The sequence below is a fragment of the Equus przewalskii genome, chromosome 17 (genome assembly GCF_037783145.1).
Source record: "Equus przewalskii isolate Varuska chromosome 17, EquPr2, whole genome shotgun sequence".
NCBI classification, from domain to species: domain Eukaryota; kingdom Metazoa; phylum Chordata; class Mammalia; order Perissodactyla; family Equidae; genus Equus; species Equus przewalskii.
Genome location: NC_091847.1, coordinates 62,066,577 through 62,210,755, shown reverse-complemented (window position 1 = coordinate 62,210,755; position 144,179 = coordinate 62,066,577).

The window sequence follows — 144,179 nt, the reverse complement described above, 5'->3', positions numbered from 1 at the left end:
GGACACCCTACTAGCTCTGATTAAGACCCAGAAAGAGAAAGGGCTGTGCAGCATATTTAAGCTGTGATGAAAACTACTCTACCATTTGTGCCATACAATCTAGAAAATTATGTAATTTTTTTTTAAATTGAGGTTTAATTGGTATACATTATTTTATTTTCAGATGTACAACATAATGAGTAAATTCTTGTATATACTGTGAAATGATCACCATAATAAGTCTAGTTAACATCCATTACCATATAGTTACAACTTTTTTTTTTCCTTTTGATGAGAACTTTTCATATCTCTGGCAACCACTCTGTATCTATAAGCTTGGTTTATGGGGTTTTTGTTTGTTTTAGATTCCACATATAAGTGATACCATGCAGTATTTGTCTTTCCTGATTTATTTCACTTAGCATAATGCCATCATGCTCCCTTCTTGTTGTCATAAGTGGCAAGATTGCTTTCTCTTTTATGAATGAATAATATTCATTCATATATACCACATTTTCTTTATCTGTTCATCAATTGATGGACACAGGTTTGTTCCATATTTTGACTATGGTAACTAATGCTGTAGTGAACATGGGGTGCATATTTCTTTTTGAGTTAGTGTTTTCATTTTCTTCAGATAATACCCAAAAGTGGAATTGCTGAATATGGTATCTCTCTTTTTAAGTTTTTTAACTTCCATACTATTTTCCATAGTGGCTGCAACAATTTACATTCTCACCAACAGCACACAAGAGTTCCCTTTTCTCCACATCCTTGCCAGCAGTTGTTATTTCTAAACTTTTGATAATAGCCATTCTAACAGGTGTGAAGTGATATCTCATTGTGGTTTTAATTTGTGTTTCCCTGATGATTAGTGATGTTGAGCACTTCTGTACCTATTGGCTATCTGTATGTCTTCTTTGGAAACATGTGTGTTTAAATCCTCTGCCCATTTTTTAATTGGATTGTTTCTATTTTGCTATTAAGTTGTTTGAGTTCCTTGCTTTGGCTGTTAACCCCTTATCAGACATCTGGTTGTCAAATATTTTCTCCCATTCAGTAGGTTGCCTTTTCATTTTGTTGATGGTTTCCTTTGCTGTGCAGAAGCATTTTAGTTTGACGTAGTCCCACTTGTTGATTTTTTGCTTTGATTGCCTTTGATTTTGGTGCAAATCCAAAAAAATCACCATCAAGACCAATGTCAAGGAACTTACTGCTTAAGTTTTCTTCTAGGAGTTTTTTGATTTCAGGTCATACTTTCAAATTTTTAATCCATTTTTAGTTAATTTTTTTCTGTGGTGTAAGATAGTGGTCCAGTTTCATTCCTTTGCTTGTGGTTGTCCAGTTTTCCCAACACCATTTATTGAGGACACATTCATTTCCTCATTGTATATTCTTGCCTCCTTGGTCATAAATTAATTTACTATATATGTGTGGGTTTATTTATGGGCTGTCTATTGTATTCCATTGATCTGTGTGTCTGTTTTTATGCCAATACCATACCGTTTTGATTACTATAGCTTTGTAATATAGTTTGAAACAGGAAGCATGATGCCTCCAGCTTTAAGAATAAAGGTTTCTCAAGATTGCTTTGGCTATTTGGGATTTTTTTGCAATTCTATAAATATTTTAGGATTGTGTTTTCTATTTCTGTGAAAAATGCCATTGTATGTTGTATAGAGATTGTATTGAATCTGTAGATTGCTTTGGGTAGTACGGATATTTTAACAATATTAATTATTCAAAACCATTAGCGTGGAATATCTTTCCATTTATTTGGGTCTTCTTCAATTTCTTTCATCAGTGTCTTATAGTTTTCAGTATACAGATCTTTCACCTCCTTAGTTAAATTTATTACTAGGTATTTTATTCCTTTTGATGCTTTTATAAAGGGAATTATTTTCTTTATCTTTTTCAGATAGTTTGCTATTAGTGTATAGAAACACAACTGAATTTTGTATGTTGATCTTGTATCCTGAAACTTTAATGAATTAATTTATTAGTTCTAAGAGTTTTTTGGTGGAGTCTTTAGGGTTTTCTATATATAATACCATGTCACCTGCTAATAGTGACAGTTTTACTTCTTCCTTTCTGATTTGGATGTCTTTTATTTCTTTTTCTTGCTTAATTGTTCTGTAAGACTTCTAATACTGTTTTGAACAAATGTGGTGAAAGTGGGCATCCTTGTTTTGTTCCTAATCTTAGAGGAAAAGCTTTCAGGTTTTCAGCATTTTATATAAGCTTAGCTCATACAAAAGGGCTGGTCATATACGGCCTTTATTATGTTGAGGTATGTTCTCTTAACACCCACTTTGTTGAGTTTTTATCATACATGAATATTGAATTTTTGTCAAATGCTTTCTTTTTGCTTCCATTGAGATGGTCATATAATTTTTATCCATCATTTTGTTAATGTGGTGTGTCACATTGATTTCGAGATATTGAACCATCTTTACATCCCTGGAGTAAATCCCACTTGATCATGCTATATGATCCTTTGAATGTATTGTGAAGATTACATAATATTAGAGGTATCTGTGGTGAGAAAATATGCTACATGAAGTTAATGGCAAATCTCAGTAGGAGAATCATAATGTAGATTATTTTGATTTCTGGAATAAAGTCATGCAATCTACATCAGAGAATAGAGACCATTCAAAAAACACCTTCTGACATGCTACTGGACTGTAGAACATCAAGTGAACAAATAGGAAGTGTTTCCCATGATAAGATGGGTTCTGTCAGATACACTCAGTCATTATGGTTGAGAGGGAGGAGGGCAGCAAAGAGCCATCATTGACTGGAAATAGTACAAATGCAATCAGGCATGAGCCAGGTCAGAGGGCACAAGTAAGCTGCTGGAGCAGGTTGCACAGTCCTACGTTGTCCGCCACTGTTAAAAGCAAATAGTTAAGATCATACACTTTATGTGGTGTGTATTTTTTCTACAAAAACATTGGGAACAAAACCAGTGTCTCTCACTCGGCTCATTCCTATGGTCACATGGAAGGTCTATTATAATAAGATGGAGAAGGAGAAATGTGGCCTAGCCTGGTTTGTGGATGAATCAGTTCATTATCTGGGTGCAGGCTCCATGTGAACAGCCGTTGCGCTACAGCTTCACCAAGGGTAGCCCTAATAAATAGCAGTGAAGGAAAATCCTCTCAGTAGGTGGAAATTTGGACAGCTTACCAGTTAAGACCATATGAACAGTAGTACATGGTTTTGTCTTGGTGGGTCAGGGGCCTGGAAAGAGAAAGATTGGAAGATTGGGGTCAAGGTAGCCTGGAGAAGAGGCATGTAATTAGGCTTATTGGAATGGCCAATGTGTGAAAATCTTTGTGTTACTTATTACCTGCCAGAGAGCATCCACAGAGAAAGAGTCACTAAGCAACCAAGTGGACAAGTGCCTTGGCCAGTTAATACCACTTGACCTCTGGCTTTTGTCAGCCCCATTGCTGGTACTAGGGGGCATGAACGGAACAGCCATGGTAGCAGGTATGGAGGCCTGCATTGACCCTATAGCATAAGCAATATTCACCAAGGCTAATATAGTTATCTCCACTTCCACATATCCTACCGATATAATGAATAATGAGCCATCAGTATGGTACTGTCCTTAGAGGACACCAAACAGACACTTGATTGGAAGTTGATTATAATGGACCCCATTCTTCCCAGAAGAAATAGCGATTCTTCTTAACCGGAAATGACACACATTTAAGATGTAGTTCTCCCTTTCCTACTCAGAGGGCCTTAGGCAGCATCACTATCTAAGAACTTACAGAACCCTTAATTCACCGACACAGAATCCTATATAACACTGCTTTAACTAAGGTGGTATAGCAGTAGGCACAAGACCATGAAATTCTCTGGTTCTATTACAGAGTGTACCACCCAGGATCTTCCAGTATTATAAAGTGATAAGATGGCCTTTTACAGGTGGAGTTGAGGGATCAGCTCAGAAAAACTATCCTGAGAGGGTGGCCTTCATCCTCTAAGATGCAATATTTATCTTAAATCAATATCTAGTGCTATTGTCCCAATTGGTAGAATCCGCAGGTTCTAAAGCCAAAGATGGAAAGCATGAGTGGCTCTGTGTAACTGCATTCTTTATCATCCAGGATAAGTAGGCTTGTTATTACACGATGGAGAAAGGGAAAATTATATTTGGCACCCAGGTGATTCACTGTAACATTGTGTTACTTCCTCATAATGGCCAAGTACAGCAGCCCCAAAGCCTGGGAAGGGATTGTGACCACAGACTCAGATCCTTTTCAGGGGAAAGTCTGGTTACCCCACCGATGATAAGAGGAATCTCAAATGGTAGTGGAGGATGGAGATGATGAGTATCACTTGCAGCTCCAAGAGCCCAGCTGCCCCACTTGAGAGCTAGAGTACGCATTCTCTCAATTGTGGAGATTGTTATGTGTTTGATTGCTCACAGTTCTGTTCCTCCCTGGGAACAGCCTTCTGCCAATGGTGCTGCCTCACCCAAAACCACGCCTACTCCCTGGGAATAGCCTATTTTAAGAACTGGTAGATGCAAGGACACAAAGGCATAGCCTAGCCCCACTTGTGACATCTCTGAAGGGCCATCCCTGCTTTGGAGCGCTTGGTGGGAGCTGAAGCTTCTGTCACAAGAGCATGAAAATGCAATTTCTCGGTCTATCTAACTCTGCACTACTCACTGCTCTATAGGTCTTGCTCCTGAGATCTGTCTCCAATAAACTACCTGCATGAAAATCTAGATGACTTTCTCCCACAATTTTTTTGTATGCTGTTTAATAAGTATGCTTATTTGTCTTTATAAGACAGATGCTAGTGTGATATTGAGTATATAGTGAGTGCTCAAATATTTGTCTAATGATAAGAAAATACCTTTTTAGAAGTAGTTTCATGCAGCACTGTTATAGACGTTGAAAGGAAGTCTCGATCTTATGAAATCATTTTAAATCAGCACCTACACAAAGGGTTCATTTAAGATTGCTTAAATTCTCCTGTGAAAAGAAGTTCATTTCCATCCTTTCCAGTTTAGTGGTTTATATCATTACTTGAGAATAATGCCACTCTGCAGAGCAGTGGGAAATGGGAATTTTTCTTTCAGAGGAAACTGTTCAATTAGAATTTGTTATTGAAGGAACAAGTATATCTTTTCCTGACTATAGACAACATAAAAACAACACTGAAGACGTTTTTAAATGTGTGTGAAGCAGCCTGGCTGGTCTTCGGTGAAATGGATGATAGCGAAGTTGACTGTTTGGTTACATGGTATGATACTGCGCTTTGAGAAATCCGTGGATTTTCCTAACTTGGTGCTTCTGCCTTAAGCGAAGTGAAATAATCAGACTGCAGCTATTGTTAAATTTGTAGAAAATATAGGAATTAACTTTCATAAGTGAGACTTTAAAAACTCAACATTGTTTACATAAGTTTTATAATTTGTTAATAGTTTGTTTAATATTATGCTTCTTTACTTTTGGAAATAGTACACAAACTACTTGATTTCATCAAGGTTGCTCTTTTATAGCTACTTAAAAGATAAAAATAGCAAAGTCCTTATATTCTAATAAGAACTGATACCTGAAACTAAAATGATGTTATATGCCAACTATATCTGAACAAAAAACAAAAGTTTTATTTTTTCTGAGTAAAAATGAAATGTTTTTATATCTTTACTATTCTTTTAAAAAAATGTGCACTCAAATAAAGCTTAAATTTTGAAAAGAGCTATTTACATCCTGTGAATTAAGATATGAAAATCACATGCTTCCTATACAGCTGCCATATCTTCAGTCAATCCTTGTTCCTGAACTTCAGACTCCTATATCAAATGACATACTCAGCAGCTCCTTTTGCATGATTAATAAATCATTTAGAGCATAATATTTCAAAAATCATAATTTGGACATTTTTTATTTTCCTTAGATTTCTCCTCCTCAGAAAATAACGACTTGATTCTTCCAGTTGATGGAAAAAAATCTTGAAGACATTGTTTACTTTCTCTGTTTCTTAAATCCCATATGTAATTCTTCAGCTAATCTCGTTCTCTCTCTCTCTTCAAAATATGTCCAGAATATCATCATTCTTTCTGTTTCCCCTGTTAACATTTTACTCCAAACCATTGTTATTTCTTACATGGACTATTGCAATAGCATACTTTCTGGTTTCATTACCTTTCTATAGTTTATCCTTATGAATATAAATTAGAGCATATAATTTCTCTGCTCATTGTCTTCAATGGCTTTCCAGTTCACTGATATAAAACTCCCAAGTCTTGCTGAACTCTTGAATCTCATTGCCCATCACTCTCCCCATTCACTTACCCAATCTCAATGGCCTCCTGTAATGCCTAGAACATGCTAGCTTGCTCACCCTTGAGGAATTTTCACTTGCCCTCCTAGAAAGTTCTCGAATAGCTCTGTCCACATGGTTTATTTCTTCCCTTCATTTAGAACACCATTTAAATATTTTCTTGACTACTTTCTATGAAATACTACTCTGTTATTCTTCATCATCCTTTAATAATTTAATTACAATAATAATTTAATACTATCTTTAATAATTTTTCATTATAGTTCTTACCATCTGATATATTATGTACTTGCTTGTTTAATTTCTGTTTCCATCCATAAGAAAAGTCCATGCGAAAAGGCTTTTTTAGATTTAATCTCTATACTTAGAACCAAAGATAGAGACTAGCACATTGAAATTATTTGATAAAAATTTTAGAATAAAATGAAATAAAAAAGATATGTTTATACACACTTAAGCTTTTCCAATTGTATAAAATTATGCAAGATAAGAAAAGTGCACTTTTTGGTAGATATTAAAATTTAAACACTCCTCGACAATAGCTGTACAATACTGTAACTTCACGATGATAGTAAAGAATTCAAACAAGTAGGTATTTTCTAATGTCCAAATATTTGACATTTAAACTATTCTATTATGGTAAACTCCAAATAAAAACTAAATATTTTTCATTTCTTTCATTTGTTTTAGTTTAATGTAACTAATCTATAAGTATTATTTCAATAATAATACTTAGATTCCAGAACTTTAAAAAAAGCTTCGTTATATCTCATTCCATCTAATGACTTATCTATTGTTTACAGAAATCTGTTTATGCTCTAGTCTCACTGAGCAATTAGTTCAATGTTCCTTTGGATATTATGAGTAAAGCTGCTATAATATTCTTATACAAGGCTATGTGTTAACATAAATTTTAATTTTTCTGGGATGAAGGCTCAGGAGTGAAATTGGTGGGTCACATGTAGTAAAATGTTCAGGTTTCTAAGAAACTAGCCAGTTGTCTTCGAGTGTAGCTGTACTATGTTACATTCCCCCCATCAACTTATGCATGATCCAGTTTCTCCACATCTTTACCTGCATTTGATGTTGTCACTAATTTTTATTTTCACCATTCTGATTAAGTGTATAGAGATATCTTATTATGGTCTGCTTTGCAATTTCTTAACAGCTAATAATGTTGAACATCTCTTCATGAACTCATTTGCCTTTTGTATATTCCCTTCAGTGAAATGTCTGTTGGTATCTTATGCCATTTTCTAACTCAGTTGTTTTGTTTTTGTTATCTTACTCTTGATTTTTGAGAGTTCTTTATATATACTAGAAACTGGTCCTTTGTGTAACATATGGTTTGAAAATATTTTCTCCCACTTTGTAGCTTGTCTATTAATTCTTTTTATAGGGTCTTTAACACAGCAAAAGTTTTTAATTTTGATGAAGTCCAGTTTTTCCTATTGTGAATTGTGTTTTTGGTGTTAAGTTTGGAAATATTTTTGCTTATCCTTAGGTCCAAACGATTTACTCTTACGTTTTTTTCTAAAAGTTTTATAATTTTACATTTTACATCAAAGTCTGTGATTTATTTTGAGTTCATTTTTACATAAGATGTGAGATTTAGTCATAAGTTATTTTGCCTATGGATGTACAAATGCTTCAGTATCATTCGTTGAAAAAGATATCTTTCCTCTATTAAATTATTTTGCACCTTTGTAAAAATAAAATCCAATTGGCTTATTTGTGTATGTCTATGTCTGGGTTCCTATTCTGTTTCTTTATCTATATGCCTACACCTCTGTCAATAACAGACAGTCTTGATTATTGTATTAGATAATAAGTTTCAAAATCAGGTAGCCGTTCCTCTCACTTTACTCTTTTTTCTCAAAATTTTCACTAATCTAGAGCCTTTGTCTTTCTATATAAATTTGAGAGAGATCTTGTCTATATCTATAAAAAACGTTGAAATTTTGTTAGGAATTGAGTTACACCTGTCTATCAATTTGTGGAGAAAAAAGATATTTTCTACATGAAGTTTTAGAATTCATGAACACATTATGTCTCTTCATTTATTTATATGTCACTAGAGGTTTTGTGTTTTTTATTAGCATTCTGTTGTTTTCAGCATAAAAGTCCTGTAAATGGTTTGCCAGATTGACACAATTATTTCATTTTTTTTCAACTGATTGTAAATGATATTCTGTTTTTAATTTTGGAGTCCATGTGTTCATTGCTAATATATTATCTTATTAGTTCTAGGAATTTTAGTAGATTCCTTGAGATTTCATACATAGATAATCATATTATCTGCAAATAAGGATAAATTTACTCATTTTTTTTTTCCTAGTCTGCAGGCCTTTTATTTCTTTCTCTTTTTTTGCCTTATTGCATGCTAAAATTTTCAGCACTGTGTTGAACAGGAGTAGTGAAAATAGATATTCTTGCCTTGTTCCTGATCTTAGGGGCAATGTACTCAGTGTTTCACCATTAAGCACAATGTTAGCTATAGATTTTGTGTAGATGTTCTTTATCAAGTTGAGAAATTTCCCCTCTATTCCTAGTTTTCTGAGAGGTTTCTTTCATGAGTTTATGTCAAATTTTATCAAATGCTTTTTCTGCATCAAATGATGTGATCATGTCATTTTTCGTCTTCAGTCTGTAAATATGGTGGATTATATTGATTTATTTTTGATTATTGAATCAGCCTTGCATTCCTGTAATAACTCCCACTTGGTCATGCATATAATTCTTTTTAAGTATTGTAGAATTCTATTTATTAACACTTTAAGCAATTTTTCTGTCTATGTTGATGAGGAATGTTAGTCTTTAGTTTACTTTTTTTGTACTGGCTTTGTCTCATATTGGTATCAGTGTAATACTGGTTTCATAAAATGAATTGGGAAGGAATCTCTTCTTTTCTATTCTCTGGAGCAGACTGTGTAAAATCAATGTTAATTCACCTTTAAATGTTTGGTGAAATTCTCCAGTGAAATCATCAGGGCCTGGGGATTTATTTTTTCAAAGTTTTAAACTAAGAATCTATTTCCTTAATAATTACAGGGCAATTAAAATTGACTATTTTATTTTGGGTGAGTTGTGGTAGATCGAAGTTTTTGAAGAATTTCCATTTCATTTAAGTTGTCCAATTTATGACTGTAGAGTTATTTGTAATATTCTTTTGTTTTCCTTTGATGTCTATAGAATCTGTAGTGATATCTCCTGTTTTATTCCTGATTTTGGTAATTTGTGTTATTTTGTCTTTTTTTCCGTTTGTCAGGTTGCTAAAGCTTTGCCAATTTTATTGATCTTTGCAAAGAACAAACTCTAAAACTCTTTGTTTTATTGGTTTTCTATTTTTGATTTCATTATTTTTTTCTCTTATATTTATTATTTCCTTCCTTTTGCTTGCTTTTTATAGGTTATTGAATTGGGAACTTAGATTATTGATTTGAAACTTATCTTGTTTTCTTATCTGCATTTATTGCTAGAATTTTCCCCTTCAGCACTGCTTTATCTGTGTCCTACAAATTTTGATACATTGTATTTTTGTTTTCATTCAGTTCAATGCATGTTTTAGTTTCCTGGAGACTTCTTCTTTACCCATGGATTGTTTAGAAATGAGATGTTTATTTCCATGTTTTTGGAATGTTTTTTTGTTATCTTTCTGTCATTGATTTCTAATTTGATTCAACTGTGTTTGGATAACATATTTTGTATTATTTCAATTCTGTCAAATTTATTTAAGTTTTTTGAGGTTTTTTTACGGCTTAGGATATCATCATTTTTAGGATGTTTTGTGGATACGTGACAAGAATGTTTATTCTGCTGTCTTATCACAGTCTACTGCTGTCATTATTTTACTAATTCAAGTGAAGCATAGAAATCTTACTTTCTCATTGTGTCCCTTTACCTTGACCTGTTTATAACATGTTTGTCTTAAATATTTCCTCTACATATATTTAGGACCACCTTGGACAGTGTTATAATTTTTTCTTCAACCACCTGGCAAAATTTAAAAACCTCAAGAGGAAAAGTAAAGCCTATTGTATTTTCCCTTATTTTTGTTTACCATTTTCTTTCTTCTTGATGTTCCAAGCTTCCTTCTTTTATCATTTCCTTTATGTTCAGAGGATTTTATTTAGCCATTTCTTTTAGCCCACATTTGCTGGTGCAAAATTCTCTTAATTTTCATTCTTCTGGCAAAGTCTTGCTTCCCCTTCATTTATGAAGGATATATTCCCTGGGTGTAGAATTCAGAGGTAATGCTTCTTTTCTTTCCACACTTGCAAAAATGTTACAGCACTTCCTTCTAGCCTATATGGTTTCTGTTGTTCAAATTATTTTTCCCCTATAGGTAAAGTATAATTTTTTCCTGGCAGCTGTCAAGATTTTTCCTTTGTCTTCATTTTCAGAAGCTTATTTATGATGAGTCTTGGCATGCTCTTTAGGGTCCCCTCAGTTTCTTGAATGTAAATTTAGTGAAAATATATTTTATTGGAAAAATTAATTTTCATTCAGAACCATAGAGGCAAGTGAATCTGGGAAACGTATTTTCTTCACATCTATCTCTTATATATCTGGGGAGTTGAAAGGGTGGTGAGAACAAATTCTGTGAGTGTACGCATGCACAAGTGTGCCTGTAAGCATTAATTCAGTATAGTAGCTACCTCCAACGTCGAGGGAAACTACTGTGGTTGAGAAGAGGTACACTGTTTGATGCTTTATTTTATCCCTTGACCTGTTTGGGTTTACATAGGTGTTATATTTATAATATTTACTAACCTGTAGATAAATGTCTCTGGGTGTTACATTTCCAATAAATAGAAAGGAGAAGAGCGTATGTTGATACACTAGATGTGTTAACCTTGAACTTTGTGTTTCTATATTTCAAAAAAATCGGTTCTTCTTTAAGAATTATACTATAATATGTGCTTTGGTTGGATAGAGAATCTTGACGTTAAGAATGTTGGGCATACCTTCTGTCATTTTCTTTATCAGTTTGTTGCATATTTGCATTTCAAACTGGCAAGATTGTTTAATATCTGTTTTCATGACCTAGGAAGTCAAAAATCTTCTATTGCCCTGAGCCCAATGAAGGCAGATGACAGAAGAAGACATACTTTGAGAAACTCTTATATTATTTCATAAACAATTTATTCAATCTAGGACTAATAGCATATTACTTCTTTTTCACTGTGAGGATAATCTTGCTGCCTATATAGAATAAATGTTACTTCTTCAGAGTCAAGGAATTTCTATTTTCATCGTATTGGTAAAAGCAATCCAGGGCCATATATAAGAATAGTCTTTATCTTTTCTTTGTGGAATTAAAAAAAAAAAACTTAAAATGAAGATTTGACAAGTAAAGCTTAATAAAATGAATACAGATATAGATTGGTGCTGATTATCGAATAAAAAAGCCAAGGAGGTCTGCTTTTAGTACAGGCAGTATTCCTGAAAAAATATTTCTCCTGTGTTGTTATACCAAATTATGTTTATTTATCTTTATATTTTAATTAATTAATGATTTATTAATTCAATATTTACTATTAAATTATTCCTCCTCTCAAGTTAATGCATGAACATGCAATTCCTTAATTATTTAGAAATTATAACAATGTTTTCAATGAACATAAACTCATGATTAATACTTTTTCATTACGTAAATGCATAATAAAATTCTATGAAAGAGCTTTTTAAAACCTTGTATGATTATAATTTTCTCATTAAGTACTGTCAAGTTGTTCCATTTAGAATAATATTATTGCTCTTGTTTTAATAATAAATAAGAATCACATATTTCTCTGGCTTTCTGGACTACTGTTCTTAGGAAATTTTAATATAACTCAGGATTTAGTCATTTATTCAACTGAAATATTTCCTAAATGAAAATTCATGAGATAAAATTTATATTAATCCCCAAAGTATGTCTAGTTCATGGTGCAGGTGAGCTAGCCTGGCAATTTGGAGAGAATTTCACACAGAACTTCAGTTGTTCTAGCTATCCCTAAACAATGCAAGCAACACTATTATCTCTCAGTCTCCACGTATGATATGCCAATGCAGTGGTTATACTTGCTTGGGTCCCAGATGGTAGTACTGGGAGCAGAGTTTTGAGACTCTTCACCTGATACAGTTGAAGATCAGGAGGATTACATCCTATAGATCTTTGAATTGCAAATTATATAAAGATGTGTAGAAAATCACATTACATCACCAGAAGCTGATGGGGATGAATTTGCTTATTTTGCTCATAACTCTTTCTTTAATGTTAAGATAATCATAAGATATTTTGTAGATAATCTCTGTTTACTACCATCCATATAATAAATGTTTTACTTAATTTGTCCCTGGAAATAACTGTCCCACTTTGATTTCCATTTATACTAATCATTAGATTAATATGATTGGAGATTTGAGAAGATTTAGATATAATGGGATCATTACTGTTAATTTCATTTTATGTCTCCAACATCCACTTCAGCAAACCTGCTTTTAAAGGATAAAGATTAAAGAGATTCTAGAATAAAATTCCAGAGTCACAAATATCTATTTCTATGTCTGGAAATTGAACACAAACCATTTCCTGAGGAGAATTTTGTCTTGAATTGGTTAATTCCTCCTAGTCCCATTGATGTGTGGAGCAGTCATATATATGACTGACTTATTCATTTTTATTAGGTCTTAGGTAAAGAAAATGCCTGTATCTTTCACTTGCAACACCATATTTGAAAACCTGTTTCTTGCTGGAGAATATAATTTATCATGTTTTCTTAAACAAAAATATTTGTGGTCTATTATAATGTGGATTGCAGCAAAACAATGTTCTTGCTAAGAACATCTAGAAAATTTGGATAAAATATCAAGCATTTGTTTGAACGTAATACAGAATTGCTGAGGCAACCACCCTAGGAGCCCAGATTGCAGAGAGAGGGAAATTGCAGAGAAGTGAGCAGAATGGCTTCTTCAGTGGCTTCTTCCCTGAAGGCATTTGCCAATTCTTAGTAAATCCAAGGAGGGGACCCAAACATAGAGCTTGTTGCTTAAATGGCAGAAAAGCCAGTGGAAATTCTGGCAATCTCATGAGATTGGAGAAAAGAGTAAAAGGTAGGTACTTTTGTGGGGAGGGACAAGCAAGAACAACCTGTAAGGAAAGTAATGAGGGGAAGGCCTTCCAACTCACTACTTTTTAACCTTAATGGGTTTGGTAACCTCTTGAACCATGCTGGACTGAATATAAGCAACCTACAGACAGCTTCTGAGAGGCGTAACGACAGTTCTGCAATGTGCTCTCAATGAGTGAGGGATTAAAATTTAGGGAATAAAATAGGAAACCATGAGTCCAAAGAGAAAAAAAAACCCCAAATACATAAATATATGAGTTGAAAATTTATGAAAGACAAGTTGTTTACATACTTTCAAAGATCTTGTTTCCAAAATTCTTATTAATTATATAGGGAAACAGAGTAACTTTACACCATCTAATAAGTGATCAACATGAACTACATCAGGAAGGCGACAAATCAAAATTATCTGCTGCCTCATAAAGCATAATGTGAAGAACATAGAATCCTTCCTGCAATATGTTCTTCAAATATGTATAACCTGAATTTGCTGTGAGGACACATCTGAAAACCCTAATTAGGGACACTACAAAATAAGTCACCTGAAATCTTTGAAAGTATTAAGATTGTGAAAGCTGAGTGCTGAATGTTTTAACTTGATCTCCTTTTATTAATTATATGAATGTTCATGAAAAAAAATTCAAAAAAAATTATATAGTGATCTGCATATTTCAGAATAAGAGTGAAAGAAAACTTTTTAAGACTATAATATTTTTTGACCTATTCTTGAAACCTTATTGAAAACATACATCATGGAAATTAACTGGTTTAGAGTTAATATACATCTGATTGAAAATATTTCTGCCTAATAATGATTTAAATGTAATAAAAATTAAAATGTGTAAGTTAATTAATAGCAAATTAAAATATCTATATTTGTGTGTTTTATTTTCATGAAATGTTAAAAATATTTAGGATAATTTTATGATTACATATTGATGATTGGCTTATGTTCTTCATATCATGTATTATCTTCATGGGTTTTTTTGCATTTTGTGATAACAAAGAAATATTTTTTCAGCTTTCTATTTGAAATAATTTTAGTACATTTACTATAACTGTTACTACCATTGTGTGGTGACTTTCTGTATACTCTTCACGTAGCATTCCCTATTATTATTACATAACAGTGGTACATTACCAAAATGAAGAAATTAACATTTTAGCAATTTGGTGAACTAAACTACAGATTTTATTTGAACTTCATCTGTTTTTCCACTAGTGTATTTTTGCTGTTCTAGAATCCAATCCAGGATCCCACGTGATTTAGTTTTCCTGTGTCCACAGTCTCCTCCCAAACTGTGACAGTTCCTCAGTCTTTCTGATTAAGCCTTAGCCTTAGGCAGTCCCTGTGCCATTGGGTCTTCGAGGCTGACCTTCTGGTGCTCCTGCCTTCCCTGGCTTAGTTCTGAGCTCAGCATGCAGTCTCGCACCTTCTTCAATAGTAGAGTGTTGTTTTTCATCTGTACCTGTACTCATAGGGTGGCCAGAAATCATACAGAAGGCCAGTTAAGTTTGAACTTGACGTAAACAATGGATAATGTTTTAGTATAAATATGTCCCAAATATTATATGGCACACACTTATACTAACATATTATTTTTATGTGAGATTGATATGTAATTGACTGCGTTATACCTTAATTTGCTAAATTTGGCAACCCTACTTCTCCCAGCTCCAACAAGTTTTCTGCTGCCTCAAGGGCAATGTTGTTTGTTGCCTTTCCTCCCCCAGAGAAAGTGCTCCATAGGGGAAATAGAGGGATAAGTTATGGTAGAGTTTTGTGGAACTCCCATAGGAGTTGCTTTTTCCATCCCCAGTTCTACACCCCAGGGGAGACTTTATCAGGATGCTCACAATCTTTTCTGTGAACACCTGGTGGGGTTTGTGGAGAAAAAGCCTGCAAAAACCTGTAGAATCGAATTATATTTTCAGTTCCTCGGAGTTTTACCCTCTCTCACTGGTGTACACTTAACCCATCTCCACCACTTCACCAATCAAGCTAGTTGAAATCTTCTTACCTGTATTTGGCTGCATCTTATATCTCTCTGCAGCCATCTGTCTCTCCTTAGATTTTGGGCTATTTGGTTGTCAGTAGGTTCAAGAAATTCTGTGAACTTGCTATTTTCTATTTCTCTTTCTTTCTTTTGTTATATTTGTAAAGTTGGGAAGGATGCTCTTTCAAGCCCTCTGTATCTCTGAGTAAAATACCAAAGTCAGTAATTCAATTTTTAACATAGGTATTGAATTACTATTTCAAGACGACCTCTTTTATCTTCAATATTTTTTTCTTTTAATGAGGATGACAGTATTAGTCGCACTATAACAAACCCATATCATATAACACCTCTTATTAACATTAGTCCAACAAAGAATGTGTATGCAAATAGAATAGCATGACCCATGAGTTTCATAAAGGCGTGCATTAATAATTTTGGGGAACTTTATGAAGGAATATTTCAAGATAAATACATTTTAAAAGTCCATGATACTTTGGGTGCTTTTAGTGATAAATTTCATTCTATATAAACAAAACATAGATTTTTTTCAACTCTTTACAGCTTATTAATCTTGATATATTTTAGACTATACATTTTATACCATGTCAAAATATGTATTTTTAATTGATATTTTCACGAGTTCTCACTCATTCCATCTGAGATTTAAATAGAAGATGTGTTATTAAATGTTAACTAGTACCCCAAAATTAACTCTAAATGGGTTATGAGCTTGATGGGCTAAAATGTAAAATATAAAACTATAAAACTTTGAAAAAAATAAGAAACAATCTTCAGGAACTAAGACTAGGCAAAGAGCTCTTACATTTTACACCAAAAGCATAATTCATAAAAGAAAAAAGACATAGATAAATTGATCTTCATCAAAACTTAAAACTTTGCCCTTTGAAAGGCTCTGTTAAGAGAATGAATAGACAAGCTACAGAGTAGCAGAAGATATTTGCAAACCAGATATCTAACAAAAACTAGTGTCTAGAATGTAGAAGGAACTCTCAGAATTCAATAATAAAAACAAACAATCCAGTTGGAAAATGGGATAAAGAAATGAAGAGACACTTCATTGGAGAAGATATTTAGATAGCAAATAAGCCCATGAAAAGATGCCCAACTGCATTAGCCATTAGAGAAATGACAATTAAAGCAATAATGAGACACTATTACATACCTATCAGAATGGCTAAAATAAAAAATAGTGACAGCACCAGATTCTGGTGAGGAAGTGAAAAACTGGATAACTCATATTTTGATGGTGGAATTTAAAATGGTAGAGCCACTTTGAAAAACAGTTTGTCAGTTTCTCAGAAAACTAAACATGCAACTACCCTTCAATCCAGCAATTGTACTTCTGGGCATTTGTCCCAGAGAAATGAAAACTTGTTGTCTTAGTCCATTTGGGCTACTATAACTGAATACTATAGACTAGGTGGCTTATAAACAACAGAAATTTATTTCTCACGGTTCCAGAGTCTGGGAAGTCCAACATCAAGGCATTGGCAGATTCATTGTCTTGATGGGTGTCTTTTATAAGGGCACTAATCGCATTCATCGGCACTCCACCCTCATGACCTAATACCTCCCAAGGGCCCCACCTCCTCATAACATCACATCGGGGGTTAGGAACTCAATGTATGAATTTTGTGGATACATAAACATTCAGTCCATAACACTTATGTTCACACAAAAACCTGCTCATGAATGTCCCTGGTAGCTATGTTCATAATAGTCGAAAACTACAAAAAGCCCTGAAGTCCTTAAACAGAGAATGGCTAAACAAGCTATGGTGCATCCACACAATGAAAGCTATTTAGCAATGAAAAGGAACGAACTATTGACAAATGCAATGGTTTATATGAATTCTCATGGAATTATACTAATAGAAAAAGTCAGTCTCAAAAGATTACATACTCCATGACCCTGTTTACAGAACAGTTTTGGATGACAAAAATATAAGAATGTTGAACAGCTTAGAGGTTGCCAGGGGGTTTGGCATAGGTAGAGAGAAATCTGTATGTGACTATAAAAGGCCCACAGGAGGGATTCTACGGTGATAGAAATGCTCTGTTTCTGGGCTGTATCAGTGTCAATATCCTCATTGTGATAGTGTATTATAGTTTTCCAAGCTGTTACCATTGGGGAAACTGGGTGAAGAGTACTTAAGACCTCCGTGTATTGTTTCTTACAACTGCATGTGACTCTACAATTATTTCACAATAAAAGGTTTATTTAAAAATAATTTTAAAGACTAATTACTAAAAATAATTAGTAAAATTATATTTATAAATACACATGTACATACATACATACATACATACATGCATACTCTAACATAATATCAAGCTTAAATGTTCTTTGTGGCGCTTAGGCTAAACTAAATAATAATTATAAGCTTAAGTAAATGAACTTAAATATTTCTTCAAATGCAACATTAATATAGCAGTAAAGTATTCTCTAAATTAACAATATTTATTTCTATTGTGGAATCTATTTACACAGAAGGGATTTCTGAAAAGACAGAGTTTATGACATCATTTCCAATATTTATTCTCCAGGATTCATTTTGTAATAAATGGCAAAATAAATTTCAGACAGGAGTATTCAAATGAGGGAGTGTAACATTAACAGTATGCTCTGTGGAGCCAAACAGCTAAGGTTGTGCTGTAAGAGAAGTCTGCGAGCTATTACAGGACACGATGTATTCCTTATTGCTATTTTTTATTGCAATAAGAGTCTATTGGCTGACATCAGTACATTCATATCATAAACATCTGACATGTCTTGGGCTGAATGTCAGTGTGGAGAGAAAGAACGAAAACTCCAATGGAAAGGAAGTGTGTATGCTATGTATCAGACCAGACAGCTCCGTTCTCTAATTTCCTCAAAATTTTTCTAGGCTCAGTGTTATTTAACACTTAAAGAGTATCCAATATTTTGAGTTCAATTTATTGGCAGTTACAGAGCATGTAAAAAAATCACAATCCTGACCAATCAGACTAACACACTGTGTTTGCAAGCTATTACTTGAGAATTAAATTATAATTAAAGTTGTCCTTAAAATCTATGGATATCAACCTACAAATGCCTAAAAAAATTAACAAATCTAAGACACAGTAAAAATTGTAACTCAGAATAATGATGCTGTGCAATGTCAAGTGTACTATATTACTAATGCTAACTTGAAGTAATTCGAATTCTGATATATTTTCTGTCTCGATATAAGAAATTGACATAGACAGTGTACAGTTGTAGAAAGGATATACTGATTCACTGTGATTTATAGCCAGGTAAGCAAGGTTTCCGTTTGTTCTCAACCTAGGTGTTATAACTACAATGGCTTTGATGAACTACCCTGACTAGTATATGAAAATGAAGAGCAGTCAAAGTGATGTCACTCTGGCTGGTTCATTAGCTGACAATGAATTTCTGTGGAAAAATTTTTATGCATAATTTACCATTAACTAACTTGACAAGGATGTGTTTGTCCAGCAGAAAGTCATAACTACTCAAAACAGCTAGAGAAAATTCCCCTAGAAAAACCTTGGAAAGAGAACAGAGATTCAATGCTTTTTAGGATAATATTAAGAAGGATATTATAATGAAATTAATAATTAAATTCATAACAATTACCTCTTTTCATCTGATGCAGTTGTAAACTAGGAACAAATGGAGGCTCCTTATGGGGTGTTACGTACTTTACTGATAGTAAATTCTTCTTTTTCTTGGAGCTTAATGTTTTGAAAAATAATTTTAAATGTTTTATTTTGAAATAATTTTAGACTTAGAGAAAAGTTTCAGAAAGAGTACAGAGTGTCCTTTTATCCTTCACACAATTTCTGCTGATTTTAAAGGATGCTATAAGTAAGATGTTCCCACTTTTGTACAGTGCTTTTGGATTAACAGGCCATAGTTTTTGAAGGTTCGATATAGAGAGTTTTTAGAACTCTGGTAACTAAAGGAAACTGAGTTAACAGCAGGGGCACTTTCAGTTTGATGGAGATTGTGACTGATTCTGTGAATTCTGTGAGTGATTTCTTTAGGGCAGCACTACACGAAGGGGTGCGCAGGTTTGTGTATCTCAGGTCTGCCAACTGGTTGTTACCAGGGCTGCCATCACACAATTACTGGAGACATCTTGTTGAACAGGATACCGACCAACTCAGGTGTAGATAAACTCACAGATGCTCTGCATGCTAGTCATGGATAGAACTGTGTTGTCATTTATGATATTTTAAGGTTTGTTCATCAATTTCACTCCAAAATAACATAAAAATCAGATAATATGTAAACATTTATTTTAATAAATTACAGTCTTTTAAATTTTAATCAAGCTAACTCCGGCTTCTTAATACAGAATTTAAGATTATTAGATGTAAAATTCCTATTTATTTTTAACTCCAATTTATTGACAGTGAAAGAAGCTTCACTGGAATTATTTGTTAATAAAAGATATACCCTTTTCGAATTTGACAGTAGCATTAGGCAAATTATGACAATGGAAGTGCTGTTGAAGAAATAAAGACAAAAAAGTGGTTCTAGTTTTAGTGAGAAGTACGATCTCTGACGTATTGAATTTGGGGGTAGCCATAACTGATAGTGAAGTGTTAATACTGTAGTCTGTCATTTGCAAAGATGTACTGGATAAGGAAGCAACTGTAAAACTGTAGCAGCATTTACATATAAATTATGAAATATGAGTTCAAAACAAAAAGACTTTTTAAAAGGAAGTAATATTCAGGTACTTTACGAAAGTAGTATGAACTGATTGAAAATTTTAAAATAAGTAAAATGGTTCCTTTATCAAAGAAATTAGAGAGTCACTGCTCTGAGTTTCTGGGTGAAACTGGGGCAGAAAGGGTCTTTTGGGAATCCACATGGACAAAGTAGGCCAGCCAAATGGGAAGTCAGGTTAGGTGAGCCTGCAGTGTGTAAACGTATGTGGAGTCAGGAAATCCTAAGAAGTGGGTAGGTAAGGCAGCGAGCACTTCTGCCCCTGAGCCATCGTGAGCTCACTCTGGAGTAATTAACACAGGGCTTCTTTTAGGAGCTTTCTGGCTGCTATGTGCCTTCAAAATTGACTACTCTATATTTGCAAAGTTGCATTTTAGGCAATGAAATATGGATGCTCAAAAAGATACTGGAATAGAGTTATTGGCAGAGGAGGAGTGAAGGAAAAGTTGGTCTAGAGGGGTGCCGGTTTTGTAGGAGCTGTTTGATTTCTGTTCTTCTTTCTGTTTTCATTCTTAGTTTTTTTCCTTTATGGTCTTCTATTATGTTAAGTGAATAGATGTTTCAGAATTTAATATCTTTATTGTGTTTTAGCTATGCCATTGCAATTTTTGTGATTACTCCGCAGATTAAATTACACAGCCTTAACTATTTAAAGTGTACTTAGAGTTAATATTTTACCATTTCACATAAAATATAAGAACCTTGCACCAGTATAATTCTCTGGCTTTATTCTATAGTTATTTTATACACACACGCACATATACACATATGCTATGCTTCCACAATACAATCATTTTTATTTCACTAAAAACTCACAGCTTCTTTAAAGAAATCTAGAGGGGGCACGAAAGGGAGTTTTAAAAATATATATTAATCTATATATTCACTACTTCCATTGTTTTTATTCCTTTCTGAAGATCTGATTTTTCCATCCAGTAACATTCCTTTCAACATGAAAAATTTCCTATTGTATTTCTTATCATACACGTCTGCTGGCGTTGTGTTCTCTTAGTTTTTATTTGAAAAGTATCTTTATTCAACCTTTATTTAAAAAATATTTTTTCACTGAATATAAAACTCTTGGTTAACTTTTTGTTAGTTTCGGCACTTAAAATAATATTATCCCACTGTCTCCGGCCTCCGCTGTTTCTTATTATGTTAGCCTTATTTATATCTTTCTTATTCTGTATTTATATTTCTACTGGTTACTTTCAAGATTTTCTCTTTATCTTTGTATTTTGTATAATGTGTTAAAGTGAAATTTTCTCTGTATTTAAAGTGCTTGATTCTTTGAATCTGTAAATGTATATCTTTCATCTTATTTGAGGTTTTGACCCTTATTTCTTCATTTTGTTTTCTGCCACAGTTTCGTTCTGTCTCTTCTTTCCTTCTTGGATTCCAGTGATACATATTAGACAGGTTGACATTGTTCATATGAATATCTGATTTTTAAAATAATTATCATGGCTATTTGTTCCAACAAATGTCCATGTGAAATGAAAACAATTTTTTTAAAGTCTTACAATCTTAGAATTTTATTATTGGGGGGAATCTCATTAACTACTGAAAGCTTTTCCTATATTTTGCAAAGGAAAATAAAGTGGAATATAGAGCAATTAAGTCACTGAAGGACAGATTGCAAATTAAAACTTTAGGTAAACTAAAGCTTAAAATCTACAAATTTTTAAATCTATGATCAGTTGAAAACAGTATGCTACTACTACTAGATCTGTAAAATATTAGTTTAATACAATTAAAATAAATTTGATTTACAAAAATTAATATCACACTTTAACAATGTATCCAGTGAATATGATGAGAGGCAACTGGAAACGTATTATTGGCTAGTTTAATGGAATAGTATCATTTTTACATCACTAGGTAAAATGTCTCTGAAAAAATGGAACACATACAGCTCATTTTAAAGTAATTGATTTCTCTGAAGAAATATTTCCCTTAATTATTTGGAAAGAATGAAATAATCCATTTCTTTTTTAACATATAGGAAATAAGAATTCTTCTAAGAAATAAAATAGAATTTTATTTTTGATATCTGAAAATATCATTTTGAGAATTTACTGAATTGAAATCCAGTTGTATAATAATTGTCTTATGAAACACGCATCTAATTTTGATGGTCTAATTTATCTGTTTTTTTCTTTTTGCTGTGCTTTTGGTTTCAAATCTAAGAAACCATTGTTTAATCAAAGTTCTCAAATGTTTATTGCTCTGTTTTTCCTAAGAATTTCATAGTTTTTGCTCTTAAATTTAGATCTATTGCTCATTTTGAATTAACTTAATATACAGTGTGAGGTAGAGGTCCAACTTTAATCTTTCAGATATAGATACTCATTGTTCTAGCACCATTTGTTAAAAAGAATATTCTATTCTTATTGAATTGTGTTGACATCTTTGTTGAAAATTAATTCAAAAAAGATGTATAGGTTTATATTTGAACTCTCAACTTTATTGCATTGATTGATATTTCTATCCTCACACCAGTACCACTTTATCTTGATAACTGTAACTGTGTATTAAACTTTGAATTTGGGAAGTGTGAGCCTTCCAACTTTCTTCTTATTTTTCAAGATTGTTTTAGTTATTCTCAGTTTCTTAGATTTCCATATGAACATTAGGATCATTTTGTCAATTTCTGCAAAAAATACATTTTGATATGGATTGTGTTGAATCTCTAAACAGATTTGATAAGTGTTGCCATCTTAGAAATATTAAGACTCCAGTTCATAAACATGGGAAATATTCCCATTTATTTAGATCTTCTTTATTCTTTAGACAATGTTTTGTACTTTTCAGTATATGTCTTGTACTTTTTTGCTAAATTTATTCATGTTTTATTCTTTTTTATCCTATTGTAAATAGAAGTTTCTTGATTTTGTTTTTAGATTGTTCATTACTTGTGTATAGAAAAACAATTGACATTTGTGTATTAATCTTTGTCACAGAACATTGCTGAATTCATTTATTACTTCTGATAGATATTTCTTTGCGATTGCTTAGAATTTTCTATATACAAGATCAATTCATCTACAAATAGAGATAGTTTTACTCCTTCTTTTTCAATCTGAGTCCCTTGTATTTCTTTTTCTTGCCTAATTGCTCTATACAGAACCTCCAGTACAATTTTAAATCAAATCAGCAAGAGTGGACATCTTTGTCTCTGACCCTAGCAGTAAAGCCTTCAGTCTTTCACCATTAAGTATTAATGTTAGCTGTAGTTTTGTTGTAGATGAAACTTAATAGGTTGAAGAAGTTCTTATCTACTCCTAATTTATGGATTTTTTTTTCTTTTTTTTGCTGAGGGAGATTTGCGCTAAGCTAACATCCTTGCCAATCTTCCTCTGTTTTATATGTGGGTTGCTGCCACAGCATGGCTGACAAGTGATGTAGGTTTGTGCCTAGGATCTGAACTTGTGAGGACACCAAACTTAACCATATGCCACGGGGCCAACCCCATGGTTTTTTTTTTTTAAATCATCAAAGGCTATGAGATTTTGTCAAAAAGTTTTTCTGCACCTGTTGAGATGATAATATGTTTTTTGCCCTTTATTCTATTAACATGCTGTATTACATTGGGTAAGCGTTGTATATTAAACCAATCTTGAGTCTCTGGGATAAATCCAGTTGATGGTGATGTATAATCTTTTTTATATGTTGCTCAATTTTGATTGCTATTATTTTCTTGAGGATTTTTGTGTTTATGTTCATAAGGGACCTTGGTCTGTAGTTTAATTTTCTTGTGATGTCCTTGTCTGGTTTTGATGTAAGGATAACACACATAATACACAATGAGTTTGTAAGTATTCTACTTTTTTGAAGACCTTGTGGAGATTGGTGTTAATTATTTTTTTTTAAAGATTGGCCCTGAGCTAACATCTATTGCCAAACTGCCTCTTTATTTTTCTTCTCTCCAAAGCCCCCTAGTACATAGCTGTATATTCTAGTTGTAGGTCCTTCTAGCTCTGCTATGTGGGACACCACCTCCACATGGCTTGATGAGTGGTGCTATGTCCGCGCCCAGGATGCAAACTGGTGAAACGGCTACCGAAGCAGAGCATGCAAACTGAACCTCTTAGCCGCAGGGCTGGCCCCTGGTGTTAATTCTTTACTGTTTGATGCAATTCACCTGTGAAGTCATCTGAGCCTGGGCTTTTCTTTGTGGGATGTTTTTGATTATTATTTAATCTTCCTACTTATGATAAGTCCATTCAGATTTTCTGTTTCTCTTGACAATTTTGGTAGCTTGTCTCATTCTAGGAATTGTTCAATTCTAGTAGATTATAATTTGTTGCCATACAATTGTTCATGATACTCATTTATATCATCTTTTATTTCAGTAAGCTGGCAGTAATGCCACCTTTTTCATTCCTGATTTTTACAACTTGAGTTTTCTTTCTTTTTGATTGGTCAGTCCAACTAAGGTTTTGTTATTTTTGCTGATCTTTAAAAAAACTGCCTTTGTTTCTTTGTTGTTTTCCTAATCTCCATTTCATTTATTTCTGCTGCAGTCCTTATTGTTTTCTCTCTTATGCTTGCATTGTGCTTAGTATGCTTTTCCTTTTCTAGCTTCTTAAGGAAGAAGTTTAAGTTATTGATTTGAAATCTTTCTTTTTTTTAAATGTAAGTATTTATAGACATAATTTTCCTTCTAAGCACCACTTTCACTGCACTTTCTAAGTTTTGTTGTGTTGAGTTTTTCTTTTCTTTTATTTCAAAGCATTTTCTAATATCCTTTGTAATTTCTTTTCGGCCCATTGTTTTCTTAGGAGTGTATTTTTAATTTTCCATATTTCTTACTTTGCAAATTTTCTTCTATTATTTAATTATAATTTTATCCTATTATCGTTGGAAAATATACTTTTTATGATTTAAATCATTTTAAATTTGTTGAAATTTGTTTTATGAGTTAAAATATAGCCAATCCTAGAGAACGTTCCATGTGCACTTGAAGAAAATGTTGGTTCTGCTGTTGTTCAGAGCAGTGTTCTATAGCTATCTGTTGGGTCTATGCATCCTGGAGAAAGCATCTGTGAACTTGATAAGAATTTCTATCTGCTGTTGTTGAATGGAGTACTCATTAATTTCCTTTAGGCCTAATTGATGTGTAGTGTTGATATTTTGCTTGTTTATTCTTTCCATTATTGGAAACAAGATATTTAACTATGTAGCTATTATTGTTGAACTGTCTGTTTGCTCCCTTCGATTATGTTGGCTTTTACTTCATGTATTTTGGGATTCTGTTGTTAGGTGCGTATATATTTATAATACTTACGTCTTCTTGATAATTGGCTTTATTATCATTGTAAAATATCCCTCTGTCTCTAACAATTTTATCTTAAATTCTTTTTGTCTAATATTAATTTAGCTACCCTATGTTCTTTTGTATACTGTTTACATGGCATTTCTTTTATTATCCATTTACTTTCTCTGCTTTAGCCTTCATTTTCTGCTCATACAGAGATTCAAAGTCAGCCAGAGGTTAGAATTCAGAGCCTTCTCAGGTCTTTCCTGAGCATGTGCACATCCCTGTGTATCTTTGTTGCCTTCTAGATTCCCAGCAATAAGTCAGAAATTGCCAAAGTTCCTTATGGACATTTTATTCTCCAATTTTAAATTAATTAACCAATTAATTTTTAAATTAATGGTCAACTTCTTGTTAGTCATAGCCAGCAAGGCACTGACTCTGTGACACAATTGCTGCTGATTAATTTTGACAAATGCCATGAGAATAGGCTGTTTGTTCAGAGTGGGCTCTGAGTCAAGTCAGCCAAAAGAAGCCATGAGAATGGAGATTTCCAGTGAGCTATCAACGATGTCAAATAGTGACAGTTCTTTGGGAATGGGACTTTTGTGGACCTCCAAATTTGTTTTGCCTCCTCCAGTGGCTGCTAGGATGCTGACTACCTTGATTGCAAAGACTGTTTCATGCACGCATTAAGCTAGGGAGAGAGGGAATATGAGTTGGGTAAGTTAAGCAAAGCTTGCTGTTCTTATTGAGATTTGGCTGTTTTTCTTGAATAAATACTATTCAGATTGTTACAAGTGTTTAATTTTCAGTGTTATGAAAAAGTTGATTTTGACAGCTTTGCCAGCGTTTTCTTGCTTTTATTCAGGAGTGGATTTTTGAGGTCCTTACTATGTAATTCTGATAGTTTCCCCTCCTAAACATCTTTTTAATGTAATTTTAATGTGTAATTTATTCACAATGTTTATTAAGTACCTACTATGTTAGAGATAATAGTTTAATTAATAGAGTTAAAAGGCAGCTGAAACACGTGAATTCATGATAGTTAACAATTATTAAGTGGTAATGGAATGTCTGGTAAAATGCTAAATGCATTATTGAATGCTCTCATTGAATTCACACAAACCCCCTATAAAGGTAGTTGTTATTATCTCCCTTATCTGGATAAGGAGACTCAGATTTAATGATATTAAATTACTTGTCCAAGCTGTTACAGCTGGTTTTGGGCTAGGACACCGCTTGATCCCAAGAACAATACTCTTTAACACTAAAATATTATGGAATCAGGACAATTTCAAATGCATACATTGTATTGCTTAATTAACAAATTTAAATATATTCAGCATTTATATTTCATAAGCTGCTTTGAAAAGAGTTTTCTTGAAAAACTTTACTAAGGCACATTCTGTATCAGGTAAAATGTTGAAATCCTTATTTAAATAACTCTTAATACCCCAGAGTTCCAGAGATGTTTAAATTATTCATTGAACAGACATAAAGCAGTATTATAACTTAAAGCTGGCTATTTTTAATACTGTAACACAAGACATATCAAATTGTTATCCTCTTGACCTTATTCAAAACATGAGTTAAAAATGTGACCTAAAAGCTTTCCCTTGGCCAAGAGGGAAAGATCAAATTTATCTTCTAGAATTTCAGCAGGGAATAAAAGCAATACGCCTTTCATAATCTCACCCTTCCATCTCAGCAGTGAAGACTGGAAACTCTGTTTTCTGAATTTCAATTTTCTAGGACTTTTCTATTTGCCAATGCTTTATTTTAGATATAGACTTTTAAATTTTTTTCCCAAAATTTTAATATTAGTTTTAATCTAAAGAAGTATAGTTCAGAAACACTTAAAACGGTATATACATAGCAATATCTTAAAAATACTTATGCCTTTCATGATATGTGTTCATAATTTCTCTAAGATCTGATATAATGATTAAATAATTGAAATGCTTTATATAACTATACAAAAATTGCATAGCATAGTGGGCATATAGCAGGGTCAGGACCAGGGTAGGACACTAGAGGAATAAAATTTAAGGGTCACTCATGCTCGAGATATCTTTTCTTTTTGAAGAAGATTAGCCCGGAGCTAACATCTGCCACCAATCGTCCTCTTTTAGCTGAGGAAGACTGGCCCTGAGCTAACATCTGTGCTCATCTTCCTCTACTTTATATGTGGGAAGCCTGCCACAGCATGGCTTGACAAGTGGTGTGCAGGTCCCCACTGGGGATCTGAACTGGCAAACCCTGGCTGCTGAAGCAGAATGTGCAAACTTAACTGCTTTGCCACCAGGCTGGCCCCTCTCAAGGTCTTCAAGTGGTAATCCTGGTAGTGAATACGTTTTTATATTTTACACTTGCATCTGCACTTGCACGACCCTAAGACTGGATACGTCCTTAAATTTTGTTCCTTCAGCACCTCATTCATTCACCTTAGTCCCATCCCTGTCTTTCAGAATGCTGATAGTAATTGTAGTCATTAGGCAACTAGATTAAGTTAAAGAATATTATTCAAATAGAATAAACTTGAATCTGAAGTTTATTTTAAGTGACATTCATTTGATCCTTTGCCTTTTCAAGTCCTTGTTCACCATTGTTTTAATTTCTATAACTTTTATTTTTTAAATATGTTTAGAGCCAGAGAGTTTTTTTGTTGCACTTGTTCAATATTTATATATTGATGCATTTAACTAAATACATATCCTTGTGGAAGTTCCATACTATAACAAAACAAAGATTTAGAGAAGAAACATCACTATAGATCACAGAGATGTTAAAAATATAAAAACAGAAGATTACAGGCCAATAAATAATAAATATTATTATGCCAACAAATTTGATAATTTAGAGGAAATGGACACATTTCTTGAAATACACAGGCTACAAAAGCTTGCTCAAGAAGAAATTGATAATATGAATAGTACTTTATCTATTAATGGAATTAAATTTTTAAAATTCTTTTTGCGAAGAAAACTCTCTGCTCAGATGCCTTCCCTGGTAAATTCAATCAAGTATTTAATAAATAAAGCCTAAACTGTATACGTATACTTTCAGAAAATGGAAGGGGAGGGAACACTTCACAATTCAGTTGATTAAGCCATCATGAGTCTGTTACTAAACCAGACAAAGATACTACAAGAAAAGAAAACTGCAGATGCGTATCTCATCACGAATACAAAATTCTTTGTAAAAATGTTAGCAAATTGAATCCAGCCATTTACTAAAAGATAACATACCACGACCAAGTAGGGTTTATCCCAGGAATATAAGGTTGATTTAACACTGAAAAAAATAAAGTAAAATTAATATTTGTTATCTAAATCAGTACAGTGAAGGTGGGATGGAGAGGAGGAGGAATTGATTGATAGATATTGTAAGGGAGCTTTTTGTTGGGATAAAAATATTCTGTTTCTTGATTGCTATGTTGTTTACATGGACTTAGATTTAACCGAACTCATCATCAGTAAATTAAATACCTGTCTACTTCATTTTATGAAAAATTTACCCCATCAACTCATTTGAATTGCAAATTTAAAAGCTAATAGGATGGGATAATCTGAAGTATGTTTGATTATTCCAAAAGAGTAAAGAATGGAAGAATAAAGAGACAGAAAACAAAATAGACAAATAGAAAACAATAAACAAGGTGGTTGATATAAGTCTAAATATAACAGTGGCTACATTAAATGTAAATGGACTAAACCCTCAAATAACAGGTAAAGTATATCAGAGAAGATTAAAAGAAAATTAACCCAACTATATGATGTGATTAGGATATACACTCTAAACATAAGAACACAGAAAGGCTGATATAAAAGGATGAAAAAGACCTAATATTCATGTGCTAAAAGGGGAAAAAATCATATCATAGTTTAAAATTTTCGAATACATTTTTCAAACAACAAGTCACTAAGCTTACATAAATTCTACACAGAACAATTAACAACTTGGTTTAACTAAAATGTGTAGAATACTACATGTAGCAACTAAAAAATTCACATTGCAGGGACATATGAACAATCTTTTGGAAGGTGAATAAAATTGTCAAATCTCTAGCAAGATCAATCAATAGAAAAGAAAAAAGATGAAAAATATCGATATTAGAAGTGCAGATCATTGCACTTGGCATTACCACAATTCCTAAAGATCAAAAAATAATGATAAACAAGAGATATTTTAATCTTTATGACAAAAATTACAATGTAGATAAAGTCACATATTTATTTAAAATGTAAATTAACAGAACAAAAACAAGAACAATTAGAAAATTTTAAAAATTAAATTGCTATTGAAACCAAAGAACACTTCAGGCACAGGCGGCTTCAGTGGGGAATCCTTCCAATCATTTAAGGAAAAAATAATAATAATCCTACAAAACCTCATTAAGAGAGTAGAGTAGAAGGGAACACATCTTAATTCATACCAGGAACTAACAAATCTCCAAGTCAACGTGGATTATACAAGAAAGAAAAATTAAATTCCAATATCTCTCATGAATATAAATGCAAAAACTCTAAATAGTGTCAGAGGAAAACAATACAAGATATTTAAAAAGAAATATGATTAACTGCGGTCTATTCTAGCTCTCCAAATTTTGTCTAACCTTAATAAAAATCAATGTGTTTCACCCTTTAACATGAAAAATAAGAAAAACCATAGAATTATCTGAAAGAATGATAAAATAAATTTTGATAAAATTCAATGCCTGTTTTTTGATAAAGTTCTCAAGAAACTAGGAACTGTGCTTCTCTATCATGGTAACAAATACCTATGAGTGACTTGCTATTAAATGGTGAGATAATTGAATTATTTTTCCTAAAGGGCAGGACTGACATAAACACATCTACCCTTAGGAGATTTTAAAGGGCCTCTTTTCCACTAAATTGGTTTTGTAACCTATTGTGACCATATTTGAGCCCTATGACCTGTTTTAACTTGTGTAGTATAAAACTATATGCAAGAATAAGGTGCTTTGGCTAAACTACTAAACATTTGGTGAGTGGGAAACAACAGTAATACTTGTGCAGGCCAAGTCATTATATCTGGAGGCGCACTGATAGGAAATAATAGAACACCCATCCAATCAACTGTAAGACATATGCCCCACACTCAGGTAAGCTAGGGAATTCAAGTCTGGCCTGCCACATCATGAATGAGCAACTTCTAGTTGAGCAATCCATTGTTTGACTCCCTTCATGAACCACCAGACTATCAGTGAGCAGAATACATCTAGAAATGTTCAAGGCAGAGAGAGTCTGACCAATTCAAAAATTTATATACATTTCTCCTACCTTTTTAGGTTACTTAGCCATTTAGCTTGTCAAGGAAATAAATACATTAACTTCTAAGTGCCTTGTTCTGAGGTTTAAGAACAGGCAAAACTAATCTATGGTGATAGATATCAAAATAGTGTTATCTTGGGGCTGGCCTGGTGGCGCAGTGGTGAAGTTCGCACATTCTGCTTCTTTGGCCCGGGGTTTGCTGGTTTGGATCTTGGGTGCAGACATGGCACCACTCGGCAAGCCATGCTGTGGTAGGCATCCCACATATAAAGTAGAGGAAGATGGGTATGGATGTTAGCTCAGTGCCAGTCTGCCTCAGCGAAAAGAGGAGGAGGACTGGTGGCAGATCTTAGCTCAGGGCTAATCTTCCTCAAAAAAAAAAAAATAGTGTTTTCTTTGGGCAGAGGAAGAGAGTCACTGGAAAATGGCATGAGAGAGCCTTCTGAGATGTTTGAAATTTTTGTATCTTGATGAGAGATAGTTATATAAAAGCATCATATGTAAAAGTTAATCAATCTGAGTAACATTTGTGCATTTTGTTGTGTAGTATTGAAGGACATTTTAACTTAAATAAATATAAATAATTCGTTTTGTGCACAGAACGATGCCCTAATTTTCTTCTGTTTCTCTTTGTAAAAGTTTGAAACATCAGACTTTAAAATTATCATTTTTCAATGTCATATATTCTTTAGCATAAATCTTGAATTAAAATATATTGTGTTTCAACTTGATACTTTAATATATAATGCTGATTCAATTTCCATAAATATGTAAATGATTTGAATGATTCATAACTTTAAATGACATCAAGTATATACAGGAACGTGAAACAACTTGGTCCAAAATTCCTAAAGAATATTTTGTCACTGATTAAAAAAACACCAAATACTGAGTTAGTTCTTTCTGAATTACATAAATACTAGTGCTGGGATATTAATTTTGTTTTAATTATACTCTTCACATTATGCCATTCCATATATATTCATTCTATTAGTGACTCCAATTAAAAATACAAATCATGCATATTGGGAGTTTGTAAGTATAACTTAAGCATCCCTGATGATTCTATGCAACTTTTATATAAAGTGACTACAAGGTCACTCAAACCCTTAAATGGTCCTTTTGAATCACTATATTAATCATGCTCCTTAGCCAGTGGGCCAGGTATGACAGCATGGAAACCAAAAACTCATGGAATAGAATAATGCAATAAATTTACATTTGTGATTTACTGAGCCTGTCAGCATCCACATAGTTGAATTTCCTAGAAATCCTCTCACAGCAGCAAAATTAGTGGGCACATCTACATAAACGGATGTTAGATCCTAGCCTAATCCACGTAAACTGGCACTAAATAAAATTTATACAAGACTTATATATAGAATCTTAAGGTTAGGCAGCCAGCCTCATAGCTGAGTGGTTAAGTTCGTGCACTCCACTTTGGTGGCCCAAGGTTTTTCCAGTTCTGATCCTGGGTGTGGACATTGCACCGCTCATCAAGCCATGTTGAGGTGGTGTCCCACATAGCACAACCAGAAGGACCTACTGCTGGAATATACAACTATGTACTGGGGGAATTTGGGGAGAAGAAGAAAAAAAAAGAACCTTATGTTTAGCTAACTTCTACATCTTTTTTTGTCCAGTGCTCTCAAAAATGGTCATCTAAGTGTCTGCCCTCTCTTGCACTATTATGCACGTACTTCTCTCCCCTTCCTTTGCACTAATCTATCCCTGTAAATGATATCTATGCCCTTCGAGTTCTGTCCGTTAAATCCTCTGGAATCATAGAAAATTTTTTTGAAGCAATTAACTTTTCAAACATTTTTTAACCTCGACCCACATTAGGAATTATCTTTTGAATCATTACCAGTTTAAATGCTCATATAACTGGAAAAAATTCATGAACAATACTTACCTAAGCACATCAATTCTATTGTCATATTCTAAATGTCTGCTGCCTATTACCCAGTAAGTTGGTTTGCTGATCCATCAGGGATTCTGGATAAAGCAGTTAGAAAGTTCTCAGGAGTTTGCTAAAACATCCCCAATACAATTTTATTTTACCGAACGTTGTCTCTGTCACTTACCTTAATTGAAAATAGGCTCTCAGCTGGGAAGAAGGGAAAATATATTTTTCGTCACTTCTAACCCCCAAATATCCATTTTTTTTAGCAATGTATACCTCATTTTAATATTCTTAAACACTTTCTATTTCATCAACTCCTGTTCATCTCCCGACACTCATTAAGGACAGTGGACTTGCCTTGCTATCTTCATTCTTATTAAACATGTTTCATCATCTTGCACGTCTTCAGAGTCCATGTGGTGAACACATTCAGTGCCTTATTTCACACTGACGTCAGTTGCAATGATTTCTCCTCATTTTAATTGCTTGAAATGCACAACTTCTGAAATTTATTTGTTCTTTCACTTATGTGTTTTGAAATAACATTAAACTTAAAGAGAAAACATCAAGAATAGTACAAGAAACTCCCATATATCTTTCATCCAAATTCATCCATTTTCAATATTTTACCAGGTTAAATATAAATTTAAAAATTTTGGTCTTTTAGAGTATGGACTTTTATGAGTTTATAAGCATAACAAAATAAGATCGAAGATAAATACAAATTTTACAACAATGTCTTTCTGTAGGTCAAGAATGAAAATCGATAACAAAAATTAACATATGAATCTTAAATAGCAAAAGTTTAGGTTTCTCTTAGATAGGATGAAATAAAGTGAAGAAGTGAAAATTCCAATCCAGTCATGATTCCATTGTTAGAATTATACAATTTAAAAATGACACTACGTATATTTTTCTTTATCCTTGTTTTTTGGTGAGGAAGATTGGCCCTGAGTTAACATCTTGTTGCCAATCTTCCTCTTTTTGCTTGAGGAAGATTGTTGCTGAGGTAACATCTTTACCAACCTTGCTCTCTTTTGTATTTAGGATGCCACCTCAGCATGGCTTGATGAGCAGTGTGCAGGTCTGTGCCCAGGATTCAAACCCGTGAACCCTGGGCTGCTGAGGTGGAGGGTGCAAACTTAACTACTACACCACAGAGCAGCCCCATATAATATTTTTCTTGATGAGTAAATCATAGATCAGCAGTTGAGAAGAACAGAACCACTGTGAGGAAAATCTTGAGCTGTTTCTGTAAGACAAATTTTGTAATTACTTTAATAAATAAAACCAGAGGAAATATTCAAAATACATTAGAACTTGTGGAAAAAAAAAACCTCAGGAATTGCATTAGAGCTTGTAAAAAGACTTAAGAATTGCACAGTGATACATTTTTATTTGTCCTCATGAATAGTTATTAATCTACAAATCAAGGTGTAGTAGGTTTATTGGATAAAACAATACTAACTTTGTGGACTGGGAGATACATATATTCAAGTTGCTTAAAATTCACTGTAGTGGAAGAGTTATTATTGCTGATTCAGTTTGCTAAGTACTATCCGAAAATCAATGCAAGTGAGAAAACAAATTGAACTTGCACTGAGATTTGAGGGGCTCCAATACTGTTTCTCCTAAGCTGTAGCCCCTTAGGCATCACATAAAATGAAACACATAATCAGCTTTCAGTACTTATCTGCCTTCATTAATCATAAACTGTAGGCAAATTCTGAGCTTGCAAATTTAGATTCTTTATTGTTGTTTCATGTTAATGATTATTGTCATTTATTCCCCTTTGGGTTTTACATTTTCAGTGACTATAGAGTACAGATGGTAGAAAGCCCTTGCAGAAATGTAATCAGCAAATGTGAACACGCTGTATTCAAAACACATGATAAAGGAAAATATTGAATTCTTTGTACCCTAGATAATAAATCAAAATGCTATAATACAAATAAATATAGCAAAGCAGTCACAATTTTGTTTTATCACTGGAATCACAGTTTATGCATGTATTGCAAAATTAAACATTAATGCCCTTAAAGTGCTTATGTTAGAGAAAAAGATATATGATAATCTCCAAATTCCAATTGATACCAACATTAACGAACGAAGCTTACCTCACCCATAAAAATATGACTGACAATAAAAACATTTTTAAAAATTACTCAGTACTGCAACACTTTAAACATTACTTTGACGTTCGGATCCTATAAAATTATGTAAATCTATAAAACCACTTTAATCCCATAAAACTGTTCTAGCCATAGTCAGAACTTTAGGTGCATGCAAACACTGCTCCAATAAGTACACTCATAACTTTGTAAAGTATTTTTAAAGTTTTAAAAATAATCAAAACCTATAAAATTTACCTGTTTCTCTACTTTTTGTACAAAGGAAAAAATACACAGCCTTGAAAAACAACCCTTTGTCAGGTTGCTACCAACATAAAGGCATACCGATTTAAAAGAAGACACTGCCGAATAATTATCAAACTTATTCAGTACTATTTCAAACATGATAGGAGCAATCAATCCATTTCCAACCACATTTCTTTCTTTCTATATAAAAGGTTACAGGGAGAGGAAATCAATGTCTTCCCATGACCAACTAGATTGGGATCCTCACTGACATTTGTGAAACACTGGTGCTTCACGATGTTGCTCTAATTAATAGTTTTAAAGAGTTTGATTTATAACAAACAAAAAAAGTCCTTAAATGGAAAATAGCTGTATGTCTTTGTTTTCTATGGTTTCTCAAAGAGCAGACTGCCTGATTCTAAAGTATCCATTCTGCTGGCTAAATATAAAAATTCTTATTTCCATTCAGTTCTATTAAATCAGAATGTCTGAGACTGTAAATTTCTTTGACTTTCAGCTCACTGCTGTGTTTTTCTTAATTGGTCATCGTCTCAAGAGTCTACAAATTTAGCCATTTTTCCATACCTTTATCACGAACTATGGATGTTACTTTAGCACTTTCTGGAGTGTTTCCCATACAGGTTGGTGAACTTATTCTTCCTTTTTCTGAAGGTGCCGTATTGTTGGTTTATTAACATTGAATTCACGGCCAGCGACGCTCTAACTCACGCCTGAACCAAGCCTATCGAAAGCATCTCTTTTCTACACGGGGCGGATCTTGTGCCTCACATCGCATCTGGTGCTTATGAACACTACGCAGAACGTCAGCACTGTGCTTGGGGGCATTTTAAATAGGAAAATCACCAGCAAAAAGCACAAAAAATGCAAAAAAAAAAAAAAAAATGGCACTACGTAAATCTTGAAAAAGACAGTAGTTTCCGGTATGACAGCTGAAACAGGAAAGCAGTGTCACCTTGTTCAACCTCAGTTGGGAATATCAGGATCAGGCAACTCAAAATTTTCACCTCTTTGTGTTTGTCTGTGAATGACTGCAAAAGCACTCAGAGCATTGATTTGGGGTTTAGACATAAGATTTTAGGATTGACTATATATTTTTATTATTTTCAGGAAGGTAACATAGTTATGTGATGAATAGTAACTATGTAACTATGTTATATTTCACAAGGAAACAATAAGAGCACATATCCTTTATTCTTATAGTTTGTGGGTTGACAGTGGGGGTTATTAAAAGGCACATAAGGTTTAGTCATATCTATTGACAATCAACTTAAATTCAAAATAAATTTAACTCATATTCTAATAATAAGCTACTTACTGAGGAAAATTCCCAGGAGAAAGAAAGACAGGCAGATGATCCAGTCTAATTTTGTTAAAAATTTGATAATTTGAACTCCAGACCATAGATTAATGCTATTTACTAGGAGAAGAATCCATATCAATGAAATGCCTCTACCTCTGTGAGCTAAAGGCAAATGTGGAGGGAGGTAAAGAAGGAGTTCTTTGTACCATAAACCAAGCCAACTGCCAGCAAAGCAGTTAGCTGCAAAAACTCTTGGCAAGAGTTTGTCCGCTACCGGAAAGATGACGAAATCTTAGTGTGCCATACAGTACAATATAATGAAAAACAATGATATCAGACATTATCAGAATTTCCGCAAACTTCTGATTTGTAAACTCCTTTTCCACCGTTTAATGTGGAAAATTGTACAGGTCTTCAAAAGATATCCATGCTTCTTGAATGAAGCTATTTGTGATGTGCGAAGACAACTGAAGCCCAGTGGTTTGACATCTTTGAAATATCAACCAAGCTTGAATCCATGCAAAATGCACAACAATTATGCCAAAAAACATTCAGCAGCATGCTACATAAGTGCTTAAGGTTCAATTTAATGGGAAATATGAATTACCTTTTGAAAAAAAGTTTTCTCCTTTTATTGGTCGTTCTGAATACCTACCTATTTTTTTCTCCCATTGGTTTGAGACTACCTAATGCATAATAGCAAAAGAAAAAGATTGAAGACAAAATCAGGGTTTTGCAAGATTTTCTTTTAAATTTTCATTTGGGTATGGATATTTTAGTAAAATGTGGGGACATAAATCCAAGTCAAAACGTTTTATTGAAAGAATTTTAACAATTCATCATTAAAACAATTATAAATAAATCTCGACTTTTCCCACATTTGGAAGTTTATAAAAGAAGTAAATTTTTTGCTGACACTGACTAAATGGTGTTCATAGTCTTTTTAAAGAATCATACAGTGAAAATTTCATAATTATGTGTGATGATGAATGTTAACTAGGCTTATCGTGGTGATCATTTTTGCAATATATACACTATTGAATGATTATGTTGTATCCCTGAAACTAATCTTATGTGTCAATTATACCTCAATTTAAAAAAAAAAGCACTTAATTATCAGACTTCTAGGAATATTGAAATATTAAGTTCTATAAATAAAAAATGATACTTTATTAATCACAAAAAAATCATACAATGGATAACATCCATTCACTATACTTTTTGAAATAAATTATTCAATATACAAGAACATATTTTTAATGTTGTCTTCTGTTTTTTCTGTATATTTGCTATTACTTCCATAGGCAGTGTGTGAGCGTGCTAGTTACTTGACAACCTCATATATATTTGGATCTTTTTTTATTTTAATGTTGGCCATTATGGTGGGTAGATAATTGAATCTCATTGTGATGTTGATTTGCACTTTGACGACAGATTTTTGTTTGTAGACTCTTAATATGCTCTTATTTTGAAACGCCTATTTAAGTCTTTAGCCCATTTTTTCCTACTAGATTCTTTTTTGTTTTGTTTTCGTTAATTTCTAGGATCTATATATAGTCTGCATGAGTCCTCTGCTTGACATATATACTGTATATGTATTCAAGTTCCTGGCTTGACTGTACTTTCTTAATATTTTCTTTTGATGAACATGTTTTTAACTTTAATGAAGACTATTTTATCAAATTGCCTTTACTTTTGTCACTTTTTGTCTTTTTTAAGAAATTATTGGCTTCCTTAAGGTCATAGACACATTTTTCTATTTATCTTCTAAAAGTTTTATTTTTTAATTGTATGACCCATCTAAGATTATTTTTAGCGTATCTGTGAGTGGTAATTAATTTTTTCCAAATAGATATCCAATTAAGCATACACTGCTAATTAAACAAGTCAGCCTTTTCCCTGCATTTTGGTCGTAATTTTGTCATAGTTCATGAGACCATGTGAGTTTGTGTCTGCTTTTGTACTCTTTATTGTGATCCATTGCTATATTGGTTGTGTTTACTGCCAAATACCTCTTGTGGTTTCATAATAACTCCTGATGTCTAACACAATCACATTTCATAATTCTCCCTCAAGAGCAACTTACTATTTTTGCTTTTGTATTGCCAAATACATTTTTAATCATCTTGCCAATATCTTCCAAAAATATCTTTCTAGGATGATTAAGACTACATTAAGGCTTTGCAACTAAATTTGCATTCATTTGGGGAGAATTAATATCTAAAAACTTTTTTCTTCCATTCAATAAATGTGACACATCTTTTCATTTATTTAGATAAAATTTCAAAAGAAAAAGCCATAGAAGAATAAAAGGATACTTTGGACTTCAACAGAATTAGAACCTTCTACTCTTCTAAAAACACCATTAAGAAAATGAAAAGGCAAGCAACAGACTTGGAAAAATATTTTCAATTCATGTATCTGATGAGAGATTTGTAACCAGATTATGTCAAATAATACAACTCAATTATATGACGAAAAACAATCAACGAAAGTGGGGGAAATATTCAAACTTCAAAAAACAAGATATATAAATGTCCAGTTAGCATGCAGAAGATGCTTAACATCATTAAGCATAAAGGAACTGCAACTTAAAACTGTAATTCAATAAACCAATGCATAGATTAGAATGAGTAATATTTAAAATACTGAAAATATTATGTGTTGGAAGCCATGGAGGAACTGACAATCTCGTGTTCAGATAGCAGGAATGTAAAATGGTTCAACCACTTTGGAAAACCATTTGGCAGATTCTTAAAAAGAAGTTCAGTATACATCCATGAAATGACCCAGCCTTTCTAGGTATTTATCCAGGAGACACAAGACCGTATACCACAAAGACTCGTACATGAATGTTCAGTACGTGTCAAATAGACAAAACTAAATCAAAACAACCCAAGAGTCCATCAAGGATGAATGGATAGACAAATTGTGGTATATCCATACAATAGGTCACTGCTCAGCAATAAAAAAATTAACTACTGATACACATGATGACATAACAATGTGGATCAACCTAGAAGACATCACGGTGTGAGAAAGAACCTGAACACAAAAGGGTACATACTGTCTGATTCCAGTGATATGAAATCTTAAACACAAAAACTCATCTATAGTGAGAGAAAGCAGATGAGTGGTTGCCTGAGGCCAGAAGTGGAAAAGGAAGAATGACTGCAAAAGGTACAAGACGACATTTTTGAGATGATTTATATTTTCCTTATCTTTGGTTGCTGCTGCAGTTATACAGTAGCTCCCCCTTACCTGCGGTTTCACTTTCCCTGGTTTCGGTTACCCACAGTCAACCTCGGCCTGAAAATATTAAATGGAAAATTCCAGAAATAAACAATGTGTAAGTTTTAAATTGGAAACCATTCTGAATAGTGTGATGAAATCTGCCACCATCTCGCCCAGTCCTCCCCTGGATGTGAATCATGCTACCTGCCCCTTAGTCACTTAGAAGCTATTTGGATTATCAGATCCACTGTTGTGGTATCGCTGTGCTTGTGTTCAAGTAACCTTTATTTTACTTAATAATGACCCCCAGTACAAAAGTAGTGATGCTGGCAATTGGGATATACCTAAGAGATGCCATAAGTTCTTCAAGTGAGAAGGTGAAAGTTCTCAACTTAATTTAAAAAAACAAATTGTATGCTGAGGTTCCTAAGATCTACAATAACTTTCATTACAATATATTGTCATAATTGTTCTATTTTCTTATTAGTTATTGTTAATCTCTTACTGTGTCTAATTTATGAATTAAACTCTATCATAGATATGTATATATAAGAAAAAACATAGTATATAGGGCTCTGTACTATTCATGGTTTGAGGCATGCACTAGGGGTTTTGGAACTTATCCCCTGTGGGTAAGGGGCACGACTGTATAGATATTTATAAAATTGCTAAAAGTCACCAACCTCTACATTTGTAATGGATACATTTTATTTCATGTAAATTTTACCTCAATAAAGTTGATATAAATGTATTACTCAATTTCCAATTATTGCATTTATCTTTTGTTATTCATACTAGATTAACTCATTCCTTTGAAATTAATTGAGACACTCTATGGCTAAATATATGGCATATTTTGTTAAGAATTCCTTGTGATTTTGACAATGTTTTCTGTATTTCTTGAATGTGCTGTGCTTCAGTTTATTAAATTTTGTTCTTCATGTTGCTAACATCTCTGTTGCTATGGTTTCTTTTATTAGTGGTGGTGTATCAGTTCTATTATTTGAACTTAAAATAGTTAACAATTGCAGTGTATTTGTCTAATTTTACTTTCAACTGTCTCAGTTTGGTTTTATATATTTTGAGACTTTGTTATCAAATTCGTAAATACTTAGAACAAATGTATGTTTTATTGACATCATTTTTTCAGTAGGAAATGTTCCTGTTTATCTCTTGTAATATTTCTAGCCTTAAAGTCTTCCTCTGGGGCCGGCCTGGTGGCCGTGTGGTTAAGATCGTGTGCTCCACTTTGGCGGCCCAGGGTTTCGCTGGTTCAAATCCTGGGTGCAGACATAGCACTGCTCATTAGGCCATGCTGAGGCTGTGTCCCACATGCCACAACCAGAAGGACCCACAACTAAAATATACAACTGTGCACTGGGGGCACCTGGGGAGAAAAAGCAGAAAAAAAAAAAAGAAGATTGGCAACAGTTGTTAGCTCAGGTGCCAATCTTTAAAAAAAAAAAGTCTTCTTCCTCTGAATTTAATTTAGCTAAATCAGATTTTCTTTTTTTAGTATTTGTACAGTGCATCTTTTCTTCTTAAAAGTTACTTTTACTTTAAGTAGTTAAGTGAACTTGTATTTAAGGTCTATCTTTATATGTATAGATATATACACACATATTTGATCATATGACAATATTTTTCTTTTCATGAAAGTACATAGTTGATTTAATTTTAAAGCAATTGCTGATATATTTGTTCATATTTGTAATCTTATTATTTGTTTTCTATTTACCTGTCTCCTTTTTGTTCCTTTAATTTTATTTCTTGCCCTTTGGTTTAATTAATTAGCATTAGTTTTTGTCCTGTATTAGTTTGTTAGTTATGCATACTTTTATTATATTGATGCTTAACCTAGTGATTCAAATCTATATCCTACATTCTTAAATTTAGATGTTTTTAGTGTGTACTGTTAATTAGTACTCTAATCAATTCCACTTCCCTCCTTCCCTCTCTTTCTGTTCATTACTGCTATTTATTTTAAATTCACATATATTTAATACTCTTTAGATATTATTATATTATTATTTATTTATTTTTTTCTATAGATTTTCCCTTTCTGATGCTTTTTATACCTTTCTGTGTTATGATTTTTCCATATGAAATTATTTTTCTTTTTCCTGGAGAATTCTCTCTAATACTTCTTTTTAATGTACATGTGGCAGAGTTGAATTATCCCATTTTTTCATCTTAAAACATCCTTATTTTGTCTTCAGTTTTGGAAGACATTTTGGTTAGCATACACTTAACTTTGTTGTTTAGTACACATATTTTGAAAGTTATTTTTTGTCAAGACTTTAAATGTACTATTTCTTTGTTTTCTTGCTGTCATGCTTTTAGTTGAAAAATCAGCTGTTAGTCTTATTATTCCTTTTTTGAGGTCAATACATCTGTTTTATCCAGATACTTTTAATGTTTTTTATTTCTCTTTTGTTTTCACAATATACCAAGATCCCCTTGGTGTAGTATTCTTTATATTTATATTCTTAGGATTTGTAGAGTTTATTGAATCTGTGGTGCTGTGACTTGTCAATTAGAAAATTCCAGTCATTATTTCTTCACATGTTGACTTTTTCCTATTTTCTTTCTCGTCATCTGGGACTCTTATTTCATATGCATTAGATATTTTTGTCATGTTCCATTTATTTCTTTTGCTCTTTTCAGTATTTTCTATTTTTTTCTCTCTGTGGACGTTATTTTGCTTTTCTATTAACATCTTTTATGGCTAACTAATCCTCTCTTCTGATGTGTTCTGTCATCTGCTAATCCCGTCTATTGCCTCCTTACTTACAGTTATTTAAACTTCCATTTCTGTATTTTCCATGCATTTTTTTTTTAATTCTAAGTTCTCTGAAATTCTCTCTTTAAGAGGATTATCTTTTTTCACAGGTTGATAGAGTAAGAGCAGATCGCTTTAGTCTAAGAATGAGATTTTTGGAAGCTTTGCATCAGTCATAATGGGAGCTAGTTATACTTCCAATTTGCCTCGTCTCCTGGAATCTAGCTCTTCACTGGTCTCAAGCAAAAGCCTATGGTTTTATTAGCTGTCCTATTTAGCTGGGATTTTGGACAGATGCTTTGAAGGAAAATTGTGAGATGATTGTGTTCATTTTTCTTAGGTTCCTTTTTTTTTTTTTTTTTTTAGTATATTAGCCCCTCAATTCTGCTGTCCATGGTAGTACTGAATGTTAAGTTGTAAGCCATGCATGGGGAAAAAAAAAACAGTATAGGTTTTATTTTGTTTTGTTTTGTTGTTCTGTCCATTTGGACAGGCAATGAGACCAAATGAGACTGAAGCTGAGATGTGACCAATGGATAGTTGGGAAATTAGGGAAGGTAAACAACCAGTCTAATAGAGAGTTATTAAGATTAGGTAAATGCAGCTGAGAGACCCCCAGCGTATGAGTTCTTCAGAGAACCCATAAATGTGCCTCGTGAAAGAAATAGTCAATTTTAAAGACCAATCAAACCTAGGTATTGTGACCATCTTATCACAGTACCAACCAAAAAATAAAGTTGTAGCCATCCTTTTCTCTACCATACCATCTTATACGATCCTTTTCTCTGGCTATTCTTGACCCTACCATACATGGATATTTCATAGTAAAGAATGTCAGCTTGAAATATCTGATAAGCCTGGAAAGCATAAAGTTATCTAAAGAGAGTAAAAGTTTCTTCTTAACTGCTCTCCTGTATCCATTTTATTCCTATAAATAAGCTAAAAAATCAGAAAACTGCTTAAGTTTTACTGGTATTACATTTTAGGTAGATTTTTAAAATTCTCTTTAATAAATGAAAGATAATTTTGAGATAATGCATTTCTATTACCTTACAGTGATAGAATTCCTTTAGCTGTTTCTAAGTTAAAGATCAGAGAAATGCTTTTATTTTATTTATTTTTTTTTAGAAATCTTTTTTTTTTATTTTGAGGAAGATTAGCCCTGAGCTAACTGCTGCCAATCCTTCTCTTTTTGCTGAGGAAGACTGGCCCTGAGCTAACATCCATGCCCATCTTCCTCTACTTTATATATGGGATGCCTGCCATAGCATGGCTTTTGCAAAGCAGTGCCATGTCTGCACCCGGGATCCAAACTGGTGAACCCCAGGCAACCAAGAAGTGGAACAAGGGACTTAACCGCTGCTCCACCAGGCCGGCCCCAGAGAAATGATTTTAAAATTTAGAAAGAATAAAACAAATATAATGCTTATAGAAGAAACATTATTGAATCTGTTGTTTGCCAATACGTATGTTGAACTTAAAGCTCATTAGTGAACATATTATTAGTTCGTGGCTTTCATTATCATGTTATCTTTGTGAAGCCGTCTTGAAAATTTTGACCTCTATTCTGATTCTGTATTTTCTACCCTGCTTATTCATGCTATTTGGGACTGCATACAATGCAGAATGTTTGCTAACTCAAAGCAAACTGGAGCGCTGATTTTATACGGGCAACTCAATGTGCAAATCATCTGTTCCTCAAATTGGTATGCTTATCACACTCAACCGGACCTCCTGTTTACAAACAATAAACTCACCTTTACATATACAGGTAAATTATAAATTAAAGATTAACTATGTGCTGTTTAAGTATGTTCGTCTTCAGCTACATTAGCAGAATAAGAGAACTACAATTCTAACACCCATCGCTTATGAATATACTGACTACAGGAAAACTGGCTTTGGTTGGCTCTGCTTTTAATAATCCCTAGAAATGACAGTTTAAAAGTGAGAAAATTGTTTTAAATTAATAATTATACTCCTTGAACTTCTCCTGACACTTGAAGTTTCACAAAACTTGTTAACTTTTACAACTTTAAAGTTTCTCATATTTTATATATGTCTGCATTTCTTAGGTTTCAGAAAAGAAGTGAAATCATTAGAAGATTGTTCTAGGCGTGTTTCTAGCCTGGAGGGAAGCAGCAATCGCCAGCAGTCTAATAATAAAGCTAGTATTTAAGAGTTGGGTTTCTAGGAAATTTTTGCAGACCTAAGATGTTTGCAGAGTTTTAATAAGTAGTCAAAGTTTTAGGTTCTTGTAAAAGTCTCACCACATGGAGAGTTTTCATAGCTATCAAGATCTCATGGTTATTTTTTGATCCTATTTAAAAGGACATCTGTGGACTCAAAGCAATATTTCCCAAACTGTATTCTACAGAACACCAGTTTTACAGTATATTTATAAATGACCCTCTCTCACACATACACAGGGAAGGGTGAGTGCTGTAGATATATAATTTTGTTACTTATTGGGTTTAAAGTTTTTTGACTTTAGTTTTTACTCAGAATTTACTATATAGTAAACGACTAGCTATTTGCCAAATGAATGATGTCTGTACAGTATTTTCAAAATTCATTTGAGCACAGAAATCTCTTTGCAGAATGTCTTTAAAAACTAGCAATTAGCCGGGGCATATTTTGGGAACCATTCTCTTAAGAGTATGGGGTTAACATGGCTGAGGTGATGGATTACATTTCTGTATCAATCACGTAATATCCTACTTCATAGAAAAAAGTAATGTTTCTGTGCTTTGGAATAATATAATCTGTTTGGATGTGTGTAATCTAGGAAAACACTTTCTACTGCTTGGAGTCAGTGCCACTGAATTTGTAATAAATTTCTAATCTTCCATATAACCCTGATATTCTTCCTAATATTTTACTTGTATTAATTTATTTAATTTCATAACAATATCATGAGAAAGGTAATGGTGTTGCCCCCAATTTACAGAAGAGAAAACTGAAGGTCCATTAAGATGTTTGCTTGGAATCATACAGTTAGTACATTGCAGAACTGGGAATCAATTCAAACCGTTTGACCTCCTCACTGAAACCCTTTGGTTTACCACTATTCTATCTATACTCCCATTTGACGTTCAGCATATTGTATTGTATTTGATGGGCCAGAGGTAAAATATCATACAAACACTGATAGCAAGAATAATATTTGTACATAATCTCAGCCTTTGTGATTGAATTACTTAAGGAAAGAAACTAAATAATCAGAAGGATATCTTAATTATAAATCTAAGAAGCCGGTATGCCAACTCATTAAAATTGATACCTTAGTTTTGTTCCTTGAATGCTATTTATGAAAATATATGTCCTTTTGAAAAGAAATGTATGATCTTTGGGGAAAAAAATCACATGGATAGAATGCACTTTATTATTTATAAAGATTTTCTTTAAACTGTTAGCTCACATTGAAGTCTTCCCTGGTAAACTGATTTGTAAATTCTATCTTCCTCAATAGATAGTAGGCTACTTTAGGGCATACTTACGTATTCCTATGTTTATGTTGTTGTCAATAAACCAATATGTTTAATGAAATACCAAATACACAGGTGTTAATAAACACTTCTTTAAACCACTAATGTGTTAATTATAGCCAGAGGAAAAAGTTTATATAAAAAAAGTACCTGACATGTGGCACATAGAAATGGTTCAGTGAATGTTAGTGTTTGAAAATAATTTTTAAACTATAGTAATTTACAAAGAACATGTTTATCCTTGGGATAATGAAAGATTTGTCAGGTACAAATGATATAAGTAGTGAGATTTTTCTGCAGAAATTATTCTGCAGAAACTTTAAAATTTAAAATTAAACATAAATAAAGGAACTGTATGAAATGATTAAAAAACTAATTATAATTCTGAGGAAAACTGATGATCAAAAACTTTGAGTTGTCAGTAGAAAACAAGTAAAAAATTAAAGGAAAAAAAATTTGCCACAATGTAAGAAAGATCCTGCTCGATTTGCTAATCGTTTTGACACTCTCAGATTACCGTGGGCAGAACTCTTCCTCTACTGCTTTCACATCACGTATTTTTCTATTTGCCTCTTTCAGATTTCCAGTTTATCCTCTGACTGATTAAAATACATCAAATATTTTTATCTAGATGAACTCTATTTTTCTGTACTTTTAGAATTAAGGCACAATGTAAAATAAAGTTAACAAATTAGATGCTATTGAATTAAAAAATAGATTATTTAAATGCCCTTTCTCATGCTTTGTTTTCTATGATAGAGTTTTTGAATAACCATTTAAGAATTGAAAATCAATGTAAACGGCTTACAATTTAAGATCGCCTCTTCTGTCTTACCGCATTAGACCAGCGCTATGTGGTTTTGTATATGAGGTAACAATTCTAAGGCTATTATGGTTCTTCATCAACTACATAGTTAGTGAAAAATCAGTTACCTTCTCTTGATATCCTTAGGAATAATGGCAATAATAAGGGTATAACATTCTGTCAGTTTTACTGGGAAAAATAAAAACAGCATTGGTTTTCCTATATTAATTGACATTATGTCAAGGTAATTTTTATTATCGATTAAACTGACTTAATAGTCTAGTGTTTTATACCTCTCCTGGATGGCAACTGAATTTGAATCTTAGTGTGGTGTAGCAGTTTTCATTTGGATAAACTTGTTAAAGGCAATTTAAAAGCAAGAATAAAGGATATAACCTTGATTTCCACTTAGGGAGAACAAGTTGGCAGCAGTTATGGCGGTCCTGAAATTCTCCAGATGTTTTTAATGAGAGCTATTAATTCTCTATTCTCTAATGACTTTAGTTGTTCGATACGGAACATGAGAATATGCCCTTTGAGAAAGAAGATTAAAAATCTACTGTAATTTAACAAACTAGAACTATTGTGATAAATGTATCTTTGGAAACAATTGGGGATGTTCAAAAGGAAATTAGCAAGTTGTTTGGTCTACATTTAGATAATGAGAGAAGTTATTTGTTTCATCTCTCTTATGAAATGTGTTGTACGTTAAATTGTCTTTAATCTGTAAACACACATACAGTAACATGGCTTTTGTTACTTCTAAGTAGGAAAAATACAAGTGACTGAAGTGTTTTTGAAGACTTCTAAACTGTGTCTATTTGTATTGTAAGATTAATAGCCATAACTCTCTAGTGATAACATTTTTAGACAAAGCTTTTCAATTCTTTATCCTTCTTCAATGCAGTTAAGTATATATTTATTTCTCCTGAATGCACTTGCTTCCTAATAATTTCCCTTGCATGAGACAATGCAGTTATCTCAAGAAGTTATTTTTAAGCATATGTACACAGAAAAGAATGTTAACATTTATTAAGCTTTAAGTAGTGCCATACATATAAAGTGCAACTTTATTTCATTTATTAGATGTTATTTCTAGGAAGTTAGTTTTTAATTTTTTTTGTAGAAAATGATCAGTAGTGTTGTATATTTTGCCTGTCTGGTGAGTAAACAGAAGAGATGAGATTTGAACTCTACCCTTTGCTAGGAGAGTCACTCCCTTTTCCTCTACATCATTCTCCTCTCCTTTCCACAATTTTATACTAATTAAGAAATCTGTAAGTTAAGAATTACATTCACTAGTGAATGATATTTGTTCTTCTATAAAATACATATTCTGTGTCTATAATTTGCCAAGTCCTGTTTTAAGAGACAAGAAAGAAGTTTACAGGGAACTCTGATATATAGAGTCAGGTTTGAGTTGGGTGTGGTCAAGGATGGCCTTTCAGTCAGGAACAATTCTCTGGAGTTCTGACATCGTACTATGACCTGGGTCACAAAAAGAAAATATGAGGGCAGTGTGTTTCAGGCAGAGGGAACGGAAATCGAAACTTTCTGAAGGTGGAACTAGTTTAGCTCACAGACTAATGGAAGGAAGGCTGGTATGACTACAGCACAAGCAGTTGGGTGAGTGGTTGAGATGTGGAAAGAGTCAGCACAGGCAAGTAATAGAGGAACCGGTAGGTCATATATGCAGATTGGAATTTTGCAGATGAAAATCAATTTTAAACAGTGAGATTTGTAGTTTTAAATATCACTTTATTTAATGTATGGAGAACAGATTGCGAGTGTCAAGAATGAAAGAACAGATCCCTGCCGGGAGAATTTTCTCCCCCTAGTCCAGGTGAGAAATGATGTGACCTGCGAAAGGCAGTTGACAGTCGGGAGAGTCAAGAATGTCTTCCGGCTTTTTCACATGAGTAACTTGGTGGATAGTGGTACCATTTACTGATTTGGGAAGACCATAGGAGGAAAAGAAGAAAAGTAGACTATAGAAGGAAAGCAACCATATCTATGATTTTCAATCCCGTAAAACCTCAAGAAATAAAATTTTGCAGAAATTTGTTACACATGTAAATCATATTTAGAACTATCATTCCGAAACCAAGGTTCCAGATGCTTTTTCTAAAGGTGTTGTTTTTTTTCTCTCTTTAATGTTCCATATTAGTGCGATGCAGAGAATAATACAGCTCGATAGCATATCTATACATATACTACAGTTACAGCTACAGAGACTTTCATCCCTAGTCACTGTAGTAAGAGGAAATTATACAGCTCTCTCAAAGTTTTCATAAATATTAATAAATGTTTTTGATGCCTTCAATAGAATGTTTATACTCTCTGACAAAATTTTTAAAATTTAAATTTATTGTGTAGTACATGATTCTTTATATTTTTTCAGCTGAAAAAACTCCTTGAAAGAATAATTCCGTAATGATTTTTGTTTATCATTTTTGCAACTAGCTAGGCAAGAACTCATAAGTTTTAAGACAATTAAAAGCCCCCAAACAGAAGTAGGTCAAAGGAAAGTGGAAAGGGGGAGTTTGTAGATGCCACTATTTTATTTATATGGATGTGATTTTTCAACATTCAATGCCCTGATTTTTGTGTTAGAGAAGATAAACACAATCAATCTAGACCCACCTTGAGGAAAATGCATTCAGAAAAACAGTGTAGTAGTTTCTATACATAGATAAAATGGTGAGAGTTATAATATTTTGTTGATTTGTGTGAGATGATATGCATTATATGATTATTTGGTTGTATATTATAGAATTCTTTTTTATTCATATACATATACTAAGTATACATATGTTTTTAACTGAAATATCTTTTGAGAAAGCATATTTGGCTACAGGATAAAAATCTGTAGCTACATAATAGAGATAGTGATTATGATGTACAACAAATAAATTTTCATTAGGAGGCAGAAATTCTTGTTCCTAATGGAATCAGCAGTTTTTCTCTAATTAGACATATGCTGTGTTTCTAGTTTCTGGTAAAAAATCGTCATCTCATTAAGTGTGGGCAGACCTAGTGTTCTCTTACTGTAGTCATTTCAAATTATTCTAATTTTATCTTGTGACTATTTTATCAGCACCAACCAGGAAAAATAGGTGTTAGCCTAGAAAATGCATATGTTGAAAATTTAATTACTTACTAAGACATATTTAATGTTTGTTTTGTAGAATTTAGAATGTTTTACAAGCAAAATAACAACTGAGCATATATAAGTATGTTATTCTTTCGCTTGGATCTAGTTCATTCTCTATAAATAATGCCGTTCTATCTTTCCATTTACAGCCAGATTCTAGAAAGAACAATAAGACAGTCTCCAATTTTTCTCATCCAATTTCCCCTAAAACTCATTTATCATATCTGACAAAAGATATAAAACCTCCTTTAAACAAACAAATTTTAAAAAAAACAAACATATAGAAATCAAAAAGAAGAATCTATAAATCAAAAAGAAGGAAAAATCCTAACTGAAAACTGAACAAAATACTTTACAAAAGACGGTCTCTAAATGGCCAATTAGCCAATAAAAAATGTATTTAACAATTATTTTCAGGTAAATGCAAATTAAAACTACAATGAAATAACAGTAAACTCACACCAATAGAGTTAAAATTAATAGGATTGAAAATGCTAAGTGATGGCAAAGATATTGAACAACTGCAATTCTCATACATTACTCGTAGTAGATAAATTTTTACAACTATTCTGGACATCCCTTTGTCAGAATCTACTAAAATTTAACATCTTTCTACCCCTGTGATTCAGGTACCCCATTGCTGAGCATATTCTTACTAAGGTATATACTCAAGAGAACTGCATGAACGTAACATAGTTACACACATAACTATGGTTAATTATGTTAAACCTTAATACAAAGTTGAATAATATATACTCAGACCTCAATCTCTGCTGATGTCTCTATGATCTCCTCCTTTTTCTCTATCTCCTTTATCTCTATCTAATCAGTTTTTAAAATGGAGAAGTACGAAGTCAACTTTTGTGTATGTTGAATGGATAGAAAGATAACATTCTCAGTTTAGGAGATGTATTGCCATCTTCTACTTAAAATCTTTTTTCATTTCTAAAAGTTTTTGTGTTTTATATTAAATATCAATACATATGTGTACATATGTGTGAATTTTATAACGATTTATCGCCCTCTTACTCGTTAGTAAATTGGATCTCAGTCATTGCATAATGTTATTTGGTACACCTGGTACCTTAGTACATTTATCCTTGCTCTAACGTGATATTAACTTATCATTCTTGTTTTGTTTTTATTTAACGTGCATATCTTTGTCCAAATTTTTATTTTCAACTATTTTTTCACTTTGCATTAAGTATGATTTTATTAAAAATGCATATATCCCAGTTTTCTTAACTCAATCTGAAAATTCTCTTTGTTGTATTTAATCTTCTTTACCAGTCTCACCTAGCCTAACAACTTCCGTATATGATCCAAATTGTTTCTAACTTACTTTAGTTCTCATTTATGTTGCCTTTTCCTTTTTATTTTTTCCCCTTATTTTTGCAAGCTTAAACAAATTGCTATTCAATCTATTTTTCCTACCTGCTGATATAGACGTTCCTCTGTATTTTCTCTTCCTTGATGGTTGCCATCGCTTCTCTACCCTCTAATCATATTAGAAAATAAGGTAGTAGCTCTCTTCTCCACAGGATGTATTCCAAACCCAGTGCTCATTTTTCTTCTATGCATTTTCCTATGTGATGAGACGTGCTCTATTGTGTTGGCATCCAGTTGGCCCAAAGCTCCCCCTTACACCTAACTATCCTCTTGATCACAGCTCTGTTTGTTTCAGGTAAAGAGAGTCATTTGAAAGAAAGAACCATGAGGAAGAGATCAGTCAGGTTTCATCTTTCCAGAGGATGTGTTTGCAGGGTAATTTTCAGTTTGAGTTCAAACTTTTGATTGTATTTTCTTTCAGCCTTAAACTTTCCTGTTTGAGGTATTTCCCATGGCATTTGCAGGGGAGGGGAAAGAGGGTTTAAAGCGGAGAGAAGCCTTCAATGACTGTTTCGATACTTGTGAGATAAAATTAAATGGGAGTTAACAAAACATTTGGAAGAGTAAGAGCTCATATTTTGTAGTTCTTTGATCACTGAACATTAGCATTGGGCTAAAAAGGCATCTAAGTTCCTTGTTTTAGGTGGTCTCAAATGGGGATGATAAGTTGTGAAATAGGGGTGATAAGTTCGTGTTGGGGCCCAGGGCAGGCCACCCCAAAATATCCTGCAATAGCATATTTAATTATATTGAATTGAAGTTACTTGAGAAGTAAAGAGGGCGTTCTGACCTCCTGTCTCTGTTCCCCTGAAAGCACGAAATAAATCTCCCATGTGAAAGGCACTCTCTCTGCATCTTTGTCACCAGAGCTGGGGGACTCAGGGCCAAGAGACCTGCATAACAAACCTTGCTCATTTACTACCTCAAGCCTAAATGCTGCTTAAATTCCTCACTAGTTATGTACCTCAAACCTAAGTTTCTTTGTCCTGTCAGTTCTTCACAAATTTGTTTCTCTGTGTGAAAGAGTTATATACCGTCTACTTTGTTCACTCTCCTAGCATCATCTCTTTATGGTCTCCAATATGTAAGGAATAAACTGGGTTTTTCTCCTGTTAATCTGCTCTTGGGTCAATTTTGCTATTAGTCCAGCCACAAGAACACAGAAAGGGAAGAAAGGAAGTTTTCCTCTGCCCTGACACTAGTTTTGAGAATCAAATGTGTTACAGTCTATGAAACGGTATTTTTTTCTTTTTTTTCTCTTATTTCTTTTTTCCCAAAGAAATGTGGAATGTGCGATTTATTGAAAAAAGGTCAAAGGGATTTTTTTTTTTGCAGGGAAAGATTCGCCCTGAGCTAACATCTGCTGCCAATCTTCCTCTTCTTTTTTCCTCCCCAAAGCCCCAGGGCACGGTTGTGTATCCTAGTTGTAAGTCCTTCTAGTTCTTCTATGTGAACCACTGCCACAGCATGGCAACTGACAGACGGGTTGTGTGGTTCTGCAACTGGGAAACAAACTCCGGGCTGTCAAAGTGGTGAGAGTGCTAAACTTTAACCACTAGGTGATCAGGGCTGGCTCTATGAAAGGGTATTTTAAATTGCAAAGTGACACCATAAAAACATTAGATATTATCTTTAACAATGTGATTCTATTTTGTATGTCAGTTTCATATTTTTCTTAGTTTTTTAAAATTCATTGTTTTTATAAAATGATTTATATGGTATCCTATTTTCTTTTCTTGGGGTATAAATTCCATAAGCTTTTGTTTTATTTGTGACATTTGGGATATTTACTTCTCAATGAATTACCTAACATTTACCTACATATAACTTATAGTTTGCCTTTATGACTATGCCTGTTAGTAAGTTATTTTCTTCTTTGTCTACTATCTTGGAAAGTTTAGAGTCATTGGTAATATGAGAATTACATCCTGAATGTATTATTATTTGTTTGTTATTTTTAATTTGAAGATCTGAGATTGGTATAAATATGGGGAAACTAAACTTTCATGATAACCCAGCTACTGACAATAGAAATAACAGTGTGGCCAAGTGAATTTACCAGTGTAGGATAATTATATGCTATGACTGAGAAAATGACCCTAGGAAATGGACCTTTGATCCAGCCAGTCTCAGACCTAATACCGTATAGGTATGTGCTGGGGTGTTTGTCAGTTAACTGCAACTATGTGAACAGAAACAAAGGCTAGGAGTATATTAAACGTCCCTCTGAATCTTATGGAAATCTTATCCCTACAAATTGGTAATCTCAGCAGCTGAAGGTCAGATTAGTTTGGCCAAATAACTATCAATTCTATGACTATGGCTTCTGCTCCACTTAGCCATCCATGTGGAGGAAACTAACTGTTCTTTGTATCTATTGGCATTTTTTTTCATCACATCAATATCTTATTACAATCACCATTTAAGCAATAAAAACCTAGAAAGATCAAAGTTCCAGCAAAGAGATATCTTAGGTAGATCTTTGATCTGATCTAAAACTTAGCACTTTGAAGTTTTCCCTTTAGCTATTTATTTTTGGCACTATGATGTTTTCACTTTAGCTGTTTTTATATGGATTTTATCTTTCTTAATATATTACCATGTTTCTTGAGAGAATGTGCATATTAAATGTATATTTTGAAGATGGTTTGTTCAGTAAATATTGAATTAATTTTTAAATTCCTTCAATACTGATTTATATTTATTTGTATTTATTTAAACCATTCACATCATACACCTTAATAAGTTAAAGAATAATTATATTTTTCTTTGCAGTTTAGTTGAGTGTTATTTTTCCAGCATGTTACCTGAAAAAAAAAATCATGTTTTCCAAAGGAATTTATATACATTTTGAATTTGTGGTTTTGGAAAATTCAATAGCGATTCCATTGAATTTTAAATTCCATGGAGTATTTTTGACGGTAAATATGTTGATGTGCTTTTTCAAATATTTGCCTATTTTTCTAATCAGATAGTTTCCTCTCTTTGAGGATTATTTTACAATAGTAATTTCTTACCAAAAAGTGTTACTTGACAATGTTTTGAAAGCTAATGTAAAATTTTCAGTCACTGATTTTTAAATGAGGTACTCATGTTTTCTTTCATTTTCTATATTATATTCATCCTTCAATCATATAATATGTTTAAATCTATTAGTTTATATTTGATTAAAACTCAGGCTCCATCCCTTAGGTTTTGAGGAAGATAACCCTTAGGTTAGGAAGATTAACATGCCTCTTAGTTTGCCTAGAAGTTACCTTGTGCATGCTATGAACAAATTCCTAAAATTGATGTTTCCATACTCTCAGAACACCAAGGTGAGAGGGATTCTGAGCAATATCCTAAAAATCTGACTTTTTTCTAGCTTCTTAGGTGGTCTGCAGGCCAAACAAGCTGCCCTTCTCAAAGGTAATATCCTACAGACTTAAAATAATATACTAATCTCAAATTATTGTTTATTGTTTTCATTTTTCAAGCGATAAGCTTTTTTCCATATCTATGAGAATTGTTTATGTACCTTGACTTGAGATTAAACACATGCTTTTAAATTAAAACGAATGGAATTTTTAACAGTTTTTTATTAGGAAGCAAATTAAAATTGTTGTAAGGGGTAGATATAAGTGGACATCTTTTAGTCATACCCCAAGAGCATATTATTTATAAGAAATTTTAGGATTCCTAAGATGTGTATGGCTGTCAAAGTTTTATGTGAAATCTTTCAGTTAGTAAACATTGGGGAAAAGTTTATTTAAAAATATGGCACCCAAGTATATCACCTCTGGGGTTCAAATATAGCATGAAGCTCACATGTTATCCTCCTATAAAAAATATTTCCAAATTGTGATTATGGTGTTTTACAGTTTTATATCTATTTTTGTTTAATGTGCCACAATGAGGAATTTCCTATACCTCTAAATATTATTTTTATCAGGGTTTATTGCTATTCATCTAATGATATACCATAATCTATTTGATTTGCCACTTTTAGGAAGTTTCCAATTTTTCATTGTGATAAATAATGCTGTGATAAACATTCTTGTAAATTTATTAGTTTGCACCTTTCTGCCTATTTCCTTAGACTCAAATCTTTAATGTGGAATTAATGGGTCAAAGGGAATACGTATTTTAGCCATCTTGCTAACTACTCTAAACTTTACCTCCCAGAATTAGAATATCTGTTTCTGGGCCAATTTAATATGTTAAAAATTGTGTAATTCAAAAGTATCTGTCAGATCCAACTGCAGACTGAGAAAATTTAGAGATATAAAGATTCATCTTGATTCTTAATTTTCAGTGTGCCCATGGCCCCAGTTCTTGTATTCACACTCTTAAAACAGATATCTGTTTTCAGAGGTACAATGCCAGACATCCATTTTAGGGGTGGAATGAATATAAAGTAGAATTTAGATCTTCCTTCTTAATAGCCCATTCTATTTCTTACTTCTAAGGAGAGGAAGATAGAGCATCATAGTCAATTTAGTCATCTTGAAGCATAACTGGTTGAAATGGACTTAACTTTTCTCATAGCAATTTTAAATGCTATGGGAGGAGCTCCATAGATTTGTCTGAGGTTTATCAAAATGTAGGAGAATGAAATGACTGCTGATAAAAAAGCCTCACCTACCTGGCACCAGAGCGTTATTTTTTTCTAGACCCTTGCTTCTGAATGATACAGATGGGGAGATAAAACCACTTTGCAGACATCTGCAGACAGAGCACAAAATATTTATTTCTACCACAGTTATTGAAATCAATCTTTGCATCTTTGAAACCAAAAATTGTATGCTTTCTCCTCTTATCATAAGTGCCTAGTTGATGCTGGGCATAAATTTTGGGGATGAATAAATAGGTCAACTTGCTGTTTTCCTTTTTGTTGTTTATATACCATCTCCTTTAAGTACAACCCTTGGATAATGGCACACAAACTAACTTAGTTGTTCAGTTTTCCCTTCATTCATTTATTCATCAAATACTGAGTTCCCATCCACATATCAAAATCTTTAGAATATTTAATATAAACATTAAAAATTATTTTATAGTGCTCATTTGATAAATACTTCACTTTAATTGATGAATTGTCTTACAATATTTGGCTATCCTTCCATTGTATTTGCACTTCAGCATTCCTTAGTTACTGTACTTTTTAAAATTTTTTTCTTTATTGTGACTTGCTTTCACCACTTTTCACTTGTCCACAGATATGCTTCCTCGGTGCATTCAACATACATATTCTTCTGCAGGCCACATATCATGATCAAATGGCGCTGTGAAGGCAACGTTTTCCTAGGTTAGGGTTGATTTCTTCTCAGACGAAGGGTGTGAATCATCTTTAGAGAAAGATCAAACAGAATGTTTGATAACTCAGAACTGAGAAACTACAAGGTGAGTCAGCCCACAGAGAAGTCTTCTTTTCAAGAAGAAGATATTTAAAAATAATTAATATTGAACCTCCTTCCTGGCCATTTATTATTACAGCAATATCTTTAAGGAGTGCCTCTCGATAGATGTATAAAATAAAACTAATGTAGAGCTAAAGCTGAAATTTTTCTTTTGTCTACTCAAAAACTGGCAAGAATATTGTATTATATAATTTACTAAATAAAAAGTCATGAGCTAAAAGAAATTTGTGTGTTTCTTCCCCCTCTTAAATCTTCATCTCCTAGAACAGTGCCTTGTTTATTGAACGAATGTCTTTTTCAATATAATATCATCGCGACTGTTCGTAATTATACATTATATTAAGAAATGCAACGATAATAGCACTTTACATTGTATTGTCCCTTATATTACAGGAAATATGTTCACATATATTATTTTTTACATTAGGAATGCCATTAGATTTATAAGAAAAATCTGATTACCATTTCTTTATCTTTTAAGATTTTATTTTTCCTTTTTCTCCCCAAAGCCCCGCAGTACATTGCTGTGTATTTTTAGCTGTGGGTCCTTTAGTTGTGGCATGTGGGACACCACCTCAGCATGGCCTGATGAGTGCTGCCATGTCTGCACCCAGGATTCGAACCGGTGAAACCCTGGGCCGCCGAAGCGGAACACATGAACTTAACCACTCAGCCTCGGGGCCGGCCGCTGATTTCCATTTCTAAAGAGAAAAACATAGTTTTCATTTCTTCATGATCATAGGCTATTGTTTTCACAAATAAGGCCAGGAAGCAATTATTCTCATTTGTATCCAAAATGCTTTTCTCTGTGCTTCAATATCTCTTTTATTATAACTTCCTATTTTCATCTGGTATTATAAATGTCTTTTATGCTTTTTACTGTAAAATGAGCCCCAATACTTAATCTTCACAAATATATTTGCCATTCACTGAACTTAGAACCTCTTCCTCTATGATTTCAATTCAGTTCAGTCAGGCTAAATCCAATTAAATTCACATTTATGGTGCATCTGCTAGATATTGAATCCCCGATAGGAACTGAAAGATTCATATTTGAAGAAGCCTTTTCTGTACACCTGAAAATTGACCATTGTACTGGGAGAACGATATATGCATAAATGAGTCTACTGTATGGAAGTCTTTGTTGGATGCTGTAAAATAGCTGTGAACAAACTCCTCTAGTGAAGCAGACAGAGCAATTGATGTAACTAAGAAGAGGAACATGGCAGGCTTCATTTTGAGATGACAGATGTAATGAGTATGATATAATCTGCCATATATCGTGTGTGTGAAAATATTTTTTAAGTAACTGTACTTAAGTCCTTTCAAGGCCTCAGTATACCATCCAGTATTCCCAATAGTGGATATTTCAACTTGATAGTATTAGAATAAACTAAGTTACTTCAGTACTTCTTGAATTAATTTAAACTTTTCCCATTTTATTTTGCTGGATTTGCTCTCATATTGGTGACATTTATTAGTTTCAAGGGATAGTTGGGCAGGATGCAATGAATAAGCAAAAATCCCACCAGACGTCGTTGTGTGGCATCCAATAAGGTTTGCATTATCTCATATAATCTGTGGTACCCATACTCCCTCCGCAAGGGCATCTGCTGAGATATCTGTGTTTCCCTTGTGCCCATGTTGCATCTGCCAGTATAGCTAATTATTTAGATTGGAAAGGCTTCTGGTTCTCCTGTTCTTTCTTATAAATATGAGCTCTGTCACCTACTCTTATGTATTCTTTGGATTGCAGAAAACTTAGTACAGCTGGCTCACTCTTCCATACAGCTTCTCTTGGATCTCTGCCCTGCGCATGCTGGGAGTTCAAAGCAGTCTGTGAGGCTCCTGCCAGCCAGAGTTCCAGATGGGACACAGAACACAAGTGGCACCTACTTGCAGATGATCCTCCAGGTGTGTTTCCTTCCTGCACCCCTTCTTCATGCTAACCCTAGTGATGCAGGGTGCATACTAACCCTAGTGAGTGGGTTACGGTGCGTAAACCACTACCTCACTCTATTGCTCTCTCTCCAATGCTCTCTTCCACTGAAATGTCATGTCTTTAGGAAAAGGAAAAAACAGACTCAGAAATGTCAACATATTGTTTGTTATAGGACCCGCACTACGGAGTTTGACCTTGGCTTCACTGTGATAACTCCTCAAGTCAATGCACAGCTCATATCATCCTGGCTAAATGGAAGTATTTGCAGATGTGAATGGAGAGAAACATGATGACTAATATGTCACAATATTATTTCATTCCACATATAACTTGGCCCATGAAGAAAGGCCTTTTTTGTCAGGTAAATAAGAAGAAGTTCAATTTCAGCAAGGGTGACATCATACGCAAAAATATGGAGATGTGAAAATAATGGCCCATCTGGATAAGGGTCTGTACAAGCACTTTGCTCGGGCTCACATTAATCATCTCATACCTGAAAGTATTTCTTCTCTTTCCTTCAAAATGTGGCTGAAAATTCATGCCATGAAGGAAGCAGGTTTCCACTGTTCTGTTAAGAGTCTCTCTATTAATCAATCGCAGCAATCCCATCCCTCTCAGTGACAAATCCAGCATTGGAAAGGAACTGTGCTTCGTCTCCTTTCACTCCTGCCTCAGAACACGGCTTACTAATAACACAAAGGGGAACAGAATAAATCTCGACTGGCTTTTTCAGGTTTAAATATTACCAAAACAGTTTTGTAAAACATAAATATGGTGAAATTGCACTGCCAGTCTTGGGTTATTTACAATGTGTCCTCTGTGTTGTAGTTGTTGGTTTGTTTGGTTAGTCAACACAGGCAGGAAGAAAAGGAAAGGAGCTGTCCTGGGCAATCTGTGGGAGAAAATGGCTAAGCTGGTAGGCTGGTTTCTATCTGGGTCAGGTGAGAACATGAGGAAGGTAATTTGTCATATTGGCTTTTGTTGTTGTCAACTTTTCATTAGAAACTCTCAATGGTTTACTTATCTGTTGTACATTCTGTCCAGTAAGATTGTTCCATTTTCTTTAGGTGCATGTCATTTTAAACAACGCGACAGTTCTTCATGGTAGAGACCTACTCTTATTAAGTGTGACTGCCAGTTTTCAAATGAATGATATGCTTATTAAAACAATACCTTTTGGAAGTCCAATGGTTGTCAAATGAATGCATTTACCATCAACATAATGTATCCTTATAATTTAAATATTTATTTCAGTTGCTAACCATCAAATCACGTTAATTAATTATTTCAACATTTGCAATGCTTGAAAACAATTGCTCTGCAGGAGGTCAAGGAAGCACCAAATCATTTCCCGTGGAAGAATCATAGATAACAGCATCGGCTCTATCATCCCTTCCTCCCATGATTCCATTTATTATTTATAAATTAATTTTAACTTAAAATAGCTCCAGAGGAAACAGTAATTCATTTTGAGAAAGACACTAGAGAGAATAAAAAATAATATAATATGCTAAAATGTATGTATATATTAATATATTTAAACATGTAGAACAAATTTAAATAAAGTTAAATATATGTTTGTATATTTCTATTATCAGACTTACGTTAATAGAACACTTTGTTTTTTATTCTCTACATATTATATCTATTTTAGTTTATCTCCTATTTTAGAAATATTAAATGACAACTAACCACTGTAATTTTTTTTCTCATGGCATTTTTTATGATGGAGTTTAATCTCTTCAACAGGATTACCCCATGTGGTATTTTCTATGTGGTTTTTTTTCAGGAAGAATACTCACTTTAATAGCTCTGTATGATAATAATCCTGTGCCAAAATTACATGCTTGTCAGAGTATGCAATACAAGATATGTAATACAGGTAGATAGATAATTGGATAAATAGAGATACCAATACCCAAATATTTGCACGCATTGGAATGTTTCATTTTCACAACGTTACATAAATCAGTAGCATTTCTATACACTAACAATGAACTAACAGAAAAAGAACTCAAGAACTCAATCCCATTCACCATCGCAACGAAAAGAATAAAATACCTTGGGATAAACTTAACCAAGGAAGTGAAGGATCTATACAATGAAAACTACAAGACTTTCTTGAAAGAAATTGACGACAACATAAAGAGATGGAAAGACATTCCATGCACATGGATTGGAAGAATAAACAAAGTTAAAATGTCCCTACTACCTAAAGCAATCTACAGATTCAATGCTATCCCAATCAGAATCCCAAGAACATTCTTCACAGAAATTGAACAAACAATCCTAAAATTCATATGGGGCAACAAAAGACCGCGAATTGCTAAAGCAATCCTGAGCAAAAATAAAGCCGGCGGAATCACAATCCCCGATTTCAAAACATACTACAAAGCTACAGTGATCAAAACAGCATGGTACTGGTACAAAAACAGGTCCACAGATCAATGGAACAGAATTGAAAGCCCAGAGATAAAATCACACATCTATGGACAGCTAATCTTCGACAAAGGAGCAGAGGGCCTACAATGGAGAAAAGAAAGTCTCTTCAACAAATGGTGCTGGGAAAACTGGACAGCCACATGCAAAACATTGAAAATTGACCATTCTTTTTCACCACACACCAAAATAAACTCAAAATGGATCAAAGACCTAAAGATTAGGCCTGAAACAATAAGTCTTCTGGAAGAGAATATAGGCAGTACACTCTTTGACATCAGTTTCAAAAGAATCTTTTCGGACACTATAACTCCTCAGTTGAGGGAAACAATAGAAAGAATAAACAAATGGGACTTCATCAGACTAAAGAGCTTCTTTAAGGCAAGGGAAAACAGGATTGAAACAAAAAAACAGCTCACTAATTGGGAAAAAATATTTACAAGCCACTTATCTGACAAAGGGTTAATCTCCATAATATACAAAGAACTCACATGGCTTAACAACAAAAAAAACAAACAACCCGATCAAAAAATGGGCAGAGGACATGAACAGACATTTCTCAAAAGAAGATATGAATATGGCCAATAGACACATGAAAAGATGTTCATCATCGCTAATCATCAGGGAAATGCAAATCAAAACTACACTAAGATATCACCTTACACCCGTTAGATTGGCAAAAACATCCAAAACCAAGAGTGACAAATGTTGGAGAGGTTGTGGAGGAAAAGGAACCCTCATACACTGTCGGTGGGAATGCAAACTGGTACAGCCACTATGGAAAACAGTATGGAGATTTCTCAAAAAGTTAAAAATAGAAATACCCTATGACCCAGCCATCCCATTACTGGGTATCTATCCTAAGAACCTGAAATCAGAAATCCCAAGAGTCCCTTGCACCCCTATGTTCATTGCAGTATTATTTACAATAGCCAAGATGTGGAACCAGCCTACATGCCCAGAAACTGATGATTGGATAAAGAAGATGTGGTATATATACACAATGGAATACTACTCAGCCATAAAAAAAGACAAAATTGGCCCATTCGCAGCAACGTGGATGGACCTCGAGGGTATTATGTTAAGCGAAATAAGCCAGTCAGAGAAAGACGAACTCTATATGACTCCACTCATAGGTGGAAGTTAACATATTGACAAGGAGATCTGATCGGTTGTTACCAGGGAAAAGGGGGGGTGGGGGGAGGGCACAAAGGGGGAAGTGGTGTACCCACAACATGACTAACAAAAATGTACAACTGAAATCTCACAAGGCTGTAATCTATCATAACATTAATAAAAAAATAAATGTACATCTAAAATATGAGTGGGTAAATAAAAAAGAATTTTTCTTTTTTTGAGGAAGATTAGCCCTGAGCTAACTACTGCCAATCCTCCTCTTTTTGCTGAGGAAGACTGGCCCTGAGCTAACATCCGTGCCCATCTTCCTCTACTTTATATGTAGGACGCCTACCACAGCATGGATTGACAAGCGGTGCCATGTCCGCACCCGGGATCCCAACTGGCGAACCCAGGGCCACCGAAGCGGAAAGCGTGCACTTAAGCACTGCGCTACTGGGCTGGTCCCTGCCAACTTTTCTTTTGTGGAATAGCTAATGATAGTTTTATTTTTGTTACAATTACGTGCTAATATTAATCTGACTTATGAAAAAATGTCCTTAGTGATATTTGAACATTTTTGTTTTCAATATTACTCAAGGGTCTCCTGACAGTCTTATGAATAAATGCACAGCAAATTAAGTAATTTCTGAGCTATCATTAAATGTCAATAATATAGTATATGAAAACCTCTTTTTTCAATCAATTATTTAAAATTTGTGTTAACGTTATTGAAATTATCCTGTTAAAACCAATCTTAATGTTATTATTGTTAATTATAATAATATTAATATTGTTAAAATATTAGTATTAATGCCACATTAATATAAATACTAAAATCAAATAATACAATAGAGATATAGTAATTTTCATGAAATAAAATTTTCACTAAAATTTAGGCTGGATTGAGAAGGCTTTGGCATTAAAATGATAGATTAAATAACATCTTTCAATCTTAATGGTTTATATTATATTTAAATGGTTATATTATGTTTAAATTTAGATCGAGTCAATAAATTTCACTGTAAGGAAAAAAGTTCAATTTTATTTTGTGAGGACTTAAATCATTCTAGTGTAGTCTTATGAGAATGAAATTGGATATGTAGCACTTTTCAGGGAAGTAAAAATGAAGAATGAGATATGAACATATTTTGAAAGAACAAGAGTTTAGGAAACTTTGCTTCAAGCAAACAGTCTTTGATAAAGGTTATTCTTGGATGAAACAACACCATTAAAGATTAGCTGTTTCAGTAAATGGCATAATCAATACTGTATTTGTTTGCTAGGCACCAAAGAATTTTACTACATTTTTGAAAGAATTAAATGCATGCTTTGGCATTCACTGGGAAAAAATAATTTTAAAAACACTTTTATACTAAGTATATTGTTGCTTTGATACACTCAATTCTAGTGTCTAAATAAATTCATAATTCTAGAGAGTCAAGCATTCCTTTCTTCCAGAGAATGGAGATATTGTAAATCCACCGAATAAACTCACTGTACACTTTGCAGTACACAGACTATATAGGAGTTACCAAGAGCTGCATGCACAATCACTATGCTGAGTTGGATGTGTAAATAGACATGATGGAGCTCAATAAGATCAAAACAATCCAGTTATAGTCGACATTTGTCTTAACCAAAAGACACACCACATATACAGATGCATAATGAGTTTACCTTTGGCAACCAAATATGCAGACACAGACAAATACACACACACACATACACACATGCATGCACACACAATTAACGCATCTTTCTTGAACATTACCTTTAAATAAATTTTTGAATATTTATTGAGTAATGTACATCATGTAGATGAAAAACACTAAGTATAAGGGGACACAGTAAGTTCAATCAAGGCAAGATTACTAGGGATATTTTAGTTGTATTGCCATCAGTAAAGAGTTTACCAATTTTAAAGACATGAATATTTTAGTGTGAATCCACTTTCTGTTTGCCAACATGATTTTTACTTACATCTCATCTCAAAGTATCACATGGTCAACTGGGAAATGCAAAATGAAATGAAGATGTGTCTTATTACATGCAGTCTTACATATGCAATAAAAAATAAAGCACGAGAAAAAAATATATTGATTATATAATAAAGTAATACCTAGTCTGGGATATTTAACTATTTGAGGTGGGAGCACCAAAGCAATTTAGAAGTACTGGCATCTTTTGTGCACTTCCTACGTAGCTAACAGGCTTACTAAGATGTAAGATATGGCAAACTTCAACTGTCTGGTTCTTACAACAGATAATAAAGTGAATTAGAAGCTGGATAAATTTCACTATATCTCATTTTTTATTTCAAATTTTTTATCATCACTAATGCCAACAGGAATTACATTTACAATGTCCTGGAGATTTCTACTCTAAGAGTCTTATGCCAAGGCCAATACTCATTAAATATGGTATTATGACTATTAAGACCAATCTGTGAAATGTCTTACATTTGCATGTAATTCAGTGAACCATACAAAACTAGCTATAACCACCCATTAATCAACATAATGCAATTCTTGCAGAACTTCCTCAAGGGAAAATAAATTAATACATTTTTGTCTGGCAATGGTTCCTTCTATAGTGTTTTTAATTTCACGTTACTCAATACAATAAGTTTAGATTTTGTTTTACCTTATACTTCTTCCTTAGTCCACTTTAACGTGTATTATATCTTGGTTTGTTAACTCTGTACATATGTAGATATAGATATAGAAATACTGATAGTATCATATTCAGAGTCTGATTAATATGTTCCCCAAATCCACTTAGTCTTATCCTCTCAGCACTAAAACTCATTGCATAAAAGTTGTCAACACTGTGCCCCACACTCTTGCGTGATTGCGTATAAGGAGAATTAGATGGAAATAATAATATTAAATTAAGGTCTGAATGAAAACCTGATGGAGGATTTTAGGACAGAAGTTAAAGTAATTTTTTTGTGGAGAGAGGGCATTGTAGTAAAAGAGAAAGATAATGTTAAAAAAAATCAGATTGTTTGCAAAGTACATAAGGAAACAGATCAAAGCAGGCAAAGCAAGAGGAAACATCTTGGAATCTTAACAACAAATGATTTCTTAAAATTTTAATTGATATTTATGGGCAAAATTTACCTAATTGTCACTGTCATAAAATTGGCAAATTTATAAACAGCTTTCTCTGAGAATGTTGTCATATCTAAAGGGCAGATGACTTATTTCTTTTAAATGAATGAATGAAGACATTTTCAAGAGACACATCAGTGCGCTGCTAGTAATCTTGTAAACAGATGCAGCGTACAGTGAAAGCAGTTTGACATAATATAGCAAGAACATTAAAGCTGTTTTGATCTTTTAAATCAGTAGTAAACCTGTTAGAAATTAATTCTCAGTAAATGGAAATCTGACAATGTCTAAAGAGGAAAGATACTTATTATGATATTGTTTATAGTAAAAATTATAAATAGAAGATAAAACAGGATGCAATCAAACTATTGTACTATATTGAAGTAGACATTGAAAACCTATATTCTTAAAAAGAATTTAATGATATAGGAAAATCTTTACCAAAAATGTTAGGAGAAGAAAAACAAGACATGACATTTGGTGCAGAGGAGCATGCAAAATGTTATTTTGTCACCGATTGATTGCCCCAAGGAACACAAAGGAGGTTTTGGAAGCACTTAACTGTTTCTCCAAATTGTTTGTTTAGTGATGTTAAGAGATACAGTCACCAAGCACCCTGAACGAGCCCAAACCCCACCACAAGGGGGACCCCTGCAGAGTCTGGCAGAGAAGTGCCCAAGAGATTACCTTTGCTTCATTTTAACGTTAAGATCGCCACCCCAGGAGGAGCTTCGGCCTTATTACCATAACATGCAATGTATGTGGAAGCATGTTTTCCAACTGCACCTGTGCAAGTGAATACTCACCTCTCTCTTTTAAATATTCATTCTCCATCCGAAATAAATGGCCACTGCTTTCCCATGCATGGGGAGCCCAGCTTTGGAAGAGATCTCCTGTGGTCTCCTTTATTTGCAGCAAATAGATTTGACTTTGTATGACAGCTACTTCTGGTGAAGGCTTTGATTTCAACTCACTAAGAAGCCAACCCACTTTGGTTCAGTAACAATTTCACATACACACATATGCATATATTGAACTAGAAAATTTACTGGAAGTCATAGATAAAATAAGTAATGGCATCTCAGTCCTAACTGAGTCCCTCTGATAAATTGATTTCACCGTTCTGATCCTCTTTGCCATCTTTGGTGTGATCTATAATTTCCCTTCAGTGTTAATATTTTATAGTTTTATACTCTAATCATAGTTTCTTCCTTCCTTTACACAAATATTTTGTGCCTTCTATGTTTTGGAAGGATTTCTAGTCCTATTACAGTGGTGAACAAGACAAAGTATGTGTCATCATGGAACAAGTGCAGGAGTTCGATCAGCATCATTTTCTATAAGGGCCAGATAGTAAATAACTCTGCTGCACCATCTTTGTTTTTTTTGTTATCTTTAAGCCCTTTACGAATGTAAAACCCATTCTTAGCTCACAGGCCATACAAAACGGGTCGTAGGTCAAATTTAGCACAACAGACTGTAGTTTGCCAACCCCTGTTCCAGTTCAATGACATCCTAGTAGTTGTTTTTGGTTGTCGTTATAAGGACTGAAACACTTATTGGCAAAGGGTCAAACATGTCAGACATCCTACAAATAGCAGGACAGTCTGAAAAAATTAAGATTAGTCCTAAGCGTCCAATAAACTTTTACACATCCTGCTGCCTGCCATATAGGAGAAATACTTGATCATAGTGACCTCGTTCTAAAACCTAAGTTCATCTTACAAATAAACACAAATTACTTTAGTAAGATTTTAAAATTCACTAACATTTCTAAGAACAAAACTACCATACAAAAAGAGGAAGATAGTACTTTTTTATTGTTGTTGTTGGGAGTCATTGCTAAAAATTATTCATCAGAAATGCCACACAAAGAAATCAAATTGCAAATGCAACACACTTCTATCAGTCTGCATTTATAACTGTCACATTCACCGTAACTTTTTGTTGGGAGCAAAACCAGTTCTTTGTTTCTTCTAATGTAGTATTATTTTATTTTAAATTACTCGTTTCATTTTTCTTTATATTACAGTCAAGGAATCATGTATTTGGACACTCACCCATACACACACACACACACACACGCATACACATACACACAAATGTAATTATGTTATGTGTGTTGTATCATTTCTGAATTTCATTTTACAATAGGATTTAAATATTTTAATGTAAATCAGATTCTATCCTAGCTATACTTTAAAATAAATGGCATTGGTGGAATTAAAAAGAAGAAAAATGATAGATTCCTACTTTTTATTACCCTGTAAGTATTTATATATCTTTAAGAGATTTTTTAATAATTACAGAGATCAGATTATAATTTGAATTGTTTACTCAATAAATTTACCCATCAGAATAGATGAGAAACAAAAAGTGATCTTCTAATATTTACTTAGCAATAAGGCCACACATGATATTTTATCCTTATGTATGCTCATTTTTCTGAACCTCTCTGGTGCCAGGTCTCTTTTCTCATTTCACCTCTTCACTTATTTAAAGTTTAGTAACTTTCTTTCTAGCATTTGTGAAACAAACATACAGTTATAATACTTTATCTATTAGGGACACTATCACAAAAACTTTACCATCTTGGAAATATACTTGGTTTACTAAGTGTCTTTCTTCAGTTAAATCATCTCTAACGAATGACAGATAATAGGACTTGCAAATAAAAGACATCTACTTTGGTGCGTAAGTGTCAACTTTAACATTCTTTTTATCTTTAACTTGTAAAAGGAAAAAAGTCCAGCTGGTTCCCTTGGCCAGAATAAATAAGATCATCTAACAGTAAGTTCAAACTTCTTTCTTTCTATTTCAATGTTTTATTACTTGGTTGGATATTTCCACATGAAATCTTGAGGTTTGGTTGTGCTTAGCTTAATATCTTGGCTTGAAGCCTTCTGCTGATCTCAAGAGAGATGAAATTACAAGAAAGTTCAGAGACAAAGAGCCATTAGGTGAAAAAGGATATCAGCTAACAAGTCTCATGTGGTTAAAAAAATACCTACTACTATGAAATTTATGAGGTCAAATTCTTTTTAGAAATCTTTTCTGTTCCTGTTCAGATTGGAAAGAAAATAATACAGTTCAAGGTATTCTTTAAATTATCCTTGTAACTCTCAACTTGTAAATAGAGTCAATTTAATATCCATTCCAAAAATGAAAATCATTTTCTTCTTTCAAAAATTCTGTCAGACCTTTTCCTAGGTCCCAGCTATACATCAGAGAACACGAAAAAGAATTTTCTGCTCTTGTAGGACTTATATTTTAGTGTACATGATAGGAGATGAGGATGGAGAGACATTTAATGAATATATAGTTTTAAAAATTAAGTTTAATGTCACATGTTTTAATGTCACATGCTTTAAGAAAAAGTAAATACGGGAATCTGGAAGGCCTGATAATTGGTCAGTGGAGGTTTCCTTGAATCAGTGATGTTTGATTTTAAACCTGAAACACAAGGAGGAACCAGTCATAGCAAGGCTTCCCGTGCGGAGGTAAGCGCTAGGACAAAGGCCACAAGGCAGAATAAAAAAACAAAAAATTTGCAACATTCTAGAAACACAAAGGCCTGTGAGGTATCAGGTCAGTGACTGAAGTTGAGAAGTTAGATAGGAAATGTGTTTCGAAGGTAAGGGCTGAGATCACAAAGGGCACTGAAGAGCAAAGTCAGGAGTTTGGATTTTATAAGTAAAATTGAAAGTTGTCCAAGTGCTTTGAACAGTTGAGTATCATAATCCGGAAACGATATGGAGAAATTTTTATAGTAGGGTAAGAGTGGAGAAGGAAAAGCATTCAGTAGTCCATGGCAGTTATCCAAACCAAAGAGAATTGTGACTTAAATGGAATGGTAGCTGTGTTTAGGGAGTGAATTGTAATTTTGGTGGGAGTCACTGAAATTTTCACACACACAAAAGTAAGCTCTTAAAAGTGAAAATATATCAGTTCATATATATTTATTAAATGGAAAAGTAGTTTAGATATGGGTAAGTGAGGGGAAAAGATAATTCAATAATAATTCCTAGGTTTGAGACTTCAAAAGCTATGTAATGATGACGCCATTTACTAAGAAGAATATAGGATTCTTTTGCAACTCCCTATTTTGTAGCTTCTATTCCACTGACCTCTGACTTACAGAATTGAAGATACTGGAACTGAAAGACTATTGTATTTTAGTTTTAGAGAAAATTTTTTCTCTTGGATGGAAGCTCCTGATTTTCCCTTTTTTTCTAACTTCATGAATTTTATTGGGATGAGGTTGGTTAAAAAGTTTTCACACAATCCTGTGTGGACCTAGAGAAACCCTTTAAAGTTGAAGACTCATATCTAAACATAGTTTATTCCATAATTTATGCATGAGAATTAAGAATGAAAATTTTTCAAGTGAATGCCAGAATAACTGAACAAATTAAAATTTATTGTTTCTTGAAGAAATAGATGAACTTAGCATTTATGTAATAAACTGCATACAGTGAGAAAGTCATCTTAATTCACACTATGTATTTTCATGTATTGAAGTGTTTTGAGATATAAAAATACATATATAGAAACTAAACACTCCATTATATTAATATGTTGAAGATTACAAAAATTAGCAAAATCTTACATCAATATGAAGATAATAGCTGAAGAGATAATAAATAAGGAAGATGGAAATAGCATATCCATGTAAAAATGTTAGAGTATTTATAGGATCTTGTAATATCATCTGTGTTGTAGAGATGTTGGAAATGGCTGTTTTGGACTTTGAAAGTATATTTCCCTGGAAGTAGTAAGTAGAGATAGTTTGCAGTGGTATTAAATTCAATTTCTCTAATCTTTGTTTTATTTTTCCTGCAAAAATCACTTCAATTATCCTCTTTCTTGACTTTAAAAAGTTGTATTCCTAAAGTTCAGTCTTTATAACTACCTTGATAGATTATGTTTCTCTTTTGTATTTGTTTTTAGATGTGAGAAATCACTCCTATTTTTTCCCTTATTGTTTCAAAAGTAGCAGTCTTCAGAGAACTTCCTTGTGAAGACAATTAACTTACAGATGTATGGCTTATTTCCTTATTATTATATATATTTAGATTTTTATAACCACAGAAAACCAGCTGATATTAAATGTAGCACCTTGACATTTTCCCCATGATTTCATAGAAAACATGGATAATATTGTAAGTTGTAGAATAGCTAAGAATATGAAGTACATCTACTTCCAAGACATACGTGAAAACAAATGTTTGAGAGCAAAGCAAACCACGTTTCTCACTAAAACTGAAGAATCAAGTTGGAAGTTTGGTAATGGAAAGAAATAGTACAGTAGAAAAAAAGTTTCAATTAAGAGAGAGGCCTTAAATTATGGGCATTCGAGTCCTTCTCCAGGCTTTACTGCCACCAAATACCATTGGTTTCCCTTGGGAAAGTCAATCCTTTTCCATTGTGTAGAATTCAGAGTCTGTGTTGGAGTAGGGGGTGGGGACTGGTACTGAGCTCACTCAGAGCTAGCTCACTCATTGGTTAGTCCCAACTGGGAGAAGAAAATAGATTCTTCAACTCTGGCCATAACAGTCATTTCAATTATGGGCAAGTGACCCAATTCAGACCAATGAGAGTGAGGGAATCCCACTATTTGCACAGAAGATACTAGAAATATTATCTCTTATCCTTTGAATGTGGCAAAAGAATATGCCTATTAGCTGAGGCAGCCTTAGATAAAGTCAACAATCATAGAAAGCAGTGCAGAGATGGAAAGAAACTCTTCCTCATTAATATCTTTTAGCAAGTGTATACTTGTCAAGATCACCCTCCTGTATACATTTCACAGCAGTTCATACGTTTCTTTGATTGTTTAAATATATTTGATTAGGTTTCTGCTACTAAATGCATCCTAACATACTGATTTCCAGGGAAGGAGAAAATATGCATACATATAGAAAGAGAGAGAATAGTATGAGAAAAAAAAATCCCTGGGTCACATGAGGGGAATAAGACAGTATAATAACAATGAGTTATAGGAAAGAAACTAAAGTGAGAAGTCGAAAGATACAGCGAAATAGGAGAGTTCAAAATACACCATGAGAGATACAAGAAAGATAAATATGAATATAACAAAGGAATTTAAGAAGTTTTACAAAAGTTTAAAATATGGCCATCCTTCAATATATGTACTTCTCAGAAAAACTGAACTAGATCTGCCTCCAAGACTCCTTTGTTTAATGAACTATATCTTATTTTAAGGAAAAAAAATCCATGTCTAATAATTGCTTGAGCTTTTGTCAATGTTCAAACTAGTCAGATATTTGTTTCTATTATCTCAAGTAAAACAATGAATGAAACATACCCTCAAGAAGCCTAAAATTATTCAAAACTTTTATTGTAATTACTTGGATGCATTCTTGCATGTTTAATAAATACGACTTGTTCATCAAGGTACAATGCCCAAACAAAATGGGTTTTTCTTAAACAAAAAATTAAATAATAATCTCAAATTAACAACAACAACAAATTTACCTCTTCTTGAGTTGGTAAGCTACTTACTCCAAGTATTCGAACTGATGATGAATAGAAATATAATGATGTGTATACATGTATATATATGTACATGTATATATATATTGGACTGAGCCAGATTGTATATAGTAGTAAAGTCTTGAAATATAGTGCCTGTAAGATTTTATTCTTAATAAGGAAATTCTATAAAAGAAACACACTTCACTAAGAAAATACCACTGTTCTATTCTGGGCATTAACATCCAGTATTTTCCAAATCAAGGATAAAATTAGTACAAAGTGCCATATTTTCCAAGTATAAAAGATGACTAGGATGATTCTGGAGCACCAGTAGTTTCTTTACTGTCAGCAAAATCAGCAGGGGTGCCAGCTGAGAGCACTGTAACTAGTTAAAAGCATAAATGTTTCTAGAAAGGAACATATTCTGAGTGAGATATTTTAGTTCAACACTCTGCAAAATTTACCTTCTAAATATGGACATGAGGAAAGCTTGGCTTACAGATTACTAAGTAGAATATGGCAAGGGGATTAGAGACCCCCAATATGTAGGGAAGTTGTTAATGGCAACAATTAAAGTCATTCTGTCAAGGGAGTCATATCTCAGGTGGCGCAGGGATGACACACTAAGGTACACTGCATCTTGCTGTAAATTAGAGTTAGCCTCTTAGGTGTAAACAAGTGTATTTTATCTGAGGAATCCTGCTTTACAATAAAGATATATGTGCATATATGTATTTAAATATACATAAATATACATATATGTACACATACATGCACATAAATATATATAGTGTTTCATGAAGAAACTCACATTTTAATAATTATCTAAACTTATTTTTCAATTCATAAAGCATTGCTAAATTTATTAGAAGGCAGTAGGACAATGAAAATAATTACCTTATATAGTTATTTTTAAATATCAGATTATCATAAAGGAAAATATTTCAGAAAAAAAGAATAAAACAGTTTTTCAAAAACACTGATTGTTATGACTATAAGGAGATCAAAAAAGCACAGAATACTCACTATTTTAAGTTTTGTGCTATTTGAGGAAGCAAATGTTAGTAAAATATTATTATTATCATAAGTAATAATATGTATAACATCTACAAAAATTAGCTCAGGGAGAATAAAAATGAAAGGAGTGGGAAATTTTGAAGAGTCTAAAATACTTTTGGCAATTAAATGTAAATTTGTACACCCAGTAAAAAAAATAGTTTTAAAGAAAAAAACCCTGCTTATCTACTTCATACAGCAAATGTCTCAAATGTCAGAAACCAATATTTATAGATTTCTGTCATTTCTGTCCTCATTTACTTTTGTGGCAACATGCCAGAAACTCCAAATTTTTCAATTCTTTCTCTATATCTGTGTGTAATTTCATCTTCAATCCTTTTTATTTTGACAGTTATTGGCAGTCATTAACTGTTCACTTTCTTCTTATATTGATAGTGCTGTCTAGTATTTAGTGCCAATAAATAAGGTAAGAAACACATGAGTCTGAAGAGATGGGGAGGAGTGCAGTAAGTGTCTACATGTCCATGTCCATGATGTATATGTATATGGAGAGATTGGTGAGGGATATATTTACAGAGGGGAAAATATCCCTTAGACTTGAATTTGTGAAAGAATTTTGGGGAGGAATTAAAATCATGAGAAATAATACGTAAAATCATAAAGTGATAAAAATGTATTAGGGTGTCATAGATTTAAAAGACCCTCCGACCCTTTCCCACCCCTCCGCACAACATACCTCAGTTATAAGTTTCAGATTAATTACAAGGATACAGAATGCACAGACTCTAGGTTGCCACACAGAACAGAAGCTGAGGCAGCATGTATTTGTGAGACGCTTTCTTCATCTGTTTTCCATCTCAGTCACTATGCTGCAGATTATACTTTCTGCTAGAGTTGAGAACCAAGCTAAATTCTTGCCTTGACCTGCCCTTTAAAAGTCTGAGTAATTATATATCACTTGAATACTTTTCAAAATTCCTCCCTGGGCTTCCTCTGCCAAGGAGAACTTCTAGAGATTTATCAAAGCAATATCTTCATGATTGGGAGGATAGAAAGCCTTATGGACATAGTTAGTGCCAAGGACTCCTGAACTCCACCTCAGCATCCACTCTCTGACGACTCAAAGCTGATCTCACAAACAGTATGTGTGGTGTACAAAGTGAGGCATGTAATGGCTGAATATGCCAAATAAGTAAGTAGAAGAGGTTAAGGAGTTGCATTTGAATCTGCACATGATGGGGACTACTGAATGTTTTTGAGAAAAGGAAGAGTAGGATAAAGTATTCAAACTTTAAAAACTTTCTCTTGTGGAACTATAGAGGACAAAATGGAAGGAGAAATTAGAAGTAAGTCGAGATTCAAAAGGATGCTATGCCTTGGTTCAGGGTGAGATGATGATAGTCTGAAATAAGGAAAAGGTAATAAAGGGCTATTATGAATTTATCACATTAACACTTGTTAAGTGAAACACAGGGTGCTGATGGTGAGCTGTGGTTCAATAACAGACCAGAAAATAGACTGAAATAGAGAAATTTATTACTCACAGGTTCTGGAGGAAGGGCCCAAGGAGGTCATTACAGAGTGCAGAGAGAAAGAGAGAAAGACAGGACCTGGGGCACGTTCCTTTTTTAAAATCCATCAGTGGAGTGGCTTGGGGTTCGAGGGCTAAGACCAGATTGGTCAATTCAAAGCAAAAAAGCAGGGTTTTGGTAAGTCCCACGGGCATCTTGTCTAAGGGGCTCCTAAAGGGAATGCATTGAGAGGCAGGAGAGACTCTTAATCACAAGGGCTGTTGGGGAAATCATATCAGGAACCTATGTTTACTTGTGACTCTAGGGGCTGCTATTTAGTGCATGCATGAGGAGCTGGTGTCCGTTTAAGGTCACTGCAGGCCAGTTGACCAAAGAAAATGGATGCTGAGGCAGCAATACCATGGAGTAGCTTAGCTAAACTCTCCACGGGGCAGGGAGATATGTAGGGGTGGGTGTGGAGAGTTATAATCTCCTAACTGAGATTTCATTTTAATACAAAATTGTTGGCCTTAGAAGTCAGGGAAAAAATCAGCCTCATTACTTGAAATTAAACAAAACCACCCATTCTCACTGCCTCCGTGGTTGCTTCTCCATGACCTTAACAACTCCTGAGAAGGGTAATTCTTAACTGTTATAAAACATAATTTTAGATTCAGAATCCAGAAGGACAGGTGGAAACAATGACAAAATGAGTAAAAACTGAAGAGTGAGTGAAAGGAAGGAGAGGAGGGAGAAAAAAGTTGAGAGAGAATTTTTGACTCAAAATAGGCAAAACAAATCTATAAAATGTAGGAAAGTATCTAATAATAAAATACTGAGCCAGTAAAATTAACAATCAGAACAGCAACTGATCTTAAAGGAAATACACTTTAAATAACATCTGAAAGGATTTTATTTTAATTTTTTGTTATGATGTTATTGATATATAACATTGTGTAAGTTTAAGTATCCAATGGGTTGATTTGATGCACTTATGATTGCGGAATGATTACCGCCATAGTGCTAGCTAATACCTCCATCACATCACACAATTACCATTTCTTTTTTGTCATGAGAACATTTGGTATCTACTCTCTTAGTAACTTTCAAGTATATAATACAGTATCATTAATTATAATCTCCATGCTGTATACTAGATCCCCAAAAGTTACTCATCTTGTACCTGAAAGTTTGTATCCTTTGACTAACATCTCCCCATTTCCACCACCCCTCAGCCACCAGTAACCACCATTCTGCTCTCTGTGTCTATGAGTTTGGCCTTTTTAGTTTCCACACGTAAGAGAGATCACACGGTATTTGTCTTTCTTTGTCTGACATTTCACTTAACATAATGCCTTCAAGATTCATCCATGTTGTCACAAACAGCAGGATTTCCTTCTTTCTCATGGTTGAATAATATTCCATTGTATATACTTCTACATCTTCTTTATCCATTCATTTGTTGACAGACACAGGTTGTGTTCGTATCTTGGCTATTGTGAATAATGCTGCAATGAACATGGAAATGCAGATATCCCTTTGAGATCTTGATTTCCTTTCCTTTCGGTACCTACTTAGAAGTATTGCTGGATCAAAAGATTTGAAAACTAATATGTCGAAAATCTTTGAAGAGTTAAAGGAAGCCAAGTATAAGACTTTGAAAAAAAGAGTCCCTAAAATAAAAAATGCAACATATGGAATAAAGTATAGCTTGGAAAGAACTAGAATTGAAAATTCACTTATGATTCATTGCAATTAAGAGATTAAAAACTAATGAATGAGCAGTTAATGGATATGTATGAAAAACTTGGGACTCCAGAGATATTTGTGTTATTTTCATTCTTTTGCAATAAAAACGCTGATGTGAATATTCTTATGCATATCTTGATGCTTACCTTGTGAGAATTTCTCAAGGATTTATATTTAGAAATGACATTTGTGTGTTGTCATATATACATTTTTTCAAAATTTATAATATGTTTCTAAGTTGCCCTTTAATATGTGCATATCAAATTTTCATCCCCACAAATAGCGAGATTTTTTTCCTACATTTTAACAACAATTAGTAATATGAGGGTCTTTTCCTACATTTAGTAATTGGATTGGTCTAAAGTGGAATCCCATGGCTTTATTTTACGTGGTCCATTTATGGACCATTGACAAGAACGTGTCTTGAATCAAAAAGAAAGTATTATTGCAGTTCGATGTGTTTGAGGTCCAAAATATAAATGAGTGAGTTGCATTTTCAACATAAGAATCTAGAAAAAATAAGCAGGTACATCTGAAAATGTTGAAGGAAATAATTAAGATAAGTGAGGAAACTAATTGGAAAGTAACAAAGACAATAAAAAGATAGAGGTGGTCAAAAAACAAGAGCTTATTCATTGGAAAGACTAATAAAACTAATGAAGACTAGAGAGACTGATAATTTAAAAAGGAGTGAAAAAACCAAAATAATTATTACAAACAAAATACTGAAAAACAGTAGAGATTTAAAAACAGTTGTGAACATTTTGAGCAAATTCATGCAGATGAATTTCAAAATTGGATGATAAAAGTTAGTGGCCCCAAGTTAAGTTTTACCAAACTTTCACAGAACACATAATCACTCTATTTCAAACTGTTTCAAAAAGTAGAAATAAATAAATAAAAATTCCATTATATTACATAGCTATTATAAACTTGATTATAATGGTTTCTTCACAAGGAAAGCACAAAGAAAACTGTAGTTAAATTTCTTTGTCAACATTATTAAATTATTTATTTAATTCTTATTAAATTATATAACATTTAAATATTTATTTATTATAAATTATTATACTTAATATTATTAAAATTAGCCAGTTGAACTCAGTAGTGTTTAAAAACGTAACATATTATGCCCAGGAAAGGAAGAAGTGAAACTGTCACTATTTACAGATGACATATTGCATATAGAATATCCAAATTAATACCAAATCACATGAACAAATCAAGGGGGGAAAATACATGCAAATAATAGAAGCCTGTGAAATCATGGGACTTTCAAGAAAATTCATCCAGCAAAACTCTGATCAACACTTCAAGAATGAATGGAAACATCAGCTTCTCTGGTAAGCCATCATGCCTCAGGTCCTCTGTCTAAGTGTTTCCATAGCAAATAAAATAGACAGTTGTAAATGTGACTTTATCTGCCATCTTTACTTAAATCCTCAAGAAGATCTCTAATTTTCATTCAGCTTTGTTTTTTTCATGTTTGTCTGGCACATAGTAGGAGTTACAAAAAAAATGCATGTTGCATGAATTAATTGATGCTATTAGACAAAATAATTGTAAAGAATATGAATTACAACTCTGGAATCAGTTTGGAATCAGGTCTCTTGTAGTTTGGGAGTTGTAATTTTGCCTATGCTTTAATAAAATATAGCAAATTCTGATTCTGGCCAACTTGTTGCTGGTTCAAAAAAGCCACTTGTTAATATTGAGCACTTCTCCTCGGGGAGTTGGGTAGAGAGTGTCTGAGTCAGCTCTCAGATAGCAATGTGGGGCCACATGGCCTTAGAGATGCAGCTCTGCAGGGCTTGCTCGCTCTTGGTTTTGAAGACAAGTACATAAATCTAGAAGGGAAAATATGCTCTGGCTCATTTCTCTTTTTAAATCCACAAAAATGCTTAATAAAGGTGCTAGTTGACATTTTAATTATCTTGTAGTTTTAGACATTTCCTGAAAGCATTTGATGACTTGAAAAGCAGTGACTATTTTCCTGTGTATGAGAGCTGATTGATTTTCAACAAACTGTTTTTCTTTGATGAAATCAACATTAATTTTCTCTTCATAGACTATTTACCTGTCAGAGTGAACAAACATTCCATCAAATGATTGCATCACTTTTCATTTCATTCTTAGTAGAAATAGTATATTGTTGAGTGATAAGGTGGGAGAAAATTTTAAAAAACAACTATCTTCAACTAAGAGGAATTGATTGAATATATAACTCCATTATCTGCTGGATCCCCTCAATCATAAATCAACTACAATTGCATTCAAATAAGCACTTTAAGTTCTTTATCCCCTATTCCATTTTTGGAATGAATTAAAAGATAGTGAATATATGAGAGAGGAAAAAATCATCAGTTGAAATTATTTGCATAGCTAGGAGCAAAGTGACTGACACATAGTAAACTCTACAGATTTTGTAATATGATATCACAAAAATATGCATGCATATATGAATTTATGCATATATGAATGCATATGTATATAGGGACATGCAAGTACGTACAGATACAGATATAGTCCACATCTGTAGTACACTTTTGTGGACTGTGTACACACACACATTTAATGCACACAACATACCTACGTGCACAATACATAATGTGTGTGTATATATATATATATATATATACAGTGCATATTAATGTGTGTATATAGTCAAGCATACACTGTCTACACATGCCATTATACACACGCACTCACACATGTTCAGAAACAGTATTAGGTAGATTTTATTTTCTGATCAATTGAAAATTGCTATTAACTGTCATTTAAATATAAAACAGTGTTATTGTTACTAAGGATGATTTTAAGCATTGTAAAATCCAAAACTGATATTCTCTCAGAACACTGAAAATTACCTGTATAAATTTATAAATTTCTTGGGATAGATATATTATTCATATTATTTGGAATGTGGATGACAATTATATATTTACTTAAATCCCTAAAACATCATATTCCTCAATCTTCCTAAATAACATAAAATTTAATGTACCCACAGATTTAATACATACACACATTTTCAGTCAAATTTTAATGCAGAGCTAGTCATGACTAGTTGCTCCAGAAATAGCAACAGAGTAAAAATATGTAATGTTGCAAGAGTTAGTGGTTGGAGAAATTACATTTTGGAATGGAAATTTGATTTTAAAGTAAATGCTAAAATCCTTGCTATGACAGATGGACTCAGCAGCTTCGGAGTGGGCCCCTGCTGTCTCTGTCACACTCTTGGTTGCCTTGTGTAGGCTCCAGCCCTTAAAGCAATAATGGTTCCTGTAGAGGTAGAGACATAATGCACACCTCAAATAGCTATAAATAGTATGAGCCCAACTAATTAATATGTACTCTCAGATCCTTAACCACTAGCAATTCACCTGAAAGCGATGTCAACGACCAAAAAAGAGTTGGATAGACTACAGCAGAATGCCACATGAAAAATTTTTTTCTATAGCTTTTACACATATTACACCTTTAAGTAGACTTCCTCTCTCTGGCTTTCTGTTTTTATCTGTAGTGCTTCCATTCTTGACAAATAATAGTTCTTGAAAACCGTGGGATGTGTGTGTTGCTGTTGCAGTGCCAGAATGAAACTGTAGCTTATATTTAACAGTTGGAGAAACAGGAGTAATTGTATCTGTATATTTCTGGGAAAAAAGAGAGTTAGAATATAGAGAATTGTTTTGTGTTTTGGAGCAATTTAAACCTCTTTTCTTATTTTCAATCATGTTTACTTTCTACAACACAGACTTAGTACCTGACATATTTGTGATAATTGAAATTATATCTATACAATGTCAAAGTAATTTGCCAATCAACAGAAAAAGGAAAATCAAAATAAAACAAAATAGAATTTTTGGCATTTTAGACAAAATAAGTCGTGCCTAGATAGGATTTATCTTTTTACAAAATGATTGCCTACTGTTGTGTAGACATTATCTAAGATGTGAGAGACAAAGTTGAGGGAGAAAAAATTAGCCCCTCTTTGATATAAACATTTAATAGTACTTTAATTCATCTGTCTTCACTTTTACTATTTTAATCAATTATGGTATAATATTGTCAGAGCAGTTGCTTAAAACGTGGCACAGAAATAATGGATACACATAATAGGTAAATATCGGTAACAAATCTGATACAGGGGCCCAAGCATCGATACCTGTGCAAAGGCAGAGGTCCCTCAATCTCAATCCTCCCCGAATCCCACAGAGCATTGTGCTGGGGACATGCAGGGAGAGGATATGTGTTCTGGTGGCCGATTGTGTGTTCTCCTCTCCCTCCTACAGGGCATTCATGAGAAGAATATCACCAGTGGAGAGAGAAGCGGTCTACTTGGACACGAGGCAATATGGGTTTAGTTGCCAACTGTTTATGGTAGTTGTTCAAAAAACGTCAGGTACCCAGCACCTGGTGGATTTGATGTAGGTGAAAAGCTGAGTTCAAATGAAATTCCTTTACAAGGAGAAGACAGAAGTCTCTTGTACCAGTTAGCTTATTGTCCATGCAACCCAGAGGGAGCACCCCGGGTCAATTTCAGATGACACGGACACCAATGAAGTGAGTAATCAACTTCAAGAGGTTAAGCAGTGGCATCTTTACCGCTCACAATTCTCCACTAGTGATTAAAGAAAACATTCCTTTCAACCACCTCCAACATTATTCAGTTTACGATCCTTTACTTTACATTCTTTTTTTTCTTTTTTGAGGAAGATTAGCCCTGAGCTAACTACTGCCAGTCCTCCTCTTCTTTTGCTGAGGAAGCCTGGCCCCAAGCTAACATCCATGCCTATCTTCCTCTACTTTATACGTGGGACGCCTACTACAGCATGGTGTGCCAAGTGGTGCCATGTCCACACCCGGGATCCAAACCGGTGAACCCCTGGGCCGCCAAGAAGTGGAAGTGTGCACTTAATGCTGCACACCAGGCCAGCCCCCCGTTCCAAAATTTTATAAAAGGGAACTACTAAAGAATAAAGTAATCTTGGAACCCTGAAGAAGTAAAGGAATATATACTTCTTAATACATAACACTACTTTGCCTAATAAAAGGAAAAGTACAAAATGCTGCTTACATGACTTCCCTATTCCCTTATCTGATATATCAAGAAAATAATTAAAAGTTATGAGTGATGAGAACAAAATAGAATGGGATTTGCTGTCTTTAGATATTACAACAAAATAAACATCAAATTACATTTAATATATCCAAAATGAAGCATTTTGATATTTTAAAGCACACAACTAAAAATTCCGTATGTTTGTATTTTCAAGAAAAAATACTGGGGCTGGCCTGGTGGCACAGCAGTTAAGTGCACACGTTCCATTTCAACAGCCCGGGGTTTGCCGGTTCAGATCCCAGGTGTGGACATGGTACAGGTTGGCAAGCCATGATGTGGCTGGCGTCCCACATATAAAGTAGAGGAAGATGGGCATGGATGTTGGCTCAGGGCCAGTGTTCCTCAGCTAAGAGAGGAGGATTAGCAGTAGTTAGCTCAGGGCTAATCGTCCTCAAAAAAAAAAAAAAAAGAAAAAGTACTAAAAACACACATATTATGAAGGCATTCTTGTCTCATTCTCTGCACCATGCATTGCTGATGGGGATAATTTGGGGTTCTATGACCCAAAAGTATAATTCTTACCTCTTCCTTTACATAGAATTACTCAAGATTTTTTTCTTTTGAAAAATAAATTCTGTGGACCTCCATTGTTGCTTACAAAACAGGCCACATACTTTGACAGTCTCTTTCAAATTAACTGATTGATTAATTAAACTTTGAGTATAAAGGAAAAAACTATCTTATTTATTTATGTATTTATTTAATTTTTTAACACATTTAGCTACTGGCTACAGTATTGGACAAATCTAGATGATTACTCATAGCATTCTTTCCCTGCACTAATTTTTTTAATTTTTAATTTTAATCTACCAGAAAAGTTACAAGAATAACACAATAAACTCATAGATCTTTTGTCCAGACTTGTCAGTTGTTACCATTTTCCCACATTTGCATTATAATTCTATTTGTCTTATCTGTCTAGATTTTTTGCCTGAACCTTTTGAGAGTAAGTAGCAGACATGATGCCTCTTTACCCTAAATATCACTGTGAGTATCTTCTAAGGCCAAGGACATTTTATTTTCCTTTTTAAAATTTTTATAATGAAAATTTTTGTATTACTTTTGTTTTTTATTCAATTTATTTAAACTGAAAACAAAAGCAAAACAAAACATCCTACACATTTCTCCCATCGCTCACCCCCTGCCTCTGCAACCACCAATCTTTCTCTGTATCTCTGCGCTTAGGTTTTCTTTTTAATTTTTCTTTAGATTTCACATATAAGAGACATCATACAATATGTGTATTTCTCTATGTGACTTATTTCACTTAGCCTAATGCTCTTGAGGTCTATCCATGTTGTTGCAAGTGGCAGGACTTCTTTTTTTATTTTATGGCTGAGTAATATTTCATTGTGTGGGTATATACATATATATCACAATTTGTTTATCCATTCATCCATTGATGGGCACATAGGTTGTTTCCATATCTTGGCTATGGTAAATAATGCTGCAATGAACATGAGGGTGCATATATCTTTTTGAGTTAGTGTTTTTGTTTTCTTTGGATAAATACTCAGAACTGGAATTGTTGGATCATATGGTAGTTCTGTTTTTAACTTTTTGAGGAACTTCCATACTTTCTCCCTTTCCATAGTGGCTGCACCAATTTACATCCCACAAACAAGGGTTCCCTTGTGCACTGTTGTTGGAAACTATTTAAAAAAGCATCAAAGACAGGACAAGATTTTGGAGAACTATCAAGCCAAAATCTACATGAAAACAGGAACAAAGAGAAAGTGACTAGAAATAAACTGAGGATACAAATTGATTTTGCCCTAAGGGTATTTGTTTACTATCTTGCTGGTGATCTTTCGTTTAGTGGACTCTCATAAAGGAGAAAGAAGAAAACTGCAAGCAAGCCTAAGGCCAACTTGGAAAGGGAATATAGAGGCCCACAATTCATAAAGCTGAGAACACAATGAACAGCACCTTTGGGGAAAAGGTAAAACAGAAAAAGCCCTTTTTCCACCTAAAAGAAGGCAGCAAAAGTTACTTTATCACTGAGTAGAGGAAGGGGAAATTAACTCATCCCCGAGATTTTTAATCAGCAGCCAGCCTTAACACAGAGTTGCAGCCCAAGTTCAAGACTCCTGTGTGACCCCACCTCTCCCAAAAAGTCTTAAACTGTGAATTTTGTTTACAGTTGACAGGGGTGGTAGATTCCTGGTAGACTCCACAAGTCTGGTGAAAAAAGTAAACCGAATGTATTCTAGAGGAACATTATGATGAGCATCATGATAGACTTAAAAGAATTTCTTCAAATAATTTTCCAAGGAAAATGAACAGAGAGCAAAATTAAAGGCAATATGAGAAAATAAGGCATATGAACAAGAAACGTCAGAAAATTCCTAACTATAGCTCTATAAATGTTTTATATGCCAGAATTTCCAGATACAGAAAGTAACAGTGCATTCAATATTTTTTAAAATAGAGAATAAACATGAAAGAAATGATTTTTCTAGTTAAGAATCAAGAGGATAGAATAAATTAGTCAGGAATCCTGAAATGGTGATATATAACTACGTAACCTATTTAAATATAATCTCTCTATATAATATATAAAACATATATAATATGCATCTGTCTGATAGCTAACTAGAGTCTTCACACTAAAAAAACATAACAATAGATATTAAAAATTCTAGATTTAATATCGCATTCAATGGAAAACTTGTGAACTGAGAGTAGATGTTAAGAAACTCAATAGAATGCAGCACAAAGAGATAAAGTGATAGAATATAGGAAAATGTAAAGAGACACCAAACAGAGTAAAAAGTTCTACCTCCTAATTAATCAAAATTCCAGAAAGAGAAGGGAGAAAGAGAAAGAGACAAGACAATACTCACTGAATTGTCATGAGTTGGCAGCACTGAAGGTGATAGCAATTTATACTCAAAATCTACGTGTAAAATAATTGTAATTGTCCAATGTTAAACTTAAGAATCTTTTGGCTGGCCAAGGAAGAGAAAGAGATAACAGGTCATTGTTTTCTTTTTGAGGAATAAATTTCTTTGACATGGTAAATGAGAGGGCTAAAACACTTTGAACTTGAGCTGAGTGAAGAGTTATTGTATGGTCTTGAATAGGGAAGGTAATGGAATGAAAGTCATAGGTTCTGACCCACCTGAGGGCATTATGGTAGATGAAATAGAGAGAGAAGGACAAATACTGTATGATATCACTTATATTATATACTTGAATGTTGCTAAGAAATTAGATCTTAAATGTTGTAATCATTTTGTAATTTATAAATTTATCAAATGAACACACTGTATACTTTAAATTTGCACAATGTTATGTGTCAATTATATCTCAACAAAGCTAAAAAAAAAGAAGCCAGTGGGTTCTGAAGCTATGGTTAGCTCTTGATTTCTTTTGAGGACATGTTCATACTAATGAGATTATCATCATTTTGTAATTTTTAAGATTAATCTCTATTTGTATGCTGATAGTATCTTGCTGGGCTTTAGAAATAAGAGTTAGATGAAATTTATCTCATATGTTAATATATACTATGATAATGTACATTATATGTGTTTTCTTTCTTTTCGCATATTGTTAAAAGCAGAGGCTAAAATATGACATTTTGTCTACTAAGCTATGTATCTATAACACAGATATACCAAGAGTTGATTCATAATACCTCTAATGTTACTGAGACATAGCTATTTTCTTTTAATAGTAAAACAAAGAGCAACAGAACAAATAAAGCTTAATATCAGATCTAGCTATTTTCAGAAATATATTCAACAATATTCAGGTTGTGTTTGAAAAGTAACCAATCTAAAACATATTTTGTGATAATTTTCTCCAGTGAAAGCAATTATAGAGTTTTGAGAACTTTGTACAATGACTTGCCCTTATTAATCTATGCAGTAATAACAGTTTGGGCATGAGGTTAGTACTGCAGGCAAACGAAACAGATGAGCAGGCAGAATTTTCACTGACTGTAAAGACAATAAGCCTCAGAGGAATTTGAGAGAAAAGACTATAATTGATAAGTATTTACACAGAGTGACTTTGACTAGTCAGTTTATCTGTCCTTTAGGTCATTTGTGCTGGAAGATTCCCCAGAATAGAATTTGTAAGTTTTAATGATAAAAAATTTACATAAAATCTTACTTTATGCATCTCTTTTTATGCAGTTTGCATTGTTTTTTCTCTCTCTGGTAACACCAAAGTTTCAGTAGAATTGAACACCAAGTTCCAGAGTAACAAAACTACATTATAAGGGGGGCGCTTTCAGTTTCTTCATTTGTTTTCACCACAAGGCATATATGGAATTAGTAAGTAGCACAGAAAATGAACAGTTAAATATGAATATGTGTGATGCTTGCTTTCAAATTTGAGGGCATTGTATTTATAACACTAATAAGCTTCTAATAATTTAAGGAAACCATAGCAAAAGTTTATTATATCGATTTGTAATGTTTTGTTTTATCTTGCCAATAAAATGAAATCACTTTATGCTTAAAACTAAATATCTAAATAATTGAACATTTTAGGCAAGTAGTTAGGTAATGGATAGTTTAAAAGAGAACTTACTAATAGAATGGCCATATATTCCACATTCCTCTACATGAAAAGGGTTTATTAAGGAGTTAATTGTTTAGAGAAAGCATCCCTAAGATGCATAGTGAAACTGTTTTCCATAATTTAAGAGCATTTTTCTTATAGATCTTCTACAAGCTGATTTTGTGATTTTATGCAATAAGAATTATAATTTACTATTTTTTAGTTTCTCTGTAGCAAGAATAACATGAATGAAATGATAGTTGCGAAATAAATCAATTGAACTGTATTTGAGTAATAGAAATCTTAGTAAAAAATCTATTAATTAAATCTATTGACCTGGGCCCGGGGGCATAGTGGTTGCTGCTTCAGTGGCCCAGGAGTTTGCTGGTTCCAATGCCAGGCGCAGACCTACACACTGCTTATCAAGCCACGCTGTGGTGGCATCCCACATATAAAATAGAGGAGGATGGGCATGGACGTTAGCTCAGGGCCAATCTTCCTAAAAAAAAAAAATCTATTAATTCAATTACATTTTAGAATGACAATTAATTAGGAGACATACACTAACATTTAAAAAATTCAGGTTCTGTGTTAAAAATGATGTTTGTATTAAAGTGGATTCTTAACCACAGGAAAAAGAATGGTAACTATGTGAGGTAATGGATGTGTTAATTAGGTTGATTCACTATGTATATATGTATATATCAAATTGTCATGTTTTACACCTTAAATATATACAATTTATATTGGTCAACTGTACCTCAATAAAGCTGGAAAAATATAACAAAAATGTTTACTATATTGAAAAAACATAGGATACAATACAATGAAGATCCCTTGGGCTTATAACCCATCTTTATTAACTCTTATATATACATATAGATGCATATAGCACACACATATTATATAATTTTGCTTCTACATATTTATAAATAATATGAAATATTGTTTGCATGTTTTACTTTACCTAAGAGAAGTCAAGAAAGATAAAATAGGAAGAAAAACACTTGGGAAAAGTAGAAAATAAATAGTGGTAAAATTAAACCAGTCATATCAAAAGTTTCATTAAAAATATTCTAAATAGGGGCTGGCCCCATGGCCGAGTGGTTAAGTTCGCGCGCTTCGCTGCAGGCGGCCCAGTGTTTCGTTAGTTCGAATCCTGGGCGCGGACATGGCACTGCTGGTCAGACCACGCTGGGGCAGCGTCCCACATGCCACAACTAGAAGGACCCACAATGAAGAATATACAACTCTGTACCGGGGGGCTTTGGGGAGAAAAAGGAAAAAATAAAATCTTTAAAAAAAAAAAATATTCTAAATACTTCAGTGCAGATTGTTGAACTGGGTAAAAAAGTTAGACAAGTATATATTGTCCTATATTCAATATGATACAAAACTAATACCTTGCTAATCTTCATCATAAGAAAGCTGGAGTAACTAAATTATCAGATAAAATAGACTTCAGGATTGAAAATATTCAAATACATGAAGAAACATTTTATAATGATTAATAAGTCAAATATTCAAAGAGACATAACAATCACAAATGTGCTTCACATAGTATCAGAGCTTAAAATCACATGAACACTTGACAGAACTAAAAGAATAAATGCACAGTTGCACAGTGCGAGTTAGCGAGTTGATTACTCCATTCTGAGTTATTGAAAGGCCAGAAAGTCAATAAATGCGTAAAACATATAAATGTCTCTGGCAATTATCGTGAACTTATTGCTATTATAGAATATAATTATTTATATCATCTATATTAACCAATAACAATAGAATATGCATTCTTTTCACCAAAAGCAGAGTACACATGGGAAGAACAAACACTGGGCCATAAAACAAACATCAAAAAATGTAGATGAATTGAAAGCATACAGAATATGTTCTCTGACCATTATGTATTTAAATTAGAAAACAATGACAGGAATATTATTTTTTAATTCACAAATATTTTTAAATTAGACACTACACTTCCAAGTAAGGCATGCATCAAAAAGAAAGTAAACAGAGAATATTAAGAACACTTTGAAATGAGTTATGTTGAAATACAGCGTATCAACACGTGAGATTTCATGGTTTAAATATTTATATTAGGAGATAATTAAGGTATAAAAGCAGTAGCATAGGGATGGAATTTAATAAAAAAGAACAAGTTACTCTCAAATTAAGAAGAAAAACATAAATAATAAGAGTAAGAACAGAAACCATCGAAATGGAAAACAAAGAAAGAAATAAAATCAATGAAATGAAAAGCTGGATCTTTGAAATGTTCAATGAATTATAAAAATTTCTAAACAGACTGATCAAGAAACACAGAGAAAAAACTAAAAATCACCATTCTCAGGAATAATAGGCAGGAACTCACTGCAGATGCTCCAGACATTAAAATGTAATCAGGAGCATACTATGAACAAGCTTATAGCAATGAATATGAAAGCTTTGATGAAAGAAGAGCATTTCTCGAAAGACATATTTTACCAAGTTAAAACAAAATGAAACAGAAAACCTAAATCTGGAACTCTTCTCAACTCATTTTATGAGCTCAGTATTAACTTGATACCAAAAATAGACAAAGATATAAGAAAAAAGTACACCAGAGACCCACATCATTCATAAAATATATGTAAACGTCCCGAAAATATTACTAAGCAGAATCTGACATGTACAAAAAGGATAGTACACGATGAAAGCTGAGTTCCCTCAGGAATGCAGTTTTGGTTTACCGTTTAAAAATCAATCATAGCAATTGATCATATGAACGGTACAGTGGAGAAATCACGTGATTTAGTATACTTGTATGTGAGGGTGTACGCATGTGTCCTTAACTCTTCATCTTCTCAAGATTTGCCTTTTGATTTCAATTTCCTTTGGATTTAGAATCCTTTACAAAGGTTTCATTTTATGCATTTTTTTCCACCAGTTGGAATTTGGTCTTAACATATAAATAGTTTATGTTAAGATATGGTCACAAAAGAATATTCTAATATTATATTCAACCATATTTAATTTTTAATTATTCATTGTCAACCATGGCTTGAATATTACAGCCTACTGTTTTCAACTTAGATACATCTCTATTTTGTGGGGGACTCCAGGGTATTTTTAGCTTTTGATATGGCAGTGTGCTCGAAAGAAACAATAAACAATGGTTCATATACCAACCTTTCACAAAAAAAGTCATAGGGGTTCAACTTCATTTTACTTACACTAGATTTTTAATATTTCAAACATCAGCATGTGTGCATATCTCTATTTTCCTATTGCCAGATTAAAAAAATCTGTTAGATTCAATATCTTGAGCAGCACAAAGTATCCATTGAATATCTTGGTAATTGGAAGAAATCAAGACAGTCGTTAAATAAATCCGACATTCTTTAAAGAAATCTGTCACAGTGAAGCCAATAAACCTACAATTGAGATAAAGAAAATGTCGCTGTGTAAAATAAATTATCTGTGCTGGTACTGAATATGGAATTCAATTAATGCTCTCTGTAAATACATATTCTTTAGCATAGTAGCAGGAAATTTTGTTTAAAATAGAAGACTTGTAGGTATCTTTAAAGTTCATTTTTACTACTGTAGAAATTCACATTTGGGACTTCCGTCCATCCCCACCCAATCATGAGCATCAGTCTCTGTGTCCTCCCTAACCTCTTCACTCCCAAGGACCCCTCTCCTCCAGCACAGACGTGGATTATATACTACCTGAAAATTCAGGAGCTTTTTGTTTTTGTTTTTGCCTCAGCCTTTATGGGCTTTATATATAGATTGGGGAAATCAAAAAGAATAAATAAAATAATTAAATAAGCTGGAAGGATTTACATTATAATGACAAGTGATTGTAAGAAGAGAAATAGATTTCACAGAAGAGAGGGTTAGGTGCTTAGAGATTGAATTGTCTAAAACTGTAGACTTTGTAGAATTGAGAGGCAGTTTATAAAAAAGGGAAAGGGATTTGAGAAGCAGGTGGCAGACTTGTAAATGATATTGAGGTGACCAGGGTCGGAGAGAAGATTTCTATCAACTTACACCTGTTTCCTGTGGTTTCTTCTACAGACTCTGGTAAATATGTATTTAAATTGCTTTCTAAATATGTATATCCATAGTTGTATATTTTTCTTTTCTATGTCTAAGGCGTATTTTTTCTAAAGTGACTCAGTCTAGAATCTACCTTTTAATTGGGAGTCATGTTGTCCATTTTTTCTGCAAATTACGAGAAGAATAAAGAAAATAAAATCCAGAGAGGATAAGAAACTTGTCCAAGATCGCTCCACTGACGAAGGATAGAGCTGGAGTGAGAGCAGAAGCTTTCCAACCCCTTGTTTTGATTCCTAACTATTTGACTAAACTACTCTGAAAACATAACAACAGACGGTTCAAAAACTGCCCTTTTTCCTCTTCAGACTATATTATGCAAATGTTTGTTCAACTTCATTTCTTGGAATAATTTCAGCAAATGAACACTCAGTTATCCCTGATCAGATTATCCACAGGGATTTCTAAATTTTTGTTTTCTCTACTAGTAAACCATCTACAGGCTGTTGATCACTTTAGACGATTAGGTAGAGTTCAGAGGCCAGCCCACTCCTGTAGGTTCTGTGAACTTTTGAGAGTATCTGATTGTATCCCACCAAGTATAAGTTGTTTTAAGTTCTTTAAAAATATCTTCCTATAGAAATCACTTTCAGAATATCACACACCCCTCAAATTAATGATGTTGCAACTGAATATATCCCCTTTTCCCCCAAATCTGAATTTTTTCTTGCATTTCCAGTGACCTAAGTTAGGATCTTGGGGTTTACCTCTGACATCTTCTATACGCTTAATATCCAACCACTCTCCAAAATTTACCTCATAAACTCCTTTTAATCACTCACTTATCTCCAACAACACTTTCTTATCTCTAGCCCAAGCAGTGACTATCCCTTGCTTAGATTACTGTAAAAAAGCCCCCCAAACAAACTCCTCCCCACACAAAAAACTAACAACAACAAAAACATTAACTAATTCAGTGTTTCCACCTTTCAGATCATTCTATACCTTATTATCAACATTTTGTTTCCAAAACAGAAATCCAGTTTATGACACTTTCCTGCTTAAAAATCTTCCATGATTCCCATGGCCTTAAGATGAAGTCCAGATCCCTAATGATGACCCTCAGAGTTCCCCCAGCTCTGGCCACTGCCTGCTGTGCAGCCTCGTCTCTCACCACCTACCCTTTGCTACCTTTGTTTCACTTCCTCCTAACCTTCCAATAGAGTCTAAGAACTCTGCAGGTGTGATTATCTGTAATTAGAGCATAGTCTCATTTGCCCCATCATATCGAGTCCCAGTTAAATGCTTCACGTATAGTATCCTTGGACACATTAAACTTTCCTATCGCAGCACCTATCACGATTTATTAGATTTGTCTCGTTTTTTTGTTTGTTTTTGTATCCTCACCCTCTCTTCCAGCAGATTTTAAAATCGAGGCAGAGATCACTTCTATCAGTTCAGTCTTATAACTCCAGCACATAAGTCCTTGGTCAATAGTTGTTGAATGGTTGACTCTCTGAATGGCTGAATACCAAACAAAATATGTGACTTAAAAGTAAACCTTTATTTGATCAATGAAAGAACTGTTATATCTATACCTCCTCTTTCCCTTTCTCCACTTATGAAATCATCATTCCCTTTGCTTGCGATTGACTAAGTAAGCACATGCATACACACACACACCATAAGTTTTGTGGGCAGAACTAAAATTTTCTACTCTGAATTTGGCTACAACATTTCTTTCAGTTCTCTAGATCATTAGCCAAATATCCACAGCTGTAACACTCTCTCTGGAGCAGATGCATTGTAAAAATTTCAATTTCTGTCAGTTGACTCATATTTTCAAATTGATTTATGTTCTAACTTTAAAATCACTTTTTTCCATTTTCCAGTTATTTTCAATGGCCACTGATTGCTAATATCTTGCCACTTTTACTCAGCTCGTAAAATAATCTTATATACACCTACCTGTATGTAACTGTATGTGGTTGCCAACATTTGAAGTCAATGCTTCTTAAAGTTTATTCATTTAAATAATCTGCCTGGTCAGATAATAATAGTCTCCTTCACTGTAAAATGAATCATTAGAAACCAATTAGTCTTAAAACATAGAGCACACATCATTTACTTCTCTACAACTTCTGAAAAATTGTCATGAAAACTCTGGATGACCAAGCTTCTGAGTCCAGTTTGTTTAGAAAGGTTCAAATTCTTAGGTGAATTGTGAAGCTGTGTCTTCTGGCGTTGTAGCTTCAACAGACATATGCAAGAAGAAAATAAGTGTGATAAAACTTGCATTTGAACAGTAAAGTTTGCAGATTACTTTCTTTCATACATACTTTATTAGATTCTCACAGCAATCATTTCAAGTGAGCAATAATTTTACTACCAGTTTACAAATATGCTAATTAATCTGGAGAAACCATAAGTGTATTTTTTTAACATCACTCACAGGCTAAATATTAGATGGTAGATATACTGAGGGTTTTTACATATCTAACTCCATTTTCAGTGGTTATTCTACTATAAAATGTTACTTCTTTAATGTGGAGAAGGCATTCCTAAACACTGGGCATTCAGTGATGAATATGACAGGCATTCTTATTGGCAAGGAACTTACATGCAGGTAGGAAGGATCAGAAATAAGCAATGATATTTTTAAAAAATTTCCAGACAGATAAGAGAGGGGAAGGCAAAAGATCTGTAATGTGAAAATGGTTGGAGAGAGATAAATCATGGTAATTAAGAGCAACTCTATTTAAAGAGGTGCTATTTTATCTGTACAGAGAATTCTGAAAAGAGGTCGAGAGGAAGGAGCTGACTTGGCTAGCTGGAGGAAGCCAAAGAAAGCTAAGATGCTTCGTGTGTGAGAACAAAGGCATCAGGAGATGAGGTCAAATATGTAGGCAGTGGAAACAATAACGTAGGGCATAAAAGCTGTGATAAGGAGATTCAATTTTATTCAAAGTACTTTGAGAAGCTAGTAAAGGTTTCTAGGTGAGGAAATTATGTGATTTGATTTACGGTATAAAAGAGAATTATTCTACTATTGTATGTAGAATGAATTTCAGTAGGGGTAAAATTGGAAGCGAGGAGATGAGCTATTTTATTAGTTCAGAATAGAGATAAGGTAACAAGGCTAGATGATAGAGTTGAGATAAACACAAATTGAAGTGGACAGATTAAAATAGACTTTGAAGGTAGAAATGACAAGATGCAGTGACTTACTGAATGTGGATTGTGAGGAAAATGGAATAAAAGCAAAGAACAAGACTTTTAGTTCATTCAAATCAATGGATGTTGGTGCTTTTTTACTGCGATGGCGTGAACTGAGTGAAGAACATTTTTGAGTTCAGCGTGAGGACCAACGATATAATTACTCATGTGTTAAGTTTGATGCTTATTAGAAATGAAACTGGAGATATCAGATAGGTAGAAATTTGGAACTCAAAATAGAGTTCCGGACAAGGTTTAAATATTACTGACTCCATTACACACGCGTACACACACACACACACATACACACATTCACATGTCATATGAATAATGACACTGGACAGGTTGTGATTACCTAGGGAGAGTGTTTGAAGGATAAGAAAGTCCAAGGGAGTGCAAGCCCTGGCGCGTTCCAGTATTTAGAGGTCAGGGTAGAGGAGGCTGATTCAAAACAAGTGAGTTTTTAAAAGCAGAGAGAGACATCATAAGAGTGTGATACCACGGAAGCTTATGTCAGTAAAGAGGGAGAGAAGGAAGGAAAAGAAAATACACGATTAATTTTTTTAACCATTTTGTAGCTACTGACTGTAGATTATTTTGAGTCAATAAATTGTCTCTACAGCACAACTGGCTGCAAATGCAGAGGCAGTTCTACAGAATTTTGGTCATTCATTCATTGATTGGGACAGTATTTATTAAACCATGCGTTGGTTCTTTATTGAAGACAGACAATATAGCTACTCACTTTAATAAGCCTACATCTATATAAGGACGTAAAAGTTCATTAACACATATTTACAATAAAATATAGTAAAAGCAATGATAGAAATATGTAAAAGACAGTTAATACAATCTAAGGTTTAGGGAAACTTCTAGAAGAAATCGAACGAGTGAAGAGAACAGTGGAATGCATTCATTCCAAGTGAAAAAAGTATTAGGCAAAAATGGTTAAAGCCACAGCAGTTTGTTCTTGCAAGGTAGTATGTACTATGAAGTGAGTCAAAAACTGAAATTGCTCGTGTTGGCATACAGGGGCTGTCATGGCAAGGATCTTAGGGTTTACCTGACAGTCAACTGATGTCTGAAAGAAGGCAGAAGCATGTAGTGAGCACTATTTGCAATAAAACTGGTAAGAGAACAAAACGTCCCCAATCAAGATAACAATAAGTGATATGTGGTCAAGGCACAGATAGAGAATTAGTTGGAACATAAATTTTGCATTAACATCTGACTGCCTGTAAGGCAATGAGTCAGTGATGATTTTTAGCTTGAGTGACTGAATGATGTAATTACTACTATGGAGGAAATGTTTAAATAGATGAGCAGTAGTAATATCTACTGCATAATGCTAAGATAGTGAGGGAAAGGATAACGAATCATCGTTAAAAAAATACTTTATTCAGTAAAATCATTTCTTTGTTTAAATTAATAAATATAGTTATGCACAATTTGGTTCATGTGAAATCTACTAAAAATTGAAGCAACTATTTGTGTCACTTCATTCATGAATAAGTTAGATTGATTGGGGCCTAATTGAAAGGCTTGTAGAGCAGACACTTAGTTTTTTACTTAACAGTACTACCTACCTGCCTTTTCTAGCCTGGCAAAGACTGCCTCCAAAATAGAAGCTAAAAATTCTAGATTCTCACTCTCCAATCATCCCTTGCTTCTAAGTTAGTCATGACATTTGGAGCAGGGAGGAGCAAATCTTTTTGAGCAAGGTGGGGGGACTTCTGGTAAAAGTTTTCCTCCCAGATGAAAATAGAAGGATACCTGAGATGCACTCCCTCACCAGTGAGGCTGTCCTTCCTCTTTCATTCCTTAGTACATTATTATATAAGGACATTATTGGTAGGTTTTGTAGCAGGATTCACACCATGAGTGAAGATAAGTATGCCGTGCTGTAGATGGCGAAGCAAAGAGAAGGAAAGAGCTCTGTCCTTGATAATCACATTGAGCCTCTGATCCAACCTTGCAGTTATCTTCCTGCAGACTTCTTGTTACGTAGGATAACTAAATGTCATTCTTGTTTAAGCCACTGTATGTGTGGCATTATTCCATTTTTTGCTGAAAGCACTCAAGTTAACATAGTAAGTACATATAACTACCAAACAGTCTTAACTTAGTGCGATATAAACAGAAAATAATTTTAACAATTTCTTAATACTGCATTCAACCATACTGTGTTGAATCTCCATTTCATATCCCTCGGGAATATCTTTGGCAGACCCATAGGTTTATTGTCACTTAGAGTATTCATAAAATCCAGTTCAATTTAGTTCAATTTAAAACTTCAATTTCTTATTTGTTCTAGCCCTAATTTTCCCCTGTTCTACCCTTGTCTCCCCCACCCACCACCTCAAACACAAGCCAGACTTTGCGAAAAAGTACCAGAGATGGGGAGTTGGGTGACGTGGACTGGTCTTTTATTCCTCTTCCTCTCTTTCCAACAAGTCTGGAGGTGAGGCCTGGACAACCAACTTGGTTAAAGGTGCAAGGGTATTCTTCCCTTAGCTGGGTTTATAACTGTGATTCCCCCATCTGGTCATGCTACCATCTCTCTGTTAATGTCCTCTAGGAGAGCAAGAAAGCATGCTCTCCAGAGTGCCCTAAGGGGCTTCTCTCAATTGCAAGGGGAAGCAGCTTTTCCAGAAGCAGTTGTTGGGTGTGTCAAATAAAAACAAATCTGGACTTAGATAAAGAGAGTTTAATTGGAAAGTCTAGTACAATAGGGAGAACCCTCCTAATTCATTAGATATTTCAAAATCAAACAGAAAAAAGTCTTCTCTTTTATAGGAAGGTAAATACTAAGTAAGAGGAAGCTGGGCAAACAAGGGGAAATGACCGGCTGTGGCTGGAAGGAAAAGTGTCTGACTCTATCAGCCAGCTCTCAGGATAGCTAACTAGGTGGCATGTTCAGGCTTTTAGTGCTTGCTCAGGTTCTGGGGTAAGCAGGGTTCAGAGGGCTGTAGGGCAGAGAGAAGCCTGATTAAAGTTTGGTCAAGAGAAAGCAAAAGGGGTCGGCCTTGGGGGCTAGTGGTCAAGTTCACACACTCTGCCCTGGCGGCCTGGGGTTTGTCAGTTTGGATCCCAGGTGCAGACCTACATACCACTCATCAGCCATGCTGTGGAGGTGTCCCACATACAAACTAGAGGAAGATTGGCATAGATGGTAGCTCAGGCCAACCTTCATCACCAAAAAAAAGAGAGAGCAGAAGGTACAGAATGAGCAGTTATGAACACTTGGTCATGTGGAATTGCAGTCAGGGAACCATACATAGTACTTTGCTTATTTCTCTCACAGTTCTGTCTTTTGTCTGAGTAATAATGACATATTTTGCTCTTAAAACTGCCCCATGTAGGACAATAAATTATATGGTCATCCAAGATAATGGCAACGTTGCTGGTGTCTTGGTACCAGTCACTCTGCCTATTTGATTCACAGGAAACACAGTCTTCCCAAAGCAGATGCTGGGAAGGGACCCAGATCCACCGAGGTTCTGTCATGCTGCCTTCTCTCCCTAGATCTCTGCTTCCTGGATCAAATAACCACATGGCTGGTCAGTAATTTTGCTTCTAAGTAGGCAGATGTCTAACTCAAGAATGACATACTGCTATTTCCTTTGCGTCAATCTCTCTAACTTTTATGAGTAATTTGTTGTCATTTTTGTCTCTGTTGTTTTGCTTTGTTTTAGTTTTTTTTTGGCACCCTACTCTTTGGAGAGTTCTAAAAATTCTCCTCTCCTTCCTTCTCTAGAATTCCGCCTACACAGCTTCAGGGGGCTTTGTGGAGATGGGGATTAAATTTCTGGATAATAGATCTAACTGCTTTTTGCTTAGCCCCATTCAAGAGGGGCTTCCAACTTTTAAATTCTTTCTTTTTTTGTATACATACTGTTTTTTTGACCCTGATTCTGATGCTGGTTTGCAACCCAAGTTAATAGAAAAATACCTTTCAAAATCGTATGGAAATATACTAGTTATTAGAGTATGGATTTTTCAAATAACTTATTTTAGCATTATTTTTGAGTACACATAAAGATTGAGAATTTAACATAATCGGCAACAAATGAAAAATCAGTATTAAATGTATTCAACTAGGTTCTACACTATTTAAATTAGAAAATTAAATCAATGATAATAATCATGTATTTGTGTATGTGATTGTGTGTGTGTGCGTGCGAGTTTTTGAACTTTAAGGGAAAATCAATTAATAATAACTATTAAACCAAGTGTATTTCCAAGTATCTTCATTTTCATTGCAGGCTTAAAAATGAACCCCAGTTTAGGTACTCATACTAATTTAATCACACTACAATGTTTGATTATTAAAACACAATCAATGTTTGCAACACATTATTCTAGTTGCTTTAAAAAATGCAAACCAAGAATAACAAGTGGCATCATGTTATAACGGATGCTAATTGTAACTCATGAGGTATGAGTTATTTTCTTGACAGATTCAAGCAACAAAACACAGCCTCAAATAAGCAGGATGAGTTAAAAGAGAAGCAAAGCAAATAGCATCTTCAAAGGGTGCCCATTCATCAGCCATTAGCAGGAGACAACAAGCTACTAAATAAAACCAGTTCCCTCCTTATATCCTTCAGGAACGCACAAGGGAAAGAGTGCTGGAAACTATTATGGAAGCAAAGAGCAGACTCAGCAGCAACAGCTGAGTTCGCCAACTTATCAGGTAACTAGGAAAATCCTGAGTGGTATAAATTTACGAAAGGTTTCTAAATTTACTGTGGTGAACAGAAAAGATCCCAGTGGCCAAATCCAATCCAATTAGGATAAAAACATTTTCCTCCTTAACTGCCAGCTTTTGGATGAAAAATTGCTGCCTCTCAAACTCAGTCAATTTTAAAATGTCTACTAGCTGGGTTTGCCCAGCAGGAGGCTAACGGGTCTATTATGCTGACAGATGCTCCCTGCTTCAGGAGGCTACAGAATTTAAATGACTTTTTTCTTTTCTGTTTATAGGTATCTAAATTGAATTAATATGAAAACAAAACTAAAACTTTGCCATTTAAAACTTGTCCCTTTTGAGATAGTACTCTAAATGATCACAGACATCACTAGTAGTCTATATCTTTGTTAATATGCCAAGTTATATTTTTCTCAGTTTTATATTTACAAAATACTTTTAAAAGATGTTAGCTGTTAACATTTATCAAAACTTCATATTTTACACAATTTTGACAAATATATCACTTTTGCATTATTGATATGACGATCAGATGAAGTGGATAGGCAGGTATAATTATATCCCATTAATTTATGAAAAAATAATGTTTATTTATTTTTAGTTCATTATTATTGTTCAGACGTTGATTGGTAGAGCCAGGCCTATTACCTGGAATCTTTTTCATCTAGCTCAGAGTACATTGTATTAAACTCTGCTGCCATTATATAAATTCTAGTGAAAACATTCATTATGCTATATATTCATAAAATAAATAAAATGAAAAATTTCGAGCAATTGTCCACTTACCTAGGAACAAATTTTAGCCTTTTTTTTTTTTGAGAGGGAAGGGAGAAAAAGCATTGGACATCTTCATAAATCATTTAAACAGAATCTTTTAATTTATTGTTCTTTATCTTTGAATTATTAACCCTCTGTATTAGTTTATTAGGACTGCTGTAACAAAGTACCACAAACTGGATGGTTTAAGCAGAAAATTATCGTCTCACAGTTCTGGAGGCTGGAAGCCTAAAATCAAGGAGTTGGCAGGGCTGGCTCCTTCTGAGGGCTGAGGCAAAGATCTGTTCCAGGCCTCTCTCCTTGGCTTATAGATGAGTGTCTTATCCCTTCGTCTCTTCACATAATCTTCCCTCTATGTGTATGTTTCTGTGTCCAGTTTTCATTTTTTAAAAGGACATATTGGATTAAGCACCACCCTGATGATCTCACTTTAACTTGATTTCCTCTGTAAAGACACTATCTCCAAATAAAGTTACATTCTGAGACACTGAGAAGTAGAAGATATAAAGGAAGAAATATCTCAATGCTATCCTCCATTCCCAAATCCTTTTTTTTTTACTTTTTCCTAGTACAGTGATAAATTGTCCCCACTCTTGCTAAAAGCCATCTCCACAGTAACCTTGATTCCATCACTCAACTGTGCTTTTCCTTATCTACAAATTTCATGCATTTTAATATTTTCTCAGTTATTATTTTTAAGTTCTTAACCTCAAGTTGTTCACTAGCCGTTGTCCTTTCATCTCTGCCATTCTTTCTTTTTTTTCAAGATTGGCACCTGAGCTAACAACTGTTGACAATCTTCTTTTTTTTCTTCTTCTTCTTTCTGCTTTTTTCTCCCCAAATCCCCCCAGTACATGGTTGTACATTTTAGTTGTGGTCCTTCCAGTTGTGGCATGTGGGACGCTGCCTTCAGCATGGCCTGATGAGTGGTGCCATGTCCGCGCCCAGGATCCGAATCAGCAAAACCCTGGGCCGCCAGAGTGGACCTCTCAAACTTAACCACTCAGCCACGAGGCCAGCCCTATCTCTGCCATTCTTAACAGTTGAGCTCTTTGAAAGTGAGAAAGGTCTGTGCTCACCAATCCACTTAGTCATCTCTCTCCCACTTTTCCCTTATCTCACTGCCGTTGTTTCTACTCCCACAGATTCACCAAAACTACTCACAACAGTCAGTCATGACAAAAGAATAAACTGAATGTAAATTTTCATTTTGCTTCTCACATTACCACTTTTTAGTATTTATTATTGTGTCATTCCTTTCTTGAACTTTCTTCTCTGTCTTCTACTTTCTCTTTCATTGCTTTTCACTTCTCATAATTATCTTCTTCCAAACATACAAATATGTTGGTTTTCACCCTATTCCCTTGGCCTCATGCTGTTTTCGTTCTAAATAGATATTTTATTTAACTTAATCCAAGCCCTTGTTTGGAGAGCCACCTATGAACTTCTCACCCTCAAACTGCTATCACCAGACCTATAAATCCAATGTCCTAGTACTTGATCTCCACATTTATAGAGTTCCAAAGATTTCTCAAGATCAATATTAAAAAAAATGAGCCAATCTTCTTCTATGACCCTTTCCAAATATTTTTCATATGTTTTCCTTATCTCAGATCTGTATGTAATCTTAAACTTTACATAAACTTATGACTCTTGTTTCTTATAACTCTCAAAATAATAGAAAGCTGTTATCTGATAGCCTAAATTTCTTATTCTATCTGTGTAGTAGCTATTAAGATACAACCTTTTGTATTGCTCCTGTTGATAAAGATCATCAATATTCACCATTTCAAAACTGTACGTATAGAATTGACATTGCCCTTTGGTGGAGTCAATGGGAGTCACTTGAAGACTAGGTAAAGTACATTTTGGAGGTGCAATCTAGGGAAAACAATTAAATAAAGAATACATGATGTCTCCTGGATGATAAGATGGTGTGCTCTTCCTCTAGCTCATCAAAATATAGTTTTGTCCATCTGTATGTCCAAAATATAAAAGATATAAAATTACGCTACATTAAGAGAATAAAGAATGAAATAATCATTTAAAAACTTACAAAAGAATATTTGATGATAAGTATTTAGTATTTCAAAATTGTTTAATAGGAAGGATTTATATCAAGAATTCATAAAAACACTGTAACAAATAGAATTAGATGGCATATAATTTTTGCTTTTTTGCTATTTTGAAACTCAAATATATCCTAAAATAACCAGGTATCATGTGTATAATTTTAAAATCATGTAAAAGACTAGATAGCGCAGTGAAAAAGTGCTTTGATTTTTATTTCTCAATCTGTATATAAAGCAAGGAAAAATAGAACAAAAACTATCTATTTTGAAACTAGTCTATAGAGAATCATTTAGCTCTTAAACACTGTTCTTTGTTCTTCATTCTTTTAAGAATGGTAAACTTGGCTCAATACTAGACAAATCTTTTTAAAAGTCTACGTGTTGTTGTTTTTTAAAAATCATAAAATTTAATTTACAATGAGACACAAAATTAATGCTGAATAAAAACTTATTCACTGATCCATTTTGTATAGCTTTCTTTGATCTTATTAATTTTTTTCTATAAAATGAAGTGTCAATTTTCTCTATATTTTACTTTGACCCCAAAATATTACTCTGCCTTTCACAACAAATGATGACAATGGATTTCGGTACCTGCTGTATAACTTTCAACACTTAGCAGCATTAGTCTGTGTTTACAGTCTAAAATGTTAAATTAGAACTATTATTTTGATAAATCCAAGTGGCAAAAGAGTATAATATCATTTAGTACCTTAGATGTAAAGTTGAGTATCTTGGAAATTATTCTAATTTTTTATAATCTTTGTATAATTTTGGGAAGCAATGTCCAAAGCCTGGTCCTTTACTCTATGGTCATGTCCAGTTGAAACATGTCCCCTAAGTCAAAAGTTTACTTTGCAAATAAGATATTTTATGATATCCTCAAAGAACTGTTTAGATTTAGAAATACATACTTATTTTCTTCAGGGGTAAATATTTACCTGGTAGAATTTGAATTTCAATTCTAGAAGAACAACCAAAAAAAAAAGCGATCGGATGACTCTGATTACTCAGAGCAATTTTAAATATTTATTATTTCCAGTAACTCTTGAGAACCAACTGCCTCTTGGTTAACTTTATCTCGCAGAAATGAACAGATTGGAGAAAGGGATGTCAGGGAATTTTTACTCGGGTGGTTCTAATTATGTGGTGATAAATGACAGTGAAGAAAGTGGGTGAGAAAGAAGAGACTCCTGTTGTGGCGGGCGGGGGATTTAAAAAAAGATCCTGAAGCAGAAAATAACTGCTAGAAAATAGCAGAAGAGGAAGCAGAAGTATGATTCAGGGGTATAAATTAGATTGCCTTTAATTATCTACTGAGATAAATATCAGAATTATTTAAATATATATATTTTTTTGTTTTGGGATTATGTTAGTTTAAATCCCATATTATTTAAACAAAGGAGCCTGGGACTGTATACATTACTTATGAATATATATAGAGGCCACTAAAAGATAAGTAATATTGATGAACGGTCGGTAGATAAGATTATCTTGTGAAAGGCAGTTTTTCTGTCTCCAAAATAATGGAACTCGAGTACAGACCTAATATTCTACTTTGTAAATAGTTATCAAGAATTTCTCAGCCAGAAAATTCATATATGATGGAGAAATTCTGCATTATATGTTTCAATATGCCTAGTTTCACATGTCTAGATCAATGATATTGGACATCTAACTTCAAGAAGCTATACAAATGTTTGCATATAGGAAATACGTGTCTTATCAGTATTTGGAGATTGCAGTGAAAACTTTCCAAAAGCTGTGAGTAAGGAGACCTGGAAAGCCACCATAAGAGCACAGCCTGCTGGATTTGATGGTAGACTGATTGAATATATTTGCATAGCTATAGAAACAATATTTCAATCCGATATAAAAGATAATTTCTAAAGTAGCTTCACCCACAGAAACTTTAACAGTGTTCGTCTAATCCTTGACCAGGGGAAACGAGGCCTTAGCCAATAGTCTTCAAGTGTGCTGGTCCAATATTCTAAACCAGAAAGGAAGGTACTTGTATGGACACCATCAAACATATATTGCCCTACTTAGCTTGCTTTATTTATTTTTATCCTATGCCCGCATAAAGGAAAGAAATTGACTTTTTCTTTTTAAGAAGAGCAATTTAGTTATTTATTTGTTGTTTGTTTTTAAAGATTGTCACCTGAGCTAACAACTGTTGCCAATCTTCTTTTTCTTTCTGCTTTTTCTTCCAAAATTCCCCCAGTGCATAGTTGTATATTTTTAATTGTGGGTCCTTTTAGTTGTAGCATGTGGGATGCCACTTCAGCGTGGCCTGACAAGCAGTGCCACTGAACTTACCCACTCGGCCCAGGGGCCAGCCCATGGAATTGACTTTTCATGCAGTCTAGCTACAGGAAGTGATTGCACTGACTATGGAGAGAAGAACATTGTGATAGATTTCAGTTTTATTTATAATAGAAAAAAAAATTAACATGTTTGTTAACTAGGCAACCTCATGAATCTCAGTTAGGTGAGCCTGCACTGGCGGGCCTTAGAATGCCAGGCTTCTGAGTGCGCGAGCCAGAACAACAAAAATCGGGGTTGCGATAATTCAACAAAATAATGAATATCACTTTGTGAGATCTCCTGACAAACAAACAGCCTACCTAAGAGATCTTGATGTTAGGAGAGGTTTATTTTTTAAATGTTTTTGCTTTAAATTTTGTATAAAAATACTGGAATACTCAGATCAAGATTTTACAAGCCACTGAAAGTTCCTTTTTCAGGGAAAAGATTTCCTCTAGACTCTGTATTTTAGGATATTTAACTCTGACTTATCATCCTTATTCAGATAACAATATTAGACTTTCCATAAAACAAAGCAAACAATAAAAAGTCAAAAAAAAAAAAAAAAAGAAAGGGAGAACCTTGATTTAGGACCATTCCATGACTCACCATTTTCTTTTGTGCTTTTATGAGTTCACAATTTTTGTTTCTCTTGAGTTGGTGGTTAAAAATACTGTTTTTATCTTTTAACAGCACCTTAAAATCTTTTCTAAAAAACCTTTTCCAAGTCCCTGTGAATTAGGAAAAAATTGTATTGCGACTTCAAAACACGCTAAATTAAGACATATAACACACTGGGCTCCAATCCGCAATCTACGTAAGTATTCAAATCTAACAGCTACTGTACATTTAAAACAATGTAAGCTAGCAACATACATGTATAATAATGTAAAAAGATTGGAAACTATTTCCTAAAGAAATTATAACGTGAGTGTGTATATTTGACCTCTCACATTATCCCAGAATGAACTCATATGTAAATAGATTTATTCTTGAAATATATATTTATTGATTGAAAGTCTGTCTATATATCCATTTACCTATGTATGTATGTATGTATGTATGTATGTATGTATCTATCTATCTATCCATCTATCATCTACCTAGGTATCTAATCATTTATCTATCACATTCAAATAGAATGACCAGCTGAGATAGACAAAACAATGACATAATATTTTTGTTTCACCATATCTATTCAGTCTATTAAAATTCAAAAAAGTAGAGAATCAATAAGTATTTGTTGTTGTCATACGGAAAATTTTCATAAGACCACCAAAATAATCTAGCCAACTTTGCCATAATGCTGGTCACAAATCCTATAATGGATTTGCACAGAACTATTTGTTCTATGTTAGATATATGATCTTGCTTAGAACTAGTGATTTTTTTTAAATGAACTGACTTAAATAATAAATGGTAAACTTGGGATTGAGGGTGGTATAGGCCAGGCAAATTCCTTTTCATCTATAGCCACAGGTGACATCACTAAAACCTCCCCACAATATCTTACAAATGTGAAACAGCTTGGGCAATAAAACCTGGAAAAGAGGGTACGAACTGGTCAGTAGAAGTCCACTGTAATCTTTGGAAAAAAATATTAAAGTTGACACTTTATTCAGCGCATAATAATGTTATTTTTTTCTTGCAAGAAAGTAGGTTACTTGCTAGCCCCGTATGTTATATAGTTGTAGAGTTTTCATGTTATCCTCAAAACTTGATAAGAAGCCTAAGTTCAAAGAATAAAAATTTTGTAACAAAGTCAAAAATGTTTCACAACTGTTTTCCCAAGTGTTCTTTGTCATTTATTAATATTCTTTGGTAACAAAATGCTAACATTTAAATTCCATTTTTGTTATAACCATTGAAAATTGATATTTAAACAACCATTCAGGAATTACATAAGATCTAAAGATCAGAAGAGTATCCAAACTGTAACGTTAAAAATACCTTTACTCCTAAAGACCCTCTGAGTGATACCAGGGAATGACGTAAGCACAAAGGAAATACTTGTCATTGAATGATTTCAAGCCCTTGAAGGGAGATGATACATTTTACTTGTTTTTAAAGTTTCTTACAAATTCTCTACTGTTATAAATGTTCCAAGCTACCATAATACGCATTATTCTTTTATCAATATAATGAATTATCTCAAGTGTAAGTATGACTTTTAAATACCAACCAAATCGCCTGCTGTAGCATAATTTTTTTTTAAAAATACTAGAATTAATCTCTTGCTCTTGTAATGTGGCAGTTTCTTCCTTCGCTACAATCGCAGGTTGCAGGTGTAGAATCGTTGTCTATGGATTTCTTCTAGGTGTTTTGGAATCCATTTAAGTTTCCTAGGACAACAGTAGATTTTATTGCTTGTCCACCTCACAGTAGTACCTCGTTACTGAAGCTGCCACATGCATATAATATAGAAATTAAACACAACATACCTGCTGCTGACAGCTGTGAGCATCAGTGCTGCATTCATAGTGACATCTGCCCAATTGCTACCTCATCTAGTCTTCAATTAATGTAATCGGGAATGTGTACAATTCCCAGTGCACAAATCATTGAGAGTTGTAACTTTTACCTGTCTTTTCATTGCCTAAAATTAATAGCGTGCTCTTCACATATTCAATAGATTTGCATAAATTTCCATATTCTAACCCTCTGTAGGTGCTTTGCTGTCATCTTCCCTAAGGGGGTGAATATAAATGCCTTTTCCTTATTAAAATTAGCCATAAGTGTTTGTTTAGAAATATATTTTTATTTTACAATAAATTTCGGCACCTAGTAGAATTCTTTACATTATGTGTACTTAATGAAAATTCCAGTAATTAGTAGCATATAACAAAGCAATGTGTTCTTATGAAGTTGTAAACTGTAATCTTTATGTTTATTCACTAGGTTTGCCCTACCTTCTAGTTTCTGTTGTCTTTTCACATTGAACTTGATCTTAAAACATGAAGAATGAGTGTGTTTTGTATATTCTGATATATCTGCTAATTATTCTAAGACTCATCCGATTCATCTCACTTTTAGAGACAAAAATTCTGGAAATCACCCTTTCAAATCTCTGAAAAAATATTATCTCTTTAATAAATTAATTTACTTGAATTTTAAGAACATTTAAATTTTTTCAATCCCGTCATTATGAGATTGGCATTATGGCACTCTTAATGATCTTAAGATGGCACTCTTTTTATTTTATTTAGACCGGTAGACCAAGACTGAAACATAATCAATTTATATTATGTGAACGTTTTGTCTTGTTTCATTTTCAAGTAAAAACTTTTCAAAAAACAGTACTGCTAGAATTCACTACATATTCTAATTTGGAGAAGAGACATTTGATTCATATTTGTATTATTTTTTGAAAAATCTTTGGAAAATCTTAATACTAAGGTAGCAAAACAAACCATTGTCCAATTGTCTTAATACTGGTGACAGAAAATTGACAGCAACCAAATGTAGACCGTTGCATTAGCTTCTCCTTCTGTACTTGATCTGGAAGGAAGCAGTTGGAGGTGTGGCAAGTGAACAAGGATACGACACAAAAATAATAAACATTTTAAGTATAGTTTGAGGGTTAAAAAACTCAAATCGAATATCTTTTTGCTGAATTTAATCTCCTTTTATTCCTCGCTTCTTTGGTGAGTGGAAAGCGAAGGGCAGGGGACTGAGGTGAAAATAAAAGAAGGCAATTGGAAGTGAAGGAGGAAATCTGAGAGCAATCTTTGAAAAGTGAAATTAAAGCCACACGAAAAAGAAATTTTATATTACATCCTCATGAATATTTTTATCCCAAAAAATGGAAGAAAAAGAAGCTTAAAATAATTTGCACATACTAGAGTTCTATAGGATTAAAACATGATAGCATGGTTAACAAAGATCAGACAGTTGACAATGCGCACAATTTCAAATGAAGTAATTATTAAGTGTACCTTTGAAGAATTGCAAGCAATTTTGTGAAAAGAATAAAAGTAAAAGACCATATTTAAAAAAGCACATTCTCTAGGGGCCGGCTCCGTGGCCGAGTGGTTAGTTTGTGCACTCTGCTGCGGCAGCCCAGGGTTCGGATTCTGGGCGTTGACATGGCACCGCTCGTCAGGCCACGTTGAGGCGGCGTCCCACATCCCACAACTAGAAGGACCTGCAACTAAGATATATAGCTGTGTACAGAGGGGTTTGGGGAGGCAAAGCAGGAAAAAAAAAAAAAAAAGCACATTCTTCTTAAAAAGAAAAAGCGGTAACTTGGTATTACAGAGAGAGAGATGGCTAAGAAACAAATTGAATTACCTCAAAATATACCAAAATAATTATTTCAAGTATTAATTTTTATTATTCAGATAATCAGCATTAAGCTGTTTTAATACCACTTTATTATGCTGAGATGCAAGTTATGCTTATTCTTTTACAAAAACACAACTTTTATTTCTGAGGTGATTCAGACTTATAGAAAAATTCCAGATACTACAGGGAGTTCCTGTACATCTTTCACCTATTGTGATGGTTCATTTTATGTATCAGGCTGACTAGTCTGTGGTGCTAGCTGTTTGGACAAATGTTAGTCTAGATGTTTTCGTGAAGGTGTTCTGTGGATGTGATTAACGTGTACAATCAGTTCCCTTTGAATACAGCAGATTACCTTCCATAATGTGTGTGATCCTCATCTAATAAGTTGAAGGCCTAATAGGAAGAACTGAGTTTTCCCAGATATAAAGGAATTCTGCCTCAACACCGTAACATAAAATTTTTTTATTAGTATCATAAATAATCACCTACACATTTTCTGTGGACATATGTTTTCAACTTATTTGGGTAAACACCTAGGAGCACGATTGCTGGATGATATGGTAAGACCATGTCTGGCTGTGTAAAAAACTGGTAACCTGTCTTCCAGTGGCTGTTGCCTTTTGCACTCTACCAGCAAAGAAGGAGAGTTCCTGTTGCCTTACGTGTTCACCAGCACTTGGTGTCTTCAGATTTTAGCCATTCTAATAGGTGCGTAGAGGTATCTCATTGTTGTTTTAATTTTCAACCCCAATACATGTGATGTTGAGCATCTTTTCCTATGCTACATGCTATATATGCTATAAGTCTTCTTTGGTGAGATGCCCATTCAAATCTTTTGCCCATCTTTAATTGTTTTTTTTAATATTGTCATTGAGTTTTAAGAGTTCTTTGTATGTTTTGGATGCAAGTGCTTTGTTAGACACGGTTTGGCAAATATTTTTCCTAGTCTATGACTTTTTTTCTCATTCTCCTATCAGTGAATTTTGCAGAGCAAAAGTTTCAAATTTTAATGGTCTTACTTATCAATTATTTTTTTTCACAGATCATGCTTTTGTTGTATCTAAAAAATCGTCACTCTCATTATAGAATTGCAAATTCAAAGAACAATGAGATACCATTACACACCAATTAGACAGCTAAAAATCCAAAACACTGACTTCTCTCTTTTTTTCCTTGTTAGCCCATCTAGAAGTTTATCAATTTTATTGATCTTTCCAAAGGACTAGCTTTTTGTTTTGTTGATTTCATCTATGGTTTCCTATTTTCAATTTCATTGATTTCTGCTCTAATTTTTTATTATGTATCTTCTTCTGCTTATTTTGGATTTAATTTTCTTTCTTTTTTCAGTTAACTAAGCTGGAAGCTTAGATTTTTAAAATTTTAGATAACGTCTTTTCTTATATATGCATTCAGTGGTACAAAATCCCCTCTACAGTACACCCCACAAATTTTTATAAGTTGTATTTTCATTTTTATTTTTCAGAATATTTATTAACTTCTCATGAGACTTCTTGTTTGACTCGTGTTATTTTAAAGTGTGTTGTTTAATTTCCCAGCATTTTATGATTTCCAGCTTTCTCTTTGTTATTGACTCCTTGGCAAACATACTAAATAGGAAAAGAATGTTCGGTAGTATATCTTGAATTAAAATAAGCAAAAAGAAGCTATTACTTGAATGGACATTTATTTAGGGCTTATTCTGTTGACATGCGTCATACAGAAAGAGGAAATTTCTTAGAGTTGTTATTGGGCTTCTCTAATGACTATACAGTGAGTCGTTCTACTACTAAAGTTAATACTTTTTGCTAAACCAATTCTTAATTAAAGACAGTATTTCATTAATATTATAATCCTCACAGAGCAATCTAATTGCTTTTCAAAAATATTCCAAACAAGTTTCTGAATGCCCTGATGAATCATACTGAAGCTCTTTAAATATTTAGGCTTTGAAGACTTTGATGTATAATCATTTATGTAAATAGCATGTATCTTGGGTATTCTTCAGTATATTAAGTTTTATTATAGATAAAACATGTCTTTAGTTAGATTTAATTTATGACTGAAAATTTGAAAAACACCACATGCTTTTGTTATGACAGAAATTTGGCCTAAAATGGATTTTTAAAACCCTTGATGTTACATATCATGATAAGAACCCACATGTTTCTAATTTCAACCTCGATTACTCAATTCCTTAAGAAGAGAACAGTAGCTTATGAAACAAAGCTTCTAATACTGAAAAACTAATGAGCAACTAATGAGAAAAAGCACTTTGAAAGCACAGTGTATAATTAGAAATGGAGCAAAATTACATTACTCTTTGTATCGTTATTGCATTTTAGACTCTTAAGGATAAAGTATTTAAAAGTTGTTAGGTTTAATTCATTTTTAATAGAATATTATTTAGCTTAATATGTTACAACAATATGTCAGACAATTTTAGGGGCAAACAATGCCCCATTCGTTATCATTCAAGAATATAGACAAAGCCGGTTCCTAAAAATACTTAGGATTTGGAAATAGTAATTCCTGCCCTAAGAAACAATGTTCAAAATGTAATAGAGAAGAGTGAGTAATGAGAGTAGAATGGCGAACCTGGAAATTTTTCCAAGGTCCAAATACTGATGTAAAATTCAATAGCAGAACAAGTCAGATTACTTTGTCTGAAAATCAAATGAGAGCTCATGAGATTTAATGTCATCAGACATATAAGTATTGTTAAAATATAACAAATAACTAAAAACAATAATAAGAGGTTGTTATTAAGGAAAACAAAAATAAACTTGATGCCTTAATGCTGTGGGAGACATTAAAAGTTGAAGACTACTTTAGATCACAGAATGATCTAGGTAGTCAAAGATTTGAAGAACTCTTTGTTTTGGTTGTAGCAGAAAAACCACGAAAGTTGTGAGATGAGAAATGGTGTGCTGTGTTCAAAGGAAGGCAAGAGACTCAGGTAGCTGGAGCTCTCTGAGAAAGAGTGAGAAACAAGAGGAGATTGCAAGGATGCCATATAGAACTGTACTGACTGGTCTGCCCGAATTACAAGTATAACGTAGTTATTTTGATCAACTTAAATATACATATTTACCAGTTTGGAATGACTTTCCCACTACTGTTGATTAATGAAATAATGTACTTGATGTATCTTATATTTGATATATCCTGTAGTTGAATCTCTAAGCAAAAACTTGATAAATAGTTTATGCTGCTCAAATATATTATTTCATGGAAAATAAGCATCTGTGATATTAGTAGATTTGACAAGGAGGATAAACAGGACTTATAGGTCATTATCACAGTATAAGTACATATAAATAGAATAATAAATTCTCTTACCTACATCTCACATATCTCTAATCATGCAGGACTCCCTAAAAATTAAAATGGTGAGAAAAAGAAGAGGAAACAAATCCATTCTAGATTTTATTAAGGATGAGTCTATATAATACATGAATTTACTTTTGTTGGTGAACTCTGCAACAGCAGTATTTGCTTTCAATTCAAACTGATGATGGCAAATTAGACTACAAACGAGTCTAATTCTGCTACTCATAGATACCAAAGCCTTCTGTCATTGGACATCCAGATTTACTTGTTTAGAGTTTTCCAGAGACTGAATTTTAATATTGAGATATAACTCATGTTATGTAAATCCCAGCTACGGCAGAGGAGCTTCAATTTAGGCTACACTCAGCAGGCAACCGGAGTCTGCCCTAAAGACGACAAATCTGAATTTCACTGATGGGCAAGACAGCGAGCCATGTGGTTTGTGGCATTGGTCTACAGATCCCCTTACCAAATTAGAGAGTTGTGCCAAGAAAATTGCAACTGTTATAGGTCTGAAAATGTATGCTGTATTGTTAATACTGAAAAATTAATATGCTATGTTTATAGTTCTAAAGCCCACAACAAAATTATTGTAAAACAAATTTCTAGGTTAGTTAACAAGAATTAGTGTTAATGCAAATAGTTAGGATTATAATAATATGAAATGAATGCATCTCTATAAAAGAATAAATATGGCTTACGGGTAGAAATACTGAAAAAAATTATATTACCAATCTAAATGTCTAAGCAAAATTAATGAATATTCCACTCAAATATCCTCATTTAGGATTCTTTATTTTCCTGCTGTTGTGGTTAGTAAAGTGCCCTGCTGTTTTCTTGGGATCCGATGCCTGTAGTACTGTCTATGTTTTGGTATGGGAATCTGCTTGAAATCTACTTTCCATTTCTTTGTTCGCAAATATCAGTCCTATTTCACACTTGTTACTTTCACACTTGTTCACACTTCATATCACCTTTGCTGTAATTTATTTTCTTTACATTGACTCTCTATTCCATGTACTATTTTAGCTTAAAGGGTAACAATATCATTATGGTAAAAAGAAAACTACTATCACTTACAATATATAAGAGCAAAATCTAAAAATACATAGTGGAAAAAAATTATGTTATTAGATTCTCGCTAGATATTTCTGCCTACCAAGATTTTGAGCTTAAAACCTGTTTTCTATTTGTTAAAACAGAGTTTAAAAAACATTAGAATTTCCTCCTTGGTGCAATGTAAAGAAGAGAAAAATAATAGAAATAATAAAAAGTAGAAATGGATTAAAAAGCATTCTGATTCTTTTCATATTGCATTTAATAATATTGTAAATATCAGTGAACACAACAGCCAATACAATTGGAATATTGAAAATAATTTACCTACACGTATTTCTGATCCCACTGCCCCTCTCCATATAGAAGGACAAATGAGAGAGAGAGAGAAAGAGAGATTATCAGCATTAAAGCATAATTCCAAACTATTTTCCAAAATTGGTTGTACTAACTTCCATTGCAATCAGTGATTTATAAGGAAAACTATTGATACACGTCTAGTGCAACATTTGGTATCATAAGAACTGTAATGTGTTTCTTTTTGGGAGGGAGGAAGATTCTCCCTGAGCTGACATCCGTGCTAATCTTCCTCCACTTTGTACAGGAGATGCCTGCACAGCACGGCTGATAAGCAGAGTAGGTCTGCACCTGGGATCCCAACTCAGGAACAGGGGAACAGGCCGCCAAAGCAGGGTGCATGGAGCTGTACCCACTCAGCCATAGGGCTGGCCCCTCCTATGTGTTTTAATCAGATGCTTTTAAAATTTGGTTTAACTGTGGTTTGAATTTGTCCATATTTCTACCAGATTGTCTTTGTTAATCGATTTATAGAAAAGTGTGCATGTGTGTCGTATGTATATATGTATATGCTATTTTTTTCATATTATTCCCTTTGTCTATTATGTATATTGTAAATACATTCACTCAGTGAATATATTCAAAATATTTCATATTTTTTCATTTTATGTAGTTTGGTAGACAGAAGTTTTAATTTTCATATATCCAAAATTAGCAAAATTTTTTAGAGATGGTACTTCTGGGTCTAGTTTAAGAAATTATTCCCTCCACATCAGAAATATATTCATATTTATTTTCATTGCACCATTTTGAAATTTTACAGCAAAATTTAAATAATTGCTTATCATATATCATATACAATACTAATTTAGATGCTGATAATAAAAAGTAAAGATATCCATTCATTTTGAAATTTAAAAACTACCACTTTTTAAACTTATGAGTCAAATGAGTAATAATAATGTAATTTTAATAACTGGATATTAAAAATAGCCCATATCAAAATATGTGAGATGTGGTACAAATGAAGATTTAAGGAAAAAATGCCTTAAGTATTTAAATTAGGAAAGAGTGAGAATAAATCAAATGATCTTCTGTAACTCCAAGTACCTCTGAGAACATCGATCAGGATGGATGGCAAAAGAAACGAGTGTGTGTGTGACTGCGTGATGTGCACACACACACACTCCTAGGTGTATTGTATTCAAATTCCTGAAACCAAAGACGAAAAGAAAACCTTAACTGGAGAAAAATAACACATTACTTACAGAGCCACAAGGATAAGAATTAAAGTAAATTTTTCTCAGAAACAATGCAAGTAAGAACAAAATGCACAATATTTTTAAATGACTGAAAGAAAAATACTGTCAACTCAGATATCAATAACAGCAGAAATCACCCTCAACAGTAAATGAGAATTAAAGACTCTCAGGCAACCAAAAACAGAGTAATTATTGCCATCAGACCTGATCCAAAAACACTGTTAAAGAAATTCTTCAGGCAAAAAGGGTATGATATTAATCAAAGATCTTGAATCTTCACAGTATAAGGAAGAAAATTTCAGAGGGGAATAATTAGGAATAAGTTAACTGTTTTTAATTACTCAAAAGGATAACTATTTAAAGCAAAAATAATAGTATACTGTACATTTTGGTAGAGATTGCAAACTTTGTTTCTAACAGACCAGAGAGTAAATATTTTAGTCATATGGTCTCTGTTGCAACACTTAACTTGGCCATTGCAGCAGAAAAACAGCCATAGATAATATGTAACATGAGTGTGGCTTTGTTCTAATAAAAAAGCATTATTTCTGAAAACAGGTGGCAGGCAGGTTTAAGAACTCTTTGAAAGAGGCTACTGAGGGAATGACTAGGACATAATACTTAGTAAAGAGCTTTTATCTGATAAAGGACTTATACCCAGAATATATAATGAAATCATCTAATAAGAAATCAATAATAAGAAACCAAATAACCCACTCAAAAATGGGCATGGCATTTAAACAGATCTAAAGAGATTCATGGCAAATAAGCACATGGAGAATGCTGAAAGTCATTAGTCATTATGAAAACACCAGTTAAAATCACACATTTATTAGATTGTCTACAATTTAAGAAAGTGATCATATCTAGAAACAATAACAAAAATGCCTATAATCTAGAGTCCCCCTTTGGCCCCTTGGCCATCAATACCACCCCAAGGTTAACTGCTCTTCCATCTTCTAATAACACATATTAATTTTGTTTTTCTACTTCTGATGAATAGTATCCGTCAATATGTAATAATCTTTTATGACTGGCTTCTTTAACGCACATTATACTGATTTTTCTAGTCTGTTTAGTGTAGCTGTAGCTCTTTCTTTTTTATTACTGTACTGCATTGTGTAAATACATTAAAGTTATTCATTCTATCTATGGAGATTAGGGTACTTTCCAACTTTTGACTATTTTGAATAGTGTTGGCAACAATATTATTGTAGTATGTACATCTTGGTGAACATATGCATTTTTGGTAGGTGTATACCTAAAAGTAGAATAGATGGGTCACAGAACACACATATGGATAGCTTTAGCAGATACTGCCAAAGACATTTCCAAAGTGACGGCAACACTATACACTCCTGCCAGCCAACACTTGTTATTTTCCATCTTTTTTCATCTTACTCATTCTGCTTTTGCTGTGCCTGTGTTGTGTTGTAATTTTTATTTGCATTCCTCTTACTACTAAGTATATCAGGTATCTATTGCTGCATTGTAAATCACTGCAAAACTTATGTATAATCTAACAATCACCTATTATTTCTCATATTCGGTGGGTTGTCTGTGCAGTTTTTTGGCTGGTTTCAGCTGAGCTTATTCATGCAGTGTCATTCAGCTGGTGGGAAGGCCCCAGATGGCTTCTCTGTCATATGTGGCAGTTGTGCTAGCTCTCAGCTGAGGCGCCTTGATTCTTCTTCACTTGCTTTTGTGTCTACCATTAAGCTTGATTGGCTTCCTTGCATAGTAGCCTCAGTATACTTCTACCACTGGAACACTTCCGCCTGGTGCCGGTGGCAAGGCCTATTGAGATCTAAGTCTATCACATTCTATTGGGAAAGCAAGTTACAAGGCCTGCCCAGATTCGAGGCTGGGGAAATAGACAAAAGCCCTCAATGGGAAGAAACTTGTGTTGAAAATACTATCCTTTCCTTTTGTACTGCATGTCACCTTCATCATAATATAGGAGACAATATAGATGAGGGGCTTTGTCTGGACTTTATATTCTACTCCATTGGTTTATTTGATTTTCCTTCAGACAATACCACACTGTCTTAACTGTTAGTTTAAAATAGGTCTCGATATCAGGGAATATAATTCCACCAACTTTGCTATTTTTCTCCAATATTGACTTGGCTACTAAACCCTATGGTCTGAATTTCAAAATTGGCTTTCAATTTTTGAAAAACCAATCTAGGATTTCTATTGGTATTTCTGTAAATACACAGATTAATTACAGAAGCATTACCATACTTACATTAGATTACTAGTCATAAATATTTAAGTTTTCCTTAATCTCTCTCAATACTTTTCTGTAGTTTTCAGTGTGGAGATTTGTAGTATTTTTTAGATTTGCTCGTAGGAATTTTGTGTTTTGTTGAATCTACTGAAATTGATATGATTTCTAAGTTTATTTACTATTTCTTACAGTATACAGAAATACAATTGATTTCTACATATAGATATTGCTTCTAGGACTTTGCCTGAATAACTTATTAACTGAATAGATTATAAATCTTTTTGAAGTTTTTATGTAATCTTGTCATCTGCAAATAATGACAATTTTATATCTTCTATGTTTATGACTTGATTTTTTAAAAGTTTCTTATTGCGTTGGCTTTGTCCCGACACACTGTAGTGAAAGTGGGCTGTTTTTATTACTTCCAATCCCAATGAAAAAGCTTTTAATACTGTACCATTTAATGTGCTGTCTACTGTGGAATTTTTGTAGATATTCTGTATTAGATAAATAACGTTTCCTCTTATTCCTAGTTTGCTAAGAGTTCTTATCATGAATGAGTATTTTATTGTCAAATTCTTTTTTTGGCAGCTATTAAGATGGTCATTTGGCTTTTCTCTTTCTTGCTGTTAATTTTATGAATTGCATAGATTGCCCTTCAAACCAATCTTCTATTCCTTGAATAAAGCCTCACCACCCGTTATGATTTATAATCCTTTTATATATGGCCAACTTCTATTTGCTAATATTTGTTAACAAATATAAGCAAATTTAAGTATATATAATATAGAATTTTTGCATTCATGACCCTGAGAAATCTGTCATGTAATTCCCTTTCTTGTAGTGCTCTTTTCAGGGTATTGGGCATATGCAAAGCTTTAGGAGGTGAGCTCTACTTTTCCACTCCCTGGAAAAGATTGTGTAAGTTTAGAGATAATTTTCCTTTCAGAATCTGGAAAACTACATTGGTTAAAATGAATTTTAATATGTATGTGTGTATGTTTGTGTGGATATTGTTTTTAAATTACAGAGAATTTTTCTTTAATAAATATCTATTTTCTCTTCCTTTGAAAACTTTGAAACGTCATATTTTTGAAGAAATTCATCCAAATTTTTACATTTGTGGATATGAAGCTGTTTAAAATGTCATCTTGTTGTCTGTTTTAATGTCTACATGATCTATATTGATATCTCCTTTTCCATTTTCTTAACTGGAAATATGTTTTTTCTTTTTATTGGTCACTTTTGGTAGGGGTTTATTAATTTTATACATTGTTTCAAAACCAAATTTGACTTTGTTGTTCTCTTTTACTCCCTTTGATTTCTCTTTCATTGAGTTCTGCTGTTGTCTTACTGTTTCTATTCTTCTATCATCTTTAGGTTTGATTTTTCTTTTTCCAGTTTCTCTAGATGGGAGAGTAAATTACTTACATAGACGTTCTATTCTTTCTTGTATAAGTATTTTCTTCTATACATTTCCTCCTAAACATAGATGTTTTGTATTCTATAAGTAAAGGTATTTTATTATTTTTTATGTTCAAAATACATTCTAATTCACACTTCAATAATTTTTCTCTTTCAATTTATATTATTTAGAAATGTAATGCTTAAACAGAGATTAGATTAGTGGTTACCAGAGGGGAAGGGGTGAGGGAGGAGGGTGAAAGGGGTGATTATGCACATGTGTGGTGATAGATTGTAATTAGTCTTTGGGTGGTGAATGCGATGTAATCTACACAGAATTCGAAATATATTACAATGTATACCTGAAAGTTATATAATGTTATAATTCAATGTTACTGTAATAAAAAATAAATTAATTAATAAAAAAAAGAAATGTAATGGTTAAAGAATAGTAGGTTGGTGATTCTCTTGTTATTGGTCTTTAGCCTAATTCCATTGTTCTTGGAAGTTATACTCTGAATGACTTCAATTTTTCAAAATTTTTTGAAAGTCATGAAGATTTCTTAATGCCTTAATGTAGTTTGGTAAATGTTTTAACTGCATTTGAACACATAGCGAACTGGGTCGTTTTGAGGTGTAGGATTCAATATATGTCAATTAGGTCAAATTTATTATTTGTGTTTTTTTATTGTTCTACATTTTTATCTTTGAGGGATTTGTTTCTGTATTGCTAAATGCACTCTCTGAATTTATTATTGCGGATTTGTATATTCATCCTTTTGGCTTTTACAATCTTTATATATTTCAAAGCTAGATTGTTCGGATTTAGGACTTAGGAAAATAATACATTGTTAGATTAGGTACTTAACATTGTGAAATACTTTCTTCATTTCTAACAATGTTTCTGTTGGTTTTTTTAAACAGTATGAAAATCTCATGATTTTACTTGTAGTATTTTACTCTTTAACATGTAGTATAATTACTAATTTATATTTCTTTAAATCTACCATCTAATTATTTGTTTTATGTGATCCACCTATATCATGTTTCTCTTTTCCCTTTTTTGAGGGTATTAATATTTTTTTCCTTTTTTTGGTAATACCTGTTAATCATACGTGACTTTACTGTTTTTTGGGTGTTTGTAATATGAGCCCTTGTCTTAATACATACGAACAAAATCATTAGTATTCATAACTTCCTTCTTTTCCTTTTCCAGTACTGTTGCCATGAATTTTGTTTTACATATCTTAAACTCCAGAAGATAATAAAGTTAGTTATTTGTACAGTCAATGTTAATTTACATTCACACATATTGGCCTTTCTGGTGTTTTTTTATTCCCTCATTAATTTTCATGCTTCCATCTAGGAATATTTTTCTTCTGCATGAAAAATTCACTTTAAGATGTCTTTTAGTGAGAGACTGCTGGTGACAAATTCCCTTACATTTTTGTTGACTGAAAATTTATTTTCTCTTATTTTTTGACAGATGTCTTTTCTGTGTATAAATTCTAGATTGAAAGTTGTTTTATTTCTTTGCCTGTTTGTTTCTTTCATCATGTTAAAGTTTGTCATTCTGTTGACTTATGGATTTCATCATCTCTTTTGAAAAGATTTAAAAAGTCAGCTCTCAGTTTTAGTATTTCCTAGCTTTGTAAAGAAAGGTCTTTCTTTTTACACTGGACACTTTTAAGAATATTTTTCTTTTCTTTCATTCTCAGGAATTTGACTAAGATGTAGATAAATGTGGCTTTTTTGAATTTATCTTCCTTAGTCTGCTCAGCTTCTTGAATCTGTGTGTATATATAATTTTGTTAATGACTTTTGTGTTTATTTTTTCTGTATATTATTATTTCTCAGGAGTTGGCTTTGATATCCTGTGATAACAAAAGATTTTGCTTTGAAAAGATACTTTTTCAATGTACTTTGAAAAGATAACTACCAATAGTTTCAAATGTGGTATTTCTTTGGATACGACCTGGCAGGATTGGGTAACTTCTTGGTCCTTTGTCATCATATCAATTAGCTGATTCAGACAAATCTGAGATTACAGTAGTTTGAGGAGTAATTGGGAGGAGGAGAAATGTAGGAAATGTGTGTAAACAACTCATGCATGATATTAGGCTGTGAAGAGGAGAAAAAAAAGGAAATAAATGAAGGGGAAAATAAGTAGAACAAAATGTCTTGAAATAAACTTGGCCATATTCAAAAGCTACTATGAGAAAGAGGAGTTAAAGATATAAATGAGAAAGAGAATAATTGATAAGAAATTTCCTTGGGAAAAAAATGAATGCTGAGATAGAGTGTACAGCTACAAGATCAGCACTCAGAACATGACAGAATTTTCCTTATAACATGAGGAAAGAAAAAACAGTGTGTATGAAACACATGTATAGTCGACATATATATAAATAAAATGTTTATATCTATACATGTGTGTTTGTGTGTATGGGTGCAGATTTGATGTCAAGAAGTTGTGTTAGTAAACATCTGATGACATATTTTCTCTGTGAGGTAAAAGGCAAGGTCATTTGCTGAAAACCATTGGGAGATTTTGGGCTTTGCAGAAGTTTTGAGAGAGGGAAAATATTTTTAAATGATTACTATGAAAATTGTAAAATGCTTGAGTGGGACAATAGTAAAAGGTTTGTGGGCATTGTTTAATCATCAGAGGAGATTTCTGACAGTGGATTTCATGTACTGTCACTACAACCATATGGGTAATTTTACTCAAAATATTGAGGAGTTATTATAGGATAGAGAAAGTGAATGTTTAGATTTATTCAGTGTTTAAGATGTAAGAATGGAAACCTTAAAATCTGGGCATGAATAGAGTGAAAGACTGGACCATGTTTCAGAGATGCACAGAATCAGGAGGCAGCAGATAGATTATGCACAAGGAGAAAGTAAAGTCGTTGGGGGCAGAGGGAGACTCAGTGTACAAGGAAAGAATTTTCTTAGGAAAGGAAAGAAAAGGAAGAATATTTGAACACTGGAGATTTTAAATTGAGCTTTTTCCTTCTCCCCTCCACTCCCAGAGTGAGGGGGCATACTTATTAAATATATACCAAACAAAATGCGTGAAAATGGCTTTGAGTAAGACAAATCCAATAATCAGTATACCAGTTACAGATTTAATAAGATCCTTGAAAAAGTTTAGTGAGTTTCTTATTACATAAGATTTTAATAACAGAATTCACTCTAGCTGGAGAGAGTTTAGTTTAAAATTCTGAGTAGGTCTTAGTAATAACAACAATATACTATATTAAGAAATTCAATTTAGTTGACATTGCTTTTCAATAAATGTAAAGAAAGCAAAGGACTGAAAATTTTGACCATAGTTTTCTGTGAGATATTTAGCTATGTGAAAAAGACAAGGTTAACACTGAGGCATCCATTGCTTCTGTCCAGTTGTTTCCACAACACCAATAGTTCTTTCAGAACTATTTAATAGGCCTTACTTACAACCTTGCTGCTTAATCTTATCATCCAGCCATTTCTTTTCTGTGGCCATGTGGTAGAGTGACAGCCCTAGTTTCCAACAGCTTCCCAGTCATGATGATCTTCCCTGCCCGGGCAGCTGACCAGTGGTGGGGAGTGAGAGCGCCTGTCCTGGATACAGCCAAGAGAGGAATGCATTTTCTATAAAGAATTTAAAAACGAGAAAAAATTCAAATAAAATGCAAGCATTGGCAGTTCTAAATAATGTCAATAATAAAATACATTCTTCCTTGAAAAAGAATTGGTAGCCTAAGTTCTAAAAAATTGCTGCAGTTACCGATCTTTAATACAGGAAGTCTTCACTTTGTATGTATCTGATATACATGAATTTCAGTTACCACTTTTTAATAAAATAACACTCATGTCTCAACAACATGGTTCAAATTTTAGTGATCATGCTATGTCAAGTGTGAGCAGTTGCATAGAGTATAAACTTCACTGGTAGCTGGTCAGTCCATGAATCATAATGTAAATAACGGATGCACATCATGATCAGTGGTCGTTATATCACTCCTTTCAAACTCCGTCAGTGATTGGCCACTGGTACTGAATCTGTTATTCAGTTCCTGCACAGACAGCAAAGCCTGCATCTGCTGACCCCTTGTCTCACAGTGATAGGCCATGTGTCATTTACAATATTGGATATTAAAATGAAGCAACTGGCCAGCAAAGATGAAAGTGCAGCAAGAAATGAAAATTGATAATGCTGAAAAAAAGTGAAATCTTAATCAAATTTAAGTGCAGATATTAAAGAAATAGCTAACTGTGGGAATGTTGATACTGCCACCATTCCAGAGACTCTAGCTATGCAGCCAGAAGATCTTAGTAATGGCAAATTTAGACACATAATGAAGAAAGCAGTTGCAACAAAAAAAGATAAAAATTTCTCAGAGGAAGTAAATCTGGCAAAAACCTTCACATTAGAAGGAACCCTTGGAGATATTTAACAATATTGAAATCACGAAGATTAAACTATTAGAAGGTGATCTAAAACTAAAATGAAGGATGATAATTCCTCAATCTATAGAAAAGATGTTCAATTCCTATCATAAATTACGTGACAAGAAGAAGCCAAGTATTTTTACTAAGAAATAAAATACTTTAATTTCAATGTTTTAGATTATGGTTAAATAACAGTTTTACTCTTTTTCACTGACCTTTACATTTATAACCAACAGTAAAGGAGTTTTTAATGTTTTGACAAAAAATTTTAAAGGTCATGGAACAATTTTAAATTTTCCGTTGATTGTTAAAATCACTTTGCACAATTCCAGCTTGCAAAATTATTTTTTCTGTCTCAACTGCTATCCAAAGTGAGGACTGGCTTTCCTATTCACATAACTATCAAATTAGTATAATCTTGTTACTTATTCTTTAGTGAACATTGTACTTTACGCAGAAGTTCATTTGGAAAATTCCCAATTATGCAATAAACACACTGACTCAGCTACACGTCTTCATTTAAATAGAAAATTCATAACAATTTAAAATAATTTAAACAAAACTTCGGGCTAAATTAGTTTCTACAACCCTTATGGCCTTACATATCCCTGCAATTAAAAAGTAAATTTGAAGTTAACGATAATGGCACTCTGTTTCTTCAACTTTGTCCTTCTTTGTGATCACTTTTGGTTTCTATTTGTGTTTAAAATTTTTTTAATTGCTAAATTAAGCCTCCAATTTTAATTTTTTATTACATTAACAATAATATGTGGGCATAAATTTTTATCTATGTTTCCAAAAATGTATTACTGTATACAATTTTTATACAATATTGTATACAAAAATTCCATTAATGCATTTAACAACTGTTACTCCCTTACTTTTTTGTTTCTCTGTATAATACTAATTATATTGGATTTGCTTTGCCACAGTTGTTTCCAGTCTGGCTTTAACTTTACCGTGCTTCTGTAAAAAGCTTCAGATTGTTTTTCTCACATGCATCCTGTCTCTGCATCTGCGCATCCCTCTAGTTAACTTGCCTGATATCTGTTTCACTCTTATAAAACATTCCATTCAAAAAGGAGAGTCTGGTTCTTGTATCAAATCTTGTTTGCAAAATTCCTTTATAGTTCCACACAGACTTCCAAAATGCCAAAAGTTGGTGATTGGATTTCCATATATTGACGTCTCTTAGATGACTCTCTTTTTCTTTTTATACATGTTAGCTATCTCTATCACTTTCTATGGGTGTCGTTTTTTATGCCCTTTCCCCACTCTGCAGCATTGCCCTTTTGTGTGGTCTAATATAAATATTGCCCATTAGCACATTTTTGGGATAATACATTGTCTCTGCCAGACTGCTTCCTTCCCAGGCCTGCAACTGTGTTCAGGCCTCATTCCTTCCATGAGTGTCTCCATCCCAGCCCTGAACTTGCTCAGTCTCTGTTCCTACTGCAGTGAAACAGGACTTGCCTTGCTGGATCCTGAGAAATAGCCATAGCTATTAAAATAAGTTTATTATTAGGAATAATAAATTCATTTTATAAATCTGCATAATAGATACATATTGTCATAAAATGTCACATCAATTGTGACTGAGAACTCACATCAATTGTTAATAAAAGAGCCAAAGGTCAAATATACATTATAATAGACTGACAAAAATATTATACTCATTTCAGTTTAATTTTGCATTATACTTTTACACAAATAACTTGTATCCATATTTGAAATTTAGGAACAGATAAAAGATAACAGGGAAATTATCCATTAAATCAATACCTCAGTAAATTACTGTTTGAAAAATACACATACATGCAGGGGCTGGCCCAGTGGCGCAGCAGTTAAGTTTGCACGTTCCACTTTGGATCCCGGGTGTGGAACTGCACCACTTGACAAGCCATGCTGTGGCCAGCATCCCACATATAAAGTAGAGGAAGATGGGCATGGATGTTAGCTCAGGGCCAGTCTTCCTCAGCAAAAAAGAGCAGGATTGGCGGCAGATGTTAGCTCAGGGCTAATCTTCCTCAAAAAAAAAATACACATACACGCACATACACATACACTTATACATTTTTTTCTGTAGCATAGTTATAGTTTTAATTTTTTATTTAATGATACTCTGTTCATCTTCTTCATGTAAATAAATGCAAATTACATAATTATTGCTAATTTCTGTATAGTATAGTATTCTACGAATATAGAATATGTTATGCTAAAATTTTTCTATTATTGGATGTTCAAATTGCATCCAATTAGAAAATCCCAATATTCATGTTAAAAAATTAATTTAAACTCTTCTTTTAGAAGGAAAACTAGCTGCTTTCAATTTGATTATTACTCCCATTTCTGTACTTCTTTAGTTTTCTCTGTAATAAATAACTAATAAAAATTAAAATATAAAAGTATTATGCAATTTATAAACTAACCAGCAAGTGATGAGTTAACATAAATTGATGGCATGAGATTTTATTCAAAGGATTTTATTATGAAGAGACTGTGGGTTTAATACCTTTACCTGTATTTTCTAAGTGAATAAAGTGACATAATAAAAGAGTCTCTATAATTATCAAATAGTGCCTTAAATCTGATGAAAATAACACAAAAAATCTTAGTGTTCCATAATATCAAAGAAGAATTCAAATTTTCTAGAGTGTATTACTGTAAGCCTTCCAGTATATGAACGGATATGTGGATATGTGATGACCCTATAAAGGTGAGCAGGAAGGGTGGAGCTCACGGGTGTGCCGCTCTTGTGAGGTTGAGAGAGAGGATATTTATAATGGAGGAGATTTTTAAAATTTGTATTGCTTGCTTGTGGTTTGGGAGTGTCATTCATTTCCTAGTGTGACAGGCATGGGTTTGTTTCAGATCAAATTATACAATGTAGCATGGGAAACATGATTTTTCTACAGTACACTGGAGTAATATAGAGAGGTTAATGAAGAATTAAAAACAAACTGCAGCCAGAGGAGAAGTCATTATCAGGGAGTAAGGGAGATTAACTCCACAGTAATATCCAGTTAGGACTGGATCGGATGGCTGTCAGTCCTTTTTATAACATTGGCACATGATCGATGCCTCTAAAAGTTTTACTTCAGTGCAAGACTTAGTTACCAGTAGCCTGTTCCTCTGAAACCGGCATTGGGTGTATTGCATTCTATTCTTTAATTGGACTCTGGGGATAATGAACATAGGAAAACAAGATTTGGTCTCAGATAGTATTCATATATGTGTAAAGTTTTTGTACATGCATCTTGGCCTTTAATAGCATAGAAATAATTAAGGTAACTTTGTAAGGGGGCAGAAGAAATGTGGAAGAATAGGAAACTGACTACAAATAATTATAACCACATAAAAAAGAAAAGCCTAGAGGATGATTTCTGTCATGTCAGTAGACCTCAGTTCCGAAAAGATAAAAGCAGTTGGCAGGTACAGTTGTACGTGTATAGATGGAATTCTACGAGATTTGATTAGTAAGGTAGCAGAGGATTTCTGCTTCCTAAACATCTCCTATTTTGGCCTAGAACTGAAACATTCATCTAGATCATAGAATTGTTTGCTACATTGTACCTACATTACTTTGAATAGTCTAAACACATTCATACATTTACTATTTTTATTTCTTAAAAATGTACACACATGCATAGCCTGTGAAATGGTTCATAATCAAGTTTCAGAATGAAAGGTATGAAAATTGGATCATGATATTAGCACTTTAGTAACTATATCAAGGTAAAGAAAGAAGGATTAATTAGCACTCTACTATTTAAATAATGTAAGTAATCTATTTTGTAAGAATTGGTATTGTATAATTGGAATTAGTAATGCTGATTCCTTTTTTAAATATAGCATCCTTTATGACTTCATCATTTTGCAAAATCAAATAAGTCAATGTTAAAATCTACAGAAAAGGTTACTCACCAATAATTACTTATATGACTAGTTTTTCCATGTTTCACTTTCAGATGAAGTCCCACAACTTCACATGGACTCATTATATTCCAACTCCACATTTCCTGCTTTACCTTATATGTTATTTTTTCCATCCTTGTCTCTGATATGGGCGCATGCTCAGTGATGTCGATTGATATAGGACAATTCCATGTTAAGGTAACTGAAATTAAAAGACATAAGTGTCTACCAAATAAACTGTCACTAAATCAAAAGAAATGTCCCTGAATACAAGGCTAGAGAAAATAGTAAGGTACTGTCCTGAAAATAATTTATCTCTTTCTGGAAAGTACAAAGAACATTTTTTGAGGCTTTTCCATCATTAACTAACTTTATATTTTTACATCAATATCATTTTCTTAATGCAAATTGGAGCTCTACACACTTGAATGTCTGAGGGCTTTAGAGTATAAAGTGTGCATTATCTATTTTGCAGTTCTTTTGTTATTAAGGTAGAGTGGGCCCTGAACTGCAAGGGATTGGATGAAAATAAAAAGGTATGACAACGCAGTCAAAGCTGAAATTGAATAATTGATTAAAAATAGAAGTCTCTTTCTGTGATTTTTAACAGCATAAACTCACCATTTCAGTACTGGTGTGCAAACTCCAATGACTAACACTTGGAAGGGAGAGGAGTCAGATTAGGAGCACGTTTGGAAAATTCATTTCCTTTGTTCTCTGAATTTGTAAAATGAATCATGTCCTTTCTTCAACTTTGAGCATTTTTAGCACTTTTTGTAAATATTTTTTATTTCCCTGGGACTTTCTCCAAATGACTTCTTTTCTTTAAATCCTTTCTTCAAATTTTTCTGTATCTGAAAATCGTTTGCATAATGTGTCCTTGACTCTTAGTTTATTTTGGAACTGAAATATGCCAGATTAAATCTGATGATATCTGAATTAATTAATATTTAAGACCTTGCTATGGGTCTGACATCAGACTAGTGTTTAGAGATATAATCCATGAATATGTTTAATTTTATTTGTGGTTTGATCTCATATATCTCTCTATCATACATCCTTTTTATCAATCCCCTCTTCTGCCTTCTTTAAATCACACTTCAGACAGAGCGTTCGATTGACCCGGCAGTCCTCTGGATGTAACTAGTCATGTTGCTCTTCTTACACCAATAATCCTCCTATGAATAATTAATTCATCTAACATCCTCATGCCTAGCCCCTTCTTTGTTTTCTGTAGCTAGCATTCTAACCAACATTCATTGATCTCCTGCTCTTAAATATCACTATTGGTTTTCTACCGGCTAAATTAAAAAGAAATCCTTCTCAAACCCTCGAGATTATTTAACAAGATTTGTCATCCCTCCTTCCTTATACTGTGTATTTTATCTTCCTAATTTCCTACCTTATTTCTCTTGTTTACTCCTCTGTTCGTGTTAATGCTCTGTCCTTTAATGGCAGACAATCACTAACACTCCCTGTTATCTTTTCATAATTTATTTTTAGAAAGATTCGTCTCAACTAACTTAAAGTCATATCACTCCCTAACAATCTCCTTTTGAAAATATCTGAATTATATCAATACTAATGCAGTATTCAGTTTCCCATTTTCTCTATCTTGAAGAAACTTTTCATGAATTTCCCCATTTATCCATTATATTTATCCAAATGTAATTTTCTCATATTCATGCCTCCATTGCTGTCACTGTCTGAATGCTATTTAAGACCTTAGTAGTCTTATACCTGCTGACTGGATCTTTTTCTCTCCCCACATGTATCCATTCCATGTGTCACTACACAGGATACTGATTATGAAACATGGCTACACTACCTAAAAACAGGCAATTCATTTAACCTCTCTGAGTCTTGATTTCCCAAAATGGAGATAGCAATATCTACCACACAAAGTTTTGTTTTAAATAATTAATATATGTAAAGTAGCCAGCCCTGGTGGTCTAGTGGTTAAGATTTGGTGATCTAACCACCACAGCCTGGGTTTGTTCCCCATACAGGGATCCACACCATCCATCTGTCAGTTGTCATAGTGTGGTGGCTGCATGTTGCTGTGATGCTAAAATCTATGTCACCAGTAGTTCAAATGCCAGCAGGGTCATCCATGCTGGACAGGTTTCAGCAGAGCTTCCTGATTAAGACAGACCAGGAAGAAGGAGCTAGCCACCCACTTCTGAAAAACTTGGCCATGAAAATCCTCTGAATATCAGCAGGACCTTGTTTGATATAGCTCCAGAAGGTGAGAGGATGGGCAAAGAAAGACTGGGCAGGGTTTCACTCTGCTGTACACAAGGCTGCTGGGAGTCAGAATCAACTCGAGGGCACTAACTACAACAACAGTATATAATATACTTTGAAAATTGCCTAACATATATTAAGTATTCAATAAACATTCGCTTTTAAAATTACCAATGAATCTTTAAGGTAAACAACACATTTTCTAAGATGCCCATTCTACTTTAGAATAAATGCTTTTTTGTGGAGTAGTTCCCACATTCCTAAACTGACAAGTGAAGCCTAAGAGACTGTGACAACTTTGCAGCATGTCAATGTGGCTAGGCTTTACTAGGGCCTCCAATTATGTGGACAAACAATAAACTAGGTGCTGCTGTGAAGGAATTTTGCAAATGTGAGTAAACTCTCTAATCAGTTGACTTCAAGTAAATCAAAACATAGTATTCTGGGAGGGCCTGACTTAATCAGGCAAAGCCTTCTGAAGAGGGTTTAGGCATTTACTGTGTCTCTATATAGCTTGTGCCCATGAGGTTGTAGGCGGTCATGATCTTCTTCTCCTGACTGCCTGCCCTTCTAGATTTCATATTTCCTTAGCCAGCCTCCACAATTGCAGAAGCCCATTCTTTATAATACATTCTTTGTGTACACACACACGTCTCCTACTCGTGGGCCCTTTTCTTATAATATGATCATCTTTCTCCAAGAGACTACAATCTCTGTGCTCTGCTGATCTTGCATTTACACAGGTTGTTATACACTAACAGTATATTTGGAACAGCTAGCATATTAACTCAAATAAATCATTCTCTAATGGGATCATGTAATTAGCAAAGAGTCTGGCATATAGTAGACCCTCAAATAATACTTTTTATTGAATTAATGCCAGCTATATTTCTCTATCAGCCTTCAAACTAATGTGAGTCTGTTTCTCTCATGCGGCTCTGTATCTCCAACAGCCCTTTCATAATAATCATATTTATACATGTGAAAAATATTTTTTCTCTTGGTTATAATAACATATTAAAAAAGACAGAGCTGGTTGACTAATTAAACCCAAAATAGATTTTCCACTGGAAATTTTACAAGCCGAGCTTCTTCCAACTTTTTTTAATGGTTAACCTTTTATCTCAAAAACCTCTAATTATCCATAAATTAAAAGCTGGAATTGAAAGAGAAATTAAGAATACAATCCCAATTACAATTGCAACAAAAACAATAAAATACCTAGGAATAAATTTAACCAAAGAGGTGAAAGTTCCGTACACTGAAAACTATAACACATTGTTGAAAGAAATTTAAAAAGACACAAAGAAATGGAAAGATATTCCATGCTCTTGGATTGGAAGAATTAACACAGTTAAAATGTCTACACTTCCTAAAGCAATCTACAGATTCAATGCAATCCCTATCTAAATTCCAATGACATTTTTCACAGAAGTAGAACAAAGGATTCTAAAATTTATATGAAACAAGACCCCAAATAGCCAAAGCTATCCTGAGAAAAAAGAACAAAGCTGGAGGCATCACAATCCCTGATTTCAAAATATACTACCAACCAATAGTAATCAAAACAGCATGTTACTGGCACAGAAACAGACACACAGATCAATGGAACAGAATCGAGAGCCCAGAAATAAAGCCACACATCTATGGACAGCTAATTTTTGACATGGGACCCAAGAACGTACCATGGAGAAAGGAGAGTCTCTTCAATACATGTGTTGGGAAAACTGGACAGCCACATGCAAAAGAATGAAAGAAGACCATTGCACAACAGTAGACGCTATACACAAAAATTAACATCAAAATGGATTCTTACTTGAATGTAAGACCTGAAATCATAAAATTTCTAGATGAAAACATAGGCAGTGCACCCTTCAACACTGATCTTAGCAGTGCATTTTCAAATACCATGTCTGACCAGGCAAGGGAAACAAAGAAAAAATAAATGAATGGGACTACATCAAACTGAAAAGCTACTGCACAGCAAAGAAACCATCAACAAAATGACAACCTAGCAATTGGGAGAAGATATTTCCAAACCATGCATCTGATAAGGGGTTGTGTCCAAAATACATAGACAACTCATACATCTCAACAACAAAGAAACAAACAACCCAATTAAAAAATGATCAAAAGATCTGAACAGATATTTTTCCAAAGAAAGATGCACAGATGGCCAACAGGCACATGAAAAGATGTTCAACTTCACTGATTATTAGGGAAATGCAAATCAAAACTACAATGAGATATCATCTCACACCTCTCAAAATGGCTATAATTAACAAGACAGGAAATAAGTGTTGGTGAGGATGAGGAGAAAAGTTAATTCACATACACTGCTGGTGGAAATGTAAACTGCTGCAGCTACAATGGAAAACAGTATAGAGATTCCTTAGAAAATTAGGAATACAACTACCATGTAATCCAGCTTTTACACTGCTGAGTATTTATCTAAAGAACATGAAAACATAAATTTTTAAAGATATGTTCTTTATGAACATACACCCCTATGTTCATTGCAGCATTATTCACAATAGCCCAGACTTGGAAACAACACAAGTGACGAAGGGATGAATGGATAAAGAAGATTGGGTAAATATACATAATGGAATACTACTCAGCTATAAAAAAAAAAGATGAAATCTGGCCATTTGTGACAAAGTGGATTAACCCTGAGTGTAGAATGCTAAGTGAAATAAGTCAGATGGAGAAAGTCAAATACTGTATGATCTCACTCATAAGTAGAAGATAAAAACAACAACCACAACAAATAGATGCTTAGATACAGAGATTAGATTGGTGTTTACCAAAGGGGAATGGGGTAACAACAGAGCAAAAGAGGTGACAGTGTGCGTGTGCCTAGTGATGGATGATAATTAGTCTTAGGGTGGTGGACATGATGTAGTCTACACAGAAATAAAAATATAATGAGGTACACCTGAAATTTATATAATGTTATAAACCAGTGTTACATCAATAAAAAAAATAATCAGTGGGGCACGCATGTTCTGCTTCGGTGGCCCAGGGTTCGCCAGTTCGGATCCTGGGTGCAGACATGACACCACTTGACATGCCAGGCTTGGTAGGCATCCCACATATAAAGTAAAGGAAGATGGGCATGAATGTTAGCTCAGGGCCAGTCTTCCTCAGCCAAAAGAGGAGGATTGGCAGCAGTTAGCTCAGGGCTAATCTTCCTCAAAAAAATAAATAAAAAATAATCAAGATGAAAGTCAAAGGAAAATAAAAACAGGATTCACAATTACAATTCTTTAATTGAAGATATTCTATTAAGTATCAGTATCTTGAACTTATACACAGTCTGGTAATATGTGGCTAGTAACTTAATTAGGCCATTAGAAATTAACCTTTCAAGGAGCCAGCCCTATGGCCTAGTGGTTAAGTTTGGCACACTTTACTTCGGCAGCCCAGGTTCATGGGTTTGAATCCTGGGTTCAGACCTATACCTCTCATCAAGCCTTTCTGTGGTCGTGACCCACATACAAAATAGAGGAGGATTCGCACAGATGTTAGCTCAAGGCTAATCTTCCTCAAGCAAAAAGAGAGGAAGATTAGCAATAGATGTTAACTCAGGGCAAATCCTTCTCAGAAAAAAAAAATCAGCCATTTGAGAATTTACCAATATAAAGGAAGAAAATCAAAACCTTCAGCAGTTGACAACACCATTTCATCGACACAGAACTAAGCAAAAGACGTATATATATATATTTTTGGTGAGGAAGATTGGCCCTGATCCAATATCTCTTTGAATCTTCCTCTATTTTGTAAGTGGAACACCACCTGAGCATGGCTTGATGAGTGGTGCATGGGTCTGCACCCAGGATCTGAACCTGTGAACCCACAAACCCAAGGCCACCAAAGCGGAGAGTGCAAACTTAAACACTACACCACCAGGCAGGCCCCATATTTTATTTCTAAGTATGCCTCGAGAGAAAAACCATGGATGATGATTTATAATTAGTCTTTGGGTAGTGAACATGATATAATCTACACAGAATTCAAAACATGTTATGATGCACATCTGAAAGTTATATAATGTTATAATCCAATGTTACTGCAATAGAAATTAAAATTAAAAAAGAAATGATAAAAAGAAAAACATTTAAAAAATACATGCTATTTGAATTTTTATCTCATTACAGCAAATGAGATAGGACATATAGTTTTATAAAACTGTAAGCCATCAGGTAAATGTCAATAAAGATAAAATAGAAAAAAAAAGAAAAGCCATGGAGACTGATTGAAACAAAACATGGTTCCTTGAAAAGATCAATAAAATTGATAAATATCCTGAAAGATAGACTAAGATAAAAAGACACAACTTACTAATATCAGGAATAAAACAAAGGATATAGCTACATATTCTATAACCACTAAAACGATAAGAGGAAGCTATGAACAACTCTACTCATACAAATTCAATAACTTAGATGAAATGGATCAATTCTTCAAAACCATCAAGAACTACCAACTGATCTAATATGAAACAGGATTTTAACCCACAATTAAAAAGCTTGTGAAAGGCCCAGATGGTTTCATTGGAAAAATGAGCCCATGTTATTTCATTTGAGAATTGTACAAAACATTCAGAGAAAAATTGGCACCAATTCTACATAATCTCTTCTGGAAAATAAAAGACGAGAAATGCTCTCTAACACATTTTATGAGGACCATAATTACCCCGATAACAGAACTAGGTAAAGACGTCACAGAAAAAAGAAAACAACAGATGAGTATCTCTCATCAACTTATATGCAAAAACTCAACAAAATGCTAACAAATCAAATTCATCAATATATAAATATATTATACACCATGACCAAGTGCAGTTTATTCCAAGTATTCAAGGCTGCTTCAATATTTAAAAGCTAACCAATGTCAACCACAGTATCAATAGAACAAAAAAAGGTACAAAGTCCTATCAAATTGATGCAGAAGAAACATTTGACAAAAATTAACAGCATTAATGATAAAAGCTCCCTGGAAAACCAGGAACAGTGAAAATCTTCAATTTGATAAGAAGAAGCTGTACAAAACCTACAGTTCTCTTCTGCTTATTCATCTCACAGCTAACTGATTCTCCTGATGTCGTACTCAATGATGGAAGACTGAATTTTTTCCCCCTAAGAGGAAGAACAAGACAAGGATGCCCACTCTCACCACTTTCATTCAACATAGTGCTGGGATTCTTGGCCAGCATAATAAGGCAAGAAAAAGAAATAGAAGACATACAAATTAGAAATGAAGAAATAAAGCTGTCCCAATTTACAGGTGGCATGTTTATCTATATAGAAAATCCCAGGGAATCTGCAAAAAAAAATGTAGAACTAAGAAGTGAGTTTTCACAATCACAGGATACAAGTTCAAAAACAACAAAAAATTTATCACATTCTATACATTATCCATGAACATGTGGAAATTGAAATTAAAAACACAATACAATGCTATGTTCCTCATTTGATATTATACTACATTCACATAAGAAATGACTTTTAGGGAAGCTGGTTAAAGGATGAATAATACCCCACATACTGCAAATGAAAGACTTGCAATAATGCTTCCCATAAGGCCCTTCACCTCCCTCCAGCATCCCGCCTCACTCATTGCTGTGCTCCACACTCCTCCAAGTTGGTACCAACTCGAATGAGACTTGGACCTAGCAATATCGCAATGAAATGAGATAGACTTCATTTTAGGAACAAAAGAATTATTTTTCATAACTTATCAATATAGAAAGTTTTATTGTGACAGATTTTAAATTGCTTAATTACAGAGTGACAATATTTATCAAAAAGTCTGGCAAAAAGTCTGAAAGATGCTGGCCTTGCACTGGAGCCCTAGTTGTTGGAGCCCCATTCTGTGCCAGTCATTAACCCTGTTCGTTGCTGGATTCAATGGAAGAAACTTGGAGAGGGATGTCTGAGGAAAGGAAGGCACTCACTTCACTCGGAGCCACAGTTGTCCACCAACTGTACAGAATTATTTCAATAATCTTTCAACCAGGATATCCATACAGGTGCATGTTAGCGCATATGAGCTTTGATCACATATGACTTTATCAATTAATACCAGGTGTCTCTCTTTTTTTCTATTATGGTAAAGGAGGCATGTGATTTAGATAGTGATAACACTGTCTTTGGAAAGGATAATTAAGACACTCTAAGATTCTTTGTCAAAAATATTCACAGTCTAGTATTATCAGTACATTCTCTGAAATAAATTGGTAGATATTTTTTTAAAAAAGAAAATTATTGGTGATTTTGTATAGGAAGATATTTAAATCCCCTGGATATTATTTTCGCTGATTTTTTATTTGATGAGGAAGATTGGCCTTGAGCTAACCTCTGAGCCAATGTTCCTCCATTTTGTACTTGGGATGCCACCACAGCATGGTTTAGTGAGCAGTATAGGTCTGTGCCTGGGATCCAAACCCGTGAATCCTGGGCTGCCGAAGTGGAGTGTGCAAACTGAACCACTATGCCACCAGGCTGACTCCTAGCTTGTCTTTTTGTGCCATTTTTAGAAATGCTCTAAGCCTATGAATTTTTAAAGTGAGATTGTAGTATAATTTTATTAACATTTTGTGAAGTATTTAAGATACAGGTTTTGATAACTTGTATTTGCTGTATGGACTATAAGTTATACTCTGATTTTATTTCTCTCAATTCTTTAATTCTGCACACCAAACTCCTAGTTCTGCCAGAAGTTATCTGTTTCTCTTTCTCTTTAGGCTATTACATTCTCAGGAGTTATAGTGTATTAGAGAGCGACTAAGCTCCAGAACCCAGACAGGTGGGTCACAAGGGAAAAAAATATTAATGTAGTAAGATTGAGAACAGTCAATTTCTCAAAACTAGAACCAATGAACAAAAAAGAACAGTGTCTCCATTTTATACAAAGACTTACCTGCTCTAGTTGTTATAAAAAGTACTGGATCTAGAGGTACATAATGACCATTTTTCTTTCATTGTTAATGTAAGTGAATCTGACGATTTCATAAAAAAAGTAACACATACATATTTTATTTCACTTTTGCTTAGTTCACCTTTTCATTGGCAAAACATCAAGGTAATGGTTTATTTTAATGACTTTTTAGCTGCATACACGTGCCATAATAATTTTGGCAACCTGCCTTGACTATCCCATTTATTTTAAGTATTTATGCTTTTTGAATAAATGAATAAAAACATGCTGAATTGAAGAAAATCCACTTTTATCTAATTATAAGAAAGTTAAAAATAAGAATTTTGAAGATGCACACAGAGATTGCATAGATGAATTTAATTTTGTAATTATGTCATCCTGCCTTAGAATTTTTAGTATATTCTTACAATTCAACAGTTTTAATTTGTAGTGTTTTATTTTTCCAAACACCAAAAAAGTAGATGCCAGTATTTTACCAGATCTTATTTTTGTTGAGTGCATTGTTAAAATTCAACAGTGTATTATTTTACTAAAACATTAAGATTCTATTACTTAGAAATGGAGATGTTTGTCTGCATCATTATAGAATGGCTTCTCCAGCTAAGTTATAATTTTGCGTAGCCTATCTTTATCTTTTCCAGTGACTGAAATAATTAACACAGATAATTAAAAAAGAGAAAGTGTACAATCTGTTGCAGTCAAATAAGAAATGAGAGAAATGGCACGAATCATTATTAATGTTAAACTCTGGTCCCCAAAATACAAAATGCTTACCATAGATTTTTCTCCTTACGGTTGCTTTGATTGGATATGAGTATACTGCTAGACTGTTCTTTCTAGTTGCTTTGTTCATGTCCATGGGGTATGTTGACAGGGCAATATTCATGCCAGAAAAAATAAGTGGAGGGTATGTACATAACATTGGAAATCATCAGGGTAAGTTAGGAGAAATATATGCATAAAAGTCAGTGAATTCATGAAATGTAGAGAGCACATCAAGACCCGATGAGAAACTGACATAAATACAGGAGATATTACAGAATATTTACAAACATCACTGTGAGATGAGAGAAACGTAAGAGGAATTTGAGCAAAGTGGAGGTTCTTTTTAAGGAAGGAAATGGGGTTTTCATATCACGCTACTAACATTATACTGAGAAGCATTCGTGCAAATGAGGTAGTCGTATAGCCAATTTTGATCCTAGCAATAGTACTAGGAAGGAGACTAGGAGGTGTTTCTTTACTGTAGAACGAGATTTAGACCATGAGGGAGAGCATTTGACTTAGCTGTACAAATGTTGGAGTCTGCAAGCTCCTGAGGGCTTCTGAGTACTGATGATTTTTCACTGACTATACGCAATTCAGTGTTGGTAATAAATCTTATAATTGCATTTGCACATTATCTTGAATATTCTGCTGGCTACTATCTCTGATTGGAAGAAACCAGGGTCTGGGAAAAGTGAAGCTCCCTCTCCTGGTGCCCTGTGTACCTCCACCTTAGAGCTGAGCAGTCCCTCGGTCTGCAGGTTAAAGAGCTCTTCTTGTCCATACCAACACCCGGGAGGCTTGTGCTTTTCGTAGTTGGAGAAATAGAACAGGGGCAGCAGAGGGGTGGGAGGGGTCACAGTGGAGAGCAAAATCATCTGCATAAGCGAGAAGTACACATGGAAAAGGAAGAGATCTCTGCTCACCTCTCTGCCACCAACTCTTACTCATCAGTACAAAATGGGAAGGGATAGAGACGTTTCTTTTCTTTTGTCTTAGAAAAGCAAATATCAATCAATTAAAACCATCTTTATTTAAAGGTAAGAGAATACCAGAAATCAACGCATTTTTCTGGCTGGACTGTTCTGGCCAAAACCAAATTTTACCTGACTTGTATATTTTAAATCAAAATATGACTTACTATCTGAATCTGGGGGGAGAAAAGCATTTAACTCTATTTCAATTTCCCTTTGTAGTGGAGTGGGGTACATAACAATGTATATCGTTTGACAGTTGTAATAGCTTTCCTTATTACAACTGAGGTTAAGTAAATATGTGTAAAGATGACTTAGGCAATTTCCTCTACCTCCATCTATTTCAAAGAGGTTATTTGAGATGAACTAAAGCAGTTATTTTCTAATGAATATTTACAACATAGTATCACCCGGGAATTTATTTGTGACAATATGAAAATTCAAAAATAAATTGAAAATGTAAATACAAGAATCTCTTGGATGAGAGTGATCAAATGGTTTGTATAGAACAATCTGCTGACAGAATTTTCCACTTTTCATGTCAGTGGAGGCATGATCTTTTTCAAATCTTCAAATTCTCTAGTACTCGGTAGTTCAAGTCAGTTGGGAGCTATCGAGGATCAGTAGCTAAGCAACAGCTTTAAAGTCCAGAGGCTATTCTCCTATATTTCCTCTGCCAATAACAGCATGAGATGCTGAGCAAACCATTTAACCTTCCGATTTCACCATCCCTCATCTTTTCAACAGGGAGATAATATAGCTTACTTCTCACAGCTTGGTGAAATCTCTCTTAAATAATTCCTCAAATACAACGGAAAAGATTCTCTACTGTATTCTTATAAAGTAAAAGCAGATCTACTTCCTGCTTTTTCCACATGATGTGCAAACTGTTGGAGCCAGTATTTCCTAATAGAGAAACATTCCTTCACCGTGCCTTGAGGTTTCCCAAATAACCCTTAGTAATTTTCTGATATTTCAACAACTACCAAGTCACGGACACATTTACAAATGAAGCTAAATTTATTTAATTCCCTTAATATTTATGGTTATATGTAGAATCTGTTTAACTGTTCTTAACATTTGAAGATTACTTCTTACTAAAGATAAACCGTGAGGAGCAGTGCATTTGAATTCTATAGCATGTTGATATAGACAAAGAATAAATGTCTTTTTTACCTCCTATTAAAATCTTAGATTTGCCTGTGATCCTAGTTTTTTCTTGAAGTGCCTACTCAAAAGGAAAAAATAAAAAGAAACAGATATGAAATTAAGTAGCGAAAAAACACACCTCTACCTCAATGTTTTCTAAGTAAAAGTTACCTTTGCTTCTTTCTGTTCAGAGTTGATTCTAAACTACACAACATGAGCTATGCAGGGTGGGAGGTGAGAGAATATTGGTGGGCAGGGGTATGCCTCCAGGACCCAAATGACAAAGTCTTTTATATAGAGGAGTGATGATTTTACATAATGCCTAATTTATTCTGTGTTTCTTTTTTTTCTCAAGTCTTAGTAGAAGGGTGTACAAAGACAGTTTTCATAAATTTGCTCATAGAACACCAGTTTCCCTGTTTGGATGAAATAAGACTGTCAAAGTAACCTCCTCATATACCTATCATTAAGATGTGCATATCCAGCAGAAGTTTACACATCCATTATGGAGCCAAAGATAATATTATAAAAAAGTATTAAGTGCGTATCTATTAAATGAAAAATTTGCAATGTGTCATATTTCATATGCTTTTATTTTATTTTTAGAGAACTTGCCAAACAAATGAAAATACTGGGGAAAATAGAGTGTAATTTTTCCATTTGAAATTTACAGTGAGAGCTTGACAAAGTTGATGTGTCTTCAATTATTAAAACTCCTTTAGAATCATATTACTATACAAGATAATCTAGAATTTGGACACATTTGAGTAACCACCATTAGTTGCTGCTGTGGCAGCGTATCAACAAGGAGAGGATCTAAGCAGGTGGAGACGACGGAGAGAAAATATCCTCGTATAAACCAAAGCTTTAGAAGACTAACACTAAAGCAAAACTCTAAAAGCTCCTTTATGCTCCAAATTCATTTGCATTTCCCTAATAATGACACTGAAACCACCTTTTAAAAACTGGCCAATATTTTTCTTACAATTTACATCACTTCCTCCTTTCTTGTTCAAGATTTCTGTCACCATAAAGCACATCGTCTGTCGTTATAAGGTATATCATTCTTTTCAAAATTTAAATATGTGTTCTGATTTAGCCTCTGTTCCTGAAATGCTGAGAGTATGTAATAAGATTCTTTTTGGCTCTGAGATGTAAAGTATCTACTACTTCATTTTGATGCATTTGCCAATATGACAGTTTTAAGATTTCTATTTAAATTTAGCTTTTATAAGAATAACAGATTATTTTCTAAAAGAAAAAAGACCATTTACCCAAATTGTAGAAAATTATACGTGATCATTCTGAAACTTAAAGTGTTCCTTCAGTCTGTCAAAATAATCTCTCTCCTTAAAACAAAGTAAAGAGTAGACAACCAATTTGGTGACTCTGGATTTCTCCAGTCCTATTTCAAAAAAGTTCAGATATTGTCAAGATCTTAGCTTTTGAGTAAGATGTCTCAACTTAGGATTTAGGTATAACTGGGCATGTTAGTAGGACTAAAATTTGCTTTTAACACCAGGGAGCTTTCTAAAGAAAAAACTCATCCATAGAATAGAGAGAATACATTTAAATTTGATTAGAAACAATTGGTCAGTATCTGAGAGAGGGACTAATTCTAAATAAAATTTAATTTCTATCACTCCGATTGTGCTCTGACTAACCATTTTGGATTCCTGGTTTTCAGTTCTAGGGTAGGGTGGCTTCAGTAACAGACTAAGAATAAGCAAACACAAACACTCCTTTAATGCACGGCATTAACAACATTGATGGAAAAAGTGTCTAAAGTGTGATGGAGGTGGTGCTACAGTTGCTCCAGCAGTGGCAGGACAGTGGCCCAGGAGCAAACATCAGCGCTATTGACCAGCGCTGTTGGCAGCTTCAGTATATACATGGACAGCAGCCCGCCCATGTGGCACTAGGGGCATGCACTAGCCCTAGTGCCATTAGATTAGTCATTGAGAACATAAATTCCACTTTTATCATCTAATCCAGCTCTTTGCAAACTTTAACATGCATATGAATTACCTGGGGATCTTAGTGAAATTGAAGATTCTGATTCAGTGACTCTGAGGTAAGGCTTGAGAGTCTGCATCTGAAGAATGTTTCTACATGATATTGATGCTGCTAGTCCATGGATCAAACTTTAAATTGCAGGACTCCAAAGCATCTAGAGTTAACCAAAGTAAACTAGAGCAAGGAAAGAGAAAATTGGTAGGCGTTTTGAGATGAAAATCCCTGGTGAAAAACCAAATGATTTAGAAGAAATGTAGAGTGGTCTCAAGATCCAATAGCAGGAGGATGCAGCTTTTCTAATAGTGTTCTGACTCCTGTTCGGTTAGTTAGATTCAGAACATCTGTTACATGTGATAAGTATCTAATCTTAAATGTAGCACCTTTCTTTCCCATTTGAGCTCGATATATTAAAAAAAGAGTGCTTTAAATTGCAGGTGCAAAATTATTGTATTACTTTTTTTCTCTTTTTGTACTCCTTCTGTGGGTTCAGGACACAGGGAGAACTCTAAAAACATTAACTGAAGTTATTCAGGAAAGAATCCAAATTGCCAATGTATGTCTTGTAGTTCAAATACTCTTGGTTGAAGAAGTTGTAACAATTTATCACAACTTAATCATAGTTCACAAGAGCTAAGTGGACTAAATTATATCACATAATGGTATGATTAGGAAAAGATGGTTGGAGGAAAGATGTCGATAAATATAGAAGGCATCAGCACCCAAAAGAACCTTAATAAGCTCTTCTCTGTTTTTTCTTTGATTAAACTTTTGTCAGAATATTCTATCATGTAGGGGGAAGATTCGTGAAATGAGTCAGAATCCAACCACTCATCAAAGTCACTTACTGGAGACTATAATCCTGGTGGAGGAACCAACATCCAGCATGGCACCAAAGCAACAGAGCAGCAGTGGCTACTAAGGGGTGTGGGGAGAGGGGATCCTGTGTACCACCGGGCTCTGTGGGGAGGTCAGCCAAGATTTCCAGTGTTTTAAGGAAGTTTTTAAAGGCTTAACTGAAGGTAGTTGGACCAAAAATTCCTTGAACTTCTGGCAGGAAGGACTCAAGATTTGAAGATGTATTGAGCAGGTGCAGTAACTGGACCAGTATCTCAGCTCTTGGGGATTGATGCCAACTGAGGGACAATGGGAGTTATATACCACAGTGGAAGATACCCAACACAGACAGATTACAACTGAGCGTTGGATGCCCCAAGGACATATGTAAGCACCCTCCCCAGTGAACATAGATGTCATTCCAAGCAAAGAGAGGGTGAAGGAACTGAATCTCTGGTAGATGAAGTTTAATGCTGAATTGATATAGTAAATCTCAAAACAGCCAAGGAAACACAGAAATGATGAGTGAATCGTGAAATGGCTAGACTCTCGTTTGTTTGCATCTATTGAATGGAATGTGAGTGTAGAACTAAACATAAACATTGAAAAAATAATTTATTCTTCACCCAAGTTTTGATTATGAAATTTGTCTCCCTACTATTTTGTTTTACATGAACACGCCACTTAGTGTTTTCTTTTTGTAAAATTTTTATTCTTCTGTGATGAAGACATTTAAAAATAGAATTTCACATGTGATGCTTTCATTTTATATGCTTTTTCAAACTACTCATACTTTTCTTACCTTTTACCAGAGTTTTCCATTATCTTTGAATTTAAATCACTGCTTCTTCATGTAGTCCCCTATTGATAAAATGCTAACTATGAGCTAGTTTCTGTGAAGAGCTTTCGTACATTCTCTCATTTATTTATCACAAAACTCCATTAAATAGGTACTATTGAGATCCTCATTTTATAGAAAAAAAATCTTGATTTAATAACTTACTGAAAGTCAAATCGTTAGAAAGTGGGGCATGTAGTATTTGAGTTTAGCTCTAGAGCCTGAGCAATTAACTGTCATGTAATACTTCTAATAGCTGGAGATATCTTATGGCAAACTTGAGAAGTAAAATTGGAGTTGATGTTAATTTCCTATTCCCAGACTTAACAGCGATAGACAGCATTGTCCTTTTGATATCTGCCACTTCAACAGGAAACCTATTTCATGTGGACAAGACCTTTATGTTTAATTTGGAGACCTTTCCTTATCTATTCAACTCCAAATCCATGCATTTCAGGTGAGAGAGGCCTGATACAGTAGTGAGGCCCGTGACCCAAGCCCATCTGCGGAGCACATCCATAAAGGGTCTATTTCCCTTTGAAGACAATACAGAGTTACAAGATTTGTCTTGGACTTCTGGAACAGAGTCAGGAGTTCTTCCCCATTATGTATGAACTTGAGGGCATGTAAGAGCTGGAGCTCTTGCAAGCATTTTGCTAAGAGGAAGTCTGTGAGCCAAAAAGCAAGAAGCCACATTGTCTGAGTGTCTGTATCAGCTGCAGTTTTCATTTTCATTACATGATTCAAGAATCCTTTGTTTTATTAAATTAATATGGTTGGGATCTTTGTCACTTGCTGCTAAACTAATATGGAATATAAGTGATGCCTGAAGTGAGGCCATTTGATTTTGAATGAACCCTTCAGTCGTGGATAACACTAATCTCATCACTGAAATAACCGTGCGATGCCCAGGGTCTACCAGACTGTCCTAGATGTGGCGTGCATTTGTTCATACAGAGTACACAGAAGTCCAGGAGAGGGGTCATCTAGCTTCTCTCTTATGATTTTTACTACATTTTACTGTCTGGAGATATTTCCAGCTCTAATCACAGGATACTATTTCCTCCCCAACTAAAACCTGTTTCTGTCTTGATTCTTACAGGTTTTATTTTTTTTCTGGATTTTCTCATCTCTTTACAGTTTGACCCAAACTTTCGTTTCTGCCTCTTGCATTTTTCCTTTTGTTTTGCCTAACCTTTCAGAAACTACTTTTCACTTATCCTAAAATGCTCTCATCCTTTTGCATGTCTCTGACAGGATACTTCCTAAAATTCTAGTTTAGCTCAGAGACCAGACCTGAGCCTTTTTTGAATCTTAAAATTTCCACCAAGCTAGAAACATCTAGTTCTCAGTTTTCTTGATCACCCTGAATCCTGAATGAGAGGATACATTATTGAGAATGCGTCTGTGCCAATTCTTGTTGGATAAAAATTTCAGATATTTTATTTTCCCTATGTTTTAACAACTGTTTTCCTTATTTTCCCCTAACATTTGCTTTTTGAACCCATAGTATTTTTACCCTTTCCTAAATTTGTTCCCTTATAGGATCAAACAGTGACCAATTTCTTAAAGTCTTTGCTCAAAGTACTTTGAATTTTGGGAAACAGCAGGTGCAGACGCCCCTTCAACAATATCAAGAGTGTAAAAAATGCATTCATATTAATCCTAACAAGATGTTATTACAGTTTGTCTAATAATACAAAGATCAGATTATTAAAAGGAAGGAATTTTTGTCTGTTTTGTTATGATTTCAAAGATAAACAAACACAGGTCAAAGAACTGCATGTTTTTAAAAAAGACTGAGTTAAAAATACTCTTAGAAATAAAACATTACTGGGGCTGGCCCGGTGGTGCAGCAATTGGGTTTGCATGCTCCGCTTCAGCAGCCCAGGGTTCACCAGTTTGGATCCAGGGTACAGACCTACACACCACTTATCAAGCCATGCTATGACAGGCGCACATATGAAGTAGAGGAAGATGGGCACAAATGTTAGCTCAGGGCCAATCTTCTTCAGCAAAAAAAAAAAAAAAAAAGAAAAGAAAAGAAAAGGAAGATTGGTGGCAGATGTTAGTTCAGGGTTAATCTTCCTCAAAAAAAGAAAAAAGAAATAAAACTATTTTTGTAATGTAACATTATCTACCTAATGCCAAATTATCACCAAAAGGCATCAATTTTCAGATATTTTAAAGTATTTATTTCTTTGTGTATTTGTGTGTGTGTATTTGTGTATGTGTATATTCCACATCACGTCAGTTAAAAGCTCTATCTATTTAATACCCAAACTATCTCTCGCAGAATGATTATTGTTTTTACTGTGGTTCGCATCCTCTCTTTTATCTTCAAAGTTATCACAATAGTTTAGGACCTTATTCTTCTGAGATAATTGCTCTTAGGCCTCCTCATCTCTGGATCTCTGGCCTCCTACAGACGCCTTCCTTTCCATCCTCCAATCTGTTGGCAATTTAAAATTTTAAATTGCAATCCCAGTCATGTCACTCAAAGGCTTATGCAGTGAATATCAATAAATCAAAGTTTTATTTATTTGCTCATTTCACAAAAGTATAATATTGGCACTTTTAAAAACATGGAACTCTACATATTTTGTCCTATGAGAAGGTGTTATACCTAAAGAGAAGTTAAGCAGACTGGTAGTCTGTCAGTGTTTAAAGCATCCCTATCGGGACAGGATTCAAATTATTCTGTTGTCCACATCAGGCACTCTTCACAAGTTTCAGTTCTTCCTCTTTAATAGAAAGAGGTTAAATATATCTGCATGAGAAGGCTGTCCATATAAAACAGGAGAATTATCTTAAGGCTAAAATGCTGATGCTAATAAGTTAGAATACGCCTCTCTTACAACGAGTGGATGAGCTGTGAATATCTGTACCACAGGATCTACAATATTGGTTCTGACAGCTCTTTTAGGGCTTGCCCTGCAATTTATATAATCCAGTTGCTCTAGAGATAAAATAATCTTATAAAATATTATGAACAAAACACGTTTCTGTGTGGCTTATTCAGTACGCCACTGAAGGTTTTGTCTCGGTTATTTTTGAAGCTCATAAATACTCCTAGAGAAAGGACAATTTATCTTCCCAAATTTTACATAGCTGGAACTTTGGCAATGCCTCTGCCACATATAGAGTTCGTATCCTTGAAAATAATAAGTCACCTCAGCAATATATTGACCTTATAAAGTCAAGGGTTTTCATGTTGAGACAGACTCTTAGCTTTAGGGAGAAAGATATGAGAAACTCAACTTCTGCTTGATGTTCTGACCGCCACATGGAGCATTAAGAACTGTAAGGATAGTACAGGCATATATGTATGAGCTTTAAGTGGCCACACAGCATGCAAATCCAGGAGACCCATCACGCATCCCCGCCGTAACTTTCCCTTCAAGGGACTATTCAGCAGTCCCTTGCTGCTTAAGAAGTGTGCAAATTATTCACATTGCTATCCAAGTCCTTTTGTAACATGATTCTCAAACCATATT